The sequence below is a fragment of the Urocitellus parryii genome, chromosome 11, assembly GCF_045843805.1.
Source record: "Urocitellus parryii isolate mUroPar1 chromosome 11, mUroPar1.hap1, whole genome shotgun sequence".
Taxonomy (NCBI): Eukaryota; Metazoa; Chordata; class Mammalia; order Rodentia; family Sciuridae; genus Urocitellus; species Urocitellus parryii.
In genome coordinates this window covers 14,361,193-14,502,068 of record NC_135541.1, presented here as the reverse complement: position 1 = coordinate 14,502,068, position 140,876 = coordinate 14,361,193, and the positions used below count along the sequence as shown (strand labels likewise).

The following is a 140,876-nucleotide window of genomic DNA, read 5'->3' as shown; positions in this document are numbered from 1 at the left end:
TTCTATATTTTATATAAGATAAAATATTTTATCTTCTATAGCTTATCTTCCCACCACTTGGGGTAAAAATAGTCTTATTTCCCTTCTCCAAACTGTTGTTAAAACTTCAGCACTTTACCAAAACTGGCATGTGTGTGCGCGCACACACACACACACACACAATGGAAACCCCCTTACATCATCTCCAGAATCCATTTCTTTGGGGTTTTGCTTTCCTCTTGGTTGTTGCCTCCGGGGGATTCCCTTTGCTTTCAAAAGGAAGTGTTCAGATGAGGGTTTTCTGCCGGTCGCCTTCCCCTGGTCCTGGCTGGCTGTCCATTTGAATGGACAAAGGGCAACCTATACAGCCACAGTGGAAGCTGATTTTTCGACAGGGGTTGCATCCGCTCAGGTCCAAGTTGGACTGGAGTCTGTCGGATGATTGCACTGACTGAAAAGTTCTCTCTTTCCCTTGTCCTGCAGCGGAGCCCTCTGGACCAGCCCGTGGACGCGGAAGGGCCCCCACCCATGGAGTTCTGCCTGGAGCCGGAGGCAGTCAATGGCTCAAAGAATGACTTGAATTTCAACCCCATGAAGGAGTACATGGTCCTCAGCCGTCCTCAGCAGGTGGCGATTGCCGTGCTGTGCACCCTGCTGAGCCTGCTGAGTGCCCTGGAGAACCTGACGGTGCTTTATCTGATTCTGTCCTCCCGCCGACTCCGCAGGAAGCCCTCATACCTGTTCATTGGCAGCTTGGCTGTAGCTGACTTCCTGGCCAGTGTGATCTTCGCCTGCAACTTTATCAATTTCCACGTCTTCCACAGCGTGGATTCCAAGGCCGTCTTCCTGCTGAAGATCGGCAGTGTGACCCTGACCTTCACCGCCTCAGTGGGCAGCCTGCTGCTGACCGCCATTGACCGCTACCTCTGTCTGCGCTACCCACCTGCATACAAAACTCTACTCACCCATGGGAGGGCCCTGGCAACCCTGGGCATCATGTGGGTCTTGTCAGCTTTGGTCTCCTACCTGCCTCTCATGGGGTGGACCTGCTGTCCCAGTCCCTGCTCTCAGCTTATCCCCTTGGTCCCCGACAACTATATCCTGGGCTGGCTCCTGGTGGTTGCCATTCTCTTCTCCGGCATTATCTACATCTACGGGCACGTCCTCTGGAAGGCCTATCAGCATGCAGTCAACTTGGCCGAGCACCAGGACAGACAGCTGCCAGGGATGATCCGCATGAGGCTGGATGTGAGGTTGGCCAAGACCCTGGGGCTGCTGCTGGCTGTGTTGGTCATATGCTGGTTCCCGGTACTGGCCCTCCTAGCCCACAGCCTGGTGGCCCCGCTGAGTGACCAGGTCAAGAAGGTCTTTGCCTTCTGCTCCTTGCTGTGCCTCGTCAACTCCATGGTCGACCCTGTCATCTACGCCCTGCGGAGTCGGGAGATCCGCTCTTCGGCCCACCATAGCCTGGCCCGCTGGAAGGGCTACCTGAGAGGCCATGGTCCTGAAGCAAAGGAAGAAGCCCCCAAGTCCTCCGTCACAGAGACAGAGGCTGACGTGAAAATCACCTAGGGACCCCAGGTCAGAGGTCCATTCTGCTCAGATTGCTGAGGAGGCCTCTTCCCATTTTTAACTCAAGTCAGAAATCATTTTGTTCCCTGGATGAATGAGCGCAGTCCTGGCCCTCTGGACCTTTGCAAACCAGCCTCAGGACTTGGAACTGACCCCTTTGTGCTGGGGAGTGCTGGGACTGGTTCCTGGAGGGTGGCCTGGCCGTGTCCACCTGCACAAGTCTGGGGCTTTGTGAAGAGTGACAAAGGCATCAAAGGCACAGGGCCCAGGACAGGCTCACTTCACGTCGGGTCAGGAAAACCTTCCCAACCAGTGGCTTAGTGCCTGCATCCCCCCAGGGACCACAGAAGGAGGGAGCATCTGGCTCAGCTGGCTCAGAGGGAATTCGAGCAGGACCGTGTGTCCCGGGACCTTGGCTATCAGATGGGATGGCCAGCCAGGGCTCGTGTCTGACTGGTCATCGGGGCCTCCTTTGTTCTGGAAGCATGAAAGCCCCTCCATCAGGTCACCCTTTCCCACTGAGGCCCAAGAAGTTGTGAGTTGATGAGGATCAAGGGAGTTGACCCACTTCTTGCAGAGACAAATGACAAGACTTCAGTTCAGGGCATCCTGTTAGGGTAAAGGCCCTCCTGAGGCCCTGACATCCTGGCTCATGCCATGATTACCCCCAGATCCCTGGGAGGAGATGGGCGGTACTGGAGACACAGATACTTCCAAAAGTCATACTGAGCCACGACATCCACTTGGTGGTGCTATGAGGAGCAAGCAGTGTTCCAGGATAACCCAGCTGCAGGGAAAAGGAAGCTATTCACAGGTTCTCTAAGTCCCAGAGTGTTCTCAGTCCCCACTCAATGCAGCCCCTTTGCCTGCACCAGACACCTAGAATGCCCAGCAAGTGGGAGGGGCAAGGCTGACTTTCCAGTCTATGAACCGCAGCAAGAACTGATCCAGGCTTAGGAGGGTCTGCAGGGACCATACTTTACGTGTCTGTGAGGCTGGGTTCCCAGCAGACAGGCGTCAGACAGGAGGCAAGAGGAATTGTTGGCGGCATGAAGGATGCAAAGGAATTCAGGCGCAGTCATTTGGGACCACAGATGCAATAAAAGAAAATATATTGACTAACCGTGTTTCCATTTAATTATCCAAGACAACATGTTCCCCGTCCACTCTCTGTCCCATCCATCTTGTGAACAAGTGCTGGGCTCCGTGCTTGGGAGAGGAAATCCAGCCACGAGACTCCACCCCAAGTCTCATGGGGCTTGTGTTCCATGTCTGCATAAGAAGAAAGTCAGCAAAAAAAAAAAAAAAAAAAAAAAAAAAACCGACAGGAGATACAATAAAGGAAATCAGCAAGGGACAGGGGTTGATGAAGGCGACTTCAAAGTAGGCTAGACCTACTGTGTGTACAGGCCATGACTATGTCCCAGGCCCTGGGGTAAGTGCTTTGAGATGCCTGGGTTCATTTAGTCTGCATAATAATCTGACAAACAGGGCCTAGTGGCCTCCAAAAGGCAGTCACTTGTCTGAGGTCACACTGCTAACAAATGTAATTGTCCCTTGGTGTCCAAGGGGGAAATTGATTCCAGGGCCTCCTCCCCTCCCTGCAGATGCCAATGTCCTTGGATGCCCAAAGCCCTTATATAAGAGGGGTATTTGCACATAACCTGCGTGCATTCTCCCACATACTTGGTGTGTGTGTGTGGGGGGGGTATTGGGGATGGCTCAGCTTTACCACTGAGCCACATCCTCAGCCCTTTTTATCTTTTTTTTTTTTTTTTTTTTGAGACAGGGTCTCACTAAATCAGTGAGGTTCTTGCTTAATTGCTGAGGCTGGCCTACAACTTGCACTCCTCCTGTCTCAGCCTCCCACATCACTGGGATTACAACAAGCATGTGCTACCACATCCGGCCAGATAAAATTAAAAAAAAAAAAAACTTTTTTATTTTTTAATCTGTGGTTTGTTGGATTCACACACGCGGAACCAGTGGTTAAGGACAGCTGATTTCCCAGAGCTGGGGTTTCCAGTCTGGTTCTGTTTACTCCAAAGCCTGCCTCCTTAAACATGACCTTCTCAGCTTAGTTCAGTCCGATTTGTCTTGACTACTGATCATTAGGCACGATGGTAGTTTTCTTTAACACCAGACCATTGCGACCCTAACTCAGCATTGTTTCTTAACATGTTTCATTCTGTACACCTGTATTAATTTCCTATAACAAATGTCCATGAACTGGGTGACTTTTAAAAAACAGAAATTTATCTCCTCCCAATTCTGGAGGTCACAAGTCCAAAATCAGTAGGGCCATGATTCCTCCAGAATTGCAAGGGGAGGATTTTTCCTAGCCTCTTCTAACTTCCTATGGCTCCTAGTGTCTTTAAATTGTGGCCATCTCTGTCTCTTGTCTTCATATGATCTTTAAAAAAAATTTTTTTTAGTTGTTGATAGACCTTTATTTTATTTGTTTATATGCAGTGCTGAGAATCGAACTCAGTGCCTCACACATACCAGGCAAGTGCGCTACTGCTGAGCCTCAGCCCCAGCCCCATTTGTATGGCCTTTTTATCCCTTGTCTCTTGGTGTCTAATCTAGCATGATAAGGTCACATTCACAGGCTCCATGTAGATGTGAAGTTTTGGGGAACACTATAAAATGTTCAACTCAGTACAACCACCAGGGACAAAGTCCACCCCTCTGGGCTGTGTTAATGACAATCACTAGCTTGTCTTCTCTGGAGCTGAGCTCTGTGCTGGCCTCTGTGTCCCCAGTGCTCAGGGAGAAGAGTCAGAGAGTCTTAAGGGACCTGGTCAACATCTGTAGAACTGAATTGTCTCTGAAAAGCTCCAACATGCATTCTGGAAAACCAAAATTTTATTTTCACTCACGTTATGGCAAAGAAATGCCATGATTGTGTTTTTTCTGGTGCCAAAGACGGAGCCCATGGCCTTGTACATGCTAGACAAGTGCACTACCACTGAGCTGCATCCCCTGCAAATGACACAAAAATTTTAAGTGATTTCTTATGTTCACTATTGTGGCATGTCTCTCTTTTTCATTGGTGGCTTTCCCCCCTTATTTAGCAAAGAAAATGACCAAGTACGTGACAGAAAGTGGCACTCAGTAATTTTTTTTTTTTTGAGAGAGAGAATTTTAATATTTATTTTTTAGTTTTCGGTGGACATGACATCTTTGTTTGTATATGATGCTGAGGATCGAACCCGGGCCACACGCATGCCATGTGAGCACACTATCGCTTGAGCCACATCCCCAGCCCAGCACTCAGTAAATTTTTATTGAATGAATACAACTAGATTTTAGGAGTCATTCAATCAAGCGCACTTCCACACCATTTTCTTCTTTCCTTTTACCAAGTAGAGAAGCAGAGGTCGTGGGGGGAGAGAGACAGGAAAGAGGACCCTGGATATCCCTGAGAGTTGTCCTCTGTGCTTAGAGGAAGAAACAGAACCAGACAAGGGGACAAGTCTTGCCCAAGGAGACCAGCACAGTGCCCTGTGCAAGAACCCCAGGTTTTTGGTCATGCCCTTCTGCCTGCTCCCCCACAATGCCTCTCACCTGTCTCGGGTTGGCATTTTGGTTATGTGGGTAAGGACAAATGAAGGTCACAGAATTCCATTATTTCTCCCCCAAGGCAAGTTCTGTATGTTAAAGGCCACAGGAAGGTGGGGGCTGTGGCTCAAGTGGTAGAGTGCTCGCCTGGCATGCGTGCGGCCCGGGTCCGATTCTCAGTGCTGCATAAAAATAAAATAAAGATATTGTGTCCACCTAAAACTAAAAAATAAATATTAAAAAACAAAAGGCCACAGGATGCTCTCATCACTCGATGTATGGGGGTGTTGTGTTTTTTTTAAGGTAATCGTGCTTACTCTTGTGACACAGTTTCAACATAACCTTGCAGAGGAAGAACACAAAAAATAAAGAAAATACTACAGCCATTGGATTTCTGTTTTGCTCCCCAAATAAGGAAGTGCTTGGTTCTGTCAACACTGGCTCTGGCCCCTCCTCCGCAGGGGGACAGAGGCACAGATTCTGCTTCTGAGAAGATCTGCATCCTGGTCCCACTCTTTTTTTTTTTTTAATTTATTTTTTTTTTTTAAAGAGAGAGAGAGAGAGAATTGTTAATATTTATTTTTTAGTTCTCGGCGGACACAACATCTTTGTTGGTATGTGGTGCTGAGGATCGAACCCGGGCCGCACGCATGCCAGGCGAGCGCGCTACCGCTTGAGCCACATCCCCAGCCCCTGGTCCCACTCTTGATCCCAATGAGCTGCCTGATCTTCTCCTCTCTGGGCCTCTGTTTCCCCCTCTGTAAAATGGGAAGAGTGTGGAAGGGATGATGGCGGGGATCTATAAAGTCCCTTAAGGCCAGCTCCGGCTTGCTGCTGTTCTCCTGCTGATCATGATGGGGGACTGACTGATGTTGTGGTGGGCATATGAGGTTAAAGGAATAAATCTATGAAATGGGCCCACTTCCCTGAGCCCACATGCTTTCTTTTCTAAAAAGCAATTTACCTACAGCCCCGCCTGGCTTCAGTTCACAGGAAACGTGGCAGTCCTCAGCAGATACTTGTTTCTTCTTAAAATGTGATTGTTTTATATTTTTAGTTGTAAAGGGACACAATACCTTCAGTTTTGTATTTATTTTTATGTGGTGCTGAGGATCAAACTCAGTTCCTCATATGTGTGAGGCAAGCTCTCTACCACTGAGCCCTAACCTCAGTCCCAGTAAACAATCTCTTATCTGCAGGAGAAATTCAGGTCTGAAATGAGAAGAATATGAGTTACCCTGCGGAAGGCTGAGGGCAGGTTTATGACTCTTACACAGACCAGATCCCAGAACTCAAGAAGAAAAGGATAATCCCTCCAAACCATAAAATCTGTAAGAACACATTCCAGTTAGAACCAGTCGGCATGGACCCAAGTGACCTAGAATTGTTACATGGTGGGGAACTTGAAAGTCTGATGTCATCCTGCTGATAGCCAAAAGTCAAAGGGTGGATCTCAGTGCAACTCTCTAGAAACTTCCCTGGGGCCCCAATAAAACTGGATGGCAGGAGGGGCATGCCATTCCTCTCCTCTCCGCAGGACCCACTCTCTACCTTGAGAGTGTCCCCTTTCCCACTGTCTTATCTCTTCTAATAGAATCATGGGGTTACTATGAGCAACTTGTCTGAGATCTTTCTGGCCTATTTTATACAAGAATTGGGGTTCAAAGGAGGGCCTCTCTGCTGCCCCAGTTTCATGCAAGGCCCCAGCCCTATAACAATATGGGGACTGATTTGCCACATGGGACCAGGGACTTCTGACTTCCACGTGGGATCGTGTGACTTCTGACTGGCCTACTTCCCACCTGACTGAGCATGTGTAACGTGTGCCAACAGTAGAGGACCTAGGTGATCTCCCGGCCAGGCAAGGTTCATACACAGCCTCCCAGGGTCACTGTCTTGGCTCTCACTTTTCTGAACCTGGTTTTCTTCAGTGTAACTGATGGCAACCTGAACATGGGTCATGTTTGGTTTTGCTTTTGCAGTGCTGAGGGTGGAACCTAGGCTAGACAAGAACTCTACCACTGAGCTACACCCCAGCCGCGTTTTCATAGTTAAATGTTGAACTCTTTGAAATGCCTCAGAATTCCCAAAGCAAGCTAATTCAACAGCAAAATGATCACACCTGCTCCTTCTCCCTCAGTGCCCACTCTTCTCCCTCCTCACCCCCTGATGAAGGTGTAGCAAGCAAGCTATGGCATACATAGACCAAACACATCTGTGTCTTTCCACAGTGTCAGAATTGTGGCAGTTTACTGAAAACCTGCAGGTCACCTGGTAGTCATAACCCAGACAAACACAAGTTCTTCTATTCCAGCCTTAATTTCTAGTATCTATAACACTCAAGTCACACATCACTGTATGTGTGTGTGTTTACAGAAAGGCTAAGAAAGGGTTAAAGCAACCACAGCAGTTCAGGAAGCTGGAGAGCAGACACAAAAGCAAACTGTCACTGTGTGTTGTCAGAGAAGATTATGAATCGGCAGAAGAACTCTTTCAGGGCACAGGGCTGTCAAAGCACAGGAACTTATTCTAGTCTAGGCAAAGATCCAGAGGGAAGGCAGTTTCAGAGTGTCATCTTGGAGTGTCAGTTTGAGGCAGTGCCTGGTCATCCCAGGGAGAAGAAACCCCATTCTGCTAAAGCCCAAAGACAGAGATTTGAATTTTTATCGCTGTGGCGATTTTCCTGGGCAAAGCTCTTGAGGAGTGACCACGTGACAGGGTCAGGGTGCTCTCTGTCCAGTCTCCTGGTACTCCTCCTTTTGTGGACCTTGAGCGAGGTCATTGTTGCATTCAGTGGTCTGTGTTTTCCAATTCGAGTTTGATATGCCCATGCATCCTTGTGCTTCTGATTAATTCACTGAGTCCACAGGTGGTCATTTTCTTTAGCACACTGATTTACCAGCTGGCGCTCTTGGGTTGTGCTGGGATGACGGTGGTTGTTTACTTGTACAAACAAGGTGTAGAGTCATTCCACCTCAGCACTTAGGAGTAGTTGATGGCAAACTACTGCTCTACAAAATGGGGTAACTCAGGTTTAGGCATAGCCTGAAAACTGTGGAGTAACTCTGGACAGGGCAGAGTCTGCTCTCCGCATAATGCTTCTTTCTATCATCCCTCTACTTCGTTTTTTCTGCCAGGGCTGTTTCAACACCCCTCCAATCTGGTATGTTCTCAAGGCTTCTCTTTGAAATACAGCTCAAAAGCCCCCTATGGCTCCCATTTGCCCACTAAATAAAACTCAAGATCTGACTCCCCTACCCGTGCCAGATTACCGCAGCAAAGTGAATTACTCCCACTTTTCCCCTAAGCTTTCCCAAACTCCGTGATTTAACCTCGCAGTGAAACCCCTGGGGGGAAAGCTGTCATTCTTATATCAGCGGAGCGAGCTCAACACCTACCTGCTTGCGTCTTTCACCCTTTGACCGCCAGAGGGCGCTCGAGGAACGGGCGATCCGTGGAGGAAGCGGCTCAACAGCCCGTCTGGGTCGACCCGCCCCTTTTCCTTTCCGAGCCAATCGTTAGTCAGAGGGGTGGGGCCGCTCGTCAGCTTCTGCGCGTTAAGGGGGGACGGTAAGGGTGCACCAGCAGCGATGCCGGAGGTGGCGGAGAAGTGGCGGTTCCGTGTCGCCGCACTGCTGCTGCTGCCGCTGCTACTGCTCGAAGTGGCCAAGTCGTCGCGCTGGGGTAGTGAGCGTCGCTACACCCCCGACTGGCAGAGCCTGGACTCCCGGCCGCTGCCGGTCTGGTTCGATGAGGCCAAGTTCGGGGTGTTTGTGCACTGGGGCGTGTACTCGGTGCCGGCCTGGGGCAGCGAGTGGTTCTGGTGGCACTGGCAGGGTGAGGGACTGCCCCAGTACCGGCGCTTCATGAACGAGAACTACCCGCCCGGCTTCAGCTACCCCGAGTTCGGACCGCAGTTCACAGCGCGCTTCTTCCAACCGGAAAAGTGGGCCGACCTCTTTATGGCCTCGGGGGCCAAGTGAGTGCGGGGCTGACCCGGGCAGCAGGAGGTGGCGGGTCGGGCCGCCTGCCCAGGGCCCGCCTGACCTCAAGGTACCTCCAGATCTTGTGTTTTGGATGCAGAATTGAACGTGGCACACCTGATCCTAAGGAGAAGGTGCTTCTGGTTGAGGATTTAAAAATAAAAGATTTCAGGCCGGATGGTCTGGAAAGCTCTCGGTATCTACACCTGTATTATCCAAAGGGGGGTCGGTACCTAACGCCCCTGCCCCTTCCAGATCCGTAAGACAACTGGGATTCTAAATCAGTGGTCTGGATCAGGTCCTAGTTCCATTGTGAACTTCAGCCTCCCTGCAGCCTCCTTGGATGGTGACAGAAGGAAACTGCACGGGTTGGTGTAATGTTTCTAAGGTGGAAAGAGGGAAGGGAGTCTGCTGTATTTGGGATGCTGCATGGATTCTCCCTCTTCAGCTCTTCTCAGTACCTTGCTCATAGAAAATGCTCCAGTATGGTCTGACTTGTCTTGAAAACCTGTTGGAGCTTGCGGTGGGCTGGTTCAGAGAACTGGAAGTTTGGAGAGCCCCTCTGTGGGAAAGGGGTGGAGGATCCATTTCTTTGTTGAAGGCAGGGCCATCCTGAAGAAGTAAGCCTTGAGGGCCCCTGAGTGGACCCGGGCTAAGTCGGGAAGTGGCTTCCCTACCTTCTGGAAATAGTTTCTGCTTTTGACTGCCGAGAGAGGGAAGTGGGTTGAATAGAGTAAGGCCAAAGCTGTGAGGTTCCCCTGTCCTGGCTTAGACCAATCTCCCCTCCTGAGTCATCTGCCATGCTTCAGTTTCTCTTTTGGTTTTCTTATACTAAAAGGAAATTACAATTGGCATTTAATGTTTCCAATTAAAGGTATGGGAATAAAAGGTTTGAATAAGCAGAGCCAGTGTAATCTGTCTTCTGGCAGTGCTAGATACCCATAATTTACAACAACAACAATAAAATTAACATCTGGAGACAGCCTCTTTCCAAACCCCTTAGGATAAGGTGAGTAGCTCAGAGACAGAGGAAGGGAACTAATGTCCTAGACTGAAAACCTTAGGACTACAGGGTAAACACTTTTTCCACTGCATCAGGGGTCTGCAAACTGGCCAGACGGAATGGTCCTTTGCCTATTTTTTTTTTTTAAGATAGAGAGGAGAGAGAGAGAGAGAGAGAGAGAGAGAGAGAGAGAATATTTTTAATATTTATTTTTTAGTTTTCGGCAGACACAACATCTTTGTTGGTATGTGGTGCTGAGGATCGAACCTGGGCCGCACGCATGCCAGGCGAGCGCGCTACCACTTGAGCCACATCCCCAGCCCCTTTGCCTATTTTTTGTTAAGGCCGAGAAAGTGAGAATGGTTTTCACATTTGCAAAGGACTGTAATAGAAGAAGAGAAGAATGCGTACAGAGGAATGTGGCTCATGAGCCTAAAACACTATCTGGCCTACAAAGTCCAGGAGTTCCAGTGATGCATCGTGTGATAGCATTATCTATTTTTCTGCCATAAAAGTAAATGCAATACTGAGTCACTTGGTTGTTTCCATACGTGCCCCTTTTCCCTGGCCCTTTGGGTCTTTGTTACCTCTATACATAAGAAGTTCTATAGGCTTGCTAAAACATACAGCTTACATTTCTCCCATCTGCCATTGCCAATAGAGACCCTTCTCCTTTAGGGCAAAGGGTTAAATAAAGCTAATTGTTCATACCCAGAAGGGTTGAAGAATCTGAGAGCTGAGGTATACTTTTTTTTTTTTTTCTTACTTCTCTCCTCCCTCTGGGCCTCCTCCTTGGCTGGAGACAAAGACTCTGATTTGTCAGCTGTGCTTCAGTCCTGGAATAATACCCAAGGGTGTTGTGACTGTAGCAGCATCCAGGTATCACTAGTTTAGTCACCCATCCCAGTACGATTCCTGTGGTCAAGTTCTCCTGACCAGTTTAAAAGCCACAGGCAGGCTGGGCAAGTTCATGCTTGAGACCTGTTGACCAATTCCTTTGCTCATTTGGTTTTGACATTCACAGGTATGTGGTCTTCACAACAAAACATCACGAAGGCTTCACAAACTGGCCAAGTCCTGTGTCTTGGAATTGGAACTCTAAGGACGTGGGGCCCCATCGTGATTTGGTTGGTGAGTTGGGAGCAGCTGTCCGGAGTAGGTGTGTGTCTATGGACAGCTACCCTGTTCATCTCTTTTCTTTCAGAGTTCTGTACCTAATATGCTCATGTGTATTCTAAGTTTGCACTTAACAAGGAGACTGAAGAGCTTCTAGCCTTTGAATTGCCAGTGTTTAAGTCTTAACGGTTTTCACATGGCCACAGTGACACCTTTGGAGAAGTTCATGGAGGCTTCTGGTTAGGTGAAGCACACCCAGCGTAGACTACGGTGCTCTATCTGCATCCTGCAGAGGATCCCTCCTGGGAAGCCTTCCAGTGCAGGGCATTTACCAATGCCTGGTGGAGACCAGGGACTGGGCCTCTCATCTCTGTGTCCTCCTTAGCCATCAGCATAGAGCTTTACACAGGAAGGGTTTGGATGATGGTAGGCCAAGTTGGGTACCGAGGTTAGCTAAAGCAGCAAACGTAATGATAGGAAGGACACATAGTTGATTCTAATTAATTTCCCTAATATTTGTCACTTAATAAGAAGTGGCTTCCCAAGATCAAAGAGATAGGGAGTGGCAGAGGTGGAATTTATTTTCTTGTTCTTGGGTGCTGGAGGTTGAACCCAGGGCCTCCTGTATGCTAAGCACGCAGTCTATCACTGAGCTACACCCCCAGCCCCGGAGTGGGGATTGGAACCCAGATATTTGCACTTTGTATCCTACAGTCCTGTACAGAGGAAAGGTGGTTTTGTGCTGGGCTCAGCCTCAGCTGTGCTATGATTTGGCAATGTGGTGTCCTGTTTGAGGGGTAGGTTGGCTATTGTGTATGAAGCATAGTGTGATTTGAATACACTTAAGCCTGTTCATTTATGCCCTGTAAGACAATCTCAAGGTACAGTTTTTGAGAGTTGAGCTGGACACCACAGGCTTGCAAAGCCTAAAACATTACTTAGACTTTAAGAGCAAGTTTGCCGATTCCTGACAACTACTCATATTCAGTTCCTGATGCTATGCTTTTTATCCTGATGTCAGTGTTGATTAGACCTTAAATATTGATTTGATATGAACTTTGGAGACCAGGATTTTTATCTTCTGTGTGCCATTTGGTCCCAAGTCACATGATGATATGCCTAACTTCAGTTCTTACCTGTGCATTACAGTCTTAACCTTTCTTCTCACTTGCAGCATGATGTTTTTGTAACACTACTTTTTTTTTTTTTTTTGTACTGGGGATTAAACCCAGGGCACTGAGCCACACTCCAGTCTTTTTATTTTTTGAGACAAGCTTTTGCTATACTTAGGGTCTTAGGCTAAGACCTTAGGTCTATACTTAGGCTAAGTTGCTGAGGCTGGCTTTGAACTTGGAATCCTCCTGCCTCAACCTCCCAAGTTCCTCGCACCATGATGGACCCATTCTTTTTTTTTTTTTTAATTGACCCATAATGTGCATCTTTATGGGTTTCAGTGTGATAATTTGATGCATGTGTACAGTGTGTCATGATCACATCAGGGTAACTAGCATCCCCATCTCCTTAAATGTCTACCATTTCTTTGTGTTGGGAGCGTCACACTCCTCTCTTCTAGTTCTTTATAAAATATGTAATAAACTGTTGTGAACCACAGGCATCTTCTGTGCTGGGGAACACCAGAACTTCCTCCTCTTTATTAGCTAGATGTTGTACCTGTTACCCAGCCCCTCTTTTTCTCCCATCCCCATCCTTCCTAGCTTAGTACCCTCTCTTTCCTCTCTGCTATGAAACTCACCATTCATAAACCAAAACAAGCTTCATTCAGTGTGGGGTGAAGCTCAGTAGTAGAGCACTTGCCTAGCCTGTGTGAGGCTCTGGGTTCCATCCCTAGCACTGACCAAAAAATATATATATATATAAACAGAGATATGAAAAATTGGGCTCTATATGCGTAATATGAATTGTAATGCATTCTGCTGTCATATATGACAAATTAGAAAAAAAATTAAAAATATTTCTTATATATGGAAACAGATTATTCTAACCATATTTTATTTTGGGTATGTTAAGAACTATTAGTAAATCGTAGATAAATAGAATAATAAACCTACATTCATACATTTCAACTACGTAGAAAATGTTACAAATGATTATTTCAGAGTGATAGTATTTGGGGAATTTTATTCTATATACTTTTCACTATTTTCCAATTTCTCTACAATATAGATATTTATGATTAATGATGAAAACTTTTTTTTTTAAATTGAACCCTGGGGTACTTAACCACTGAGCCACATCCCCAGCTCTCTCTCTTTTTTTTTTAATTTTTGAGATAGGGTCTTGCTAAGTTTCTTAGGGCCTTGCTAAGTTGCTGAGGCTGACTTTGAACTTGCAATCCTGCCTCAGTCTCCTGAGCTTCTGGGATTACAGGTATGTGCCAGTGCACCTGGCTTGAAAACATTTTTTTTTTTTAAAGGAATATATGTTACTGAAATAATTGTCATAAAAATAGTTTAAATGACTTGATTGGGTGTGTGTGGTGCTGGGGATTGAACCCAGGACATTGAACTTTCTAAGTAAGTGCTTTACCACTGAGCTACATCCCCAGCCTCAAGTGACATTTTGGTGTTAAGGTATCTATGTGTAAAAGTGGTTATGTTTATTATCAAAACAGTACATGGGGCTGGGGTTGTGGCTCAGTGGTAGAATGCTTGCTTAGCACATGTGAGGCACTGGGTTCAATCTTCAGCACCACATAAAAATAAATAGGTAAAATAAAGGTATTGTGTCCAACTACAATATCTGCAACAACAACAAAAGAAATTAAAAAAAAAAAAGTACATGAGCTCCTGGGTTTGGTCCTTAGCATCCCCAAATGCACACTTGCACGTGCACACACACACACACACACACACACACACACACACACCAATATTTTTGCTTAAGTAGATGAGGAGAAATAATTTAAGGGCTGGGGATGTAGCTCAGTGCTAGAACACTTACCTACCCTGTATGAGGCCCTGGGTTTGATCTCAGCCCTACAAAAAAGAAAGAGTGGGAGGGAAAGGGAAGAGAGAATTGAAGTAAATGGGTTTGGGTCTCTTTCTTGCATGCCCTTAAGAGTGGATTTCGCTGGGGCTGGGGCTGGGGCTGGGGCTGGGGCTCAATGGTGGAGCGCTTGCCTAACATGTGTGAGGCACTGGGTTTGGTTCTCAGCACCACATATAAATAAATAAAGGTCCATTGACAACTAAAAAAATGTAAAGACAAATTATTTGTCCTTTGCTTAATGACGGTTTCCATCTGCCTTTCTGTTTAAGGAACCTGCGCTACGGCCTCTACCACTCACTCTTAGAGTGGTTCCATCCACTCTACCAACTGGATAAGAAAAATGGCTTCAAAACTCAGAATTTTGTCAATGTAAAAACATCTCCAGAGCTGTACCACCTTGTTAACAGGTATGTTAACATACAGAAACAGAAATGTTTTCAGCCTTGTGACTTTATCAATGAAATCAGAGCTCCTGTAGGAGGCTGTTAGAGGAGAAGGGACCAGGCCCAGTGGCCTCTCAGAGGGCTGAGGCAGGAGGATCACAAGTTCGAGGTGAGCCTCAGTAACTTAGTGAGACCCTGCTTCTCAGGGCTGAGGATGTCGCTTAGTTTTAGAGCCCTCCCAGGTTCAGTCCCCAGTACTGCAAACATTTTTTAGAAAGGAGGAGTGAGGGCAAGTATGAAAAAAATCTAGAAAATTTCAAACAGTAAAAGTGGTGGCTGTGGTTGTATTATTAGGGCAAAATACACTTTTCTTCCTACTTTTTGAAACTTCTGTAATGTGATTATATTGTCTTTATAAATTGAAACAATCTCCCAAAATCCAGAGTGGGAGTAAGTCAGGACTTCTCTTTCCTCCTTGCTTTCCATTTTCATTACATTAAGGACCTTGGAGAGGGGGTGAGTGGTCTAACAAATTGGGTATTATTGTCACTTAGAAGCCTTCAACAGATCACCCTGCTGGGTCTCAGATTCTCAGTAAGGTAGTGATAATAATTCCTTCTATGTAGGACTTAAGAATAATACATAGAATACATCCGTCACTGTGCCTGGGACTGAGTAAAGGTTACTGAGATCATCATTCTTTGTGCTGGGTGTAGTGGCACATACCTGTAATCCAGCGATTTGGGAAGTGTAGACAAGAGGATCATAAGTTCAAGACCAGTTTCAGCAACTTAGCAAAGTCCTGTCTCATAAATAAAATAAGTAAAAAGGGGCTGGGAGTATAACTCCATGGTTAAGCACCCCTGAGTTCAATCCCCAGTACCCAAAAAAGAAAAAAAGAAGAGAAAAAGGGCTGGGGGTTTAGCTCAGTGGTGGAGTGTTCTTGGTTTCAATCCCTAGTGCCACAAATACAAAAAAAATTAAAAGTTGGGGCTATAACTCCGTGTCGAGTTCTTGCCTAGTTTGTGCAAGGCCTTGGCTTCAGTCTGCAGAACTGCAAATGAGAAAGAGAGAGAGAGGGGGAGAGAGAGGCCCCTTCCACTTCAGAATTTGCCACTAGTCTTCACCGTGCTTATCCCCAGTCGCCCTTATTGTACCTGGGGCCATACCAGATGGTAGACCCTTGAACTTGAGGGGCAGCCCACTCTGTCGGAACTCTATTTCAGGACCATGACAATAACAACATGTCTTGGGTCTGATGCTACCCTGAGAACGTCTCTAAGGAAACAGTATCATTGTAGAGGCCTAGAGAGGGCCTGTCCAGAGACAGATCTGGACATTATTAATCTTGTATGGCCTTGAATAAACTATGCAATTTTTCTAGAACTCAGATTTTTTATCTGTGAAATGGAGTTAATACACCACAGAGTCATGAGAACTAATAGAATTAGTGAGTATAAGCTGCCTAGTACAATTTTTTTTTTTTTTTTTGTACTGGGGATCGAACCCAGGGACACTATCATTGAGCTACATCCTTAGCCCTTTGTATTTTTTACTTTAAGACAGGGTCTCACTAAGGTGCTGAGGTTGGCGTCAAATTTTCAGTCCTCCTACCTCAGCCTCCAGAGTCGCTGGAATTACAGGTGTGCACCACCACACCCTTCTCTCAATACATCTTTTTTGGGGGTGGTTCCGGGAATTGGACTCAGGGGCACTCAACCACTGAGCCACATCCCCAGCCCTGCTTTGTATTTTATTCAGAGATAGGATCTCACTGAGTTTCTTAGTGCCTCGCTGTTGCTGAGGCTGGCTTTGAACCATGATCCTCTTGTCTCAGCCTCCTGAGTACTGCTGGGACTACAAGTGTGTGCCACCGTGCCTGGCTTCTCAATACATGTACCACTCTTTTTTCTTTTTGGTACCGAGGATTGAACTCAGGGGCACTCAACCACTCAGCCACATCTCTGGACATTTTTGTATTTTATTTAAACTCTTTTTTTTTTTTTAAGAGAGAGAGAGAGAGAATTTTAATATTTATTTTTTAGTTATCGGCAGACACAACATCTTTGTATGTGGTGCTGAGGATCGAACCTGGGCCGCACACATGCCAGGCGAGCGCACTACCGCTTGAGCCACATCCCCAGCCCTTTTGTATTTTATTTAGAGACTGGGTCTTGCTGAATTGCTCAGGGCCTAGCTAAGTTGCTGAGGCTGGCTTTGAACTCACAATCCTCCTGCCTCAGCCTCCCAAAAGGCTGGGATTACAGGTGTGTGCCACTGCACCCAGCTGGAGCACCATTGTTAATTTGTTTTAGTTGCTGGAAGGAAACCAGATGGCATATTGCAACTCCTTTTTCTAGAAAAAGTTTGGGAGGAGACATACCAGAGAGCTCTTTGTTTTAATCAGTGGTTATGATGACAAACTGATGTGTGGTCACTGTCTCTTTAGTTTTCTACATCATCCGCACAGCAGCACTTATATGGTACTTTCAGACTTTTAAAATATTTGTAACAAAGATCAGTCCACAAGATGGATGCACTCAGACAGTAACCTCTTCTTGATCACATGTCTTCCAGCTACAAGCCTGACATCATCTGGTCAGATGGGGAGTGGGAGTCTCCTGATACTTACTGGAACGCCACCGGTTTTCTTTCTTGGCTCTACAATGATAGCCCCATCAAGGTAGGTGATTGCAGGACTTATTTATCTGTTAGGATAAAAGAAAACACTAACAGGAGCACTAACAGGAACAGCAGCAGCAACGGCGAAGAGCTATACTGGCAGGGCTGGGCGCCTTACAGCTGTGAAACCTTCCTCCTTTACCCTCAAGTCCTGGAGAACAAGCCGCCCTCTTCTCCTTGCATTCTTGATTTTAATAATGTAGGTTTAAGTGGCATTTAATTCAGGTAGAATGGAAATAACATATAGAGTTCTCAGGCCACTTACAGAGAAAAATGAACTTATCAAACAAATATTATAAATGAGAACAGCCCAAAATTAATATGTAACAAAAATTAAGCGATGAGAATAAAATGTGCATGTCTGTGGTCCCACCCACCCTACATCAGTTATGTAGTTTAATTCTCTAGGGGCAAGGTCCTTTCCCTCGTATTCAAACTTTGGTGGGTATACTGCCTACCCTGACTCGCTCCCCACAATCAACACTATTAGCCAGTGCATGATGGCTGCTCATTTATGGTTTATATTGTGGTGCTTTTACAAAGCAGCAGAAATCTCAATATTGATCATAGAAAATTCAATATTTCATATTCTAGATTCGTTGTAGATTTTTTTTTTAAAGAAAGAGTGAGAGAGAGGGAGAGAGTGGGAGAGAGAGAGAGAATTTTTTAATATTTATTTTTTAGTTTTTGGCGGACACAACATCTTTGTTTGTATGTGGTGCTGAGGATCGAACCCGGGCCGCACGCGTGCCAGGCGAGCGAGCTACCGCTTGAGCCACATCCCCAGCCCCTGTAGATTTTTTTTTTTAAAATTTGAAATCTGAAACCAGTTTAAGTGTTGGGAATGTGACTAAGTGGTAAAGAGCTAGCCTAGCATGTTTGAGGCCCTGAGTTCAATTCCCAGCAACCACTGCAAAAACAAAAACAAAAAACCAGCTTGGGGGCTTGGTTGTAGCTCAGTTGTAGCTGTAGTGAGTGCTTAGAATACACCAAGCCCTGGATTCAATTCCCAGCACCAAAAAATAAAAATAAAAGTTGAGTTAAAATTCGTTAGTAGATTCATAAGCCTCTAAGGATCTTGTTGGGTAGCTATTACTAAACTTAGAATATGGGCACAAAGAAAAAGAAGAAAGAGACCCTGTGTGGTGAACAGAGAGATTACAAATGGTTTCCAGGGAGAATGTAGGGATTCCTAGGTGTGCAGTTTAACCCTAGGTAATTAACATAATTAACTGATATAATGTCATAATTGTCTACATACCTGTCTCCTGTAAGTCTCTGCTTAATCTTTAAGGGCAACAACTGTATTTTAGTCACCTTAGATACCCCAGGACCTGCCACAGTTTGAGCCTTATACTAGTTGCTGAGTAAATAGTTAATGAGTGGATGGCTGCTGAGCCAAGAATGGAGATGGTTTAAACCTCAGGTTTCTTTTCTTTTTTTTCCTTTTTTTTTTATTTTTCCTTCCAGGGTCCTGGGGATGGAACCCAGGGGCACTCTACCATTAAGCTATATCCCCAGCCCTTTTTATTTTTATTTTCTTTTTAAGTTGCCCAGGCTGGCCTTGAACTTGGGACCCTCCTGCCTCAGCCTCCCAAGTAGCTGGGATTATAGGTGTGTACTACCATGCCCAGCCAACACCCCATTTTTCTCTGAAGTGGATTTTACATACACATTCAAGGTGTATACCCAAGAAGCCAGGTCATTTGCTATGTGGGGTTACTGTCAAGTTTCTGCAGTTCAGGAGCACAACAAAAAGAAAAAAGATTAAGCAAAGATGCAGGATTAGAAAAGGGAAGAAATATCAACTCAGGGCTGTTTAAAAAAAACCACTGAGCCAGGCACAGTGGCACACGCCTATAATCCCAGCAGCTCAGGAGGACTGAAAGTTTGAGGCCTGCCTCAGCAATTTAGCAAAGCCCTAAGCAATTTAGCAGGATCCTGTCTCAAAATTAAAAAAAAAAAAAACTTAAAAGAAGGGCTGGGGACATGGCTCAGTGGTTAAACACCCCTGAGTTTAATTCCTAATACAAAAAAAAAAAAAGCATATCAAGACTCTGGGGTGCAGCTCAGTGGTAGAGCACTTGCCTGACATGTACAAGGTCCTGGGTTTGATCCCCAGCAGTGCTGGGAGAAACAACAACACAGTCAGGGAGACAGTCTTTTGGGCTGTCATAGCAACTCCGTAGCAAACAGAACGTTTGGCGTGGACGTGTCTCTACCTATTTATACACCAGCTTTGCAGATATATGGGACTGTAGATGGCTCCCTACTTCCTCAAGGATTGATTAGGAGCCAGCTTTATGGCACATGGTATGTGGAGCCCTGGAGTTTCAGAATTGACGGTTTCTGCTCTCAAGGAACTGCAGTCTGAAGAGAGTGAGAGGATGCATTGTAGGGTGATCAGTAAGACAATAGAGGTGTGTCCTAAGTCCCCACAATCCGCCAGAAGCGTGGGGTACCCAGTTAGACTGTGAGCATGAAGAAGTTCAAGGCTGTGTCTGTCCTTGAAGGACCGAGTATACAGACGGGTGCAGACCCTCTCAGGCTGAGAGGGAGGTAAAGGAGGCAGGAATGGGGGCTTCCTGAGCAGCCATTCTGTGCCAGGGCCATGATGCCATCATTTTTATGCTTTTGAAAGTCCCCAGGAGGTAGGTAATTTTCCTTTGGTTGGTTTGTAGTTAGTTGAGTTTTGTTTTTTGTTCGTTCATTTGTTTTTACAGATAACTAGACTTACAAGGTAAAATCACCTGCCTGAGTTCCTCTGACTCACAGGTGGGACCCTCAGAGCCCCTGGTGAACCCACCCTTTGAGTTTTTGGTTTTGTTGTTGTTGGTTTTTTTCCTTGACCCTTTCAATTCTGATGATGTCCAGATATTAATAATTGAGCATAGGACCTTGAATCAAATTAGCTACAAATAACAAATGTTTTCTTTTGCTTTGGTCCTCAACTGGCTTCATAGGAAGAATGTCCATAGTAATGTGAATGGCCTTAAATCGGGCAAGAAAGTAGAATTTTGTTTTTATTGAATGTCCTTCTGCCAATTAAGAGCTGATAGTGTTATTAAAATACACTGCTATATATTAAACGTCACAGTAAGATAGTCTGTGTAGTGATTTCTCTTAATCAGCTAAATCTTAAAAGAAGAAAATGATTATTTGCTGGCTCTAGGGTTGTGAAATAGTAGGTGGCCTGAGCTGGACTCAGATGCCTAATTCCTTGTCCCAGCTTTAGAAATTGCCCAGGGACAAGACCCCAGATGAGTCTTTCCTCTACATTCTTCCTCTTGTAGAAGTGGCTGGTCCTCAAAGCAGCCTCTCCTGGCTCTGCTGTCTATCATCTGTCTCTGGACAGGGTCGCATCCTCAGCCTCCGGTGACATTTGGGGCTGACTGTTCCTTTGTTTGGGGGCTATCCTGTGCCTACAGGGTGTGTCACAGCATCCTAGGCCTCTGCCCACCAGAAGGCAGCAGCACCACCCCAGGTGGGACAACCAAGAATGTCTCTGATGACCTTTCCCAGATGCCCCGCCAGGACAGATCTGTCCGTATTTGAGACCCTCTGCTTTAGGTTCACTGTGCCTACTTCCAAGTAGACTCTTATCCTATCAAACTGCGTCTTGCGGAGGAACCAGGTGGTGTTACTCCAATGACCCAGCCCTTCCTCCTTCAGGCTAAGGTGGTGGTAAATGACCGATGGGGTAGGAACACGTCCTGTCACCACGGAGGGTTCTACAACTGTCAAGATAAATTCCGGCCACAGAGCTTGCTGGACCACAAATGGGAGATGTGCACCAGCATCGACAAGAACTCCTGGGGCTATCGTCGGGACATGATCATGGCGGATATCTTGAGTGAATCTGAAATCATTTGGGTAAGCGCCCTCCAAGTTATTTCTTAACTATTTTCCTCAAGTGGGATGGAAGCATCTGGATAGAAGGGCAGGTTGATAGAACCCTCTAGAGCTACCGAACCCAGGAACAGAGACCTGTCCTAAGGAAATAATTGCAAATACCGAAGAAAGTTTTACATATAGAAATGTGCTCCCAGGATTATTTTTAATTAGTCATATGGGTGGTTTCAATTTCTTGCAGCCATAAAGAGATAATTAAGTAAATTTGAGAATTTTTTAAACCAGTAAAATGTTGAACATAATAGCGGCTATTGCTCAGTTACTGAGTGAAAAAATATCATGTATTGTAGCTGTACAGAAGGAACCACATGGGAGCTGGGTGCAGTGGCTCATGCCTGTAATCCCAGATACTCAGGAGGCTGAGGCAGGAGGTTTGCAAGTTTAAGGCCAATGTGGGCAACTTAATGAGACCCTGTCTCAAAATTAAAAGAGAGTAGAGTGCCCTTGGACTCAATCCCCAGTACCACAATCAATCAACCAATCAATAAAAATAGATGAAGTCAGGTGTGGTGATGCACACCTATAATCCCAGCAACTTGGGGGCTGAGACAGGGGGATTGCAAGTTTAAGGCCAGCCTCAGCAATCTAGCAAGACCCTATCTCAAAAAGTGCTAGTGGGGGCTAGGGCTGTAGCTCAGTGGCAGAGCGCTTGCCTCGCACCTGTGAGGCACTGGGTTCCATCCTCAGCACCACATAAAAATAAACAAATAAAATGAAGGCATGCTGACCATCTACAACTATGAAATGAAAAAAATTTTTTAAATGTGCTAGGGATGTGACTCAGTGGTTAAGAAACTTTAGGTTCAATTCCCAGTACCAAAAAATAGAAAAGTCTAAAAATAAAGATAAGATTAACTGCACAGGAAAAAGACTGAAAGGAGATAGCCTAGGTAAGTGGTGTGGAGTCTTTGGAGGGCTGTAATGGATTCTCCTTTTTTTTGGTATTAGGGATTGAACTCAGGGTCACTTAACCACTGAGCCACATTCCCAGCCCTATTTTGTCTTTTATTTAGAGACAGTATCCCACTGAGTTGCTTAATGCCTTGCTATTGCTGAGGCTGGCTTTGAATTCTTACCTCAGCCTCCTGAGCCACAGGGATGACAGGTGTGCGCTACCACGCCTGGCTGGATTCTCCTTTTTAAAATATTGTGTATCCAACCCAAGTCTTTCTGTAACCTTGAAGGGCACTTGCTTGAGGTCAGAGTGAATACACACACAGGCCCCAGTGCATGAGCCTCGCAGACTACCTCTCTTTACAGCAGTCCTCCCAAAGGGGCACCCTGTGGCCCGCATGGTGAACGTCCTGAAGTCCCTTGCATCTCTCTTAGCCCAGTGTCCACAGTAGCCATTCAGAATCTCTCCTGTCTGACCCCTGTATTCCCTGTCAGTCTGTCTGTCTTTCCACACTCCTGTGGATCCGGCCACTGCAGAGTGCTCTCCTCTCCTGCCCCACTCTCTCCTTGTGCTACTAGACCCAACCCTTCCCGCTGTGCCCGGCACCATGAGAAGCGCAGTCTCACGGGAAGAGCCTGTGACCTCGCCCTTGAATTCAGTTAACATGTTCTCCATGTTATAGCAGGATCTTTGTTTTCTCATGTGAGCCCGTCCTGCTTCTATAACAACAAAAATATGAATGGTTTTTAAATGTTCAGGGATATTTGCAAGGCAGGAAGGAGGTGCCCTCACGTCTTCTTCTCTGGCTCGGTGTGTATTCTAAGCATTAAGCCAGGGTTTCATATGTCCTTCTTTAGGAACTGGTTCAGACTGTGAGTTTGGGAGGCAACTATCTTCTCAACATCGCACCAACCAAAGATGGATTGATCGACCCCATCTTCCAAGAAAGGCTCCTTTCTGTTGGCAGGTGGATGAATGTCAACGGGGAGGCCATCTATTCCTCCAAACCTTGGCGGGTGCAATTCGAAAAGAACGCCTCTGTGTGGTAAGTCTCATCTTGTGATTTGCACAGGAACAGGCTATGGCCCAGTCCACGGTGACCTGCCAGGCTAGAAGTGGTCTTGAGGAAACCAGCGGCTACTGAGCCATACACTCTGTGACCCAGTTGGGTTATGTCTTAGTACCCCAGGATGGCGGGCTGGGGAGGCAGGTGGGGTCTGGCAGACAGGAAGGAGCCACAGTGTATTGGTCAGTTTGGTTGTGATTCTCGCCCTGTGTGTTAGTTAGCTTTTTGTTGCTGTGACCAGAATACCTGACAGTAACAACTTAGAGAAGGAAAAGTGTAGTTTGGCTCATGGTTTCAGAGTTTCAGTCCAGACCCCAAAGACGTGCCCCCAGGGACCTGTAGTTACCACCAGTAGTCCATCGAGTTACTAATCCAGCAAATGGAGCACTCCACTGATTGGGTCGCAGCTCTCATAATCTAATCATTCCACCGCTAAACATTCTTGCATTAACACAGGTTTTGGGGGACATCACGTGTCTATATCAGAAGACCCTGCCTTCTAAAATCGAACTAGTTGATGCTCATAGAACACCTACATGCACAGGGCTCCATTCTAAATTGTTTCCATGCATACTTGGACTTCAGAGGCTAGTGATTTGATATTAGCCTTGGTGTTTTCAACTGCAAAAGGGAGTGATGATACTTACCTTTGTAGAGTTGTTTGAAGACTAGCTGGGTGTAAAGGTGCACACCTGTAATCCCAGAGATTCAGAGGCTGAGGCAGTAGGATTGCAAGTTCGAGGCCAGCCTCAGCAACTTAACAAGGCCCTCAGCAACTTAGTGAGACCCTGTCTCAAAGGAAAAAATAAAAAGGGCTGGGAATGTGATTCAGTGGTAAAGCACCCCTGGATTCAATCCCTAGTACCAAAAAAAAAAAATTATTTTTAAGACTAAATGAGCTGGGCTGGGGATGTGGCTCAAGCGGTAGCACGCTCGCCTGGCATGCGTGCGGCCCGGGTTCGATCCTCAGCACCACATACCAACAAAGATGTTGTGTCCGCCGAGAACTAAAAATAAATAAATAAATATTAAAAATTCTCTCTCTCTCTCTCCTCTCACTCTCTCTTTAAAAAAAAAAAAAAAAAAAAAGACTAAATGAGCTAATATGTATAAAGCACCCAGCAAACTGTAAGTGTTCAAAAAAACATAACCTCTGATGCGTACCAAAGAGCCAAAGAGCTTGGGTCTTCAGGTCAGGGGAAACACACTATTCCTTCTGTTTGGTTGAGTTTTTCTATTTAGTGATTTTCACCCTCTTCCCTAAACATAATGAAATCTCAGGACAACAAACTCATCTTCATTGCAAACCTTGCCCTTGCTCTATTCCCTATTTTCTCATGAATTTGGAGTTGAAAAAAAAAGATTTGAAAATAAATGGCTTCAATGTAAAACCACTAGTGTAAGAGATCAATAAAAATAAAACTCAGGGGCTGGGGTTGTGGCTTAGTGGTAGAGCGCTCGCCTAGCATGCATGAGGCATTGGGTTAGATCCTCAGCACCACATAAAAAATAAAGATATTGTGTCCACTTAAAACTAATATACACACACACACACACACACACACACACACACACTCACACACACAATCTAGTAGAGGGGGGAAAGATATCAAAAGAGTTTTATAGACTGCTGCCTTCCTGCAGCCCTTAATTTGTTTTGCATTATTGGTGCTTCTTAGAAGAAGTGAGAGTCAAGGTCTTGGATCTGGTAAGCAGTTGAAAGCAAAATTCATAAGATTATCCAGGTGATAAATAGGTATCTTTGACAATGATCTCTCTTTTCTTCCCAGGTATACCTCACAAGAATTAGCTGTTTATGCCATTTTTTTACGTTGGCCAGAAAATGGAATCTTAAACATCGTATCCCCTGTAACTACACCAAATACAAAAGTAAGAGCCCACTCAGTCCTTTCTAAGATGCACCTTTTTCTAAAGGAACCGGCAGGCCTTTTCTCCACCTCCTGTATTCTCCAGGTTCCTCCCGTATCCATGCCCGTCAGAGGTCTTCCCTGCCCCGAGCCAGCATGGCACTGCCGGCCACACTCAGGCCACAGTCTGTGCGGGCAAGGGCATCACTGGGTTTCCCATTCCCTTTTGCTTCCTGCAGATATCAATGCTCGGAATCCAGGGGGATCTGAAATGGGTCGAACGCCAGGACGAAGGTCTCCTCATCTCTCTGCCCCTGTTGCTGCCCTCTGCTCTCCCAATGGGGTCTGCTTGGACTATAAAGCTGATAGGAGTGGAATGACCGTAGGAGTTCAAGAGGCCGGGGACTCTGCCTGCTGTGTGCTGCTTTGATTTTTTTTAATAGTACCATCATTATAATAAAGTAATTTCTTCCCTATCCAGAGATGGCTTTTCCAGAATGTTCTAATCCAGGAAACTGATCACATTACACTGGTGATTAATGGATCAGAGATCCATTGCTAACATTTCGCTCTCTGGTCAGCAAAAGAAGGGACTGGACAGTTAAACCGAGATCACCCATTCCTATATTTGGGGATTATCTACAATGGAAATTTCCTTCCATTCTTGGTTTAACCTTCCACTTACTCAGAATTTTACATAGAGAATAAGCTAAGCCATTTGCTGCCTGTGGGAGAAGGCGGGCAGGGTTTGGCAAGCTCAACCACCTGGTCTTTAGCCAGCATCAGGTGTCAACCAAACTGTTTCCCAAAAGGACAGGAGAGCCTGGAGGGGAAGGAAAGACTTGCCAGGCTGCTGGTGGTCGACTCTCCAGACATTTCTGAGCAAACCAAGGGCTCTGAAGTCCAGTATGCTTACAGTGGTACCATTAAGAGAAAGAATGTGATTCTGCCCTGCTTTTTAAAATATGATCAAATAAATTTATAAGTCAAATCATTTTTACCAAAAACCATGTTGTAGCTTTCTTTCCCTTGTTTCAATTTGGAGTGCTGATAGCTTTATGAACAGTTTCTGGTTGGTTGGTTGATTTTAAAGAAAGAAAAACTTGTCAGGCCTCCTAAATGCAGAAGAAAGAATGCAACCCTGTGGTTTTGCATCCTGCTGCTAGCTTTTGGTATCTTTCTTCTGAGTGATTACCAGTTCAGCTTCTTGCATTACTATTTATCTAGTCAATCTTTCTATTTTTTGGTACCAGGGATTGAACCCAGGGGCAGTTATCCACTGAACCACATCCCCAGCTCTCCCCACCCACCCTTTTTTGAGACAGTCTTACTAAGTAGCTTAGGGCCTCCCTAAGTTGCTGAGGCTGGCTTTGAACTTGCAATCCTCCTGCCTCAGCCTCCTGAGCCACTGGAATAACAGGCAGGCACCACTGCACCCAGTTTCTATTTCTTTTTTATTTAAGATATCTTTAGAAATCTTTACCCAACAGTTAAAGAATATTTTTCTCAAAATAAAGATCCATAGACAACTAAGAAAATATTTTAAAAATTTATTTTTAAATTAAAAGAATCTAAAATACCAAAAAAGTAGTATCAAATGACCCACATAGTGGTTTTACAACTGTCATTGTTCATGCTTATGGGACAATAATAACTTGGGGAAGAAATCTTCCTAAGGAAAATGTTTCATTTTCTTTTGATGGTTAACGTCGAAAACAAGTCTGAAACATAACGAGCAGTGTAGTATCAGCACAAAGAAATGAGGAAGAACACACCAAAGAAGGCAGAAGTATCTCTAACAGGAGACTCAAAAGGAAGGGGTGAAAGAAAACTCCTCATAAAAAAGACACCAGAGCCAGGAGGTTTCACAGGTCAGCCCCAGGAACCTGCAACAAAGTTGGAAGTTGTACAGCTTTTCAGACTGTAGGAAAAGGAAACTCTCATGAATACAATCATTTTGATGCCACAATTAAGATACTGAGAGTAAGATAAAAGAATAGCCCTCTCCATACATGAACAATAATGCAAAAAGTTCTAGGTAAAATATTGATTGGCAAACTGAATCCAGGAAATATTCATGAGAACCGAACTCAGGGCTGGGAATGTAGCTCCGTCCTCCAGCGCATGCCTGGCCAGCAGAAGCCAGGTTTGACCCCAGCACCACACACACACACACAAATCACATCACAATTGGCTACTTCAGGAATTCAAGGTTACCTTCACATTTTGTGAATTTTGATAATATTCAAAATATTTGCGATTTTATAAAAAGATGACATAGCAAGTCTTTCTAAAAGATATTTAGAAGCAAGTCTTTGCAATCGGGAATATGGTGGGGTGTCCCCTATCACTGTATTCCATATCTGGGGGGAGGTCCTAATAGATGCAGTAACACAAGTAAAAGAAAAAGGGGCATAAGGAGCAGCAAGGATGAAACCAAGTTGTCATTGTTCTCGGATGATGTTAACCACACAGAAAACGAGTCGTTGAATCAATAAAAATCAATTGCACTTCTTCAATCCAGGAATTAGGAAACCGGAGTGGGGGTAGGGGATCCCATGTACCATAACAAAAGACTTCAAGACTCTGAAACAAAATTAGCAAGAGACTTCCAACCGTGGCACTCCAATGGCCTCCAGTTTCCAACAGCCCTCTCCCAAGGGAGTAGGTGCAGATGGGTGGGAGACGCGCGGGCCCAGAGCTCGGGCTCAGGGCTCGGCCCGGGGCTTGGGCTCAGGCTCGGGCTCTGCGCAGGGACTGCCCAGAACGTCTCGCTCAACCTTGTTGAGTGACTCCACAAACGAAGTAACTCTTCGCGGCGCCAGCTGTGTCCCCAGCTCCCGCATTTTCCAGCAGGTACCAAATGTCTGGAGCGCTTGGGGGGCGCGAGTCCAGCATGGTTCCCGCAGGACCGTAGCTCTGACTCTTGGAAGATTCCATCGCAAAGCCGGCCCCTGCTCAGCAAGACCTCAGTGTTGCATCGTGTCTTAAGTAAATCCTCGCCACCCGGTGTTACTCCAGGGTGCTTGCTATGAACACGGATGGCTTTTCAGTTCCTTTAAAAAATGATTCCCAAGGATGTAGATGGGTACATTTGTGCTGTTGGGTATTGCTTGAGAAAGGCTGCTATAAAAACAAACCTAACTCCTTTCAAAATCGAGTCCCCAACTGTGCTCCCCAAGACCAGATTGCGTCTCCAATCTAGAGTAAATCCGTGATTTTGGATCCCGATTCCAGATTCCAGAATGGTTAAGTGGGAGACAAGTGTGGTCCAACTCCTCACAGAATCGCGATGTGATTCTTCCTCTCAGTCTCCCTGATCAAGGAGAATAGTCTGTGGAGGGTGACAGGCCTGGATGGTTTGCTGTGAAGACTTCCACAATAGAAGTCCAAGGGGTGTACCCTCCTCCAGCATTCCATACTGTACAGATGTCTCTAGCAAATCTGCATCTCCTAAATCCCTGTGGGAGGGTCTTTCTCAGTGGCAACAGTCAACTGAATGCCTTACAAGATTTGCCATCAACAGGAAAGTCTGAGGTCATTAGTACTGAAATTACCAGAAAAGGTCAGCACCGTTTATAATGAAGAGCTAAATTTGGAAACCCTTACATAACAGGCCCATGGTGTGTCTCAATTCCTCACCTGGGGACCTTGGGAGGCCACTTACTCCCATTTGTCATGAGATCCTGCCTAGTATTGATGAGCTATCAATGTGACCCCATGAGTCTATTAATGGGCTGGAAATGTTGCAGGTGTGGCTCCCAAGAATAGATAGCCCTGCCCTTGTGGCTGCCTGGAGACTGTCCAGCCCAGGACCCTGTACTGGTGGAGACCCTGTACTGGTGGAGCCAACCTCAAGCAACCAGAAAGACTGGGCCATGGAGGCCCAGGGGACTCTCTGATGGGTTATTTTGAGACTTTTCCTCCTTTATTTAAGCATGTTTCTTACCATTCTTTAAAAACAATTTTTTGAGACGTAACTAACACTGAGATAAACACTGAAATAAACATTGTCCCATTTAAAAATGTACAATTCAGTGGTCTTTAATATATTCACAGATTAGACTTCTAACTATCATAATAATTAGAGAACAATTTCATTCTTAAAAGAAACCCCATACCTGCTGAGAGCCATTAGCCAAGTAGGTATGACAATTTCCTTGCCAGCATACCCCATGTTGCTTTGAGGAAGGACTCGTGGAAATGGACTTGTCTTGGACATTTGCAGTGACATTGCATGTATGCTTGAGTAAGGTGACCTTGCTCAAGGACCAGGGCGGATCCGGGTTTAGGGCAGATCAGGTTTTAGGGAGTATCCCGCTCCTTGGGTTTAGGGCGGTTCCAGGTTTAAGGTGAACCCTGCTGATTAGAGCCTGGTGGAGTACGTGGATTTTGCCCAGAACGTGAATTTTTCCCCAGAACGTGTTTGTAGAGGGCCGGTGTGAATTCAGGAATAAAGAATTGCTGTTTGAATCTACAAAGCTGTGAATGGCTCGTGATCTTATGCCCAGCCAGACTGCGGCATTTGGTGGTCCGTACGCGGAACGTCTAAAGCTTGGAGGTAAGTGAAATTGCTCGTCCCTGAGGGAAGGCGAGAGAATGGGTGACCATTTCAAAAAACAATGTGTTCTTGTTTTGATTTATTTTGTTTTTATTTCAAGTTGCCTGTCCCTAGAAATTTCTCAGGCAAACTGGGAAAAATGGTTGGCTCAAGGTTTGAAGTTTGTCGGCCCTGAGGAAGAGAAAATTGATACAATGATTTTTTATTCCGTTTTTGTTTCATTCAGTTTCGGTTTTGTTTTGTGTTATCTTATTGGGTTGTGTTATCTTTATAGTAGATTAGAAATTAGTAAAAAACAAACCGAAAAGGTGTTAAGTAAATTGTTAGAGGTTCAGACCATGGAGAAAGACATTTTAGATCAAGCAAAAGAGAAGGTCTCTTGAGCTAGTCAGACAGAGGAAGAAAATTTAAAGGAAAAGGGGTTATTAGGAAAAAGGCCACAACAGGAGGCTGTTACTAACTCCGTTTTATCACCAGAGGGCATAATTCAACCAACAGCTCCACCGATGGAGACCCTGTAGTTGATAAATGGGATCCTGCGACAGGACCTCAAAGATTAGCATGCCCTGTACTTGAACAGGTAGGAGGGCAGCGAATTCACCGTGCTTTAGATTTTAAAACAGTGAAGCAGTTAAAGGAGGCTGTAACAACCTATGGTCCCCAAGCTCCCTTCACGGTAAGCATGGTCGAGTCCATTACTAACTTGGACATGACGCCAGCAGATTGGGCTAGCATGTGTAAATCTGTGCTAAATGGAGGACAATATTTGTTATGGAAGGTTGCCAATGAGGAATTTTGCACGGAGACAGCTAGGCGAAATGCAGCAGCCGGTTACCCTCAAAGAAATCTAGATATGTTGTTAGGAAAAGGACCTTATGAGGGTCAACGGCAACAAATTAAATATGATCCTGCTATATATGCACAAATTGCTGCAGACACAGTTAGGGCATGGAAGACTTTACAAGGACATGGAGATTTACAAGGTCAGCTATCTAAGGTAATACAGAGAGCTAATGAACCTTACGCTGACTTTGTAGATAGGCTTATTCAAACAGCTGCCAGAATTTTTGGGGATACAGAATAAGCAATGCCATTAATAAAACAACTGGCTTATGACCAAGCAAATCGTTGCTGCAGAGAGGTTATTAGACCATGGAGACATGAAGATTTAAACACATATATTAAATTATGTAGAGATATTAATGAACAAGGGCAAGTCTTGGCAGCTGCAGTACAACAGGCTTTAGATGCCAGGCCAAAAACATGCTATAATTGTGAATAAACAGGACATTTTAAAAGGAGTTGCCCCATAGGAGGAGGGTTTAACAAAACTAGATATCAAAGGAATAGAATACTAGGTATTTGCCCACGATGCTGTAGAGAGAGACATTGGGCTAATGAATGCTGTTCTCAAACCACCATAGAGGGTACTCCCTTATCAAAAAACGGACAAGGACCAGGTATTTACCCACGATATCATGGAGAAAGGCATCAGGCTCCATTGCCAAAAAACGGACTGGGGGGCCCAATGCTCCGGGGCCCACAACCACGAATATACGGGGCAGTGGAGGAACCCAGCAACACCATCAGGGTAGTGCCCAGGACACATTGTCCATTAAATCCCTCATCAGACAAACCCGAGGGAGCGCAGGGTTGGACATCTGCGCCTCTGCCAGAGCAGTACTAACTCCAGAGATGGGAGTTCAAATCATTCCCACAGGAGTAAAAGGACCTCTTCCCCAAGGAACAGTAGGCTTATTATTGGGACGTAGTTCATCTACATTAAAAGGACTTATGTTAAGTCCTGGGGTAATTGATCCCGATTATGTAGGTGAAATAAAAATTATAGCTAGTTCTCCAAGAGGTATATCAGTAATTTTACCTGGAGATAGAATAGCACAGTTGTTAATAATACCCAGCCTACATAATAAATTCTCTAGTCGTAGTGTAGAAAGAGGTTCCAGGGGATTAGGCTCCACAGGTGTAGATTGGGCTATGCTGTCTTTAAATTTAGATTCTCGCCCAATGCTAAAACTAAATATTCAAGGACATGAGTTTAATGGGCTACTGGACACAGGTGCTGACCTTAGCATCATATCTCGTCAAGAATGGCCAAAACATTGGCCATTACAACAAGCCACTCAAACGCTTCAAGGCCTAGGAGTGGCGACTAATCCCCATAGAAGTGCAATGGTCTTAGATTGGAAGGATCCTGAAGGATGTGAAGGAACTATACAGTCATATGTATTGGATCATCTTCCTATAAATTTATGGGGACGAGATGTCCTAGATCAACTAGGTTTGACATTAACAAATAACATCAATCCCAATGCGCCCACTACTAGGGCTAGACAAGGTTTTAGGAAAGAAGAAAGATTAGGAGAATAAGAACAAGGTATAGCAGCACCAATTCAAATAGATCAAGGAACAGACAAACATGGGTTGGATTTTCAGAAAGGGCCACTGAGACAATCAAAATTACTTGGAAATCAGAAAGACCAGTGTGGGTTCCTCAGTGGCCCCTGACTAGAAAAGATACAAGCAGCCCATGATCTGGTCAAACAACAATTAGCGGAAGGACATATACAACCTTCCATATCTCCCCATAATACTCCCATTTTTGTCATCAAAAAGAAATCTGGTAAATGGAGATTACTGCAAGATTTAAGAGCCATTAATAATGAGATGGTTATTATGGGACCTGCTCAATCAGGGATTCCTCAATTGTCTGCTTTGCCAAAATCCTGGCATGTTTTAGCTATAGATATTAACAATTGTTTTTTTTGATTCCAATTCATCCCAAGGATAGTCCATGTTTTGCATTTACTATCCCTGCACTAAATCATGAAGGTCCTGATCAGAGATATGAATGGAAAGTACTCCCTCAAGGGATGGCTATCAGTCCAACTATGTGTCAAATCTATGTTAACAAAGCAATCCAGCCACTTAGAAATAAAAATCCTGAACTACAAATATTTCACTATATGGATGATGTATTATTAGCACATAAAGATAAAAACACATTGCTGGAATGTTATGCCACACTTACAAACTTATTAAAAAATTATAATCTAGAGATAGGAATAGATAAAGTACAATTAAATTTTCCAATTAATTATTTAGGAGTTCTATTGTCCTCAACCATGGTCCATCCACCAAAAATTCAAATATGAGTAGATCAACTCAAATCACTTAATGACTTTCAAAAGTTATTGGGAGACATAAATTGGATAAGGCCTTATCTAGGCATACCAACAGGAGAGTTGGGACCTTTATTTGATATTCTAAAAGGTCCATCAGATCCAAATTCACCCCACATGTTAACTCCTAAAGCTAGAAAGGCATTAAAAATTATTGAAACATATATGGAAAATATGCATTTGGATAGAATTGATATAAGTTTGCCTTTATTATTTATTGTACTACCAACAAAAAATATTCCTACAGGAGTATTTTGGCAAGAAGGTCCATTATTGTGGATACATTTATCTTATTCTCCTAACACTATTCTTACTAGGTATCCTGAGGCTGTAGGAAAATTAATACTCAAAGGAATAAGAGCAGCAAAGGGAGTGTTTGGAATTTCTCCCAATAAAATTATTACTCCATATACTATGGATCAAATTGATGAGTTAGCTAATGAGTTAAATACTTGGGCAATAATCATGTGTAAATCTAATGTTTAATTTGATAATCATTTACCATCTAATCCTTTGTTGTCTTTATGGTCTAAGCATCCTGTAGTTTTTCCTAAAATGACAAGAAAAACACCTATCATGAATGCTCCAAATATATTCACTGATGGGTCTAATGATGGTACAGCAGCAGTAGTTACCCCTGATCAAACTTTTACATTTTTAGTACCCAAACAATCAGCTCAAAAGGTAGAGCTTAATGCAGTTTTACAAGCTTTTGTGATGTTCAAAGATTCTGTATTTAATTTATTTTCTGATAGTCAATATATAGTTAATGCTATTGTATCCCTTGAAGATGCTGGTAGGATTTCCCCTTCCTCTACTGTTTTCTCTTTGTTTTCCACTATACAAAGTCTAATCTGGGGCAGAAAAGATCCATTCTTTATAGGACATATCAGGGCACATACAGGATTGCCTGGAAGGCCTGAGGAAGTTACATTCCCAGCACTTAGCAAGTTGTGTCTTGGTCATAGCCTCCCAATCTCTTTATTTATTTTTTAAATTATTTTTGAGAGAGAGAGAGAGTTTTTTAAAATTTATTTTTCAGTTTTCGGTGGTCACAACATCTTTATTTTATTTGTATGTGGTGCTGAGGATCGAACCCAGCGCCACGCGCATGCCAGGCAAGCACATTACCGCTTGAGCCACATCCCCAGCCCCCAATCTCTTTTTTAGTAAAAATATTCTATAGTCTTTGTAGAGTTGAGAGAAGGAAGAAAAAAGAAAGAAATAGCCCTAGCAAGCAGCCAAGAAAACAAGGTCTAGAGGTGGGGATCGAGTCTGAGCTTGCCTCCCATACACCATCTTAGAAAAGTTATTTTAACATCTCTTTCTTTCTCTCTCCTCTCTCTCTCTCTTTCTCTCTCTCTCTCTCTCTCTCTCTCTCTCTCTCTCTCTCTCTACCAGGGATTGATTTCAGAGGCACTCAACCACTGAGCCACATCCCTAGCCCTTATTTTGTAACTTTATTTAGGGACAGGGTCTCACTGAGTTGCTTAGCATCTCATTTTTGCTGAATCTGGCTTTGAACTCATGATCCTCCTGCCTCAGCCTCTTGAGCCTTAGCTTCCTCGGTTCTAAAATGCAGAATAATGTGTATCTTGCAGAGTTTGTGATAAATAATACATGCGAAGCTACTAAATAATACAACTGACATAAAATGTGCTGAACATGTTGTTTTTGCTGTTATTAACATTGTTGTAAGCTTTCAATTGAGAGAGGACACAGCACAAATAAGAAAGCATCTTGCTTAAAAAGATTCCAACTGAGAGTGATGGTGAGCAGATCTTCATGCAGTGGCTCAGTAATACTCTTTCAGGAAATGCTTAGTGCCAGCCACGTGCCTGGTATCGTTCCTGAACCAGGTCCATCTTGCCCACTGCACAATATGCCAATCACTGACAGAGTTTTCCAAAAAAAAGGTTATTCAAAAAGCAGCTGAATTAGGCTGGGAATGTGGCTCAAGTGGTAGCGCGCTCGCCTGGCATGCGTGCGGCCCGGGTTCGATCCTCAGCACCACGTACAGACAAAGATGTTGTGTCTGCCAATAACTAAAAAATAAATATTAAAAAAATTCTCTCTCTCTCTCCCTCTCTCTCTCTCACTCTCTCTTAAAAAAAAAAAAAGCAACTGAATGTAGAAGAAGAGTCCCAGTTCTCAAATCCACCTCCCAAGGATAGGGTTTGGGGATGCTTATGGGATAAAGAAGCAGGGCTGTAACTAAACAAAAGCCTAAATACACCCTCTAGCTTCACTTGCTTTTAGTAGACTTAAAAATTCACTAATTTTGAAGGCCATACAGCTGAGCAATATGTTATTAGTCTCCCGCAGGCTCTGCTACAGTTGAAACTGACGTGTGGGCCATAATAATGGTTACCTAGGTTACTTTTCAGACATTTGAAGTTTTGTTTGTTTGTTTTGTGTGGTACTGGGAATGAACGAACCCAAGCCCTCAAGCATGTGAGGCAAGGGCTCTGCCGCTGAGCTACATTCCCAGCTCTTTTAATTTTTTGACTTGGAGACAAGAGTGTTGCTAAGTTGCTGAGGCTGGCTTTGAACTTGAGATCCTCCTGCCTCAGCCTCCTGAGTAACCAGAATTGCAGGTGTGCACCACTGTGGGGGTTTGAGAGTTGTTCATGCTGACAGCACTGTTCACTCAGGCCTGTGAAAGTATTTGATGGGCGACTAAAACAGGGTGAAAAGCTTCGCATCTCTGCCTTCATATTGCATCTGTCTCTTTTGCAACTTCACCTTCGGGTCAGATTTCTGCTCAGCTCTGCATGTAGATATTAGTCACAAGGGATGCTCATCCGGGTAGTACAAAGTTGATTAGCCCTAAATTTACCTAATCTCTCTCCTCCCCCTTCAAGACTAAAGGCATCAAGATATTTTCAAGATTTACAGGGGCATCAAGACCTTGTGATTATATGAGTACCAACTACAGGTTCTATACCATCCCATTTCGGACTACTGGAAAGGGGACTAGAAGTCTCCAGTTATTAGTCCTTGCCTAACCTAAGACCCCCCTGCCTGACCCTCCTGACTCTCTCCCCCTTACAAAGCGGCTGGAAACTCATGCTAAGTTAAGATGCTCTTTATTGGCAATAGCCTGCTTTCTTCTTGGTTTGCTGATTTTCTAAAGCACTTTTTTCTTTGCCCCACAACTTGTCCTCAAGTCATTGGGCCTTTTCAAGTGGCAAGTAAATGAACTTGGGTTCAGTAACAGGGTGACTTAAGGCTTGGGGAAAGACTCACCTCAGGCCCAAAGAAATGGAACAGACTAATCATGACATCAACCCTTTGAAACCATGAACCAAAATAAATCCTTCCTCTTAAAAAAGAAAGAAAAAGGGGCTGGGGATGTGGCTCAAGCGGTAGCGCGCTCGCCTGGCATGCGTGCGGCCCGGGTTCGATCCTCAGCACCACATACCAACAAAGATGTTGTGTCTGCTGAGAACTAAAAAATAAATATTAAAAATTCTCTCTCTCTCTCTCTCTCTCTGTCCCCCTCTCTCTCTCACTCTCTCTTTAAAAAAAAAAAAAAAAGAAAGAAAAAAAGACCTGGAGGAGAAAGGTCAGTGGTCTGTGTTGGGAAAAGTATCAACGGCAGCCGCACCCCAGAGAAAAACCCCAACATGGCGCCAACGACCTCCTCTTCCTACTTTCCCCTTTTTCTCACTGACTCGAAAAGTTCCCGCCCGTGTGAACTCTCCCGCCGGTGCTAATTTCAAATCTCGCTGGCGGGGAACCTTAGCCCCAATAAGAACTAATTCCTGGGCTCCGGAGCTGATATCTGGAAGAGCTTGCCAATAAATGGGTGGCCTGCCATTTATCTAAGCCCTGCCATCTCCCCCTTAGATCCATATAAGCACGCAGCCTTTTGCAATAAAATTGGAATTCTCCCGGCAAAGTGTCTTTGCGTGGAGAATTCTTTCAGTCTGTGCATGCAAAGCAAACTTCATGGCTCTGCTTGGGATGCGCCTTCAGAAAATGAGGTTGGCATGAGCTGAGGCTGGAGTTTGGGGCCTCATGACATCAAAAGTTTGACATTTGTGTAGGACCAAGTGAAGAGTCAGAGGTCTCCAAAACAGACTTCAAGTTGCTGATAAGTAACCTAGGCAACCATATCATCATGACCCACGTGTGCGAGGGTAATCTACCACAGAGCTAGTGAGAGACTAATGATATACTGCTCAGCTGTAAGACCTCCAAAATCAGTGACAATTCAAAGCTTACTGAAAACAAGTAACTGAAAGCAAGTGAAGCTAGTGTAAGGGTCCGGCGAAGCGTCGGAGGGAGAGACCACACAAGAGACTGGCTTCATTCAATTGGCAAAAGGGGATTTATTGATTCAGCATGCTGAGGTTCCAGGCTCACTCAGGAAGATAGAGCAGCCCAGAGCCCAGAGCAGTGGTCAAGCAGAGCTTAAGTACACTTTTTGGAGAGGGCGGGGCTTTGCATACATCAGAACAAATCATCATGTGGCGTGGGAAAATTGAACAACAACTCTGAGACAGGATTAGTACATTCATTGGCGGGAACAGTCTAGGCAGGGGTGATTGGTCACTCCTAAGCGGGGTACACATTTAAACTGATTGGTTTTGGGGCCTGGATGCTTAGGTGACGAGCTACTTGGAGCCCTTAGCTATTAAACAACCAGGGAATCAATGGAAATATTTACTGGACAGTTCCAGTATTGTCCTAACAGCTACAGAGATTACAGGTTCCTGGGGTAGCAGAGGAATTTTAACAATACCTGGTCTTTTACTTTTTAGCCCAAGCCTTGCAATTTAGAAACCTTACAATGCCCGGTCTTTTACACTTTAACTCAGACTTTTGCAGCTTAGAATCAGCTTAGAAATTTTACCTTTACACTAGAAGGTTTATTTAGGCTTCCCTTGGTTTTGGTACTGGGTACGCCACAGCAAACAACCAGCTAAAGTCGCTCTTCTTTCCTTTAGGGCATTCACCTAAAACTGGGTGTATAAGTTATTTACTTTGGCAGAACTTGCCAACAAGTGGTTTTAGGGAGCAAATAGAGAACGGAATGGTAGGGACTAGAAAACTGGAAATGATATGGTTTGCCTAAGTCATTTTGGGGGATCTAAGTATACTTCTTTTTGTAAATTATGGTAAAAGGTACATAACATAAAATTCACCATTTTTGTAGGGCAGAATGTAAGGTGGGGCATGTTGCATCAGAAAAGAGGAAACTTAACTTGCTGGCTGCTACCCGCTTCCCAGTCCTGGGGCCATAGGTGGCTAAGAGAGCACTTAGCAATTAGCCAGAAGGCATTGCCGTGGGTTGTGATGAAGAATCGGACCACCTCTAGGATGGGCTCAGAACCTTCTGCCCTCGGACAGCTCGCATCTCCCATTACTGCCTGTAGGATGGGTGCACACGTAAACTCTCCCCACCCTGCTGACCTTTACCCTGGTTGGCTCCTGTACATCATATTAGCTGTGTATGTTTTCTCACTAAATGAGATCCTGCTTTGACAGTTTTCTCTGGCACCTCTGATTGTCCTCCAGGGAGGGAGGGCTGGGTGTGGGCGGGCAGTCGACCTTTACCTTTCTTGGCCTGTCCTAGCCGGGGGCGTGCTCCCTCAATCTCTCCCACAGGTCAGGAGGGAAGTGGGGGACTAAAAACCCCAACACATTTTGACACTTTTGAGTGTACAGTTCAATAACATGCTGTATATTCACATTGTTGTGTAATCATCGCCACTAAACTAAAACAATCATCCCAAACTAAAACAATAAACCTGTTAAACAAAACTCCCCACTTCCCCTCCCCTAGCTCCTCCTTGCTTTCTCTGTGAATCTGACTATTCTAGGTAACTCAGTGTATTAGAGTTCTCCAGAGAAAGAGAACCAGTAGGAGATCCACCAATAGGTGGTACTGGCCACTGATTATGGAGGCCAAGAAGCCCCACAATCTTCCATCAGCAAACTGGAGAACCAAAAAAGCTGGTGGTGTGCTTCTAGTTCAAGCAGGAAGGCCCGAGAAACCCAGATCAAGCTGAGAAGGTTCTTCCTTCCTCCACTTTTCTGTTTGATATAGGTACTCAATGGGTTAGACAATACCCACTGTTATGGTTGGTGTTAGGACGGTGGCAGCGACTTAGTGGCGACTTAGTGGCAACTTAGAACAAAGCAGCCCGCACGGGAAAAGAACATCAATCAGATGCCGGCGGAAACGCCTGTCAATCAGCCAGATCTCCTGACTAACGCCTGTCAATCAACAGGACCCCCCTGGCCAATCCTGGAGTTCAGCCAACTCCCCTGACCAACTTCAAGGGGGCAAGGGACTCTAAGAACACCTTTTCCTGTCCCAAGCCCTTCCCTTCCTGCTGTAAGCCCCATGAAAACCCAGTCCGGTCGAGCTTCCACACGGTTTCTCCTCAGACCCTTCCCCTGTCCCCTCTGTGGGTCTGATCGAGTTCCGCCCAGGAGTGATATGTCAATAAAGCCTGTTCAGTGGCCCTTTTAAATCTGCCTCCTTTGGCCACTGCCTGCCCCGACTGATCTGACAGTTGGCACATGAGGTGTTCTCCAAGCTTCTATGTTAATGCAGCAATGTTCAGAGGTGAGGTGACTGGACTGTGAGAGCTGTAACCTACTCCGTCCATTTCAGTTTGAATGGACAGGGTGGTAACTGAAACCAGCCAGGTAGAGTAGGACTGCAAGAGGGGTCACTTGGGGAGTGCCCTAGGAGGGTTCATGTTCTCAGTAGCCCCTTTCCTTCCTCTCTCTGCTTCCTGGCTGCTGAATGGAACAGTTTTCCTCTGCATGCCCTTCACCATGCTGTTCAGTCTGACCTTGAGCCCAGAGCAATGGACTCAGCTGACCATAGAGTAAACCTCTGACACTGTGAGACAAAATAAACCTTTCCTCCTCTAAGCTAACACAGAAAATAGTGCCAGGAGTGGGGTCATCTTCTGACTAATCTGCCCATGTGGTCCAGAAGCCTTTGGAGCTGATGTGTGGGAAGAATTTGGGAAAGTTTTGAGATTCAGGATGGAAAAATTGTAGAATGTTGTAAACAGAGCTTAATGGGAAATTCTGGTGGGAGCTCAGAAGATCAGAATGATTATAGGAACTGCAGACTGTGCTCATGGTGTAAGGGTTCGGCAAAGCTTCGGAAAAAGAGACCACAAGAGACCAGCTTCATGCAATAAGCAGGAGGGAGTTTTATTGAACCAGCATGCTGGGGCTCTGTGCCCACTCAAGAAAGGAGAGCAGCCCAGAGCCCAGAGCAGTGGTCAAGCAGAGCTTAAGTACACTTTTTGGAGAGGGCGGGGGGCTTTGCATACATCAGAACAAATCATCATGAGGCGCGGGAAAATTGAACAACAACTCTGAAACATGATTAGTACATTCATTGGCGGGAACAGACTGGGCAGGGGTGATTGGTCACTTCTAAGCGGGGTACACATTTAAACTGATTGGTTTTAGGGCCTAAAGGACTACGTGACATACTACACAGAATCCCAGGTTATTAGACAACCAGTGGAAACAGTGGAAATATTTACTGGGCAGTTCGGGTATTGTCCTAACAGCTACAGGTTTTAGGGGTAGCAGAGGAATTTTAACAATACCTAGTCTTTCACTTTTTAACTCAGGCCCTGCAGCTTGGAAACTTTACAATGCCCGGTCTTTTATACTTTAACTCAAAGCTTTGTGGCTTAGAATCAGCTTAGAAATTTTACCCTTACAATGGGTTTTCAGAAGAAAACCTGTTTGTGAAAGGAGATCTAAGAATTTGTTTCACTGTGCTCAGTCTCCAGGCACTTAGAGGCCACTGCAGCCATGACCTCAGGGAGTTCAGCTACAGCTAGAACTGACAAAGACCTTGCCATCAACCACGTGGTGCTGGTGTTGGTAGGAATTCAGGAACATCAAGATGGTGGAGATAAGGTATAAGAGATAAGAAGCCACTGGAAGACAAACAAGGAGATGAGTCCTGTCCCTGTTTACCATGGATCTCCATTACCTTGACAACTCCTGCCACTGAGGATTTATCACCATGACAACTCCCACCACAGGTTTAAATTGTAAAATGACCAATGGGGGTAAAGTGGGCAGTATTCTAATTAGGTTTTCTAAAATAACCAATAGAGGGGAATGGATAATATTCTAACCAGGTATCATAAGGTAACCAATGGAAGCAGATGAGGTAAGGTCTTCAATCAGGTCCATAACGGGAAGAGAATGCACCACAGCTCACTATATAAGACCCTAATTTCCAGACACTGGTGCCTTGAGCATCCCTCTCTTGCTCAGCCTACTCCACTTTACCTAACAGAGTGCGACCTTCTCCTTCAGTAAAGCTGTTCTTTGACTGTTTCTTCTGTGTGTCTTGCTCAACTCTTTGTTCAGGACACGAAGGACCTGGACCTCCAACTGGACATCCCAATAGCAACACTGGCTCTGCAGGAATGCAGGATATTGGAGTTAAGGGGTCATGAAGGCTTCCATCAAGACTTCAAAGGAAGTACTGGGAAGCCAGGAAGAGCAAGGCAGGGCTGGAGTCCCTGCAGACTGTCCCTGAGAAGGTGAAGCCAGAATGAAGACCTCAGGAATGAAGAGATGCAAGTCATGTGGACTGTCAGCGAGGCCACACACCCTGCAACCATCGAGGCCAGAGGAGCAGGAATGCTTAAGCCATTTGGAGAGCCCATCCTACAGCCATATGACCTAGATACTATACAAATTCTGCAACTTGTTTGCCTGGTTTGGTTTTGGTCTATCCCTTCTTTCTATGTCCCTATTCCTCCCTTTTGAAACGGGAATATTTACTCTGTGCCATCCTATACTGGATATAGGTAACTGCTGAGAGCCATTGCCAAGTAGGAATGACGCATCAAAATTTCCTTGCCAGCGTACCCCATGTTGCTTAGAAGAAGGACTCTCCATTGTGGAAATGGGCTTGTCTTAGACTCAGGTCATTTGCAGTGACATTGCATGTATACTTGAGTAAGGTGACCTTGCTCAAGGACCAGGGTGGATCCAGGTTTAGGGCAGATCAGGTTTTAGGGAGTATCCTGTCCTTGGGTTTAGGGTGGTTCCAGGTTTAAGGTGTACCCTGCCGGGAATAGGATGTATCCTGCTGATTAGAGCCTGGTGGAGTACGTGGATTTTGCGGCAGAACGTGGATTTCCCCAGAACGTGATTGTAGAGGGCCGGTGTGAGTTCTGGAATAAAGAATTGCTGTTTGAATCTACAAAGTGGTGAGTGGCTCGTGATTTTGTGCCCAGCCAGACTTCGGCATTTGGTGGTCCATATGTGGAACGTCTGAAACTTGGAGGTAAGTGAAATTGCTCACCCCTGAAGGAGAATGAAAGAATGGGTGACCATTTCAAAAAACAATGTGTTCTTGTTGTGATTTATTTTGTTCTTATTTCAAGTTGCCTGTCCCTAGAACTTTCTCAGGCAAACTGGGGAAAATGGTTGACTCAAGGTTTGAAGTTGTTTGCCACCGAGGAAGAGAAATTGTTAGAGGAAGGAGGCACCCCAGTGAGACCAAGAACAGCTAGGACATATGTTGATACGATACAAAAATGTAGCCCATGGCTTTTTAGAGACGAGTTATTAAGTATATCAATGGGACCATCATGTGATCCTGTAGAAGGATTTTTCTTCAACAAGAAAGAGATGGCTAGTTCTGTTTACTATACTTGTCTAAGATCTTGGTTTTTACAGACATCTGATTAATTTACAAAGCTAAAGTGTTAAAATATCAACCACTAAATATAAAATCAAGTACTCTTTACTTATTGAGATCCATAAGGTAATATATTTAAACATTATGTGTGTTTTCATAAATTGGTAAATGGAAAAAAAGGTTTAATATTGCTTTGGTCTGTGTCTTTGCTGAAACAAGGTGACTAAGTGTTAAGATTCTATCAGGTGTAATTTATATACAAAGAGTATAAAAAGTTTCAGTTGGGTTTCAATTACAGTATTATAGTACCAAAAAAAAAAAAACATGAAAGTATTTCATCTTATTAAAGTGGAGTAATTTGTCTAAATTCAAAAATTTTATAAGGGTTGTTTCAGAATGTGAATTTATAAAAAGGGTTAATGGTTAAAAAAGAGATAAAAAGATTCAAGATGTGGAAATATACTTTAATATAAAAGGTTAAAGGAAAAAGAAATGTTTCTAGATGAGATAATCTCTGTGTGGTAAAGTAGAAAGTTGTAAAATGCCATTTAAAAAGATTTTGAGGAAACTAGACTTACTTTAAAAGCTTGAGAAAGGAAGAAAGAAAAAAAAAGGTATTTGTACGTGGCAGATTGAGACAAAGCTTCTTAATGGAGTAAATTTAAAAAAAAAGGCCTTTAGTTGAAGGGCAGCCATGTAAACTAACATTAAGTGATTTAAACAGAATCTAAGCCTCGTTTAAAAGAGTGAAGCTGTAGGTGATGAAAAAGTACATTTAAAAGTACAGTATAGATGATAATTAGAAGGCTTTAAAAGGTTAAATTGAAGGTGGTGGAGATACCTTCATGGCGGAAAAAAGATTGCTTTACTCGTCAAACTATTAAAATGTACTTATTAAACCAAAAAGAGGGAAATGAGATAATCTTTGTGTGGTAAAGTAAAAAGTTGTAAAATGTCTAAATAAGTTGCAAAAGGCTTTAAAAGGCTAAATTGAAGGTGGTTAAGATGCCTTCATGATGGAGAAAAAAAAAACATGAAAATGGGAAGATAATAAGATAAAAGATATTTAGATAAAGAAGATTAAAAGTTTGAAGTGAAAAACTTTAAAGACAGAAGTATAGAAAGTTAAAAAAAAGATAAAGAAGATGTAGAAAGATAGAAAAGATACAGGAAGACAAGAATTTTAAACCCACAAAATAGGAAACAAAAGAAACCTAGGAGGATTTAAAAAAAAGCAACTAAGGGTGAATGTACAAACCTTAGAAGAAAAAAACTAGAAGATAGAAACAAGATAAAAATGGTTAAAAATGTCAAATAAAGGTATTTCAGATAGAAAATGCAAAAGGCTAAGTAAGACAACTATTGGATACAGACATTCAAGATAGAAATAGGTAGAAGAGAAAAGTTTAAAGTCAAATATTGGATAAAATAGAAGAACAAGGAGATTATTAGTAATTTTTTCAAAAAGCCCATCAATTTTAATTTTTGGTGGTGCAGAAATTACAAGTCTCAGATGAGGGTGTTAAAATTTATAGACAAGAGCCAATTTAGAAAACGTTAAACTAGAAGGAAATTGGTTTTTTTTTTTTTTTTTTTTTTTAATTTTTTTTTTTTTTAATATTTACTTCTTAGTTCTCGGCAGACACAACATCTTTGTTGATATGTGGTGCTGGGGATCGAACCCGGGCCGCACGCATGCCAGGCGAGCGCGCTACCGCTGAGCCACATTCCCAGCCCCAGAAGGAAATTGGTTTAAAACCACATCAAAAAAATTAAAAGGACTAAAGTAATTCTAAAAACTAAGGCAGAATGCTTTTGAAAGACTTAAATTTAAAAAGATCTTTAAGGGGTATATATCCCCCAAAGATAAAATAACCCTTTTTACTCTAAACTTTTTAAATTTGGATTCATCAGGACTTAGTGCTGTGGAAAGGCATACATATCCAAAAAATGTACATAAGCCTGAGGTACTTTGGAAAGATATTCTAATAGGACAATGGAAATGTCCTGACCCAGTGATTGTCTGGAGTCGGGGTTCTGTTTGTATTTTTCCACAGGGAGAACAGCAGCCAATTTGGATTCCAGAGAGATTAACTAAAGCAATTTCTACAGAAAAAGAAGATGATTTGACTCAAATCCATAACAGCTGATATCCAGAGCTCCAGCTTGGCTATTCTTACATCTGCAACAAGTGATTAACCAGGGTGCTTTTTTCAATATTTATTTTATTATTGCCTTTTCCCACATCATAAAGTTCTATTTTATTTTTGAGCTCATACAAACCTAGGTTAATGTTTTTCTGATCAGTTTTTGACTGTGAACTTTTTAAACATTGCAATGGAGATTTCACCTAGGTAAAGCTACAAGGCCTTTACTATTGTATTATGTGTTGTATGTTATGTGTGCACACTTCTGTTTTGTGTTGTATGTCTGTATGTGTGTATGTCCATATTTCATATATGAGGAGCGCTCATGAAAAAATGGATCCGAATTATTATTATTATTTTTTATTCACGTGATTTAAATGGTTTAATTTAAATTAGGTAAACAGCTGTTGAGGATTGTTTTTAAAGGTGGTTAACAGATCTGTTTGTTTACTAATTTAAATTAGGTAAGAATTATTTTTAAAGGAGGTTAACAGATCTGTTTGTTTACTTTCACCTTTCCTTTTCATTATATTTAATAATCCTGTTCAGGATAATGTCTCTTTAGCATCATTGCCAGAATTCCCATCTCCATCCCAATGCCGGTGAAGACTAAGATAAAACCAAACTACAGCTTCTATGATAGCTATCACAGTAAACTGTATAAACTGATGCATCAATGAATATAACTCAACAAGTAATGCTCAATCAAGGACTCCATTTACTTTGGGAGGAAATGGACATATTGATAGACTCCTCCGCTTTGAATTGCTTGCAGAACTTGCCTGGACTATATATCACTTGTATGCATTGTGAACTATCATTTGGTGCAGTGAATTGTGGTAGTGCTGGCATATCTTTGCTGATGGTGTCACCAGTGATGCAATTTTTCCAAAGGAGCCGGCAACTGGCTTGGTGTCGTGGCATTTCTGTATCCTCCTTCCTTCTGCTAGTGATGGTCTAAAATTTGGGGGCCAACAGAGGTGAAGCAAAGAACCTCACCCCCCCACTGGCACCAAGGCTAAATTTTGGGGCCAACAGAGGTGAGGCAAGAACCTCACCCCCCCACTGGTGCATAGGCCTATCCACAAGTATGGCTGTATGCTGGACCAGTAGTCAGTGACGGGTATGATCCAATTGCAGTGGTATCAACCTAAGACAGGAGGCTGACACCTAGAGGTCAGTTTTTCCCATGACGGGTAAGAACCATATGTTGAATTGGACAACCTACCAGGCATGGTCCTTAAGCCACATTGCTTGTTGTTTAATTAATCAGAAGGGGGGAGATGCTGAGAGCCATTGCCAAGTAGGAATGACGCATCGAAATTTCCTTGCCAGCATACCCCATGTTGCTTAGAGGAAGGACTCTCCATTGTGGAAATGGGCTTGTCTTAGACTCAGGTCATTTGCAGTGACATTGCATGTATGCTTGAGTAAGGTGACCTTGCTCAAGGACCAGGGTGGATCCAGGTTTAGGGCTGATCAGGTTTTAGGGAGTATCCTGTCCTTGGGTTTAGGGTGGTTCCAGGTTTAAGGTGTACCCTGCCAGGAATAGGGCGTATCCTGCTGATTAGAGCCTGGTGGAGTACGTGGATTTTGCGGCAGAACGTGGATTTCCCCAGAACGTGATTGTAGAGGGCCGGTGTGAGTTCTGGAATAAAGAATTGCTGTTTGTATCTACAAAGTGGTGAGTGGCTCGTGATTTTGTGCCCAGTCAGACTGCGGCAGGTAATTTGATTTTGATTTTTACAGGGGCTCACAAGTTTTGCCTGGAGTCTCAGAAGAGACTTTGGACTTGAACTTTTGGGCAATGCTGAAACTGTTAAGACTATGGAACTCTTGAAGGTGAACTAAATGTATTTTACATTCTGAGATGATCGTCTGGGGGCCAGGAGCAGAAATGTTATAGTTTGTATATGAGGCATCCTCAAAAGATCCTGGGTTATTTCAGGAATATTCAGAGGTGAAGTGATTGGATTGTGACAGCTGTTACCTAATCGGTCTGTCCTAGTTTGAATGGCCTGGGTGGTAACTATAGCCAGGTAGAGCATGGTAGAGGAAGTGGTTCACTGGGGGTATGCCCTGGAAGGGTTTATGTTCCCAGAAACCCATTCCCTTCTCTTTCCTGGCTGCCATGCATGGAGCAGCACACCTCTACCATGCCCTTCTGTCACGATGGTGGGCCTCATTCTGGGCCTGAGTCCATGGACTCAACTGACCATGTACTAAACCTCGGAAACCATGAGCCAAAATAAACCTTTCCTCCTCTAAGTTGTTCTTGTCAGGTATTTTGGCCACAGAGACATAAAGCTGATTAACTCACCCACTCACATTGGGGAAAACAATCTGCTTTACTCAGTCTTCTGATTCGAATGCTAATCTCAACCGTAAATATCTCTTAGAAATAATGCTTAGCCAAATAATTGGGATCCCTGTGGCCTGGTCAAGTCATCCCCAAAGATTAACCATCACATTCATAAGAATGGAATCATGATTTCTCCTTTTGTATCTGGCAAAGCATAATTATTTTTTCAGTACTAGGGATTAAATCTAAGGCCTCGAACATGCTAAGCAAGCACTCTACCACTGAGCTAAGTCCCTAGATCTTTTAAATTTAATTTTACATACATTTAGTTGCAGATGAACACATATTATCTTTATTTATTTTTATGTGGTGCTGAGGATCAAACTCAGTGCTTCATGAATGCAAGGCAAGTACTTTACCACTGAGCTTTATAGCCCCTGCCCCTATTTTTTAATATATATATTTAAAATATTTTTAGTTGTAGATGAACTTTTATTTTTATTTATTTATTTATATGTGGGGCTGAGGATTGAACCCACTGCCTGACACATGCTAGGCACATACTCTGCCACTGAGCCACAGCGCCATAATTTTGAGACAGGGCCTTACCAAGATGCCCAGGAAGCCTCAAACTGTGATTCTCCTGCCTCAGCCTCCTGTAGCTGAGGCATGTGCCACCATACCTAGCTCTAATAGTGATCTTTGATGCACAAAAGTTTTTAGTTTTGATGAAGTCCAATTTATCTATTTTTCTCTTGTTGCCTTTGCCTCTGGTGTAAAACCCAAGAAATTACAGCCAGATCCAAAGTCAAGAACTCCTCCCCATGTTTTCTTCTAAGACTTTTGTAGTGGTATGCTCTATATTAATATCTCTGACACATTTTGAGTTAATTTTGGTATAAGGTGGCAAGTACAGGTCCAACTTCAATCTTTTGCATGTGGATGACCAATTTTTCATGCATCGATTGACAAAAAGATTGCCCTGGGCTGGGGGCATAGCTCAGTGGTAGAATGCTTGTCTACCATGCAAGGGCCCTGAGCCCAATCCCCAGCACCACAAAGAAAAGGAAAGAAAAAAGCAATTCCATATAAATTCAAAAATGGATTTTTTCTATTTCTGCCAAAAAATAATTGGGATTTTGATAAAGATAGCATTGAATCTACAGTATGTTTTGAGTAGTTGACATTTTAACAGTATCGTCTTCTAGTTCATGAACATGGGATGTCCATTCATTTATTTATATTTCTTTAATTTCTTTCAGCAGTGGTGTGTAGTTTTCAGTGTAGAAGTCTTATTTTTTTTTTTAAAGAGAGAGTGAGAGAGGAGAGAGAAAGAATTTTTAATATTTATTTTTTAGTTCTCGGCGGACACAACATCTTTGTTGGTATGTGGTGCTGAGGATCGAACCCGGGTCGCACGCATACCAGGCGAGCGCGCTACCGCTTGAGCCACATCCCCAGCCCAGTGTAGAAGTCTTAAAGTCATACTGTTTTAAACACCACACTGGTGTCTCTGGGCCCAGTTCAGTTTTCTAGCTGTGGGTTTTACAATTCTGTAAGTTGTGATCTAAGTGTGATGATGGAAGGAAATGCCCAGTGCTGCTAAATGTAGTTGTTGTCACATCTTGTTCTTTCCCTGGATGAAATCTGGGCCCCTTGAAGGCAGGAGCAGTCCTTTCTCTGACCACCTCCGCTGCCCAAAATACTAACAATGGCAGACACATCAGCACACTATTCAATATCCACCCAGTAGCCACAGTGACTATTTACATGATGCAAATTTAATTCCTTCTCCCTGCTTTAAACCTCAAAAGTGTTCTTGTTAGGATAACTGTCATTAAGGCATCCTCCAAAGACCTGAGATATGATTCCTGCCAAGCTCTCCAATCTTAGCAGAAAGACCCTTTTTTATTCCTTCTATACTCTTCAGTTATTATGACCTTCTTTTCTTTTCTTTTTTTCACTAATGGGGATTGAACCTGTTAGTTGCTGAGCAGGCTGAACAAATGTTAGCTGCAGGGTGGGTTGAACACTCCACCCTCACCCTAACCCATCTGGCTCCTTATCACTTGTTTGCCTCAAGTCTGAACACTCCACCCCACTCAAGGCTGAACACTGGACCCCAACTGTCTGGTGCAACGGAAACCCACATCTAGCCCCTGCCCCATCTACCTGAAGGCAGAAGATGACACCCTTAGCAACTACTGTATGATCCAATCACTGTGTGCCAACAAGGCAGCTTGCAGACCCAGAGACCCCATTAGATTTTGGTTATAAAAACTCCCTCCTGCTGGGACCCCCTCTCTTGCTCTCTCTCTCTTCTCTCACTTTCACTCTCTCTCCCTCTCCCTCTCACTATCTCTCTCTTTCTCTTTCTTCTCTCTTTCCTCTCTCACTCTCTCTTTCTCATTCTCTCCCACCCTCTCTCTCTTGCACTTTGCTCTCCCCACCCCCTTCCTCTCTCTTGCTTCTCTCACTTTTGCTCCCTCTCATTCTCTCCTCATCTCTCTCTCTTTTTGCTCTCCCCCCCTTTTTTCTCTTTCTTCTCTCTCTCTCTCTCTCTCTCTCTCTCTCTCTCTCTCTCCCCCTCTCTTTTCTCCTCTTTCTCCTGTCAATCAGACACTGCGGCAATAAAGATCTCTTGGTGGCTCCAAGTATCATGATTACTTTCCTTTCAAACCCAAGGACACTATCCCACTGAGTTACATCCCCAGCCCTTTTTATTTTTTATTTTTAGACAGGGTCTCACTGAATTACTGAAGCTAGTCTGAACTTGCTATCCCCCTGCTTCAGCCTCCTAAGTGGCTGGTTTTACAGGTGTGTGTCACTGCATCTGGCTTCTTTTCATCTTTCTAAAATGCAGTTTTCAGGGCTGCGGTTGTAGCCTAGTGGTAGAGCGCATGCCTCGCATGCATGAGGCACTGGGTTCGGTTCTCAGCATCACATATGAGTAACTAAAATAAAAGTCCATTGACAACTAAAAAATATTTTTAAAAAATTAAATGTAGTTTTCAAACATTTGTTCGCAGCCCATGGTAAGAAATTTATTTTACAATGAAAACTGGTGGACATATATAATAAGCTTTGCAAAGTGGTACTTAGATTTACTGTTTTTTTCAATGTACTCTGATATTTTCTATACTGTTTCTTCTCCCCCCATGCTCCACGGCCTGGAACTTACGATTTTCCTGCCTCAGCCTCCCAGATTGCTGGGTGAGTGAGTCACTGCTCCTGGCTCTGCACTATATATAAAAATTGGTATCCAGTAAATTGATATTATGACCAATTAATGGGGCACAACCCGCAGATTGAAAACATCGCTCTCAGCATTTGATTGCTTTGCCTCAGGGCCATTGCATAGGTGATTCCTTCTGTCTAGAAAGCTTTAATTGTGTCCTCTTCACCTGGATGGATCTTACTTGCAGTATCCATGGAAGGATGTTTCTCTTTTTGGAGATGACGCCTGCATTTGAGTCCTGACAACTTAATGAAGTTAACACACACAAAGAACTCGTAACAGTGAGTGGCACACAGTGACACTGCTGCTCCTTACCTTGGGAGTTAGGATTTACACAGCCACCTCTGGGATTGTCATCATCTCCCCACACCTCCCAGACTCTAACGAAGCTGGGTTAATGTCTGTGCATCTCTAGTCCCTACAGCTTCTCTAGGCCCGGCAGGAATAAAAACCCAGAGCCTGTGGGTGGAGCCATCGCGGAGTGCCGCACGTCATTCCCGAGGCTCCGCCCAAGGGGCCACGCCCACCTGGCGGCGGTCACGTGGTGCCCAGCTGGGAGGCGGAGGGGGAAACGGAGGCGCGATGGCGACGCTGAGGAAGGCGCTACCGCGGCGACTGGCGCGCTTGGCGTCCCTCCGGGCTGTAAGTGCCCCGGGCCCGGTCGGGTCGCGGTTCGGTCCCTGAGCGGCGAAGCGGACAGCCCTTCCGGCTAGGATGCGGAGGGCCGTGGAGCCTCGGACCTTGCCTGTCACCCAGATCTGCCCAGGGGTGTGGGGAAACCGAGGCCCGGAGCGGAACAGCGGCTGGCTGGGTCGTGGAGACCCGCGAGGCCGTCCTGGGCGTCCTGTGCCCGGCCCTCGGCCCTCGCCGGTGTCCCTGGCTCCTTTCTTATTTTAGTTGAGCTTCAGACCGCTCCATGTCCTCTAGTGCACAACACCCTGCCAGGTCACCTCGCCCACTCGCCTCCTTTTCCAGCTCTTGTTGCTTTAGGGACAGTTAGGGGGAACCTGGGTGGCCCAGGGCCAGCTGTGCTTCCCTTGCGTTGTACTTTGGGCCTGTTCGATCCGTGTTTTGCGCTCTCTCCCACGCTCAGTGGAGGTGCCCACGCCTCTGCCACTTGCTAGGCTGAGTGATACAGTTAATTACTCATTCCAAACTCACTTTTCTCATCTATAACACGAAAGTCATTACCTTAGGATTGTTCGGGAGATTAGAGAAAATGTAGGCAAAGCGTTGGACATTATTCTGGCACTTCCGTGGGAAGGAGTTCTATCAACTCCTTCTCCTCTCTCTTAGTTTAGAAGGAGTTCTATCAACAATGGCGGAGAGTATACTCAACAAACCACTTTTATGTCTTTAACTAGCCACCCACCTCCACCAGTTGCTCATGAGTAAAATGGAAATGCGCATTCCAACTTGGGAGGTTAAGAAAAGCAAATGAGATGGTGGGAAACAATGAGCTTTGAAGCAAAAACAAAAACCTGGTGAAATGACACGTTAATCCAATGACTAGCATGGATTTAGTATCAGATCCAGACCTAGTTCAAGTTCAAGCTCTGTCACTTTTTTTTTAATATTTATTTTTTAGTTATAGGTGTACACAATATTTTTATTTTATTTTTGTGTGGTGCTGAGGATCGAACCCAGTGCCCCATGCATGCTAGGCAAGCACTCCACCTCTGAGCCACAACCCCAGCCCCTCTGTCACTTTTTATTCCTGCAATTTTGGTAATGTTTCTGAGGCTGTTACTTCCTCACTGGAGTGAGAAAAGTGATGGTCCCAGTCTTGAGATACTACTGCCTGTAGCTTGGCCCTGGGCACTAGTGTTTTCTGTTGATATTGATGTAGATACACCATAGCTCAGGTTACTGTGGCACAGTTCATGTGGTTGGAGGGAATCGTCTCAGCAGAACTTTCTAGAAAGAAGGGACTGGATGTTTAACCAGACTATGGTAGAGGCCACTGTGGCTTCGGAGTTCAGAGCATGCGCTCTAGAACCACACTGCCAGGTTCATATACTGCTCTGTGACCAGCTAACCTTGTGACCTGGGGAAAGTTACTTAATCACTTTGGGCCTCAGATTTCTCACAGCAAAATGAAGATTAGACAGTCCTTACCTAATAAGATTGTTGACAGGGCTGGGCAGAGTGGTGAATGCTAATAATCCTAGCAGCTCAGGAGGCTGAGGCAAGAGGATCTCAAGTTCAGAGCCAGCCTCAGCAAAAGTGAGGCCCTGAGCAACTGAGTGAGACCCTGTTTCTAAATAAAATATAAAAGGGGCTGGGGATGTGGCTCAGTGGTTAAACACCCCTGGGTTCAGGCCCTGGTGCAAAAACAAAAACAAAACAAAATTCTTTTTGTACTTAATTCTAAAACAGACCAGATGTGAATTAAACAGTAAAAAATACAGATTCTCATCTCAGTATTAGTGAAGCAGGAGCCATAGTGAAATGTGACAATGTCTTCCTTTCTTTTCCCCTTTTAAACCAAGGTCAGCACCTCATCTATGGGCACTTTCCCAAAGCGGGTGAAAATTGTGGAAGTTGGTCCCCGAGATGGACTGCAAAATGAAAAGGTAAAGGTGGAAATAACCCAGAAAAGGTTTTTCAAGTGTCTGCTTTGAGTATTCCATATGGCAGGAAGGTTGGGTCACATATATTATGAACTATTCAAAAATGGAGTATTATGAAGTTGTTAATATAGGAGCATATTAAGTGACTCAAGGGTGTAAATGTGTGTGTGTGTTTTATATTTTTATGTAAGAAACAAGTTTATATATGTGTGGGAGCATTTGTCTAGAAAATATTGTATACCCGTACTGTTCCATAGAACTTTCTATGAAAATTAAAGTGTTCTAAACCTGAACATCCTAGATGTCAATGTAGTAAACACGTGACACATGTGACTCTGGACAACTAGATGTACAGGGAGAGAGGAAGAGGCGACAGGCTGAGCACTGGAGGGTGAATCCCATGCTGAGCACTGGAGGGTGAATCCCATGCCAGCCGGGAGCTGGAGAGGGGAGGGTGTGATACTTGGGGGCCCCATCCCGTAGGACCCAGAGGGTTAGTCACCTGCCCTGTTATGTTAGGGTGTGGCACCTGCTCTCAATTTGTTTATGACGGGGTCATAACCGAACACACCTTCAGTTCAGCAAAAATCTGTATGGCAGGAGGGTTCTGTTTCCTTGTGAATACTAACTCCTTTTTAGTGAGAAGCTGTCTGCACCGCAAGACACTCTGTGGAACTTGGAGACGGCCTCGTACTGCCTCTTGAGGATGCACGTGCGTCTCTGTTAGTGTTTGGAAGTGGAGATATTGAAGTGTTTGCTCGAGCAAAAGCTTCAGAGCAATGGGCATTGCTTGCTGAGGCCAGTTCCTTAGCAGCTTTGCTCACTGTCCTCTGCTGTCTCTCTCTGATCTAGAATATCGTTCCTACTCCAGTGAAAATCAAGCTGATAGACATGCTCTCGGAAGCAGGACTCCCTGTCGTAGAAGTCACCAGTTTTGTGTCTCCCAAGTGGGTTCCCCAGGTGAGCCCAGCCCTCAGGGAGAGGCTTTTCCAGACAAGAGGTGGGAGGTTTCGCGTTTGCTCTTGAAGTGAGTGGCAGGTGGAAGCATAGGTTTCTCGTCCCTGGTTTTGAGAGGTCTCAGGAGATTGCCAGCACTGTGAGGCGACAGAAGGTCAGGCCTGGAAGCCTGGGCTCAGATTCAGACTTGGCTCTGCCCTAACTGCTGGTCACCTCTCTAGGGCTTTTCCTTGTCCAGGTTAGAGATGGTCTCTCAAGTCTCTCTGACTCTTGAAAGTCTAGAACCTTCATGCCTTCCTGTGATTCCTGTGTTTGTAGAAAGGGAAGACTGGGGACTCTAGATACACAGAAACAGGCATGCAGGGGAGAAAGACCCTGTTGCAAAGTGAGTGCCGAAAGTGGCACGTGGCACTGTCACTGCGGGTTCTGTCTGTGCAAAGCTGGCAGTGTTGGCCATTGGAAGAAATGGGGATATCACACAAACCCAGGCACCTCCTGTCCTCTCAGCAGTCACATAGATCATAAAAGCATTGGGGAGACAGCTCTGCAGAAGATTGTCATTCCTGCTCCACAAGTTCTAGAAAACAGAGATTAAGTGGTAAAAGGTTCTCTCTGACCTTTGAGCTCTCTGTCTGCTTGGTGATGACTTCATGTCTTCTTTGTCCCTAGATGGCTGACCACACTGAAGTCTTGAAGGGCATTCAGAAGTTTCCTGGCATCAACTACCCAGTCCTGACCCCAAATTTGAAAGGCTTCGAGGCAGCGGTAAGAGGATAGCTAGGTTGGGGGGCTCCTGGAGTGAGATTGATGGCCTTATTCCCTGTCTTTTTTTTTTTAATATTTATTTTTTAGTTGTAGTTGGATATAATATCTTTCTTTATTTTTTATTTATTTAATTAATTTATTTTTTAAACCTTTGTTTTATTTATATGCGGTGCCGAGAACCGAACCTAGTGCCTCACACATGCCAGGCAAGCGCGCTGCCGCTGAGCCCCAGCCACAGCATTTGTTAGCATTATTTATTTATTTTTTTGTGGTTCTGAGAATCGAACCCAGGGTCTCGCACGTGCTAGGTAAACGCTCTGCTGCTGAGCCACAATCCCAGCCCCCTTACTCCCTGTCCTGACTGTTTGCCTCAGTCCCCTTTCCTGGGATGTCCACCTGGACAGCGTATCTCCAGTGGTGACAGTTACCTTCAGCCCCTGCAGCAGTCCCAGCCCTGCCACTCACCATGTTGTGACCTCAGCAAGTTGCTTAGCCTCTCTGAGCCTCACTCTGCCTGTAAACTTGGACTAATGATAGCACCTAAAGTTGTGCCGGTTTGGGGAGACAGGGTGCTCATATATTGCACAGCCAGAGCCTGACATAAGACAGGTACTTAGTCAGTGTTAGCTCTTGTTATTATCCCTTTTAGGGAAAGGTAACCAAGCTCTCCAGAGAGTTTCCACAGTAGTTGCTACATCTACCAGCATCTTGTCACTTTACACAGCAGCATCATTGGAGGTGTCCCACATTTATTTTTTTTAATATTTATTTTTTAGTTGTAGATGGACACAATACCTTTATTTTTCATGTGGTGCTGAGGAATGAACCCAGGGCCTCCCAGGTGCTAGGCAAGCGCTCTACTGCTGAGCCACAACCCCAGCCCTGAAAATCACTCTTGAAAGAAGGTTTTTTTGTCTAAATGCAGGACATTTATGTGTGAGGCATGGGGTTTGATCCTCAGCACCACATAAAAATAAATAAATATAGGTATTGTGCCCATCTACAATTAAAAAAAATTAAAAACTTTCAGGAGCTGGATGCAATTATGCATACCTGTAATTCCAGTGGCTCAGGAGGCTAAGGCAGCCTCAAACAGCATTGCAAGTTTGAGGCCAGCCTCAGCAATTTAATAAAGTCTTAAACAACTTAGTGAGACCCTAAACAACTTAGTGAAACCCTGTCTCAAAATGAAAAACAGAAAGGAGTGGGGATGTAGCTCAGTGGTAAAGCACCCCTAGGTTCAATCTGCGGTACCAAAAAAAAAAAATAGAGTGACTTTCAGGGTGGTGACGACAGCACTGGTGACTTCCTTGGGGGATGTCAAAGTTGTTTCTTGGTGTCCCCTCCCCTGCAGTGCTAGGACTGAACCCAGGGCCTTACTTGGTAGTAGGTGCTCTACCATTGAGCTATACTCCCAGCCTTTTTTAAAAAAATTATAATTTTTTTAGTTATAAATGGACACAATACCTTTATTTATTTTTATGTGGTGCCGAGGACCGAACCCAGTGCCTTACACGTGCAAGACCTGCTCTCTACCACTGAGCCACAACCCCAGCCCCCAGCCTTTTTTTTAAATTGAGTTATAGTTCACTGTCTACATTGTCTAGGACTCCTCTAAGAAACTACTAGAAAATGAGAAACTTAAAACAACAGAAATTTATTTATTCTCTCAAATTCTGGAAGCCAGAAGTCCAAAATCAAGGTGTCAGCAGGATTGGCTTCTTCTGAGGGCTCAGAGAAAACCTGTTCCAGGCTTTTCTCTTGGTCCCTGGTGGTGCCAGTGGTCCTGGGCATTGCAGGGCTTGGACATCCATCACTGCAGGGCCTGCCTCCAGCTTCACGTGGTCTTTGCTCTGCGTCGTCACACAACCATGTTCTTTTAAGTACCAGTCAGCCGGTTGCAGTGGCACAGACCTGTGACCTCAGGGACTTAGGAGACTGAGGCAGGAGGCCAGTCTCAGCAACTTAGTGAGGCCCTGCCTCAAAAATAAATAAATAAATAAAAAGGGACAAGGATATAGCATCCCTGGGTTCAGTCCCCAGTACCAAAAAAAGGAAAAAATAATATCAGTCCTATTGGATTATCGGTGCACCCAAGCTCTAGGATGCCCTCATCTAATAACATTTGCAATGACTCTGTTTCCAAACAAGATCACATTCTGAGGTACGGGGAGTTTTTGGTTTGGTTTGGTTTTTTTTTTTGAGAGAGGGTTTACTGGGGATTGAACTCAGGGGCACTCAACCACATCCCCAGCCCTATTTTGAATTTATTTAGAGACAGGGTCTCACTGAGTTGTTTAGCTCCTCATTAAGTTGCTGAGGTTGGCTTTGAACTCATGATCCTCCTTGCCTCAGTCTCCTGAGCCACTGGAATTACAGGCATGCGCCACTGTCTCCAGCCCAACATTTCTTTTTTTGTGGTGCTGGGGATCGAACCAGTGTGGCAAGCACTCTATCAGCCGAGCTATATCCCTAGCCCCCAACATATCTTTTTGAGGGGACACAATTCAACCTATAACATTCACATACCATAAAATTTACCATAAGATAAGATTTTGCCACTCTATCAGTGTTTCTTGAAAAGGAAAATGCTGAAGAAATTCACCTGGATTTTGGCAGGTAGCTGCAGGCGCCAAGGAAGTGAGCGTCTTTGGGGCCGCCTCAGAGCTCTTCACCAGGAAGAACATCAACTGCTCCATAGACGAGAGCTTCCAGCGCATGGACGTGATCTTGAAGGCAGCTCAGGCCACCAATATTCCAGTGCGGGGGTGAGTCGGGCCACATTGCTGTCTTTTCTCCCTGCCATCTGGAGTGAAGCTAGGCTCTCCTCCAGCCATTCTCCCGACCACAAGCTCCTGGGCCTGGGTCGGGGTAGCTCAAGCACCACATTGAGGCATCTTTTCCCAAGAGAATATGGTCAGAAGAATCCTGGCAAGTATTTCTCTCAAACCTAAATTTAGGTCAGTTCAGTAGATGTATGCAGCAGGCCAGGGCATTTAATGGGGTGTGCGGAGGACAGCATGGTCCTGGCTTCTCCGCCAGCTCTTTGCCCATCCCTGAAGAATCCTCAAGGCCTCTAAGTTTCCCAGGGGCACCTCTAATCGTTGGAAGCCATCCATTGCAGGTGTAATGTCTAATTGAAACTTAGCAATAGCCCAGTGGGAAACAGCCATGCCCACCTTACAGATGACAGGAACAAGGCTCAGGAAGGATGGGCAGTCTACTGTGAGGTCACACAGCAGCCCACATTGAGCCTGAAATTATCAATCCAGCAACCGTTTATTATACCTCTTAATATGTAGAACACTTTGCTGCATTATAAAGGTCTCAAAGGCATCTCGGCCCCAACAGGGAGAGTGGGAATAGAAAATGTCAACACTCACTGTGCACCATTCAGAGGTACACATCTGATCACATGGCTTCTGATGAAAAACTTTCCATGCCAGTTGCCAGAGGTGCACAGCTGTAATCCTAGCAACTCAGGGGGCTGAGGCAGGAGGATCACAAGTTCAAAGCCAGCCTTAGCAATTTAGCAAAGCCCTAAGCAACTTTGTGAGACCCTATCTCAAAAAAAAAAAAAAAAAAAAGCTGGGGTGGGGGGAAATGATGGGGATGTGGTTAGTCACCCCTGGGTTCAATCCCTGGTACCTGAATTAATAAATAAATAATACTTTGAGTGACTGGTTGAGTTCAGACTTTTTTTTTTTTTTCCCAGTGCTAGGCAAGTGTTCTACCACTGAACTACATCCCAGTCCTTTTTAACTTATTTGAGACATGGTCTTGCCAAATTGCCCAGGCTGGCCTTGAACTTGCTATCCTCCTGCCTCAGCCAACCCCCAACCCCAGTAGCTGGGATATCAGGCATGGGCCTTTGCGCCTGACTGAGTTCAGACTTCAGTGTGGTTTAAGGACCCGCCTGGTTCGGCCCTGCCACTCTGCAGCCTTATTGTTCACCGCTTCTTTCTGGCCCTAGTCTTCTGTGCACCATCTCCATTCCACCTGGGACTTCTTCCCATCTGCCACTGTCCACTCTCTCGCCTCTGGGCCTTTGCATAGACTCAGAACACTCTTTCCCCTACTTTTCGGGGCCTGACTCCTATTCCAGTCATCTGTGGATGCCAGGTTCTCTGAGAAGCTTTTCCTGACCCTCACTGGGAATCAGTGGCCATCCTCCAGGTCCCACAGTACCCTGGATGTCCTGCAACCTAGCGTTAAACTGCTTATGAATCCTGTGCTGCCCTGTCCCATGGAGTGTGCTCTCTGCTAGGGCAAGCCACGTCTCCCTCAGTCCCTGCCCTGCCCTGCCCTGCCCTCACAGCACAGGCCTGGCACAAGATGGCACTCAGTAACCGACAGGTGGATGGATGGCAAGGACGCAGGGCCTCAGTCACATTGCCTGATTCCCTGGCCTGTGCTCTTCTTAGTGGCTCTTTTAACATTTCCTTGCTCAGCAGTATTTGGAGAAGAAGTGGGAGAATTAAAATGGAAAAGTGAAAGATCTTGGAGCCTGAAATTATCAATCCAGCAACCGTTCATTATACCTCCTAATATGAAGAACACTTTGCTCCATTCTAAAGGTCTCAAAGGCATCTGGGCCCCAACAGGGTGGGTGGGAATAGAAAGTGTCAACACCCAAAACTGAGCTCCTCAGACGGCCTGCAGGACCCAAGACGCCCGTGCCGTCTCCGACCTCATCTCCACCGCCTGTGCCCCTGCTCTCTGCCTCTGCTGTTCTGTTTTCATCCTGCTGGCTCCTGTCTCTGGAATGTTCTTCCCCCAGACCCTCCCCTTCTCTCAGCTCCAACGTCCTAGCCTTGAGGAGGTCCTCCTGGGCCACCCTTGCCACTATTGGCCTCCTCTAGTGGCTCCTGTTGCACTTCCTGTTTCCGTCTTAGCGCGGTGCTTCATGAGGCTCTGTGCCACTTATTTGATTGTCGTTCTGTTGGCTCTCGCCGTCCTGAAACAAGCTCCAGGGGTGTGAGGACCTCGGGGGTCTCGCTCATGTGCCTGATACATGGTAGTCACCTCAGTAGAATAAATGAATGAAGGAAGGAGGCGACACACTGGAGCAGCTAATCCCTTGCCCCTGAGGCCAGCCCAGGTTGGTCTGACTCATGCCCAGCTCCTGCTCTGGCCTTTAGTTCATCCGGTCCTGGTCTCCTGAGTACTGGCCCAGCAACTTTGGCACATGGTTCTGCTTTTCCGCCCCTCCAAACACCAAGGGGCTGCTCAGTGTCCTCTGGCTCCTCCTCCTCCCCCCACTGTAGATCCTCAGCCACTTCTGCCCCTGCAGAAGCCTCTGCAAGTTCCCAGCCCTCCCACAGCGGCTCTCTACTGCCCCCTCCTGGCACTAGGCCACGCTCCTTCCCTCTGGTCTGCCTCTGGATCAGCCTTCCACCCAGGCAGGTTTTGATTATAGGCCAGGGATGAGTGACACACAGCCATCCACCTCTGCCCTGCTGGCTGAAGAGCTCAGGGGCACTGATGTCCTTCTTCCCTGTCTTCCACAGGTATGTCTCCTGTGTGCTTGGATGCCCCTATGAAGGGAAGATCCCCCCGGCTAAAGTAGCTGAGGTGTGTGTGACGGGGGGTTTTGTGAGGGTTGCCCACCTCACCTGTCCCTGAGCACATGGATGCCCCTTGCCACCCTTTGCTGCTAGGCCCCTGCCTTCATTCATTCACCCGGCTGCCACACCTACCCACTGCAGTCGCGGCCTGTCCCTGCTCCCTGGAGCCCTCTAGCGGCGCCCCTGCCCAGCCTGAAGCCTTCAGGTTCGGTCCAGTCAGTGGACAGGTGATTGTTGAGGTGACAGCTTGGGGGAGCTTGGGGGGGTGGCTCACAGGAGTCCCTAGTTTCCTTGTAGTAGGGGAGAGGCCACACCCTGACGTCCTCTGAATAGTAACCAAGAGGAGGACTGGGGTGGGAATGGAATTTGAGCAGCCCAAGAGCTTATGTCATTTCAGCCACAAAATTCCTCTGCAGGTTTGTTATTTTTCCATTTTTCAGTTGAGGGAACAGACTAAAGGACTTGCCACCCAGGTGGTGAAATCAGGTCTCAGACATTTTGTCTTCCTACAAGCCCCTTGTTCTTGTCCCATACCACGTGACATCCAGATAGGAGGAGGTAACAGTGGCCGCTTCTCATTGACAGTGGCCTCCGGGGCCCCTGCTTTAGCCTCCCCCTGCCTCTGGCCTTCACTGTAGCCCCACAGAGAGCCACCACCTACGAAGCTGAGAAGAGTCAAGCCCTGGCCAGGGCACACAACTAGTGAGCAGGGAATGAGGAGTTCATCAGGCATCATGTGACTCCAGAGGCCTGCTGCACCCCGGCCCTCCAGCCACAGCTCCTGCCTCCCTGTGTGCACCAGGTGCAGGGAGAGGGGGAGGGTGTCTTTACCTAGCAATCACTGGTGAGCATCACCTGTCTCTTGCCCCACCACACCCTTCCTCACCCTGTCCTCAAGAGAGGCAGGTGCCATCCAGCTTTGCAGCCTCTTTAGGGGTTCGCATATGGGCTTCGCAAAAGTTAAATAGTTGTGTATTTCCTGGAAGGTCTATAACTAGTGTCTCAGACCCAGGTTCCCACAGATCTTACTACCGAGGATAAAACTACACAAATCGGTTTTCCTGAGTCCAGCATCTAGGTCTGACATGGTGAGAAGAACTCAAGTGGGAGGAAATCGCAGGGGGGGAGGCGCTGCTCCTAGAGCCTCAGCTCTGGAGCCTCAGCCTCCTGGTCAGCAGCCCACGGCTCGCCATGCCCACTGAAAGTTGTCAGGAGCTTAGGACCCAGTAGGAAATTAGTGCCTGGCCATGGAGGTGACCTGTCTGCACAAAGGATCCCTATTCCCAAGCCCTGGGCCCCCTGGCTGGTGGGACTTGGGGTCCTCCATATGCCTGCTTGCTTCCCCAGGTTGCCAAGAAGTTGTACTCAATGGGCTGCTATGAGATCTCCCTGGGGGACACAATCGGCGTGGGCACCCCAGGGATCATGAAAGACATGCTGTCTGCCGTCATGCACGAGGTACCTGTGGCTGCCCTGGCTGTCCACTGCCATGACACCTATGGCCAGGCCCTGGCCAACACCTTGATGGCCCTGCAGGTAATCAAAGACAGGTACCCATTCTCCCAGAGGGCATGGGAAGGACTGTTTGGTTTCATTTATTCTTTTAGCAAACAACCACTGAGGCCAGAGTGCCAGGTCCAGTGCTGGCAGTGGTGGGCAAAGACAGTGCCCCTGCCCTGAAAGTGCCCACATGTGCGTATTGAGGAGACAGTCGAGGGAGTTACGACACAACCCTGCTGCATTATGACAGAGGCCAGGAAGGGAGCGCAGGGTGCGGAAGCCAAGAGGGCCCCTGGCCCAGCTGAGGAAGTCGGATTTGGCGAGGCCTGAGAAGGCTCGAAGGACATGAGGAATTAAGCAATTTAATAAAGGGAAGAGGAACAGCCACCAGGGAGAGCTGCCCTGAAAGACTAAAGTAGGGTTCAGGAGGACTCGCGTGTCCTGGCCCTGTGGCAGCCCGTGGTATTGAGCTGGGGGAGCAGCCAAAGGGACAGGCAGAGGCTTTTCAGAGGAGTGGGGAGTTCCCCAGAAGTTGTACTGGCCTCGGGCTTAGCTTTCCTTGAAGATTGCTTTTGGTGGGCTGCTGGGCAGGACCCTCTGCAGGTCGCCCCTAGAAGGAACAGTCTCGTGTCTGACACCGGCTGCCTCGCAGTGGCCCTGGTCTGCCTGCGTGGTTGGGCTGGAGAAGCTGGTCCCCAACCCTCACCTTTCTGGCTCTCCTGTTACCTCCTGGAGCTTCATGTCTCCAAGCCAGATGATTCTCTTACTTTCTGGGCCTGTTTCCCCAGAATCCTGGTTGTCAAGGTTGAGGCTTTGGCTCTGGGGTCCCCTCCAGTTCCCAGCTTGGTGGGACCTCCTGTCTTGGGCCCTTGGGCTCTTCTGAAGCCCGTGAGTGGCCTGGCCGGGCAGGTGAGGAAGAATGGCTTCTTCTCAACATCCTGCCAGGCCAGGAAAAGGGACTTCTGTACCAGTGTGGAAGGTCTGTGGCAAAACGTCATCCTGACCATGCTCAGGATACTCCTGCTTTTCTGGCCTCCTGTTTCTTGGTATCCGATGTCCTCAGAGTCACCTTTTGCAGATTTCTCTGGGCAATCAGCTGAGCATGATGACCTATGGTAACCTCCTCCACCTTCCTCCATCCACTACTTCAGTGTTCGTGCCTTCTGCGCTCCGGGCACTCTGTGAAGCGCTGACTGGACAATAGGAATGGACTCCCGGTTTCTGCCTTCTCAGAGCTCCTGTCCTAGGGGGAAGGAGGTGAAAGGTTAGACAGGCAAACAGACAGTACAGCTTCCTCAGCTACTAACACTAAATATGATGTGAGGCCAGACCCTCTTCTCAGCATTGAGGATTCAACTGTGAATGAGACAGATAATAAGTAGACGAATAAATATATATGGTCAGCCAGGTGTCCATAAATGCCATGGAGAAGAATACAGCAGGTCAAGGGAGCACCAGGTGTTTACAGAGAGGCCTCCTTCCCCAGGGCGGCATTGAGGGAGATCTGAGGGGCGTCAGGGAGTGAGCCTAGCCATATAAATACCGGTGTTGAGGTGGTCCCAGTTCAGGAACATAGGTTAAAGACACGGGGGGGGGGGGGGAGGTACACTTTCTATCCAGGAACATGGAGGCATAGGGGAGCAGTGTGACAGTGGGGAGAGGGGAGAGGAAGCCAGGTGAGGGCCCTTTCTGACTGACCTGAGAAGCTAAGGAGTGCGAGGGACGTGAACTGACTGTACAGAGGGTGGTAGAAGCAGGAGATGCCAGTTGGGAGCCTGCAGTCAGGGAGGTGGAAACTTCTGGCAGCAAACCTGGAAGGAGCAGGTGGTGGCAGTGGTGAGGCCTCCCCAGGCTCCAGTGGAGAGGCCATGCTGGGCAAGCCTCAGGTCTGGGTGTAGACAGTTGGAGACTTCAGCAGAGAGGCGAAGCTCTCTGAGGGCCACGCAGTGAGGGCTCCATCCTTTAGAGGCCAGAGATGAGGAAGAGCCAGCAAAAACAGGACTAAGCCCTCGGGAGAGGCCAGAGGTGCTGGAGGAAACCAGGGGCTGAGACTTGACCTGTGACTTTAGCTACATGAAGGACTCCAGTGACCAGAGACCTTCACTGGACCTGTTTCCACGGAAGAGCTGGAGGCAAGGACGGCAATACCCATTTCAGAGGGGAATGGCCGGAGACAATAAGCAGGGACAGCTCTTTTGAGGCACTTTGCTTCTTTGCTTCTTTTTTTAGTCGTCAGTGGATCTTCACTTATTTATATGCATGCTGAGGATGAACCCTCTTCCTTACTCCTAAGCAACCCTGTACCACGACCCCAGCTTGAGGCACTTTGCTTTGAAGGGAACAAAAGAAATAGGTTGGGTTGGGAGGAGGTCTGCAGAGAGAGGGGCAGGTTGCAGAACCCGAGGGAAGGGCTACTTGGGCCGGCTTGGGCTGGCTGGAGTGGGCCTCTGGAGGTGGAGGGATGGGCTTGGTCTGGAGCTCAGGGTCTCTTCTGATGGCAGGTTTCCCAAGTGACTAGGAAGCGGCTGAGAGTGAGGTGGGGGAGGTGGGGGAGGTGTGAGAAGGGAGAAGAAAAGGAGCAGAGGGGGAAGCAGCTGACCTGGGGCACTGGGGCAGGTGTGGTTGAAGCAATTGGTAAACAACCAGGGTCTGAAATCTCCACAGCGGGAAGGGGAGGTGGGGAGGGCCTCTCTGAGGAGGTGGCTCTTAGGCTGGGACCTACAGGCTAAGAAGGATGAGGTGAAAGGGAGGAGAAAGTCTCCTGGAGAGGAAAGTCAGGGAAGACAGACTCACATTGTCCCAGGAACTGAATGAAGCCTTTCAGTGGGATTGTCACTAACACAATCAGACGCCAAAGGAAAGAATGACAGAATTTCAGGCAACAAGCACTGAGAGGCTTGCCAGGGCAGCGAGGTGGGCTCTGGTGCCCAGAGGCGGTCATGTTTCCCCATCCTTGTTTCCAGATGGGTGTGAGTGTCGTGGACTCTTCCGTGGCAGGACTTGGAGGCTGTCCCTATGCACAGGGGGCATCAGGGAACTTGGCCACTGAGGACCTGGTCTACATGCTAACTGGCTTGGGCATTCACACGGTAAGCCTCCCTGCCCCCTAGTGGCAGCCTCTCTGAACTGACCCGGCACTGCCTGAACCCCAGGACAGGAGCCAGTGGGGGTTGTGGGGTTAAGAAGGCAAAGGGGCCAGGGATTAGGGGTACCTTTGTTCTGTTTCTGAGGTAGCAGAGTGTGGTGAGGCCACCAGCAGGGCCACAAGAAGGCTAGGGGCTCAGAATGTCCTCCACTGTTCCGTTCTGAGTCCCTAAGGAACAGGGAGAGAGCCCTGAAGGGGTGAGGATCCTGGCCTGAACAGAGTCAGCTCTGTTTAGTTCTCTGTAAAAGGAGGGCAGTAGAATAAGCCCCCAGGGCTCTGCCAAGGCTGTAAGGGCCCTTGGTGTTGGTCTGGGTGCCATATAACCTCCGCTTTGAAATCTGATGAATTTTAAAAACCAGCCCTGCCCCTCACAGGCTGATGTAATTCTTTCATCTCTCTAAATCTGAGAAATGGGCTGTTGTGAGGATTAAGAAAATGTGTGGAGCGCCCACACCTGTAATCCAGTAGCTGGAGAGGCTGAGGCAGGAGGATTGCAAATCAAAGCCAGCCTCCTGAACGTATTGAGATGCTGAGCAACTTAGCAAGACCCTGTCTCTAAATAAAATATAAAAAGGGCTGGGGATGTGGCTCAGTGGTTAAGCACCACTAGGTTTAATCCCCAGTACCAGAAAAAAAGAAAATGTTCATCTGGGAGTGCAGCCTGCTTAGCCTGTGTGAGGCCTGCGTTCCCCCCCACCCCCCAGCACTGGTGTGTGTGGGGGGAACCAAGTAGAATGCTGAGCATGAGCTGAGCTCACGGTACACATCAGCAAATGAGAGCAACTGTGGGCCAGGTGTCATGGCACACACCTGTGTTCCAGCCACTCTAGGACTGAAGCAGGATTTCAAGTTAAAAAGAAAAAAAAAGAGTCCTGTCGGCTGGCATTCGTTCCTGCCCCTCCGCCTCACAGCCCCTCCGTACTTCAATACACTAGGCAGGCCCTGGGCCAGGCCCTGGAGATGGAGACAGCAAAGCTGATGAGGTCCCTCTCCTGATGGTGGCACCACAAGCCATTGTGAGGGACAGTCCCAGGGATGACCCCAGATGGCAGCCCACATCAGGAAGGAGCCTGTTTGCCGTCACCTCTCCCTTGCAGCATCACAGTCTCTAGTCTGCTGTTCCCCTGGGTCCTGAGGGCCTTGACTTACTGTATCCTCTGATTTGTTTCTCAAGGGTGTGAACCTTCAGAAGCTCCTGGAAGCTGGAGACTTTATCTGTCAAGTCCTGAACAGAAAAACCAGTTCCAAAGTGGCACAGGCTAGCTGTAAACTCTAAGCCCCTGGGCCTCACCCGGGAACTGTATGGGAGTAGGAGCAGGCATGGATGATTCCTGAGCGGGGAAATGAACAAGAGAATGAAATTAAAGGAGCAGGGCTTCCCAGCCAGCTCTGCACGTAGGTCCCTGGCAGAAGGGAAGTGAGGGCCAGGGGACTTGCTTGGCCTCAGCCCTCCCTGCCAGACCTAAGTAGGAGTGAGTGGCCTTGGGAATGAACGGCTCCCTTCACTGTGGACCCAGTGGCCCAGGAGTCAAGTGCCTGAGGTCACTTGGGAATCTATTTGGGATGATCCGTAAGTCTCATTCTGGGTGCAGTTGGTCTCATTCTGGGTGCAGTTGCCAGCTGTCTAACCACATGCTCCATCCAGCCTGGCCTCCAGGCCACTGCTTTCTGCCTTCTTAAAGCAAGGGGTGGGGAGTTTTCTCAAGGCTGGCAGAGGACTTTTGCAGAGAAATGAGGGCCGAGCTTCTGTGGTGGCCATCTGCTGAGTCCATCACCCCTGGAAAATCTCCACTCTGAATGTGATTTTTTGAAAAGAGGTTATGTAATTAAAGGCTTAATTTTCCAATATTCGTTTGTGCTGCTCTGTGTGTTTATGAGTGGAGGAATTCATCTCTTCCCAACGCTGCACTCTGCAGGGGGCGGGATGAAACTTTAAACTTGTTTATTATCTCAGGATTCCCTTCATTACCCCACCTGAGCCCCCTGTGGCCTGAAAAACGGACTTCGGGCACATTTCCTGGCACCGCAGGGGCTGTTTTCTGAGGGTGTGTGTTTGTGCCCCGGGCTGCTGGGCGAGCTCCCCTGAGGGCAGGAGGCCACTGGGGCCTGGCCAGGCTCTCAGGCCGGAGGCAGTCTGGGAGCACTGAGCTCAGGCTCTGCGGGCAGGCCCAGGGACTTCGTGGGGTGGGGACAGCTGTCCTCGTTCTGTCACGTCATATATATATAATTGTTTTAATCGCCAGTGGACCAGGGTCCTACACGGAGCCCCGCCCGCCCCGTCTCCGCACCCCTTCCCGAGTCTGGCCTTTGGTTTTAAACTCTAGCAACCTCGCTAAGCCCCACCCGGGGGCGGGCAGCCGCCGGGCCGTGGGGCGCCGAAACTCCGTGGGGCGGCAGCTTTGGGCTCCTCCCGCTCCGGGGTTGGTTTCCAAATCCCAACCGGACGTCCCGGAACCACAGCCGGGGCGGCGCCGCGGTCCCCGAGTCGGGCGTTTCATGCAAGACCTGAGGGGACCTGGGAGGGTGGGAACCCCGCTCAGGGCGCTGCTGCCAGGGCGCCGGGCGGCCGCGGGTCGCACGCCCTCGCCGGGTCACGGCGTGGTGCCGCCCACTTCCGCCCTCCCTCGAAAAGCTCCGAGCAGTCGCTCAAAGTTTCACAGGCCTTTTGTCCTCCCGGAGTCTCCGTAGTGCCCGTAACCCAAGTGACACGTTTCCTTGGGGGCGTGGACAGGGCGGGGTCCGGGTGGGCTGACAGCTCTTAAAGGGACCGCCGCGCGGGGCGCGGGAGGTGGCGCCGCTGGAGCCAGCGCGGGGCGCGGGAGCCCCTGCAGGTTTGCGGGGCGGCATTAAAGGGCCGGGCGGTCTCAGGAGGGCCGGGTGGTCGGCAGGGAGCAGGGGAGTTCCATGGTGGCTTGATCCGCGTTCCGGGAAGACTCTCCTCCGGGCGGGCGGGCCCGCCCCTTCTGCTCGCGTTTCCCGCGGCGGTGGCCGGGCGACTCGGGTTCATTCATTCCCGACCCGGACTCCTAACTGGGCCCCTTCTGAGCCACGGCCCAAAAGTTTAGCCCGAGACTCCGCTGCCCTTGGACGCTCACAGCCCAGCGCCTCCTCCCCTCCATTATACAGACTGGGAAAACTGAGGAAGCGACAGCTGACCAAGGTCATCCCGCAGGACGGGGGCGAGACCGGCCTCAGGCAGCCTTCCTGCCCCCCAGGGCCTCTGCGTGACCACTTTCGGGGGCCCCGCATTGGGAGTGCGGCTCGTCGCCGGGGCAGAGTCCAGAGGGGAAATGGGCGGGCTGCTGGGGAGAAGGGCCGGGCTGCGAGCCTGGAGATGCGAATTCCAGCCCGGGTGTCACTAGGCTGAGACCGTAGGCTCGGTACTCCCCCTCTCTCACTAGTAGGTTTCTCTGTAAAGTGCCAGTCATAACACCTGCCTCGGCAGGATGCGGGGAGAATTCAGGAAAATAACGCAGAAGTGCCTGGTACCGAGCCTGGCACGCAACGGGCGCTGTCAAGTGGGTGGGAGCTCGATGAGCCCAGAGGGGTTCCAGGCAGCCTGGAGGAAGGCGGCAGCGGGCCAGGTCGCGGGAATGAAAGGCCTTAGTGTCTGGGGCTTTCTCCGGCCCCTCCCCCTCCGCCTGCAGTTTGTTCAGGGCGGGGATGCACACCTGGCAGTGGGGACTGGGCCAAGTCCACGTCTACACTGGCCCACCCAGGACTGCCTAAAGTTGGGCGGGATCTGCAGCTCAAGCCTGGAGTGACTGGGCTGACCCTGGCAGGGCTGAGGCTGAGCCAGCCTGGCTCTACCCTGGGGTGAGGCTGGGTGGGGTGGAGCCCACTCCAGGACTGAAGGTGCTGCCGCCCAAACTGGGCTTAGTCTTCCTGGTAAAGGATCCCACCTTTAAGGTCATCTGATATATTTCCTGTTTCCTCCCAGCTGATCCTTGAGGAAAGGATAGGGAAGGGGCTGCTTAGAGCAGGAGGTATTAGTTACAAAGGAGTCAGTTGACACTTAGCTGTGGCAGAGGCACAGGAGGCCTGAGTCTGAATGGACAGAACACCTACCTGCCTGGGATCCTGGATTCCAGTCCTGCTGCCATATTCTCTTCTGCTCAGGACTGTCCTGTCCTCAGACATTGAAGAGGAAAGTGTGGACCCTCAGAGTTATGGATCAATTGGAACTAGAAAATATGGTAGCCTTGGATCTGTCTCCCTCCTCCTGTACCATGTGGCATGCCTTTAAAGTCACCTCATTGGACCCTCCCTACCCCATGCTGTTTGTACAACTATTAACTCTGTCCTCTAGAGATGAAAACTGCCACCAAGAGGGGTAGGTGATCTTAAAAGCCCAAGGTCAGGAAAGTGAGAGTACCCAGATTTGAACCAGAGTTGACTCCAAAGCTATCCTGTAACTAGGACACAGGGCTGCCTCTCCCTAAGGTTAGCCAGAGGCCAGTTCCTGTTGAAGAGGCAGGGGCTGAGCAAGCAGCTTCAGCCAGCCACCTGAGACTTTGTGTCCTGGGCCAGGTGCAATGGCAGAGAAGGTGCTGGTAACTGGCGGTGCAGGCTACATCGGCAGCCACACGGTGCTGGAGCTGCTGGAGGCGGGCTACTCCCCTGTGGTCATCGACAACTTTCATAATGCCATCCGTGGTGAGCATGGGCAGTGGGGCCGAGGTTTCTGGAGGGATGGAGAAGGGAAATCCTGGGTTCCAGAACCGCATCTCCTGATCTTGATGGCTTCCATGTGCCCCACCAGGAGGGGGCTCCATGCCCGAAAGCCTACGACGGGTTCAGGAGTTGACAGGCCACCCTGTGGAGTTTGAGGAGATGGACATCTTGGACCAGGCAGCCCTGCAGTGCCTCTTCAAAAAGGTGGGTGCAGGTGGGCAGGGGGCAGGAGCACTGCCAAAGGCTTGGCCTACAAAGCCACCTCTGACCCTGGCTCTGCCCCTGCAGCACAGCTTTAAGGCTGTCATCCACTTTGCGGGGCTCAAGGCTGTGGGCGAGTCAGTGCAGAAGCCTCTGGATTATTACAGAGTTAACTTGACAGGGACCATCCAGCTTCTGGAGGTAAGGGGTCTAGGGGAGGGACAGAGACCCCAAGAGAGCCCAGAGCCAGGCTGAAGTCTGGCTAGAAGTGCCAGCCCCTGTGGGTAAGGGCCTGTGTGGGAATCAGACAGGCTCAATCTGTGTCATCTTGAACTTGTCTTTTTTCCTCCCATCCTCTGCTCTCCATGCCTTCCCCCTCTGGAAATGAGAGTGCCCATAAGTGCAGCCCTGCCCTTCCAATGTCACAGAAAGAGGGGCCTAATATGGGAGGCACAGGCCACTGACACCTCCCTCCATGGCCAGATCATGAGGGCCCATGGGGTGAAGAACCTGGTGTTCAGCAGCTCAGCCACTGTGTACGGGAACCCCCAGTACCTGCCTCTGGATGAGGCCCACCCCACGGGGGGCTGTACCAACCCCTACGGCAAGTCCAAGTTCTTCATCGAGGAGATGATCCGGGACCTGTGCCGGGCAGACAAGGTGAGGGCCCCTTGCCCCAGCCCCAGCTCTGCTCATCGACTGACTTCTCCCTTGAGCCTGAGGATGGGGACCCGAGATCGCCCCATCCTGAGGAGAAGCTGAGGCTCAGAAACAGCAGTGACTTGCACTGTCCATTTCTAGGGACCACAGAGGACAGCCATAGGTGTAAGGTGGAGGGCTCTGGACTCAGCTGGGACGTGCTGCTGTGTCCCTGTCCCCATCACCTGACTTGTGTCCCGCAGGCCTGGAATGCAGTGCTGCTACGATACTTCAATCCCACTGGTGCCCATGCCTCTGGCTGCATTGGCGAGGACCCCCAGGGCATTCCCAACAACCTCATGCCTTATGTCTCCCAGGTAAGGGTAGGGAGTAGGGACAGGAGTGGCCTAGGGGTACCACAGCTGGTGCCAGGCTGGAAAGAGCTGACCTAACCTCTGACCCTAGGTGGCAATCGGGCGACGGGAGGCCCTGAATGTCTTTGGCAATGACTATGACACAGAGGATGGCACAGGTGAGCCTAGGACCAGGTGGACTCAGGAGTAGGAGCCCCTAAGGAGATCCAAGTGGGACGAACTCCCCTCAACCGCCTCCTCCTCTGCAGGCGTCCGGGATTACATCCACGTGGTGGATCTGGCCAAAGGCCACATTGCTGCCCTGAAGAAGCTGAAGGAGCAGTGTGGCTGCCGGGTAGGGAGGAGAAGCCAGGGAGGGACGGCCAGGGAACCCTGGGTAAATGGGCCCCAGAGGGGTAGAGAGTCCAGCCACTTCCACAAACCCTGTTCTCCTGGCAGATCTACAACCTGGGCACAGGCACTGGCTACTCAGTGCTGCAGATGGTCCAAGCCATGGAGAAGGCCTCAGGGAAGAAGGTGGGTGCCACTCTACCCTGCCCCATCAGCCACAGAAGGCCCGGCCCTTCCCACTCGCCTGCCCAGCGCACACGCCCGTCTCAGCCTGCCTCACACCCGGCGCTATCTATAAGTGGCCCTGACCAACAGTGCGTGGGCAAGGCCCAGGGTCAGCACAGCTAAGCCTGCCTCCTCTCTTGCAGATCCCGTACAAGGTGGTGGCACGGCGGGAAGGCGATGTGGCTGCCTGTTATGCCAACCCCAGCTTGGCCCATGAGGAGCTGGGCTGGACAGCGGCCCTGGGGCTGGACAGGATGTGTGAGTGCTGGCCTGACCCAGAAGAAAAGGGGGCTACAAGGAGTGAACCAGGTCTGGGCTCCCATCCTGGACCGCCTTCAGCGCAAGTTCTGATCATCACCTTGTCTGTCCCAGGTGAAGATCTGTGGCGCTGGCAGAAGCAAAATCCTTCAGGCTTTGGTGCACAGGCCTGACGACCCTCCCCTACCATGGACCAGAGAAGGAAAAGAGACACAACTGCCTGCTCTACGGCCTCTGGCAGGACCCCAGCACCCCAGACCTCTGGGGCCAAGCCAAGGCTGCCCCTACCTCAAACCCAGGCTGGGCCCACTCAGCCCACCAGGCAGGAGGCCAAGAGCTCCACTGACCAGGAGCTGGGGTCTCTACTGCTGATCTCCTGCAGGGGTCAGGAACTCATCAGGACCACCACCAGTCGGTGAGGAGGCAGGGCTCGGGACCACACCCTCCCAGGCACTGACTTCTACAGCTATGAGGGAGCTTTCCAAAGTATTTAAAATAAAAATGTTTTCTTACACTGGAGCAGCATCTTGCAGATGGTCACTGCACCCCCTGCATGGAATCAGCCAGGACCGAGAGTTGAGGAAGCAATTTCTTTAATTTTATTGGAATCCAGGGCACAACAAGAAAAACACCCAAAACCACATGGAGACAGAAGACGAGACACGACTCCTCCCCCACCACCTCCCTGGCCCTAGAGTGGGGACGCAGTGAGGGTGAGACAGCCAGGGGAGACCTTGAGCCTCAGTCCAACCCTGCAGGCTCCAGGCCTGCAAGGGAGGAGGGTAATGGGGAGGCAGGGCCCAGCCCCCAAGTGGGGGGATGGCTGTGGGAAGGCTCCCAACTCCTCACCGACACCCCTGCCCAGGGGCAGGCAGCCACAGCAGCAAGGGGCCCGGGCCACGGACACATTCATGATTGAGAAGCAGCTGCAGTGAGGCAGGAGACACGGGATTATCCGGGCAACCGTTGGGCTGGGGCCTGCAAGGGCCCCATGGGCCAAACCCTGAGGTCGCAGGAGGGGGCCCAAAGCGGGGCTAGTGAGTGAGGTCCTGAGTGAGTGGGTCAGCAGCTGGGCCCCTTTATCCCGCTGCCTACTTCCCCTCCAATACTGCCGCCGGGGGGCCGCCTTCAGGGAAGTGGGGTAAGGAAGCAGCCCACCTGCTGCAGACAGCCAAGAGGCCAAGGCCAGGCCAGGCCTTAGAGGACAGGGCAGGAGGGAAGGAACGGGCTCAACCGGCTCAGATCCAAGATGGTGCCGCACTTGCTTGCTGGGTCCCCTGTTAGCTGGGGGCCAGCAACTCTGATTAGACCGGAGGCAGCAACTTCTCGAGAAATTCCTTCACAGCCGCCATCTCCTGGGGGTGAGCAGAAATTGAGGCTCCCGCTGGAGGGAGGAGGGAGAGAAGTGGGAGTGGGAAGCCCCCCACTGACCTGAGGACAGGAACTGTGCATGACCCCTGGGTATGTCTTGAACTGGACCCTGGCAGGTGTGACAACTGACCGGAGCTTCTCAGCCGTCAGGGCCCCAAACCGTACAGGCACCATGGGGTCTAGCTCCCCATGGCACTGGAGGATGGCCAGGTCCTTGGCACTGCCGTTGGCTGCCTGTGGGCCAGAGAGGACTCAGGGCAAAACCAGAGTGCAGCCCAATGCCCAAGCCTCAAGGACACCCAAAGGCAGGAGAGGGTCTGTGGGAACCCTCACCTGGGGGAAGTTCCGGTGCAAAGGCAGCCAGCAGCTCAATGCCACAATGCCAGCCAGAGGGTGGGGGCAGGTGAGGGCCGTGTAGAGGGACAAGGCCCCGCCCTGGAGGGAGGAGAGAATGACAGGTCATGAAGGCACAGCTCACCCACCCAGCCCTCCCCGTCTCTCCCCACTCACCTGTGAAAAACCCCCCAGAACGATTCGATTGGCAGGGATCCCATTCTTCATCTCGTGCTCAATCAAGGCCTTGACTGGGGGGAGGGGCATGATTGGATGGGGGAAGTTGCTGGGAGGACCCCAAGGGAACCAGGCAGGTACTGTCCAGCACTTTCTTGGGACGGGGAAGGGTGCTGAGAAGGGGCCGGGGCCTTACTGTTCTCTGCAGCCTTCTTGATGCCAGCCTCGTCCTCTGGAGCATCTGGACTCAGCCCCATCAGGTCAAACCTAGGGGAGCAGAGGAGTGGCAGCTGGGCTGGCCAGCCCCCACAGCTCCCTGGGTTTCTGTCCTCCCAGCCCCACACTCACCAGGAGGGCATCACCATCTTCATGTTGAGTGTCACAGGGATCCTAGGCCTGGGAGGGAGATCCAAAAGGGCCTGTCATGCTCAGGGGGGTAAGGAAGCTACAGCAGAGGGCCCAGGAGGGGACAGAGCAGCCCTTAGGGGCCCCTCCCAGCAAGCAGGGCCTGTGTTTAAGATGTTGCCAGGCAACCTGCCACGTGGGGCTGGAGGCTGTGGTTGGGGCATCAGCAGTAACGATGGAGAAGCACAGCCCAGCGCTTGGTGTAAACGGGGCTCCAGCTCAGTGGGTGAGTACTTGGGGAAGGGGCATGGGAGGCCCTGGTCCTAGGAGGTCTAGGAGCCCCTAGGGCTGGGGGCTGGTGCTAGATCCATTCCAGAGGGGTCCATAAGAGCTCAGGCTAATAAGGCACTTCTGCAGGCTCTGAGCCCTAGCCCCAGGACACAGCTGACAGCTGCAAACAGGCCTGGGACCACAGGGTCATGCCCACCCTGAATGATCCCCCTACAGTCTCTCCCTTGCTGGGGTGACACTCACGCATGGGGACAGATGTATTTGACGTGAGGGAGCCGGATGGTGGAGAGGGCGTCAGCCCAGCTGTGCCTGTAGGAGGGAAGGAAGGGAGAAGAGGCTCTGATGCAGGGAGGGAGGCAGGGAGGGAGGCCCTCCAGCCTGCTTGTCCGCCCTGCCCCCCTCCGCAAGGAAGGCCCCCTCCCCAGCTCACTCACCCTGTGTCTCCAAGTCCATGTAAAAAAATAACCTAGAAAAGTCAGAGATGGGGCCATGAGGAAGTTCCCCCTCCAGATCCTCCAATATGGGCCACCCCTCCCACAGGCGAGGACCTGGGGGAAACAGGTGGCAGCCAACAGGCTATTAACCCTGAGCTTCCTGGGCTTCGGCCTACTCCCTTCCCAGCACTGCCACCTCCGTGTTTCCCACACCGGCTCCAGCCAGTTTCCCCAGCTGTCCCCAAGGAGTCTGGCAAATGAGAGCAGGGCAGCAGGGGGTGTGTGTGGGGTGCTGCCAAAGGTGAAAGGGTCCCCTTACCGCAGCCGTTTCCCGCTCAGCTCCAGACACAGTGGCAGCGTCGGTGAGCAGGGGTACAGACATGGTGTTACCACACATACACTGCAGGGCTCCCTGCAGGCTGGGCCTGAACAATGAGGGGCTGCAGTCAAGAACGAGGCTGGGCAGGGGGCAGCCTTCTGGCTCAAGGGGTGCCACCCATGCCACAGCCCCCAGGTTCTGTCCTGGACACAGAGAAAAAGCACGCAGAAGTCCCCGGGCAGGAGGGTAGAAGTTTGCCTCCATTCCAGGGCTGAAAAGCGAGGCAGCCACTGCAGTGGCCCAGAACTCTGTCCCTGGTTCTGACCCAACTTCAGAGCCTGAGCTTGCTGGAGATGAGCAGGGGCAGGGCTTAGGGGCTGGAGGGTGGGAAGGGAATGAAAGGAGGCAGGGCAACCCCTGTTGACCACCCCCAAGCTCCTCAGTGCTGTGTCCTCTCTTGCCTTCAGTCATCAATTCTCTAGAGTCCCTGGGTCACCTCCTCCCCAACCCCACCCATACTGGGAAGTGAAGGGGAGAAAAATGCCAGAGAAATATGCTTCCAGACCCTGCTCTCCTCTCATCTTCTCCTTCCTCCCTCCCAGCCCCCCATCCAGCCTTCACAGCAGTTCTGGCTCAACCATTCCCAGAGCCCCTTGGAGCTGCCCATGTCCTCTGAATGCATAAGGACTCCCAAGTGCCACCCACCCACAACTGGTACTCCACACACCCCTGAGTAGGGCTACCTGCTGCTGCTGCCGCCGCCACTGACTCCAAATGGGGCCCCAGCTGAACAGGTTCTGGGACTCCCAAACACACAAAAGAATGTCAGGCTGGCTGGCCCCTCCCCGCCCTTAGCATCCTCCAAACTCCGGAAGCTTCCGCTACCTACCTCCAAGTTCCTCCCTTTTACAGGGCGTCCAGTACTCCCAGCTGGCTCCCACCCTCCAGCTCTGACCCCAGGCTGCCCCTCCCTACAGCAGGAAGCTCACAGAGGATCTTGCACCTCTGATCCTAGGGTCCCTCTTCCCACCCAGGAATGCTGGGCTTCCCTGTCTTCTTCGCTCTGGGGACTCCCCCCTCCAACACTGGCTCCCCCTCTCCGAAGGAGTGTCTTCCCCCCAGACCTGGGGTCTTCCTCCAACCCCAGTAAGACCCGGGGTCTCCCACTACCCACAATGGGAACTTCTCTTCTGACAAGGGTCACCGCCTCCCCAGTGACGTTTTCTACCTGGACCCAGGACTCTCATCTGCCCACAAAGGGGCTTTCTATCTTTGACCCTGGGGAAGCTCCTGCCCCACAACGGGATCCCCCACTTCCGACCGCGAAGTCCTCTCTGCGCACCCGGCAGCCTCTCGCCCGGCCGCGCTGCACTCCCTAAGTGCCCAGGACTGGACAGCGCCTCGCGCCTCGCCCCCCCGCCATCGCTCGGGCCGCGCCGCCTCCCTGCGCCCCGCCCGCGGCCGCCCCCGGCGCTCCCTGCGCCCCGCGCCCCGGCCCGGCACCTCTCTCCCGGGGCGTGCGAGACCGCTCGGGCGATTCTCCCCTTTCTCCGGCACAGACTCTCTTCCCCCTCGGCCGCCCCCGCCGGAACTTCCGTTCGGGTCCCGGGAACCCAGCCATCGCGCTGCCGGAAGTGGCCTGGCCGGCGGTACGGAACCCGGAAGCGGGCCGGCTCCCCGCACGGGGCTGCCATGTTTCCCCGCGACCTCCCGCCCCCGACCCCACCTCCCCGCGCGAGCCTCCCGCAGGACGTCGTCGCGCGCAGCGAGGCGCGCACTTGGCCAGCGAGAAGCCGGCCCATCTCCGCCCGCACGCTGCGTTACGCCCTGGGGACCCGGGCCGCTTGGGGCTGGCTTAGGTAGGTCTGTGTGTGTCACGGAGCACAGCGTGGGGAGGTGCACGTCCAGTGAAAGGGCATCAGTGGATACATCGGCATGGCCATCGCCTCGCACAGCCGCGTCTCGCCACTGCGGCCAGAGCAGCGTTCATCTGCTCAGTTAGGACGACTCCTGACCGCGCTGCGCCCAGCTGCAGCCCTCGTGGTCCTCCGTCCGTCCTCACCAACTGCTCCAGGCTCTCTGACCCAAAAAGACCCGAGATCACCTAGTCCTCCAGTCTTACCTTAAAGAAAAGGTGTGGGGAAAGAAACAGGCTGCTCTAAGCCTGCCTTTCTTGACCTGCTTCCTGAGCCATAAAATGGTGTTAATAACCACCCTGCCTACCTCATAGTTTTAATGTTAGGCTCCCATGAGGTCGTGTATAGATGCTTTATACACTGTAAAGTCCCAGTATGAGCCTTTAATTACTCTAAAAGGTACCCTGGGAAAATATGCAGGCCAAATCAGGATAGCTGGAAAGGCATCAAGCAGTGTTATCTTAGAACTGTCCTTGACCAGCAGTGCCATGCGGGGTGCACAAAATGTCACCATCCAATGAGTCAGGAACAAAAGGGCTTCATTTGGTCACCAGTGAGTCGCCTTTACACTAGTAAAGTGGAAATAGAGCTCAGGGGAGAAAAAGCCTGACAGGCAAGCTGAATGGAAGGACCATGCCCCCAAAAGCACATGTGGGGATCTGCAAGTTGAGTTACACTTGTCCCTCAGCAGCTGAGGACTCATCCTCCCAGCTTAACCTACACTAGGTTTTTTTTTTTTTTTTTTAATTCTTTGAACTGAAACAAAACAGTACAAGCTGGAAGCTCAACAAAGCACCTTTCTCCAAGCCAAGAGGCAGTTTGGTTTTGAGGACTCAACAGGTCATGGAGTTGGTACCTAGAATACAAACATTCTGGGGAGAAAAACTGGAGAAAAAAAAAAAACAATGTAAATCAAAGATCCAGAACTGGATGTCACAAGAGAACACAAAAATGAAAGAAAGTATGGCTTCCACCACAACAAAATCCCTTCTGGGTCTGCTGATGAAGAATGAAATTCTTCCTGCACCTCCAATCACCCAACATCATGGCATTTTCAGCAAATTCTTCAGAGTGAAGTTTAAATTCAGAAGCCCAGCCCCAGGGGCTACGGGTCATTTGTGCTTTAGTTAGTAGAAATAATGAACGGCTGGTGTGCTCTGAGATTTCTAACTTTTTATTTCTCCTTAGTCCAAATTGAAACATAGGGGCTGGAGTTGTGGCTCAGTGGCAGAGTGCTTGTGTGAGGCACTGGGTTCGATCCTCAGCATCACATACAAATAAATAAAAAATAAAGGTACATCAAAACTAAAAAATACTTAAAAAAAAAAAAAAAACAGCCCTTCTTTTAATCCGTAAGATGATTCAACCAAAACAAAGAGGTTGTGGCTGACAAGTGGGTAGGACCCTTAATGCGTCAAGAACTGCACTTGCATTCTAGTTGATTTCATGCTGCATTTCAGAATCTCCAGGCTGTACAAGATTGGGGTGGCAGACTTCAGAGGAAAAGCTGAAGAAAGTAGCTAGATCCTCCTGAAAACAGCACAGGCCAATGCCTCCTCTCAAGAGGATCAGATTCAACACTAATTCCCCTTATCAACTGCTCCTGCTTTCTGCAAAGGAGAGAACTTGACAACCTCAAATCTCCTTTTCAAATACTTAAGTTCTCTTCAAGTTCTAGACTGATTTTCAGATATTAATATAAGTCCAAAGTCTGGCCCACCTTTAGACAGAATGCAGTGCTCATTTCCTTTCCTTACCCTTACTTCCTTGATGTGTTCTAGGATCTGTGCTCCTTTTCCCCCTCCCTCCCTTGTTTTTGTAAATATCATTCCATAGGTTATTTCCCTTCATGAGAAATGGAATATCGGTCTTTAACCCTACCTTCCTCTTTACAAAGGTGGGTATTGGATACAGAATTAAGCTTGACTTTTCCAGGAGAAACCGATCTAGTCTTAATTGTGGACACTATGATCTACCTAGATCAAAACAACAAAAATTTCAAAGTTCAGTACAGTTTCCAGTAAAATAAAAATGTCATCAGTACTACCTAAAATTCAAAAGAAAATACAAACGTTATGTCTGGCAAGGATTTATTAGGAAGCTTATTAGTCACAGTGAATAAAAGCCATGAACAGAAGAACTCAAGAGCTTATCTCCAAATTCTGGCATTGGGCTTACAACACAAGTTAGAAGCTAATAAAACATTAAGAAGATTCCAAAGGGAATTTTAACTAAGTCTCAATCTTACCCCAACCAGGTTACCCACAAACACAAATGATTCCCATGCTCTCCCCAGACTGCTTAGCTAGGCAGTGGGAAAGATCTCCCCCCCCAAGCTATCACACATCATCAGGAGACTCCTGCCTTTCAAGCTATAACCACGGGACACTGTGCGTGACAGACAACTCCAAGCTAGGCAACTTGACAAGAATGCTGAATAACAACAGGGAGAAGGAACAAGCAGGGACAAGTATTTCTAGTTGGAGACCCTCCTGATAGCTCACACAAACAAAATCCTGATGCTTCAGGTTTCCTGCAGCTCAGGAAGAGTTTCCATTTAAAAAAGAAAAAGAAAAAAATCACATAAAAATCCTGCCACAAAGCAACAAGACACTTGGGATCCCATGGCCACATCAACGGAAAAAGCAAGCATTATCCATGACAGCCAGATGCCACACAACCTAAGACCCAATTTCTGCAGTGCCCTAGAGAACCACGATTGTCCCTCAGCACCCACACAACCCTCACAGTGGTGTGGTATCGTCCATAGGCTGGATTTCTGCAGCGAGCCCCAAAGAGAAAACTCAGCAGAGGCTGTGGCAACCAACTCTCACTGGAGCCTCATCTCTGTCCTTCCCAACAGGTGGTACGTCTTCACTGACTGCACATCTGTGGGAGCCTGGGCCAGCCCTTAGGAAATGAAGTGTGTCTGTGGGGTAACCTGATGGACCCGGTGGTCTGCCGGGTTGGCTGATGCTTCATAATTGCAGATGGTCACTTCATGTCGGCGAAGCTGCAAGAAAATGGAGATGCTGGGTAGGTGGGCCATTAAGAAACTGTGGCTCCCCAGAACACACAGTGGAGTAGTCTATAGTCAGTCTCCTTTCTAGCAGATGTCTCAAAGCTCCTCTCTTCTATTTTTTTTATCTTGAGAAATTTGCAAAGCTCATTATTAAGGATTCACTTGCAACTGAGATCCATTCTCCACACTGTAATGAGGGCACTATGAGAATAGGAGCTTGTTTATCTTATCATCTTATCCCTGGTGTTTAGAACAAGAAGGATTATCAAGAATGCTTTTTGTTTTTGTTTGGTGCAGGAAGGGCCTTGAACATGCTAAGCATGTGCTCAAACACCAGCTATACTTCCAGCGCCCTGCTGAAATTGCCAAAGGAAAAAATTTGAAAGTGAAAAACTGTGAATTAACATAAATTTCAATTTTAAAAATTCCTATAGTCTGTCAAATGGGAACATGTTATAATGAAGAAACCAAGAAAATTTGTTTCATTTGCTCTTTCCCTTCCCTTAAAAGCCCCCACTCTGATGGTGTGCTGATATGTTTTTATCAACCCCCTCTTACCTCAGTCCATTCTCCTCTCAGGCCAATATAAAAGACCTTTGTAGTATCTGCTCCAAAATTTTTTGAAATATGAATCGAGAGATGATAGACATTTGAAAAACGGGAAATTCTAGAGGATGAAAGAAGAAAGAAGAGAAGACACAGGTTACTGTCCAATAAGCACCTCACAACCAAGGCCCAACAGTTCAGCTCCAACATATGGTAAAACCCAGGCAAATGTAAGGGATCAATCTTGGGTTCTTCCTTTTCATTTTTCTCCTTTGGACAAGCAATTCATTCAGTGAATATTTCCTGAGCCATCTGCCATATCCTGTCCAAGGCAGCAGAGACACAAAGATGAATAAACACTGCTCCTCCCCTCACGGGGAAAAGGAATGAGAAATGCTGTGTAACTGGGCAGGGGTTCTGAAGCATGCTTAATCTAAGCCATAGGAGAAAGAAAACTAAGTGAGCCTGCTATAGGCCCACTATGCAAAGAGGAATTCCAAAAAACATTTCCTAAGACTATCCTGGGAGCTCATGCAGATCTGCCAATTGCTTACAAGTTAACAAGTCTGTGGCCTACACTGATTTTCTGCCCAAAACTGACCAAGCCAAGGATCGAGATGCCTCCTCCACTTTTTAAACTCATCTCTGATGCTAAGAGGGCAGGAGAGTGGCCAAAAATAAATGGTAAGCTCTGTAAGCACTGCTGCATATGAGGATATGCTCACTACAACAAGAGGTGCTACTGTTCCTCAGCAGGAGTGGAAAGCAGGTCCCATGCTTACTTTGTAGCATATTCTAATTCTCCTGTAAGATCCCGGTTCAGACTAAAGGTCTGATCTGGCTCCCTTTCTGTATCATCAAACGACATCTGTGGAATGTTCTTGTACCTGAGAAAGGAAAGGGGGGGAAAAATCAAGAAATGTGCACTATCAGTTTTCAGGGTTTTTTTTTTAAGACTTCCTATTGACTGCTCAACTGACTTTACTTCAATTCCATCTAAAGGAGATAAAAATTTGCAGTCAAATTTTGGAAATGGCATTTTACTGACATTTAGACATAAATATCCTTAAACCAACAAGAAACAGTAGTGTACACCAATAGTCCCAGCTATTCAGGAGGCTGAGGCAGGAGGATTCATGTGAGCCCAGGGATTCAGGGACAGCCTAGGCAAGATATTAAGATACCTGTCTCCTTAAAGAAAGACAGAGAAAGAGGAAGAAAAAAGAGCTGAGAACTGCAACATGATCCAGTAGCATCTTTGAGTGGGTTAAGATCACATGAGAAGCAATACACAAAGAGGAGGCTCAAACTAGGTCACGTGCAGCAAATGCATGGAGAAAATAAGCCACTCAGCACATTCATACCAAGCTGAGGATGTGAAATAAAACAGCCTACTCATGGGAAAAAAGACACACTTTGGCAGAAGCATATTAAACAGTTAAGAGATAAGATCAGGTAACCCAACATTCAAGCATTTTTTGTTTCCAAAAATTACCCCATACACTCAATCATCTTACAGTTCTTAAAATAATACAATTTAGGGATTTCCGATTCCAAAGAGCACAAAAGCCTGAAAACTTGCAAAAGGCTTTGGCAAGTCAAGGTATCACTGCAATTTAAGAAAATATTTTTCAAAGAAAAATCTAAGTAATAGCAGTTTCTACAAATTCTGCAGGACTAAGCCACATAGACCCAACAACACGAAGGTGTTTTTATTAACATATCTACAAAGGAAAGGCCCAGACTTCAGCAGCAGCAAAATGCATATAATTTAAAAAAGCAAATGTTTGCTTCAAAGTGTTTCTAAGAATGATGCACAGCAGAATGATAATAATGAACATTTATTTATGAGCAGTACTATGAGAGCTAGTGCAGCTCTGCAGTTAAAAGCAGTGTCTCAGGCTGGGGGTGTAGCTCAGAAGCAGAGTGCTTGCCTAGCATGCCAGAGGCCCTGGTTCAATCTTCAGCACTGGAAGGAAAAAAAAATAGTGTCTTAACCTATAGGAATGCAGAAAATATTTGTGATCAATTCATTAGTTATCATAAGGGATTAATGGCAAGAATACATATGGAACAACCCAACAGCAAAAACAAATAATTCAATTAAAAAAAGGGCAAATGAGGGCTGGGGATGTGGCTCAAGCGGTAGCGCGCTCGCCTGGCATGCGTGCGGCCCGGGTTCGATCCTCAGCACCACATACCAACAAAGATGTTGTGTCCGCCAAGAACTAAAAAATAAATATTAAAAAATTCTCTCTCTCTCTCTCTCTCCTCTCTCACTCTCTCTTTAAAAAAAAAAAAAAAAAAAAAAAACAGGCAAATGAACTTGTAGTACACGCCTAAAATCTTAGCTACTTGAGAGGCTGAGGCAGAAGAATCAAAACCGAGGCCAGCCTGAGCAACTTAGTGAGACACTATTTGAAAATAAAAAATAAAAAGGGCTTGAGATATAGCTCAGTGGTAGCAACCTCAGGTTCAATCCCCAGTACTGGGAAAAAAAGGGGGCAGGCAAAAGAACTGAATAGAGTTTCTCAAAAGAAGTTAAAGGGCCAACAAATATATGAAAAAATGCTCAAAAGTACTACCTATCAGGCAAATAGAAATCAAAACCACAACGAAGGGCTGGGGATGTGGCTCAAGTGGTAGCGTGCTTGTCTAGCATGCATGAGGCACTAGGTTTGATTCTCAGCACCACATAAAAATAAAATAAAGATATTTTGTCCACCTAAAAAACTAAAAAAAAAAAATAATAATAAGTATTAAAAAAAAAAACCACAACAAGATATCAACTCACTTCCATTAGGATGGCTACTATCAAAAATCCAGAAAATAAATGCTGGTAAGGATGCACAGAGAAAGGAGCTCTTCCACATGTTGGTGTGACGGAAAACAGTATGAACAACCCTATAGACAGAGAACTACTATATGATCCAGCAATTCCATTATGGGGCATATAACAAAAGGAAAGGAATCAGTACGTTAAAGAGACATCCATACTTCTATGTTCACTGCAGCGCTGTTCACAGTAGTCAAGATAAGGCATAAATCTAGGTATCCATCAGCAGGTGAATGGATGAAGAAAATGTGATACATACACACACACACACACACGTATGTATATGTGTATATATATAGATACATATACATACACTATGAACATTAAGTGAATTATAGCAAAGATAGACAAATATTGCATGTTCTCACTTAAGATGTGTAAGCTAAAAAGTTGATTTCATGGAAGTAGGTAGAATGGTTAGAGATCGGGAAGAGTGAGGGAAGAGGGAATGAAGATAGGATGGGTAATCAGTATAGGGATACATTGGATAGGAGGAATACCACTAATGTTCTTTTTTTTTGGTACTAGGAGTGCTTCTATCACTGAGCCACATCCCCAGTCCTTTCTATTTTTTATTTTGAGACAGGGTCTCACTAAGTTGCTGAGGGACTTGTTAAGTTGCTCAGGCTGGCCTCAAACTTGCAATCCTTCTGCCTCAGGCTCCTAAATCAATAAGATTACAGGTGTGCATCACTGCCCAGATTCTAATGTTCTTAATAGCACATTAGGATAACTATAGTTGATGACAATTAGTTGTATATTTCAAACTAGCTAGCAGAGAATATTTAAGGTTGGGGGGATGGGAAGGGTAAGGCTGCTTGGGATTGAACCTAAGGCTTCATGCAGGCCAGGCAAGTGCTCTACTACTGAGCTACATCTGCAGCCCTAGTGATAATTTTGAATGTTTCCAACACAAAGAAATGGCAAATGTTTAAGGTGATGGTTATATCAATCATCCTGAACATTTGTGTGTATGAAATATACTGTACTCCATAAAAATATGCACAATTATTTTGTATCAATTAAAATAATAATAAAGATTAAAAAGAGATAAATAGCAGTATCTCTGGAGCTACACTTCTAGGTCTAAAGCTGACTGTCACTTACCAGCTGTGTAATTTTGGACAAGTGATTTAACCTCTCTGTGTCTCAGTTTCCTCATCTGTAAAATTGGGATAGTGACAATACATAGTCTAAACAGTTGATATGAAGATTAAATTGGATCAATTCTAAGAGTTGTATATATTAAAACTTACAATTTTATGAAAAACTACATACACAAAAGCAGACAGAAAATAATGAACTCCATACCTTACTACTGAGTTTAATTAACAAATTTATGCTGATTTTGCCTATCACCCCTATTTTGTTTTTGTTTCATATTTCAGTGCAATCCCAGATATACCATTTCACCCATAAATACTTTAGTATTTCTGAATAAGACTTTAAAAAAATTTTTTAGCTGTAGATGGACACAATACCTTTATTTTATTAATTTATTTTTATGTGGTGCTGAGGATTGAACCCAGTGCCTCACACATGCCAGACGAGTGAGCTACCACTGAGCTACAACCCCAGCCCTGAAAAAGATTTCTTAAAAAAAAAAAAAAGATGCTAGAGCTTGGTGGCAGAGAGTTTGCCTAGCATGTGTGAGGCACTGGGTTTGATCCTTGGCACTGCATTAAAAATTAAACAAAATAAAGGCATTCTGTCCATCTTCAACTACAAAATTTAAAAAAGATATTCTTTTACAGTAATTAGCAATATTAATAATTAGCCAAGCTAACAACAATTCTTTCTTCTCTTTCTTTTGTGGTACTCAGGTCAAACCTGGGACCTTGGGTATGCTTGGCAAGCACTTTACTACTGAACTATATACCCTCTGCAAGAGTAATTCTTTAATATCATCTAACATCTATACTTGGTATTCACATACTTCTGATTTAAGATTCCCAATTTAGCTGGGCACAGTGGCAAACCCCTATAATTCCAGCAACTCAGGAAGCTGAGGCAGGAGGATCTCAACTTTGAGGCCAGCCTCAGCAACTTAGCAAGACCCCATCTCAAAACTTGAAAAAAAAAAAAAAAAAAGAACTAGGGATGTAACTTGGTGGAAAAGCCCCCCTGGGTTCAATTCCTGGTAGCCCCAAAAATTCTTTTTTTTTTTTTTAAAGAGAGAGAGAGCCCAAAATTCTTAATTTAACTTTTTAGATGTGTCAATGATATGTCATTGTTGACCAGGAATCATTGTTTCTTTTTATAAACTCTACCTAAAATAATAGTGTGTTTACAATGACATCTTAGATTCAGAGAAATGTTATATATGTAGTGTGTTAGAACTATTAAGTATTTGTACCTGCTCACCCAAAAACTGGGCCTGTACTATGTTTCAGACCTATTCTAAGTTCTTTACATATTGGATCTCCACAACCTCTTGAGGTTACACTCTTATTCTTCCTATTTTACCTGAGAAAATAGGCATGAAGTTATGTAATGTCCTAGTCATGCAGCAGCTAGCCAGTATGCAGCCAGAATTTGAACCCAATTTACCTCACAGCAACAGGGATATCCTGAAGTTAGCCCATCTTCCTAGTAACTGAGTCTCCAAAAGCATCAGTCCAAACAAACAATTTTCTTAAAATGACTGCATGTATAAATCTGCTTTTAAATTTGTTTTATAATATTCAAAAATGGTATCAAGTTATCAAATCTCTCTAAAGTCCATTTAAACTGGATCAATTTTTCAGATTAAAAAAAATTTTTTTCCTCTTTTTCTTACAGTGCTGAAGATCAAACTTGGGGCCTCAGGCACACTAGGCACACACTCTATCATTGGGCACCATCCCTATCTGGATGAAAAAAAAAAAAAGATTTTTTTGCGGGGGAGGTGGTGGTATTGAACTCAGCAGCACTCTACCACTGAGCTACATTCTTCCCAGCCCTTTTTATTTTTTATTTTGAGTCAAGACCTCACTAAGTTACTTAGAGCCTCACTAAGTTGCTGAGGCTGCTCTCAAACTTGCAATACTCCTGCCTCAGCCTCCTGAGCTGCTGGAATTACAGGCATGCACCATCACAATCCAGCTGGATGTTTTTTTTTTTTTTTTTAATGTAAAATTATTCTGTTATTTGTTTCTCAGAACTCTGAAAAAATTTTTTCCTCTTTTAGACTACACTTGAATAAAGTAAGTTGTTTAAAAGGGAGTACTAACTCTGGTGGCAACAGATGTAGTGTCATAAAAGATACACAGAACTTAGCACACAAACTCAGACAAAGCAATCTCATGTCAACATAACATCTGCAAAGATGACGACTGAGTGAAATACCAAGGAACATTTTGAAGCTCATCCCAAGAGTGGAATCCATAAAGATCGTTTGAGATCTGCAGCTGGGTTTTTAAGAAAACTGCAAAGTCATCAACAGTTGGCATTTATAGAATGCTCTCTGAATGAATGATGCCACAGTAAGCACTTTGAAAACGAGACAAGCTGTTGGCCCTGAAGATGCTTAATCTAAACAAGTCACTGGGCTGGGGATGTAGCTCAATGGTAGAGTGCTTGCTAGCATGTGTGAGGCCTTGGGTTCAAAATAAAGAAATAAAAAATAAAGAGATAAGTGTATTCCCACATAAATAACAAGATCAAAATATTTTAAAAGGGAGAATATCAAATCTAATAAAGAAAAATTATATTACTATGGAATAAAGTGTTACTAAAGAAAGAAATAGAACTAAAAGGTTCTTGAGGGCCTAAGCCCTGTCCACTTACAGTCTCATCTCAGAGGGGTGTGAGTCATCATCCTCTCCCATTATAATGATGCCTTTGAGCTTGACATTGCCCGTAAATCTGCCAGAATGCAAAAGAGAAGGTTGTCAACCTGGGATTGTATCCCTACTTAGCTGTGTGACCCCTAGTCAAGACCCTTCCCCTTTCTGACCTTCAATGTACTCATCTGTCAGACTTGTACTTGATCATTTCTAAGATCATGTCTACCTCTGGCATTCTGCAATTCTAAGAAATTTACATCTACTTTTCAGTTATTGCTCAACAAATATATCTGCTTCCAGTCTGCATCAAAAGAGTTATGATGCTCTCCTCCTCAAACCCACCAAAGTATTATCCCATTTCTACACAGATGTGTGCTCTTGACCCAGGCAATGAATGAATCCATCTGAGAAGACAATTGTGTACAGCCTATTTAGCCTGAGGCAGACACCAAGGAGATACTTACGGAATATTAAACAGAAGCTCTTCATCTGCATCACTTTCAACAAACTGGAGGGAATGGGGAGGAGGGAGGAGAAAGCAACAAATATTTGCTGAGAGCCTATGTCTTCAGGCATCTCCCACCCTGTTCTGCAAACTGGGGTGCAATGCAGTCAACCTTCTTCAGTTTTCCAGTACTTATTAATTTGAAACTAATATTTCTATCCACAGAGTTCTGATGAGGACCATCCAATTAGAGGTTTCCTAACCCGAAATCTCCTGAATTACAAATTGAGAGATCAGTGCTCATGTGCATTTTTCTGAAGAGGGTCCATAACTTTCAACCGGCTTATCTCTCAAGGGGGCCTGCGCTCTAGATCGGTAACACCCATGGTCTCCCTTGCCCGTCCTCACCAGGTGACACGATCACGCAGCCACTGGGACCAATGGTCAAACCGAAGGGAAAACGCCCTCACGGCCATCCTCCTCCTTAACCCAGGCAGCCTTGGAACACAGCGTTACGCTGTGTAGAGCCAAAGCGCCCGCTTCCACTCTCCGGGACTCAGTTTCCCTATCTGCAAAGAGGGGAAGACGGCCCTGCTCGCTTCCCAAAAGGCAAGCGCGAGGCCGGCAGCGGAAAGCGCCTGGCGACCTGGCTGTAGTTATTTTTAGCATCAAGAGTGAGGCTGACAGAGCAGCCCGGTGTCCGAAGGCCCCGTGGATCCCGCCCCGCCCGCCCCGGCGCGGGCAGCCCACCTTGGAGCGGTCTGTCCGCTCCTCCCACGGCTTGAAGACGCCGCGGCCGCTGCCCTCGCGGCTCTCGTTGAGGCACTGCAGCCGCTCCAGGTCGATGCGCAGGTACAGGCCGTAGGCCAGGCCGCGCTGCTCCGGCGGCTCCTCCCGTTCCGCGGCGCAGCGACAGCCGCCCCCGCCGTGGCTGTGGCCGTGCGACATGGCGACGCCGCCACCTGCGCGTCCCCTCAGCCCCGTGCCGCTCGCGCAGCTCTCCCTCGGCTGCCCTGCGGCCGCCAAGCGCAGTGTCTGACGCGTCGTAAAAGGCGCCCCTGAGCGGCGCATGCGCCCGCGGGGGAGGGGGCGTGATCGTGGGCGTGGCTGCGATGGGCGTGGTTCTGATGGGAGTGGCTCGGGGGGACTTTGACAGGCGTCTTCCTATCAACACCGGCTTCAGAGCCGTGGAAACGCAAGGGTAGAGATGCTGCTGGTGTTAGCAGACTGTGGTGCGGGATTCGAATCCCTCTCCCCGAGATTGAAGTCTGCGCTTTCTTCTTCAGCTGCCACGTTTCACTGGAGCTGGTGGAGGAAGGCGCCCGGAGTGCTAAGGCCCTGCACTCTTACCACGGCGTTATCAGTGCCTCACACGTGCGCTCGGGCGTGGAGAGCTCACACACCCGATTTCCCGACCACGTTCTTGATAGCGGGCTTTGTGGACCTCCTGACCCGGAGACAAGTGCTAGGATGGTATGACGCTCTGAAGAAGTCATTTGCCCAATTCTGAGACTGTTTCCTTGTCTGTGAAGTGGGAATAATGTTAAATGAAATAATGCGATTCAAGATCCCAGAGTGATGACTGACACAAGGTAGGTTTTCAATGACTGGTGGTTATTACCATCAAATCTAAGCACTGGGCAAGTGACTAAACCTCTCTGAGTCTTGGTTCAAGTAAAGGGCTTCAACCAGATGGTTTATTTTCATTTTATTTATTTTAGTACTGGCGATTGAACCCGGTGCGCTTTGCCACTGAGTTACCTTCCCAGCCCTTTTTATTTTTAGGATCTCGCTAAGTTGTTTGGGGCCTTGCTAAATTGCCGAGGCTGGTCTTGAACGTTCGATCTTCCTGTCTGGGCCTCCTAAGTTGCTGGAATTAGAGGCGTGTGCCACCATGCCCCGTGCTAGATGATCTTAAAATTGCCTCCCCTATGTGATATTTCAGAACAGCTCTTTTAAATGGCTGATTTAAAAGATTGTGATATACTTTTTTAAATGATTATTATTGTTGTTGTTGTACTGGGGATTGAACCCAAGGGCTCTTTACCATTGAGCTAAATCCCTAGCTCTTTTTATTTTTATATAGAGTCTTACTAAATTCCTTAGGTCCTCACTGAGTTGCCGAGGCTGGCTTCTAACTTGCCTTCCTCCTGCCTAAGCCTCCAGAGTCCAGAGTCACTAGGATTACATGTGTGCGCCACATGTTGGGTGTAACCAACATATTGAAAGAATAAAATAGAGAGGCTGGGGTTGTGGCTCAGCGGTAGAATGCTTGCCTAGCACGTGTGAGGCTCTGGGTTTAATCCTCAGCACCACATAAAAGTAAATTAATAAAAAATGGGTATTGTGTCCAACTACAACAAAAAAATATATAAAAAAGAATAAAATAGAATACAAAAACTCAGTATGTATCTTAAATTTAGTCTCAATTGATGAAACTTTTTTTATATTGGAGTTTGTGTACCCAAGTGCAATGGAAAGTGTTTTTCATAGTGTCATAAAGAATTGAAAAGGGCTGGGTCTGTGGCTCAGTAGTAGAGCCCTTGCCTAGCATGTATGGAGGCACTGTGTTAGATTTTCAGCACCACATATAGATAAATAAAATAAAGGTCCATTGACAAGTAAAAAATATTTTTAAAAAAGAATTGAAATGAACAGTGTGCCACTACATATTCAGGAGGCTGAGGCAAGAGGATCAGAGGTAGGAGAATGAAAAGTTGGAGGCCACCCCAGGCACTGTGGCACATGCCTGTAATCTCAGCCACTCAGGAGGCCAAAGCAGGAGGATGGCAAGTTCTAAATCAGCCTCAGAAACTTAGTGAGGCTTTAAGCAACTTAGAGAGACCCTGTCTCAAAATTTAAAATAATAATAAATAAAAGGGCTGGGGGTGGAACTCAGTGGTAAAATAACCCTAGGCCTAGGTTTAATCCCCAGTACAAAAAAAAAAAAAAAAAAAACAGAAGAATAAAGAAAATTCAAGGCCATCTTGGATATCTTAGCAAGACCCTATCTCAAAAATTTTTTTAAAAATTTACAGGGCTGGGATGTAGCTCAGTAGTAAAGCCACCTGGGTTTAATCCTCACTACTGTGAATATATGAATAAATATTTATTTATTCTTTAAAAAGAATCAAAATGATTTTGTTTTCAGAATAGAATGCTCTGTGATGGAAAGAAGAAAACCCCCAGGATCCCAGGAAGTTCTGAGATACTCTGAACTTCACAGCAGGCTCAGGAGTGCCCCGGTAAGACTGCTAAACTCAAACAAAAATATTGATCTGTTCAAGTTTTCCTACTTCAGTCATTTGTGAAGTAGACAAGATTGGTTCTGCTTCAAAGTAGCTCTAGGTCATAAATTATGCTTATTTTCACATCACAATCTCAGGCAAGGGCCCAGCGTGTGGTAAGCACTTAATAAGTGTTGATTTAATTGAATGATATACTCAGTAGCTTTTCTTTGGAAAAACTGAGTCTCACTTAAGGACCCGTTAGCTAATTCTGCGTGAATTCATCCTAAATTCATTTTAAAACTTCAACATTTATTAACAACTTAAAAACAAATATTTATTATTTCTCAAAGTTTTGTGAATAGTTCTTTGCTGTGCCAGTTTGGAATGGCCTCACATGCCTCATTGATATTGGCTGTTATATGAGATGATAGGGTCTATGTCTCCAACAAACTGTCTGAGCTCAATTACAAGGTGACAGTCACCGAGTTCCCAGGAGCAAGAGAAAGCAAGACCCAATTGCACAAGCACATTTTAACCTGCTGTAATTTTTCTGTAATGTCCTATGTGGCTAGCTTTGAATTTGCAATCCTCCTGCCTCAGCCTCCCGAGCTGCTGGAATTGCAGGCATGAACCATTGCGCCCAGCTAACCTTCACCTACTGATTAGAGAAACTACAAAATACTGGGGCTCCTTCCACCTTACCTCTTATATACCTGTGTTAGTTTCTTTTGTTGTGTAACAAATTACTCCCAAACTTAATGGCTTTAAACCACAATTAACATTTGTAATCTCACAGTTTCTGGGAGTCAGGTCTTTGGGAGTAACTTTGCTGGGTGGTTCTGGCTTGGGGTCTCCCATGGAGAGAAGGCTTAAGGATCTTCTTCTGGAAGGCTTGACTGGGGCTTAAGGATCCACTTCCAAGATAGCCAACTCGGGCTGGAGATGTGGCTCAGCGGTAGCGCGCTCGCCTGGCATGCGTGCGGCCCGGGTTCGATCCCCAGCACCACATACCAACAAAGATGTTGTGTCCGCCTAGAACCAAGATAGCCAACTCACATGGCAGCAAACTGTGCAGGCTGTTGGAAGGAGGTCTCAGTTCCTTGCTTCATGGACCTCACCACAGAACTGTTTGAATCTTTTTTGTTGCTGTTGCGGGGGTTACCGGGGATTGAACCTAATCAGGGGGACTCAACCATGAGCCACATCCCCAGCACTCTTTTGTATTTTATTTAGAGACAGGTTCTCATCGAGTTGCTAAGCGCCTCACGGTTGCTAAGGCTGGCTTTGAACTTGCCACTCCCCACCTCAGCCTCCTGAGCCACTGGGATTACAGTGTGCTCACCGCAACTGGCCCTGTTTGAATATCTTATGATCTGATCACAGCTGGCTTTCACCAGAGCAAGTGATCCAGAATAGAGCAAGGTAGAAACCATAACGTTGCCTACGAGCTAGCTTTGGAAGACACATACTGGCAGTTCTGCGCTCTCCCTTGGCTCCATAGGTCAGCCATGTTCACGGACATGTGAAAGAATGGTACAAGAATGCAAATACCAGGATCTGGAACTCATTAGAGGCCACCTTAGAGGCTGGCTGCCATACAACCATACCTGTTAAGTGGAAATAAAAATATTTTCAGGGCTGGGGTTGTGGCTCAGTGGTGGAGCACTTGCCTAGCATGCATAGGGTTCAATTCTCAGCACCGCATATAAATAAATAAAATAAAGGTCTATTGACAACTAAAACATATTTAATTAAAAAAAAGAAAATATCTTCAGTCTATTCATGTTTAATTGGTAATTTGACTGTGGATGAATTCTTTCATAATGTTGAAGCAATTGCTCTGTTTTCTTCTAACTTTGAGAAAGCATCTTTGAGGGCCAGGGTCGTGGCTCAAGGGTTGAACTCTTGCCTAGCATGTGTGAAGCCCTGGGTTCAATTCTCAGCATTGCATATAAATAAATAAATAAATAAAAATAAATAAATAAAAGTTTCGTTGACAACTAAAAAAAAATTTATATATATATAGATAAAAGAAAGCATCTTTGAATGTGCCCCCTCCTTTTCTGAGTTTTGAAGACCTTCTCTGTGCTCCCTGGTATTCTGAAGGATGATGATGTGTGCCTCATTGTGTAGACCAGAGTGTGAGTGTGCAGGTTAGGACATCTGCATGTGTGTGCACTTGGTTCCTTGCCAGGCAACAGACTTAGGTATATAAAGAGAAAGGAGCCTTCCACCTCCTTATAGTGCTCAGATCTGAGAGGTCCAGAATTCCTATTTATTTATTTATTTGACTGGGGATTGAACCCAAGGGCATTCTACCACTGAGCTGCATCCCTAGTCCATTTTTTTTTAAATATATTTTTTTTTATGGAGCCCAGACCAGAACCCACCATGTGCAGCCTCAGCTGGAGCCAAGAACCATGTGCCTGCATGGAGAGGAACACCACACTGTGGTTCCCTATCCACCAAAGTGTGACTGCACCCACCACCTACATCTTGGGACACTACAGCCACAGCCATAGCCCTTCCCACATGGTAATCTCCACTGTGGGACAATGGACAGGGTTAGGAAGCAGCTGTCTGCTGCAGCACTGCGTGCCACACTGTGCCATCACCGAACAGGCTTCCCAATGCTATCACACAGCCCATCCTCCCAGCCCCATCTGTGAAAGTGGATGCCTCCATCTTGGGACACCTCAACTGCTATATTGGGTTACCTCCACTGCCACCTCCGCCATATTTAGTTGGGGAAGATTCCATCTTGGGACACCAACTGAGGCCTGGAAGCCCAATACCAAGGTACCTACAGGCTTGATGCTACTGCTGCCACCCACTAGGAATGTGGCCACTTCTATCTAAGGACAATAACCAGGAACTGGAAGACCATCACCAAGGTCTCTGGGGGCCCAGTGGCACCAGAAGTATCCCTGCTAGGTGTGCTAACAGTCACCATCCTGTTGCAGAGGCAACAGGGAGACTTGCATAGGGTCGCCCTTCTCTCCTTTTTTTTCCCTCCTGCTAACAGCCAACTTCTGTTGATTCCCCTTTCACTCATCCTATAATCTAATACCTTTATATTCTCACATCCTACATCATAAACATCACATCCTACTCCCTTCCCTCTCTCTCTGATCACCACTACAAACTCTAAACCCTATTCAAACCTACTGGCTATATGGTAGAAGATAACCAAACTCATCATTTCTGTTTATAGTGGCAAAACTGTGTCTAAAAAGAAGCTAATTGATTTATAGCTGCATAGTTGCATTGGGTGCTGTAAATGTTGATCTTTACCTTAAAGGTGAGGTATCCCGTAACCTGCAGGGACATTACAAGATTATAGAGTAGAAACTTCAATACCTTAGATCCACAATGCAAGAGAGGAAGAGACATAGACAACATGAAAAAACAAGGGAGGAAAATGCCCCAAACAAACCAAGATGGTATAACACTAGAATCCAATGACAGTGCTATAGATTAAATGACAGAAAAGGAGTTCAGAATGTACATAATTCGGGGCTGGGGTTGTGGTTCAGTGATAGAGCGCTTGCCTAGCATGTGTGAGACACTGGGACACTCAGAGCCACATAAAAATAATAATATAAAAGTATTATGTCCATCTACAACTAAAAAAACATATTTTTAAAAAAGAATGTAGGGGCTGGGGATGTGGCTGAGGTGGTAGCGCGCTCGCCTGGCATGCGTGCGACCCGGGTTCGATCCTCAGCACCACATACAAACAAATGTTGTGTCCGCCGAAAACTAAAAAATAAATATTAAAATTCTCTCTCTCTCTCTCTCTCTCTCTCTCTCTCTCTCTCTCTCTCTTAACAAAAAAAAAAAAAAGAATGTGCATGATTAAAATGATCTGTGAATCAAAGAATGACCTAAATGAGTACATACAGGCAAAAATTGATCACTCTAACAAAGAGATAAGAGAGCAAATATAGGTAGCAAAAGATTACTTTAAGAGAGAGATTTTGAAAAAAAAAACAGAAATCTTTGAAATGAAGGATTTCATAAATAATCCAAATAAAAACTCAATAGAAAGTGTCACCAACAGATTAGATCACTTGAAAGACAGAACCTCTGGGCTGAGGTGGTGGCTCTGTGGCAAAGCGCTTGCCTAGCATATGTGAGGCACTGGGTTCGATTCTCAGCTCCACATATAAATGAATAAAATAAAAGTCCATTGAGAACTAAAAAATAAAAAAGAAAGACAGAACCTCAGATAATGAAAAAAAATATATACAATCTGGAAAATAAAGTTGACCACACAGTGAAGATGGAAAGAAATCATAAATAGAACATCCAAGAATTATAGGATAACATAAAAAGACCAAATCTAAGGTTTATCAGGATAGAAGAAAGCACAATCTCTTCAATGAAATAATATCAGAAAATTTCCCAAACATGAAGAATGAATTGAAAAATCAAATACAAGAGGCTTACAGGAAACCAAATGTACAAAATTACAACATATCTACACCAAACCACATTATAATGAAAATGACTATCATACAGAATAATAGAATCAAGGCCATAAGAGAGAAGAATCAGATTACATATAGGGGGACACCAATTTGGATCTCAGCCGATTTTTCAGTCCAGACCCTCAAGGCCAGGAGATCCTGTAACAACATATACCAAGCGCTGAAAGAAAATGGATGCCAACCAAGAATCTTATATCCAGCGAAATTATGCTTCATATTAAATAAAAACCTTCCATGGTAAACAAAAATTAAAAGAATTTACAGCAAGAAAGCCTACACTACAGAATATTCTTTTCAAAATATTCCATGAGAAGGAAATGGAAAACAACAATGACTATCTGCAAAGTGAGGAACTACACTAAAGGAAAGGCCAAATGAAAGAGAAGCTAAGTCAAATTAAAAACCAAAAATAGGGGCTGAGGGTGTGGCTCAGTGGTAGAGTGCTCACCTACCATGGGCAAGGCCCTGGGGTTGATCCTCAGCACCACATAAAAATAAGTAAATAAAATAAAGGTATCATGTCCAACTATACCTTAAAAATATTTATTTTTTAAAAAACCCCAAATAAACCAAGATCACTGGGAATATAAAACATATTTTAATAATAACCCTGAATGTGAATGGCCTAAACTCAACAATTAAAAGATATAGACTGGCAGATTGGATTTTAAAAAAAGACCCAACAGTTTGCTGCCTTCAAGAGACTCATTTCACAGGAAAAGACATCCACAGACTGAAGGTGAAAGGTTGGGAAAAAACATATCACTTACATGGATTGAGGAAATAAGCAGGGGTTCCATCCTTATATCAGATAAAGTGGATTTCAAACCAAAGTTAGCAAAAAGGGATAAAGGAGCACATTTCATACTACTCAAGGGAATCATACATCAACAAGACACAACAGTCGGGTGCTATGGTGCACACCTGTAATCCCAGCAGCTCGGGAGGCTATGACAAGAGGATCACAAGTTCAAAACCAGCCGCAGCAAAAAGTGAGGCTCTAAGCAACTCAGCGAGACCCTGTCTCTAAATGAAATACAAAATAGGGCTGGGATATGGCTCAGTGGTCAAGTATCCCTGAGTTCAATATCCCTGGTAACAAAAAACAAACAACAACAATAACAACAACAAAAACAAGACATAACAATTGTAAATATCTATGCCCCAAACATAGGAGCATTTATGTATATCAAACAAACATTTCTCAACTTTAAGAATTAAATAGACCACAACACAATAATATTAGGTGACTTTAACACACCTCTCTCACCACTGGATAGTTCTTCCAAACAAAAACTAAACAAAGAAACTATCAAACTCAATAAAACAAATAACAATTTAGACTTAACACACATATATAGAATAGTCCTTCATTGAACAAATGAATATACTTTTTTCTCAGCAGCACATGGATCCTTCTCCAAAATAGACCATATGTTATGCCACAAAGCAAGTCTCGGCAAATACAAAAATAGAGATACGATCCTGTGTTCTATCTAACCGTAACAGAATGAAATTAGATATCAATGATAAAATAAAAAATAAAAGCTACTCCAGCATCTGAAGACTAAATAATATGCCACTGAATGGCACCTGGGTAACAGATGACATCAGGGAGAAAATAAAAAAAAATTCCTAGAGGTAAATGAGAACTCTGATACAACATCAAAATCTCTGGGATACTATGGAAGCAGTGCTAAGAGGAAAGTTCACTGCATTAAGCTTACTCATTAACAGAAGAAAAAGTCAATAAAAACAAATTGACATTACATTTCAAAGCCCTAGAAAAAGAACAAATCAACACCAAAAGTAGAAGAAGACAGAGAATAATTAATTAAAATCAGGCTGAAATCAATGAAATTGAAACAAAGTAATTCAAAAACTTAACAAAACAAAAGCTGGTTCTTTGAAAAAATAAAACTAGCAAACCCTTAGCCACCCTAATGAAAAGGAGAGAGAAAACTCAAATTACTAAAATTTGTGATGAAAAAGGAAATATCATGACAGACACTATTGAAATACAGAAGACAATTAGAAACTATTTTGAAAATTTATACTCCAGTAAAATAGAAAACCTTGAAGAGACAGACAAATTTCTAGAGGCATATGATCTACCCAAATTGAACAAGGAAGACATACATAATTTAAACAGATCAATTTCAAGCAAGGAAGTAGAAGATGCCATCAAAAGCCTACCAACAAATACAAGCCGGGGACCAGATGAATTCTCAGTCAAGTTCTACAAGACCTACAAAGAATTAATACCAATACTCAAATTATTCCATGAAATAGAAAAGGAGGGAATTCGGGGCTGGGGATGTGGCTTAAGCGGTAGCGTGCTCGCCTGTCATGCGTGTGGCCTGGGTTCGATCCTCAGCACCACATACAAACGAAGATATTGTGTCTGCCGAGAACTAAAAAATAAATATTAAAAATTCTCTCTCTCTCTCAAAAAAAAAAAAAAAGAATGTGTATTTAAAAAAAAAAAAGAAAAGGGCTGGGGATGTGGCTCAAGCGGTAGCGCGCTGGCCTGGCATGCGTGCGGCCCGGGTTCGATCCTCAGCACCACATACCAACAAAGATGTTGTGTCCACCGAGAACTAGAAAATAAATATTAAAAATTCTCTCTCTCTCTCTCTCTCTCTCTCTTAAAAAAAAAAGTACAGCACCCTTTCATGTTCAAAACACTAGAAAACTAGAAATAGTAGGAATATACCTCAACATTGTAAAAGCTATCTATGATAAACCCAAGGTTAACATCACTCTAAATGGCGAAAATCCCCAGCCCCTATTTTTTATTTTATTTAGAGACAGTCTCACTGAGTTGCTGAGGCTAGCTTTGAACTCATAGTCTTCCTGCCTCAGCCTCCTGAAATGCTGAGATTATGACATGTGCTGTTGCACCTGGCTGCCCCCAGTTACTTTTTTAATTTTGATTTTTTTGAGTCAGGGACTAATTTGCCCAGGCTGGCCTTGAACTTGCGATTTTCCTAACTTAACCTCCCAAGTCCCTGGGATCACACTACTATGCCTGGTTTAGGCCCAGCATCTTAAATGTAGCTTTCCAGGTCATTGTGAAGGTTTATCAATCAAAGAGGCAGAACAGACAGTTTTATTTATTTAAGAGCTCATTTGCTTCCCTTGTAACTCGCTCAGTCAGCCTCCTTCTGTCCTCTCACCCCAGTGCCACAATGTTAGGTCTGGCCTTCTGAGTGGGTTGAGTGACTTCTCTATATCTCAGATTTGTCTCCTATAAAATGGGGTTAATAAGAGTAACTACCTGGTAGCATTATTTGTGACAGTGACATACACATGGAAAAATGTCTGATCCCTAGGAAAAGACTAGCATTCTCCCAGTGGCTGTCACCGTTGCCAAGAGCAAGACTCTCAGCTCAGCTCTCCTGTCTGGTTGAGGGCCGGCCAGGCTTAGCTGAGATTGAGAGTCATGCCTTGTGCCTCTGAGCTGTCCCCTGTCTTACACCCTATCTTGTAGGAATTTGCGGAGACAAGTGGGAATTCTCACTCATTTCAGGTCTCGGCTGCAGCATGTAGGAGCACCTTCCGAGTGTCTTCTTTCTCCCATTCCAGGCCATCAGTAAACATTTTCATAGCTCAAGGACTGCTGCATCGGCCTTCGTCTCCTCTCTTTTTATCTGTTATGCTGTGAGAAAGGGACCGTTAACCGTGTTGCCTTTGAAAGTTTCTTTATGGCAATCTGAAGGTGTAGTAGCAGTGACAGCCAGCACAATATGGCACTGGCGATGTTGTTAAGGGCTTGACTTTATTAGCTTTTAATCTTCATAACTGCAAATGTCCTATTTTCCTCATTTTATAGAAGAGAAAATTAGGGCAGAGAGGCTAAGTAACTTGTGCAGGGCCACACAGGTGGTTAGTAGTGGAACTAAGATTTGCACCCAGGCCTTCATCCTCCAGGGACTATGTTCTTTGACTTTTTTTGTGTGTGTGTGTGGTGCTGGGGACTGAACCCAGGGCCTCACATACGCTAGGCAAGCACTCTACCACTGAGCCACATCCCCCGCCCAGGGACCATGTTCTTGTCTACTCTGGACCTTTTTCAAATATTAGTACCATGTGAGAACTTAGACATGCCAGGCTGAGACCACAGAGATCAGGCTCCTGGCCACCATACAGCACTTACCAGCTGTGTGACCTGGAGCACGTCATTTTCCTCAGGACTTCAGTGGTAACAACATCTTGTACCAAATGCCCCTTCCACACACACAGAGCTGCTACTGCTGCTGCTGCTCTTCCTCCTCCTCCTCCTCCTCCAGGGCAGCAGGTCTGAAGCTCTCCCTATGTGCCAGGCACTGCTCAAAGCACTTTACACATCTTGATCCTTCACATGATATAAGATGGCTCCATGAGGTTGATTCCTCATTTTTGTAGAAAGAAACAGAGAGGTTGATGGGTCTGGGGTATGGCTCAGCATTGAGCACTTGCCTAGCTGCAAGGCCCTGGGTTCCAGCCACAGTACAACCAAAAAAAAAAAAAAAAAGGCAGTGAGGTGTAGGGTGGCAGGGAAAGAGGAGATTAAGTAGCTTGTTTGAGGGCACTCAGCCGGGAAGCATGGGGACTTGAAGCAGAGTCTGCCTTGACAGTCTGCCCTGGCCCTGGCCTTGTGAATCACCTAGACCTGGCTTCTATGAGTGCCTTTAGAATCTGTGGTACAATTAGCAAATATTTCCAGTTCTTTCTTTGTGTCCAGGCACATGGAGTGTTGTATTAGATTTCCTTGCCCCCTTGAATCTAGGTATGGCCAACAAAACATGATGGATGTCCCTTCTGGACATAGCCGAGAGCAGGGGCAATATTCTCCACTGGCCTGGAAAGTCTTAAAAGCTTGGGGATGATGCCTCCCTTCACCTGAGCCCCACTGAGGATGGCATAAAGAAGATGCCCACCAGACCCACATGCAGGTGGAGGGAGACCTTCCCGATTTTGAGCCACTGGGGCTTGGAGGCTGTTATTGCAATGGAACCGAGCCTTCTTTGTTGCAAGGGGGCTGTCCTGTGCATTGTAGAATGTTATGCTGTGAGAAAGGGACCGTTAACCGTGTTGCCTTTGAAAGTTTCTTTATGGCAATCTGAAGGTGTAGTAGCAGTGACAGCCAGCCATCTCCAGATCTTGCTACATGTCTTACTGGGGGCAAAATCATATCTAGTTGAGAACTACTGTCCTGACATGTTCTGATAGAGTCCCAATGTCCTGCGAGTGCTCAGTGAACCCTATTTGGCTGTGATTTGATCCTAAAGCCACATCAGGCAGGTGATGCGATATGCCTCCGTCATGGGGCTGGAAAGAGGCAAACTTCACACTGAGAACGACCAAGATCCCAGCATGTTTTTTTTGGTTTGTTTTAATGTGCTGTTAGGTTCTGCTAATATTTAGAATAGTCTCATCGATATTCATAAATAAGATTGGTCTGTGCCAAAAGCCAAGTGCCAATGTCTCGGCTTGGCACAAAATCAGGAGCCACCACACAGCTTTGTAGATTCAAACAGCAATTCTTTATTCCCGATCTCACACCAGCCTCCACACACGTTCAGGGGCAATCTCAATATGTCCGATCCCAAATCCTACTCCACGAGGCTTTTTCCAAATCCCATTTTAATCTCGCGAGAACTCAATGGGAACAAGCAGCAGGAACACCCTAATCCCAGCATCAATAATCTTCAACCTCAACTTCCCTAAAACTCCTATTGTCACGCCCTAAACCCAAGGACGGAGATACTTCCTGCAGGAATACACCCTAATCCTGGATCCACCCTGGTGATTGAGCAGGGTCACCTTTCTCAAACACACAAGCAAGGTCGCAGCAAATTTCCAAGGCAAGTCCATTTAACATGGGGTACACTGGCAAGGATCACGATACGTCATACCTACTTGGTAATGGCCCTTAGCAGGTCTGTAATTTTATTTTTTGGTGTAACCTTTATCTAGTTTCAATATCATGTTTTACTGGCTTCCACAGCACTTTCTCTTTTTCCTTTGCTTTGGAATAGCAGGTGGCACTGGGACCACTTGATCCTGGAAGGTTGAAAGAATTCCTCTTTGAAGAATAAAATAAACATGGGCTGGGGTTTGGCTCCAGTGGTAGAGTGCTTTCCTAGCACCTGTGAGGCACTGGGTTCGATCCTCACCACCACATAAAAACCAAATAAAGATATTGTATCCACCTAAAACTAAAAAAGTAAATATTAAAATAAATAAATAAACAGAAAATTAAAATGGTGTATGCCTGTAATCCCAGTGGCTTGGAAGGCTGAGGCAGGAGGATCGCAAGTTCAAAGCCAGCCTCAGCAACTTAATGAGGTCCTAAAGCAACTCAGTGAGACCCTGTCTCTAAAATATGAAAAAGAGCTGGGGATGTGGCTTAGTGGTTAAGCACCCCTGGGTTCAATCCCTGGTACCAATAAATAAATAAAATATTTAAAAGAAACAATAAAACAAAAAAATTCCCCTTGGAGACCATCTTGGGCTAGCGCTTGCTTTCTCCCCCTCCTCCTTTTTTTTTTTTGCAGTACTGGGGATTGAACCCAGGGGTGCTCTGCCACTGACCTACATCCCTATCCCTTTTTATTTTTTGGGACAGGGTCTTGCTAAGTTGCCCAGGCTGACCTCCAACTTATGATCCTCCTGCCTAGGCCTCCCTGGTATGTGGGATCACAGCATGCACCACTGTACCCAGCAGGCCTGGAGCTTTCTAATGGGGAAGGATCAAATCAGTCTGTTTAATTTGCCAGTTCTATTGGGGCCAGCGTATCTCCCCTACACACACACACACAAAGTTGCTTAGGGCCTCACTATTTTGCTAAGACTGGCTTTGAACTTGTGATTCTCCTGCCTCAAACTCCTGAGTTGCTGGGGTTACAGGCATGTGTCACCATGCCCAGCTAATTTTTGGTTAAGTTGTATTTTTTTTAAAAAATCGTCTATTTCATACAGATTTTTTTGATATATTTGTATTCTGATATAAAACCCTCTACCAGTAGAAAATAACTCTTTCCCTTCATTCTCCATTTTAAATTCATTCAGCTCCTCTTCTCTCAGGGAGCTCTAATAAGAATTCCTTTGGTGTCATTGTTATGTTATAGATGAGGAAACTGAGGTCAGTGGGTGGTAGAGTCAGGATTTGAGCCTGGGTCTGACTCATTTCCCAGGTTTACATGGGTTTTCCCACCATGCTTTAGTCCCAACCACACAGCTTATCAGGCTCACTTGAGGAAGACTACAAAACAAAATGTATTTCCAGATCCTACCTCTGACCAAGTCAACTAAATTTCTTCAGTGGTGCCCAGAAAATTCTATTTTAACCAATTATTTGTGCAACTATTTGATAACTATCTCCACTATTAGATGAAAGCTTCATGAGGGCAAGGGCTAGGTCTTACCCAGCAACAGAGAGAGGCCACCCAAGTGTGCGACTACATGTGCCAATTTCCTGTCACTGACCCAAGTAGCAAGAGCTATTTGTGGAATTCTCTGGAGCAGATCTCAAATTTCTAAGAACAAAAGAAGCGAAAAGAAAAAAATACATTAATCTTCCAAGAACAATACTTTTGTTTCAAGAGTCTTGCTATGTTGCCCAGGGGGCCTTGAATTCCTAGGCTCAAGGGATCCTCCTGCTGGGCCTCCTGAATGCTGGGACTGCAGGTGTGCTCCCGCAGTTCTCAAACTTGTTTCTATCTTAAGAACTGCCCAGTGTCTTAGTTTGGGCTGCTGTACCAAATTACCATGAGCTAGGTGGCTTAACATTCACTCTCTCAGTTCCAGAGGCTCAAGTCCAAGATCAAGGCACTGCAGATCCTGCCCCTGATGGCTCTCTTCTTGTGCCTTCACATGGGAGAGAGCAGAGTGACCCAAAGCTCCCACTTCTTCTCTCATAGGCAGGAGAATCCGGTTCATTAAGCCTCTGCCTGCTGCAGTCTGGCTGGGCACAAATCACAAGCCACTGATGCAGGAACAAACTTTATTTCTGAACTCCACCAGCACACTCCACACACGCTCCCCGGGAACTATCCCGAACCCCACGCGGCTTGTCCAGGAACCAGCAGCTGGAAATATCCTCTGGAAATCCCTCCTCCTGCACTTCCCCAACCAATGGGAACTCTCCGGGAATCCCCACGAGAACTCCAAAGTAGGGCTGAGGCCTCCCCTGTCAACCAATACTATTGGCAAAATGCCAGGGGCCATTCCGACTCTCAGCACTGCCCAATGACCTAATTACCTCCAAAGGCCCCACCTTCTCATTGTCCACTAGGGCTTAGGATTTCAAAGTAGGAACTGAGGCTGTCTGGATACAAGACTGGATGGGGTCTGGCACCTGGTAGGAGCATAATCAGTAAGGTCAAGCCTCCCAAGTAACTGGGATCACAGGCAGGTGGCTTAGAGTAACATTCTTTAAGACATCAATGGAGGACCGAGAAGACCTACCTGAGCCCCACACCCTCCAGGGAGAGACAGGAAGCCAGAGCGCACAAGCCTTGCAAGTCAAGAGAATCTGGGTTCCCAATCCTTCATTTAGCCACCAGGAGCTCAGCATTTGGCTGTGTTCTCTCACCTCAAGTCACGGGTCGGGTGGATCGACTGCACAGCTGCAGGCTTCTAAGCACAACAAGGGTTGGTGCCTGTCCCCGGGAGGGTTCTTCACTCCTGAAACTCCCTCCCTGGTCCTGCGGCACTACCAACAGCAACCCCTGCCCCCACGAAGGCCTCCGCCTCAGCTCAGTAGGCAGACATCTTGACTTCATTCCATGACACAAGAGCAAAAACGCAGGAGGCAGAATTTTTTTGTTTTTTATTTAGACGTGGGATTTTCCTTTTTGTATAACTTATCTAATTAAAATATTCATCTTGGTAGTTACCACAAAAAAGTAACATAGAAAATTGTATTTACATTTTGGGACCAAAATACAAATGAAGAGCAGGATTACACCTTGCTCCTTCCCCTCCCACTTCCAAGAAAGAAAAAGCCTCAGAGACCCTGCTCATCACACCAGGGATCACAAAGGACTAATCTGTTATCTGGTGATTCATGTGTAGTGTAGAACAGAAAAAAAATTGCACAAGTTTTCACAAATGAGACCAAAGGTTCAACGTCATTTTGCGTCTGCTCTGCAGCCATTTTGGTAAGCTGGGTGAGGGGGTCATCTAGAAGTTCAGTGTGTCCTCTTCTCACCAAGTCACATCCCTGATGCAGACACTCAGAGGGGGACGGAGGAAGACCTGGCTCTACACAAACAAGAAATCTTATGTGCCAGAAGCGGATACTGACATTGGAATGAACAAATTTATGTCCTTTCCTGCCTACAGACTCCTAATGAGAGGAATTCATACTCAATTGAAATATGCAAAACTGGTTCAATGACAAAGACTTGGAGACACCAAAAAAAGAGGTGCACACTTACAGGAAGCTAGCTAGGTAGCAGGTGCCTGGCACCTGATCCAAGTGTTCACTTGGTTTCAGGTAAAAGACTTTCTAATATTAGATTTGGGAATCAGGCTAGAAAATAGGGGTGTACTGGTAAAAATAAGCAATCAAGGGAAAGAAATTTACCCAATTCAGAAATACAGCAAATTAAGACACAGCAATGCACACTGGAGGACGCAGAACTTCTGCTGAGCAGGTTTCCCGCACAGCCCTGGAATCTCCAAGGTAGCCCGATGGGGGTGTCCAGGGGGGTTAAAACAGTGGCCTCTGTATTCTGGGCTTTCAGAGAGCTTGTGGGAGGGACTGATGGCCACGCTCAGCAGGCTGTCACACTAACGACCTACCCGCTCAGTTTGCTTTGCAGGCTTCTTGAATGTGCGCATCTTAAAATTCACATCTATATCCACCTGGGTCAAAACAAGCAATTCCTACTACCCGTAACCTTCAACAGCCAGGAAAGAGCTGACACTGCCCTCCTGGCCCTGATTTTGCTCCTAAGTCAAAAGGTCAGCAAAAGCCTCCCTTCCTGAACATGATGGATGCCCTGAGGCTCCCCACTCCCCAGGCGGTCCCGCCCTCCTGATGTGGAGAACACAACCCAAGAGGTAGAGGGCTGCAGTTCTCTACCAGACGAGCAAATTGTTGTGCTCTTGCAGTTACATGATCTTACTTTCAAAGAAAAAGGAAAAACAAAAGCAACTTTCAACAGAGCATTACAACTTTAAAAACCATTTGCTTCTAGTAGCAATTCACAGGGAACAGGAGATTAAAGTGCTGGCTTACTCCAAAGTTGTATTCTGGCTATAAAGAGCCCTGCCACATCTGTGTTTTATCCCCATGCTGATGGGGAGAAGGCAGAGGAGGAAGAAACCACCTAAAATGGGAATCAAAAAGTGGAATATTAAATTGCCGAGAGTCTGTGCAAATTCCTCTCAAGGTTCCGGTCCTCTAGTGAGCCTAACAGGCAAAACCAACAAAAAGAACTTGCGAAGAGACAGGCGAGGACTGTAGACTTCACAGACAGCCTCCCTTAATAAACACTACCGAGCAGGTGAGAGGATGCGCCTGCACAGGGCTCTGGGCAACGCTGAGGAGGGTCTCGGTGTGAGGAGCCCCCAAACACTGCCATCCCCACAAGGAGGCTCCCCAGGTGATGGTCTGGTCCTGGCTCTCAGTTGCAGTGAGCATCACACATGCTCTGGGGACACCCAGGTCCCTCTGGACCAGAGAGCACTCAGGAGCACTGCCCTGGGACAGGGAATGGCTTCATCTAACTTTAATAAAGGACCTGGAAAATGAAAAGCTAAGTGTGGTAGAGGACAAAACCAAAACCAAAAAACTCTGGGGGGTAATATAAATACAATCTGGGGGCAATATTTATTAATTAAAACTATGTCTTATAGTTTACAAAGATGCTAATTAACAACAAAAGTATAATTGACCTTAAAATCCTCAGTGAGACTGAGGCTTCACATCGTCTTCAGAATTCTGAAGTGTGCTCCAGGCAGGGCACAGGTAGGTGTGCAGGGCAGCACCTGCGACCATGCAGGATTCCAAGGCCAAGAGGCTCCACAAAGTAAGCTTCTGGGCTCCTCTGGAAGTCCCACTCTCCAGCCCCCATTGTCCCTGTATTCTTGCCCCCCAAATTCCATCTCCAAAGTAAGTGCTTGGTTTATCGTCGAGAGAATCTGTTCTTGAAAGCTTTAATTGTCTTGGCCATCATTGGTGCGATTTCTGTTAAGAGAAGTAAGGCAGCAGTTTTAGATGGACAGCAGCTTAGACCATAGCATAGAGTCAAAGCCAAGCCTTACACTACTGGCTGAGCACCAGCAGACAGTGGACAGCAGCAGGAGCTACTTGCTAACAATGCAGTGAAAGCCACAGAACACAGCACACACCTGCTGAGGCCCTCGCAGGAGCATAACATCGCTGTTCCCAGTTCTAACTGCAGTGGCCATGGGTATGTGGTAAGTGGCATAGCTGGAACTCAACCCTTGTCAACTATAAAGGCTGTGCCATAATTCAATTCTGCCTCACAAACATCCAAACAGGAAATGGCACCCCCACCCTCCACTTTGTCCAATACAGCAACAAGTCTAAGGTGAGCTGTGCAAGCATAGCCTCAAGAGGGCCAACCTACCTCTCCACCGTTAAGCTAAGTGTGGCAGACACTTGAGCTAGGACTCCCACCCTCCCATAGGTCCTGTAAGGACTACACAATAGTACCTTTCTCAAGGTAGACACCCCTGAGGATACTGAGGGTAGTCTATGGTAATAGAGAATACACAAAATAGACCCAAACAGATATTAAAAATAATTTGAAAGCTATGATTATAACCTCAGTAAGATTACAGGACTCTACCTGCAATTCCATCAACTTAAAAGGCTGAGGCAGGAGGACTGCAAGTTCAAGACCAACCTCAGCAACTTAGGGAGGTCCTAAGGACTTAGCAAGACCCTATCTCAAAAGAGCTGGGCCAGGCGCAGTGGTGCATGCCTGTAATCCCAGTGACTTGGGAGGCAGAGGCAGGAGGATTGCAAGTTCAAAGCCAGCTTCAGTAATTTAGGAAGGTCCTGAGCAACTTAGGAAGAACTTGTCTCAGAATAAAAAATTTAAAAAGGGCTGGGGATGTGGTTCAGTGGTTGAGTGCTCCTGGATTCAATCTCTGGTACCAAAAAAAGGGCGGGGGGGGGGGCACGCTGGGAATGTGACTGAGTAGTTAAGCAACCCTCGAGTTCAACCCCCAGTACAAAAATATTTTTTAAAATAGAACATAAGTGTTCAAATGAATGTTTAAAATGAGCATTCTTTTTTTTTTTTTTTTTTTTTGGTACCAAGGATTGAATTCAGAGGCACTTAACTGCTGAGGTACATCCCCAGCCCTATTTTGTATTTTATTTAGAGACAGGGTCTCACTGAGTTGCTTAGGGCCTCGCTAAGTTGCTAAGTCTGGCTTTGAATTTGTGATCCTCCTGCCTCAGCCTCCCAAGCTGCTGGGATTACAAGCATGAGCCACCATGCCTGATACTATGATCATTCTCATGGACACAGCAAGTGAAAGGAGGAGGCTGACCGTTATTCTAGCATCTGCAATGCTACATCCAGTACATAAATTCAATACCATGGCAATGAAATTCAAGGAACTTCCCAAACTAGTTTTAGGTATCTGAGCAGGGGCCCAGGTTACTTACTCTTCACAGCCGGTTTCCTAGGATCATAGGAGATGGTACTACTGACCACTGGCACCAAGTGGGCACTGCTGGTGCTGGGGCCGTCATAGGCCGGCTCCTCAGAGATGGGGTTAAAGCTGTTGCTGCTGGCAGGAATGTGGCTGCTTCCTGTGGTATACGGGGCTGGCTTAATCCTGCATCACAGAAGAGAGCTGGTCAGCCACAAGCAGGGAAAATCTGCCCTGCACATGCAGCCTGAAGCTGGCCTGCCACAGGATGACTCGTGTTGTGACTGTGAGCAGGGATGCAGCCTCCTGGGATCTGGTGGTGGATCAGAGACACTGTAGCAGCTACAGAGCAAGTCAACATCTCAGTTTGCCTTCTCTGTTCAGGTGCCAGTTTATGCTCAGATGCTCACGTGGTCTAGAGGAAAGAGTCTAGTCACCCCAGAAATGTATGTTTTTGTTTAAATGGGAAAAAGAGAAAAGTGTAAGGTAGTGTTTGCCACAAGCCAAGCCCCTGGGTGGCAGGAATCACCATGCAGGGCATGCTGCAGTCCAGCACACTGAGGCTCAGGAGAGGTCTGTGCTCAACGGAGGCCTGCCTCAGAACTCACACTACAAAGTGAGTCACTTCCTGCCCTGCAGCTAGCTCCCTCTGAGGGTGGATGACAAGCTTTTGGGGCTCTCTTCCCTGAGCAGGTAAAGAGCAAGCACACGCAGAGATCTTACTTGACTTTCTCAGGGACAGCTGCTCCTCCTGTTCCAAATTTCTCTTGCCTCCGGCGGACATCTCGAGGTGGCTTGGCCACAGAGTTGACAAAGGCCATCTTTGCTCGCCGGCCTATGCAAAAATTTAGAGATTAATATCTGTCTTCCTGAGCAGTGACACTGCTGTTATTTCTGCCCACCTACAAACACAAGAGACGTTTATGGAATGGCCCCACACCAGCCTGGCCCACCAAGACTTCGCTGCTGACCAGAGCCACCCACCTGCCAGCTCCTGCCTCCTCTGCCTTCCCTTACCTTTGGGCTTATTGGCATGTGCAAATTGGATGTTCTTTGTTAGCACTCGTAGCCGCTGCTCTCGGGCATCCTGAAGCCGCAGGTACATCTCCCGCCAGGACTCATACTCTTCTGGTCTTTCTTCTTTAAAGTCTCGGTGACAATGAACTTTCCATAATTGATCTGTGTCTTCAATTAATACCTGCATTCAGGCGAGGATATCGCTTATATAAAAACATTCTTACGTATCTCTTTTACACTTAGGAGTGACCCGTTTCCTAGCAATTTTTTTTTTTTTTGGTTTGCATAGAAGTTTCATATTAAAATACCAAAACTCTAGGGGAAAAAACAAATCACTGAATTAAAAAATAAAAAAAGTTCAGTGTGAGCACTAAGTAGCTCCTGGGTGGTTGTAAGAGACGATAAGACAAAAATTAAGATCATTCTTTTCCTTTAGGAATCAGTAAAGGGTAGAGCTGGGTGAATTAAAATCAGCTACTTCCCTAGCACTACACTGAACTATCATGGCAAGGGGGGTCACCAAAGAGGGATGTCATATTACGAGCTCTCAGAACTAGAGAGAGAGAGAGACTCTGCCATCAGATGAGTGTGTCTGCATTACAGGAGAATTCTGGAAGGTCTGGATACTCAGCCAATTTGTACTTTTTTTTATGTTGATATCACACCTGAGCATCCCTGGGTCCTAGGTGCTCTGCTGCCAGATCCCTCCCTTGCGGACTAGGCAAGCACAAAGGAGGCACCAGAAGTTTTTTCTTGCTCCTTTGAATCCCACCCTGATTCTAGCCCAAAAGGCTACTTAAGAGCAGGTGATAGGAAAATGCTTGTTTAAAGGCCCAGAGGCAAACCAAACATGCCCAGAACAGGGATCGACCACTGGTCTGCCTTCAGCCACGGCAGATCCAGAGACAAAGCTATATCTGGAGACACAAGTCAGAAAGCTGCTCTCTTCACAAGGAGGATACTCACGTGATTGTATTCCTCTATGCGATATAGCTGATCAGGTGTACACCTCTCCAAAACAGGTTCAAGAATAGAAAACGGGACTCTTCCCACTTCAAAGATGGCTGCAAAGAAATCAAAGGTAAGAGTGTTGAATAGCGGCCAAGCTACCCAGTGACAAGGTCCCACTGTAACAATGTGCTCAAGGGAAGCATGTGACTTACAATCGATGTTGTTTTTAAGTACACGGATGCACTGCTGGTACAAGGTCATCATTTTGGGGAGATAGGCACACTTGGAACCGGAATACACCTGCATCTTGGAATTCATTCTGCGTCCAGTGAATCCAGCTTCTTCTTCTTCCTGGGGTGAAGAGAATGCTACAGGGCAAGAAAACCAGAATGGAAATCACAAAGCCACATTGGTCCTTGGCCTCCCCCTTCCCTTTCTCAAGGACAATCAATGACAATTCTTCTGGATTCTGCCAGAGACTGCATTACCATTAAGTCACATCACCAGCCCTTTTTATTTTGAGACAATCTTGCTAAATTGCTAAGGCTGGCCTCAAACTTCTGATCTTCCTGCCTCAGCCTCCCAAGTCACTGGGACTGCAGGTGTGCACCACTGAGCCTGGGTCCATCGCTTGTTTCATTTAGCACATTTGAGGAAATCATTCCATGATGATACATAAAAACTTTGTACATTTTTTACAGTGGTCTAAGAGGACACTTTGTGGACAGGCCATGATATATCTGTTTCTGTTAAGTCTTCTGCTGACAGACACAATGTGGCTTCTTATTCTTTTGCTACCAAAACTCTACAATTTTTTTCTTTAAGCTAAAAATCAGACATACAATATATAGAATGAAAGGCTGCTAACAATAACAGGAGCAAAGATTTCCTGAAGACTTTGTATTGTATGTGAAAAACCTACAGCTAAAGCTTTATTGGCATTACCACTTTTGGGGTAGGGAGGTACTGGGGACTAGACCCAGGGATGCTGTACCACTAACTACATCTCTAGACCCTTTTTATTTTTTATTTTGGGACAGGGTCTCACCAAGTTCCTGAAGCTAGCCTTGAACTTGTGATCCTCCTGAGTCGCTGAGATTACAAGTGTGTGCCACTACATCTAGTGGCATGGCATTACTACTTTTGTTTCCATTTAACAATCCTACCATTATTACTTCTATTTACAGAATGTGAAAATGAGTTCCAAAGAAATTAAGATATTACCCAAGATTATACTACTTGCAAAAAACAGTGTTGAGATTCAACCTAAGCCATCAAACTCCAGAGTACACTCCTAGGAAATGTACTCAAAATCTGATATGATGATAACTGTTACGATGACAGATCATGAATGAATTTGTACATCTTTATCCCAATTAAAAAAAAAAATTCAGGGCTGGGGTTGTGGCTCAGTTGTAGAGCACTTGCCTAGCACATGTGAGACACTGGGTTCGATCCTCAGCACCACATTAATAAAATAAAGTTATAAAAAAAAAAAAAAGAGGGTGGGCTGGGGCTATAGCTCAGTAGCAGAGCACTTGCCTAGCATGAATGAGGCACTGGGTTCGAACCCCAGTACCACATAAAAATAAACAAAGGCAGTCTGTCCATCTACAACTACAAAAAAAAATTAAAAATAAGAGGGGTTGGGATTGTGGCTCAGCGGTAGAGCGCTCGCTTAGCACGTGAGGCCCTGGATTTAATCCTCAGCACCACATATAAATAAATAAAATAAAGGCATTATGTCCAACTACAACTGAAAAAGAAATTTTTTAAGTATCTCACTTATTTGAAAAAAAAAAAAAAGACATAGAAAATTACCTTTTCTCTTTGGCTGGAAAGAGGGCATCAATTCAAGGGAAGGAAGTGGACGGTAATTGCCCTGGATGGTGGGTAAGGGGAGGTCTGGCAATACTGGCAGTGCATCAGTAGGGACCTGCAGAGGAGAAACAGTGAATGGAGAGCCCCTTTCTATGAGCACACCTTTCATACCCACAGTAAATTCCTAGCAGGTCCAGGCCGAAGGGAGGCTTATAGTCATGAACACCACCATCTAAGCCAGGAAATGAATACAGAAGGGTCCATCACGTAGGGACGCCTCCAAAAAGTCTTCTTGGGAATCATCTATCCTTGGGCAAATGAGGCCCAGAGGAAATTAGTGCAAACTGAAATACAACAGGCCAACTGCAAATAAGCCAAGGAGAACAGTAGCAGGTGGGCACCCAGAACCCGCAGGCACTGCAGCCTTGAGGCTTACCTTTCTCAGCCTGGTTGAGTCGGCTCCAGCCAGCTGCAGCTTCTCTGACCTGCTCTCATTCACCTTGGGTAATTTCTGAACTGAGTTTAAGTTTTTACTAGTGCTTTTGGAATCACTTTTTTTAAGTCCTTTGTCTCCAAGTGCCGTGGCTGGAGTTTTCACAATCTTCTTCTTTTTCTTCCGGGGCTGGTCATAGCTGAGGTATGATTCAAATGACATGGTGGGCTGCTCGAATTCATCCTCCACGTCTGCCTCCTCTACCTTAGGGAGTGAGCCCAGTGACTTTCTATCCAAATTAGAAGTCTTTACTTTCCCTTCTTGAGCCTTTATATTGTTAGAAACCTTCTCTTTTGTTCTGGGCAACAGGTCTCCAGCCCCTTTTCCAATGTCTGCACTGTCCACGCGTTGCTTGCTTTTGTCTGATTTGGTTTTTGCAGAGTCCTTGTGCTTTGGCTTTTTAAGGTGGTTGTCTGAAGCAACCTCTGAGGGTGAAAACTTCCTTTTGAGGCTGCTGCCTTCTCTTTCTTTCTCTTTCTTGGCAGCACTAGAAGGTGGTCTCTCCTTGGCACTATCCCCTTGGAGTGGCCTTCGGGTCTCCTCTTTTGAGAGGGATTTGTGTGGCTTCTCTCTGCCCAAAGCAGAGGCCTTGTCATCACCCTTGGCATCTATAGGGCGTTTTTCCTTGTGGCAAGATCTGTGTTCCTTGTTTTGGTTCAAGATCCCCTTTCCCTGGGGTTCTCCCAGGTGACGTTCTTGACTAACTCCCAGTCTGTCCTGAAAGGCATTACTGTGGCCTTTTCCAGGTTTCTGGTGTGAAACAATGGACTCATGGTCCTCCTCTGGTGACCTGTAATGGTCTGTGTACATCTGATGAGGACTCGCACAGGATGGAGGGGACTGGACATGGCCATAGTCAGAAGATTCGGGGTCTGATGAGTATGAAGGTGACACCCTGTGACACCTCTTCCTCTCATCTCTCCTCTCATGACTGTGAGACACTTTGTGAGATTGTTCACATTCTGAGAGTTTTCTGTGTTTCTTCTGTCTGTGCTCGGGACTATAGGATCGGCTGCCCGAGGCCTTGCAGTTTTCTTGGTAATACCCTTCCATCTCCTCCTCCCCCCGCTGAACCGCATCCCGAGGGCGCTTTCGGGAATTGCTTTTCTCAAAGTCCTGTTCATCAGCCTCATTGTTTCTAAAATAAAAGAAAAAGCAGAGATAACTCTCAGTGTAATCCTTGTTCAGGCAATAAGTCACAGGCCCTGAACTCACAAAAGATCAAGGAGATGCACAGTGAGAACACAGTCACAGGAAGAAGGCATGGGGGGTACACGTGAAGATCCTCAACCAAGTTCAAACACTGGGGAAACCCCAAAACATTCAATAAATGGGAATGACAAGGATACAGGGAAGATCAAATGTCTTGTAGACATGAAAATGCTTAAAGTTTTTTTTTTTTTTTTTTTTAACACAGGGACAATTTTAAACTTGTTATGTAAAAAGGAAGCTAAAAAAGCTAAAAATGCCTTTTAAGAAGAGGTTAGCCAGGAATGGTGTTGCACACCTGTAATCCCAATGACTGTTGAGGCAGAAAGAGCATGTTCAAAGCCAGCCTCAGCAACTTAGTGAGGCCCTGTTTCAAAAAATAAAAAGGACTGGGGATGTAGCTCAGCAGAACATATGCTTAGCATGCACAATCCCCTGGGTTCAATATCCAGAATGACAACAACGTTTAGAAAGAAACATACTAAAATGTTATTGTTTACCTTTAAGAAATTTCAATTCTTATCTCTATTTATTTATTTAGGTACTGGGGATTGAACTCAGGGGCACTTAACCACTGAGCAACATCTCCAGCCCTATTTTGTATTTTATTTAGTGTCTCACTGAGTTGCTTAGTGCCTTGCTATTGCTGAGGCTGTCTTTGAACTTGCAATCCTCCGGCCTCAGGCTCCCGAGTCACTGGGGTCACCGGTGTGCACCACCTCGCCTAGCCTTATCTCTATTTTCTAAGAGTCTATAACAATCATGCATTACTTTTATAATTGAGGCAAAAATAGATATTTATTTATTTACTTATGGTACTGGGGATTGAACCCAGGGGTGTTTTAACTGAGCTACATCCCACGCCCTTTTTATTTTTGAAACAGAGTCTCACCAAGTTGCTGATGGTGGCCTAAAAACTTGTGATCTTCCTGCCTCAGTCTCCTGAGTAGCTGGGACCACAGGCACACACCACCATGTCTGGCCAAAATATGCATTTTAAATAAGAAGATGGAAAAGGAATAAAAATAAATACCACAGTGCTGAATAAATGTTCTCACCGTTCTACAGGAACCAGCTTCTTCCACTGGGCCACTAGGTCCCTGGCAAAGCTTCCGACTTGCTCATGTTTTCGAAAGCTATTTACTGTTTTCCCGACCCCAGTCTCCTACAAATTTAACAAAATAATTGACAGAGAGTTAGGGAACCCAGCTCACATTTTTCCTAAAGAAACAGGGCCTCTTGCTTTGAGAAAGTCAACAACTAATACTTCCATCCTAAAACATACTTTGCAAGTCTGAATAACAAATTACTTGGTTGCCTATGTTCAAATTTCTTAAATGACACAAGGTAACAAAGCTTACAAATTCAGAAAAACACTTCCTCAAAATATTTCTGTAACTTTAACAAGAATGATTATAGTAGGTGTTAGACCCTGAGCTCAGGGTTTTGCAAACAGTATTTAAACCAGTCTTCTCTGTAACTTTTTTCCCTCTAATACTGGGGATTAAATCCAGGGAGCTTTACCACTAAGCTACATCCTCAGCCCTTTTTTATTTTTGAGATAGGGCCTTGCCAAGTTGTCAAGTTGGGATCCTCCTGACTCAGCCTCCTGGGTATCTGGGATTGTAGCCATGTATCATTATGCTCAGCTACGATAACTTTTTTTTTTTTTTTGGTACTGGAGTTTAACCCAGAGGCGCTTAACCCCCGAGCCACATCCTGGCCACCTCCCCTTTTTTATATTTCAAAATAGGGTCTCACTAAGTTGCTGAGATCACGGGCATGTGCCACCACACCTGGCCCAGCTATGATAGCTCTTAAGGCAGGAATCAGCCTTATTTTACAGAGACACAGCATAGAGTCACAGAACTTGGATTTGAATCCAGAACCAGTAGATGCCAAAGCCAATGTTCTTTTCATTCATTTTAATTTTGAAATACAAGTCACATAACAGGGCTAGGAGTGTAGCTCAATGGTAGAGTGCTCATCCAGCATGAGGAACACCCTGGATTCATTCCTCAGCACTGGGGGGGGCGGGGCGGGGGGAATCATATAGATTTCACCATTTTAAAGTATATAATTCAGTGATTTCCAGAACACCTCTAATATTATGTAACCTTGAGTACTATCTAATTCCAGAACATTTCCATTACCCTGAAAAGAAGCCTGGTTCCTCCCAATTCCCTCAGCCACTGGCAACACTCATCTACTTTCTGTAGATTTGCCTGTTTTGACATTTCCTATGAACAGAATCATACAATATATAGCCTTTTGTGTCTGGTTTCTTTCACTTTCAAAGCCCATCCTCTAAATCTTCCTCTACACTCTCTTCAGTGGAAAGGGGATGGGGATATAGTTATATAACAAAGTTGGGACTAATGAAGTAGCTCAGTGGTAGAGTGGCTGCCAAGCACATGAGAGGCCCTTAGCTTAATCCCAGCCCCCACCCCCCACACACACAAAAGGGAAAGGAATAAAGAAAGAAATATAGAAAGAAATACAGACAATTCTTACCGCAAGGATATCTACTGTAATAGGCAAGGTGGAGAGTTTCTTCAAATATTTCAAAAGCTGCAGAATGAATGAATAAAGCAAACGTTAATTTCTATAGTCATAAACACTGGAACAGATAGAAATACCTGATGGTTAAATGCTTAGTCAGTACTATGTATTTTATAGTAAAATAAGTATGATTATTATCTGTGTTATGAGAAGAGGCTCAGAAAAATTATGATATGAGCTGGGGGTGTCGCTCAGTGGTACAGCACTTGCCTAACAGGTAAAAGGCCCTGGGTTCATCCCCAACACCACAAAAAAATCAGTGAATAAAAAGAAAAAAATAACACCATCTTATTTATTATTAAATAAATAAAAATAAAACCCTTACCCCAGGATATAAGTGGGGCAGGAATCAGTCTAATCTGTGGCTCTAGATTCTGTGCTTTCAACTTCTATTCTATACCAAAAGGAAGTAAAACATAAAAGATAAAGTAAGACACAGAAGATAATTAAAACCTACTGACTGATAAGTCACCAACAGCTAATTCTGCCTCAATTCTGACAGAGAAAGTGCCAACATTAGGGAAATCACCCATGGATCTGGCACATAGAAAAGTAAGAAGAGGCCTCTATGAGAAAAGAGAACTGTCTCCAGAAGGGCTACTGTGCTGACCAGAAATGGGCAGAAGCCAAGAGCAATTCTGAGCTACAAGAATCAGAGCAATACTGTCAATGATGAACACAAAATGTCAGGGTAAATTAGCAAAGATCTGGGTTTGGCCACATTTCCTTTCTAGAGTCCCTAAAACTAGGCCAAAATCGGTAGGCAGAACTATTAAGACAAAGTTCTGGAGTCAGAGACAAAATTCAGTTTGACTGCCGCCTTCTTGCCAGGTAATCTTGTGCAGGTCAGTAACCTTTCTGAACCTTGCTGCATTCGCAGAACAAGAACTGGATCCCGTCTCTACTTCACAGGCTGTGAGGATTCAAGTGATACAAACCATACAACCATTTAGTCACAGTGTCTTCAACACTACAGAAGTTTAAAACATGCTGACAGCTGACAGTTCTTTAAATGTTCTACCCTTGATCCTCAACCAGATATTGCTCAGCCAATTCCTACTTGCTCTATTTCTATCAAAAGCCATGACTGGCTAAGCCTTTTTCTAGGAAACATTTGTGTGTCCATAAACACACTGACTATACAAGGAGTGCTGCAAGTACAAGCAGTTCAAAAGAGATAACTGTGGTCACCTTTATACTTAAATATTATTAGATAACAATATCTGTTCTTTCTTCACATATAGCCTATTAGCCATGTGGCATACCTGGTATGCCACATGGCTAATAGGCAGAGTAACAGGTGTGTTTTTCTGGTCATTCTCCTTCCACAATTACTTAACATGGTCACTAGGCAGAGCAATTGGATCACAGGTGATAATCATGTTTGACTGGGAACAAGTAGGAGCCAAGTAGTGTATCTAGGGAGCATGAAACACAGTTGAGTAAAAACTATCCTCTACTTCAAATTCCACTTGCACTACCATCCAACTCAGAAAAAGTTCTATTGTGTATTTCTTGACACCCAAGCTATGGGTACAAAGATCAATGCCAATTCCTTTTTTTTATTTAGTTTTGTGGTGGTGGTTCTAGAGTTTTAACACTGGGACACTCCACCACTAAGCGATATCCCCCAGCCTTTTCTAATTTTATTCTGAGACAGGGTCTCCCCAGGTTCCTGAGGCTGGTTTCAAACTTTCAGTTCTCCTGTCTCAATCTCCTGAGTCACTGGTATTAAAGAAGTGCAGATGTATAGTCACAAGTATTACAGATATATCTACTGCAAATTCATTTTCTTTTCTTTTTTCGGCGGGAAGGTACTGGGGATTGAACCCAGATGCTCCTAAACACTGAGCCACAAACCCAGCTCTTTTTAATATTTTATTTAGAGACAGGTCTCACCAAGTTGCTTAGGGCCTTACTAAGTTGCTGAGTTGCTGAACTCATGATCCTCCTGCCACAGCCTCCCTAGCCGCCAGAGCCCTTTTTATTGAGACAGGGTGTCAATAAGTTGCTTAGGGCCTTGTTAAGTTGCTGAGGCTGGTCTCAAACTTGTGACCCTCCTGCGACAGCCTCCCAAATTGCTAGGATTACAAACTTGCACTTGGCCTAATTCCTTTTCTTAAAGGCATATTTAGAATCATGGAAAAGGTTTTAAACAGGCAGTTCTCCCTGTTTTAAATTGTCCAGAAGGGGTAGGTGGGAAACACTTATATATCATCCACTGTCTTGTCAGTGACTATGCTAAGCTCTTCCATGCATTCCCTCCTTTTATTTTCACTATAAAGTGGATATTATTCTCCTTGTTTTACAGATTTTGAAACTGAGGCCAGTGAGATTCAGTAACTTGCCTAACAAGGTGAGAAGCATCCAACATAATTAATGCTGTTCTTAGGAAAAGAAAATAGACTAGTAATTCCTATGCCCCCTCTTAGCATACTTGGAACAATGCAAAGCAGCTTTGTTCTTTGTCAGTACTATGCTGCATGGCAGTTTAGAGTTCACTTGGTAAAGGAGGTCACCAAGGTGGCAAAGAGTCCGAGGACCTCTACAAAGCCAACATAGAAAGACCAGGCAGGAAGTCACTGAGGGTGTGTTATCTCAAAGCCTAGCAATAACTGGAAAAGCAAATGCTGCCTTTCTGCTTAAGTGACTTAAGCTCACAATACTAAAACTCTCAAGATTTAAAAACTGATCTAGCCCATCATAAAAGAAAAAACTTCATAACCTATTTTGAGTAAATTCCAAGAAAGAATAAAGCAATAACAAGACAAGAATATTCTGTGTATCCTCAGAGAGATGGAAACTTGCTGTTATCAAACTAAGGTATGGTCTGTAGAGCTTGTAAGACCTGATAACAATTAAAAATTATCAAACATTTGCACAGTGCATGCTTAGTAATCTCAGCAGTCCCCTGCACACTGCTTCAATCCCAAAGCAAAAAAGTGTCCTTAAAGCTGACCCCCTAGTTTTCCACCTGCCATCAATCTGCATTCCTGATAGTTTTCACATATGTAACACAGGACAAGTAACTTTATCACTCATGGAAATCAATTCCAAATTAATAGTAGGAACAGAATCCAGGTGTATCTGGTCTGCCTGATACTTTCTCTCCCAAAAAGCCTAGATCATAGATGAAATTAAAATGAAAACAGTTACACTTAAACACCAATGTTTAACACCAGAAGATCCATGAGCACAGGTGTAAAATCCACCCTTTGACTAATAATGGCTTGAAAGCAAGATTTGATTACATGTCCAATATTGCTCTATAATCATCCTGCAATTTCAAGAACAACCTGTGGGAGCTTGTTGGGTTAACAGAGGGTTGAGAGGAAGAAGGCCAGTGTGCCAGCTTGCACTTTTCCCTCTGCAGTTAGCTCATTTCTGAATGCCAACTATTATGCCCTTTGCAAAAATGATATTCCAACATTTTCTTATCTTCATAAAGCTCACTTCCCAGAATAAAGCCAAAAATTCAGGGTGGCTTTTTTGTTTGTTTTTTCCTCGGTTGGAGCATGGAACCAAGGCCCTCATGCATGGTGGGTAAGTGCTCTACTACTGAGTTCACCCCTCGACCTAGGGGTTGATTTTTCTATCTGGGAAAGGAAAGCCTAAGTGCTTAAAAACATACAAACAAGCAAAAACCACTAATAGTTCAAGTAAACTTACCTGATATTAGAAAAGCTTATTCCAAATAGAGCATTGTTTTAACCTGATAGAAATAAAGACCAGCCAGGCATGGTGGTACATGCCTGTTATCCCAGTGGCTCAGAAGGATGAGGCAGGAGGATCACCAATTCAAAGCCAGCCTCAGCAACTTAGTGAGGTCCTAAGCAATTAATGAGGCCCTGTCTCAAAATAAAAAGGGCTGGGGCTGTAGCTCCATGGTAAAGTGCTTACCTGGCATGTATGAGGTGCTGGGTTCGATTCTTAGCACTACATATAAATAAATAAAGGCACATTGGCAATTTAAAAAATATTTAAAAAGAGAAAAGAAAAAAGGCTGGAGATGTGGCTCAGTGATTAAACACTCATGGGTTCAAGCCCTGGCACAATACATACATACAGACCAAATACATACATACCAAATGGGGGGAGGTTACGTAATAGTGCCTTAAAATCAGTCACAAATCTTACAGTATTCAGGAAAATGAACTAGTACTCAGAAATAATGACCATTTATTAGATGTCCACAAAGGGATATTGTAAAAAGAAACTTACAAATATGCCTGGCCACTAGGTAATAAAGCATTGATAAAAAATACAACACAACACAATTGAAAGCATTTAAGTTTTCACAGCTTTGTAACTAGCTGGAAAAGTGGTTCTTCAGCTGGGTATGAATGAAGCGAGTTCAAGAGTGGCCTGATAGGGAGAGGCTGTGTGCAGATGGAAACCCTCATGTGGCAGGCTAGGTAACAACAAGAGAAATTGCAAGGGGGGGGGGGGGTCCTGGGAGAAAAATTCTGAAAAACAGTGATTAACATCTACTGAGCACTTTCTTCCAGCTGAGTCTTTTAGTTAGGCAAAGGGCTGGGGATATAGCTCAGTAGGTAGAGTGCTTGCCTTGCATGCACAAGGCCCTGGGTTCATTCCCCAGTACCACAAAAACAAAAAATAAATTAAACCCTAGGCAAAAGTGGGAGAAGACAGGCTCAGCAAAGAATTCCCCCACTGTTCATGGTTGGCAAATGGATCAGAATCCAAATTTCAGCAGCATTTTATCTTCACTACATCTCTCCTTTAATTCCTCTTCTATCAGGACCGGGTCTCATTTCTTAGGAACCACTCACCCGGTCTAGAATGCTGGCAGAGAACATCACACCCTTAAGTGATTTGTTTTATTTTATTTTTGGAACTGGGGATTGAACTACATCCCCAATCAGTCTTTATTTGTTAATTAATTAATTTAGAGACAGAGTCTTGCTAAGTTAGTGAGGGCCTCTGTAAGTTGCGGAGACTGACCTCGAACTTGCGATCCTTCCGCCTCAACCTCCCCAGTCAATGGAATTACAGACGTGCGCCACCGCGCCTGGCTCAACTCTGTATTTCAATGAAAACAATTCTAACACCCACCAGACACTCCTAGAGACATCCGAGACGCCGAGTAACAAAGTCAAGAAGGGAGAAGGGCGTATTTAACTTAACAGTTTCTAAAAGAGGCAACAAAACTAGTTAAGTACAATTAAAAATGGTTGCCCATCGTTTGAAAGCAGTGAGAAACGGTAGGTCTCGCCTTTCTATAAGGCCAGAGGGTAGCTAACCACAACTTCTAGCCGCACCCCCTTCAATTACAACCTAAGTTTCTGGAGTACAGCTAGGTGACAGGAGGCTTATTTTGTTGCTCTGAACGGGATTTACTGAGAAAGCCAAGGGTCCACGCTCTAAGACCAAGCCGAGAAGCGATAAAAACGTCCCGCAGAGGCGCACGACCACACCGAGCCTCGACTCCACGGCGCACCGCCGGCACCTCCTCCGGCTCCCAACCAACACCCAGGACACGCGGAAAGCAGCGCGGACTCGCGGGTGCGGGCACTCGACTCCGCGCCAGCTCCCCCGACAGGAAACAGCTGGCCCGGGACGCCGGGGAGCGGCTCGGAGTCCGCGGGCACACCGCGCCAGCCCCGGATCCCGCCTGCCGCCGGAGCCCGCGGCGCCCGGCCCGACCCAGGACAGGGGAGGCGGGCCGCCGAGGCCCGACCTGCGGGGCCACCGCGTGCCAGGCGCTGCAGCCCGCGGGCCTGGCTCGGGGTCCGAGTCCCGCGGCGCCGGCCGGTGGGGAATCGGCCGCGTCCGGCCCGCGACCGTTAGGGGCCCGCGCCGCGCCCAACGCCCGCCCGCTCCGCGCAGCCCGCCGCTGACCTTCTTGGGGTCCGGGTTCGCAACCAGGCGCGCCTGCAGCTTCTCCACAACTTGGAGCGCCGACTCCGCCGCCATCGCTGTCACTGGCGCGGCCTCCTCGCCGGAACTGGGTTCGCGTTGCGTCCTCGGGCCGCAGCTCCGCCCTCCGTGCAGCCCCGGCGGAGACGGAAGCGCGACTGGCCCCTTCCGGGCCTCGGCGAGGGAGGGGCGGGGGGCGCGGGGCTGGCCGGCTGCAGGCCCCGCCCCCAGGCCCGCCCCGGGCCCCCCGCTCGCCCCGCGGCCGCTCCAGGGAGCGCGCTGCCAGCCGCCGACCTCTGCGCGTCAGGTCCTCCGGGAGCCGAGCCCAAGTCTCGAAGACCTCTCCAGTATATAGTCCAAAAAGGAATGGGCCACAAAGCAAGACCCTGGATTTATAAGTCCTAACCTCCACCCTTCCCCGCCGGGGGCTGCGAGCCACACCCTAATTAACGCCTTGACGGCGGGCCCAGGTCATTGCCTGGCTCTGGGAATCGGGGGTAATAAAAGGAGCGACACGTAGGTTATGCACACTGTGCCAGCAGTTGGACTATCTTAATTTCAGCCTCTCTGCAACTCATTGAAACGAGTTATCCCCGTTTTACACATGAGGAAATGGAGGCCCAGGGAGATGAAAATAACTTGCAAAATGTTCACATAATAGTTAATGAAGACAGAATTTGATTTTAAATAGTCTAGGTCCATCGTGAATCCACACCTATGAATAGGTCAAGGATATGAGGGCCAGAGGGATATGTCAAAACAACTTAGCTCCTTCAGACAATAGTGGTCTGTCCCCCTTCCCTCAACAGTGTCTGGCACAAAGGCAGCAAATAAATACTTAAAAAAAAAATTTAGTTGTAGGTGGACACAATACCTTTATTTTTTATTTATTCATATGTGGTGCTGAGGATGAACCCAGCACCTCACACGCACTAGGCGTGTGCTCTACCGCTGAGCCACAACCCCAGTCCCGAAATAAATACTTCTTGAATGAATGAATGGCTGTTTCCTCTGATGACCTTACTCATCAGCAGTAGATCCTGAATCATTACAACCCAAGACACCTCCCTCCCTGCCACCAACCTTCATCCAAGAAGCACTAAAATCTATTACTTGGTAAAAGTAATTTTATTATAACTATTAAAAAGAAAAACTAAACAGTTGAAACTAACAAAACATCAGCATCAATTAAATCTTACTGGATTAGGTCAGATTACATTAGATTCTAATCAGATCCCCAGGAGCAAATTGACAATGCATATGGGCTGACCTTTCCCCCAAAGCAGAAAAGCCCAAGCATTCTTCCACATTCCAGTTCTGGAAGAAAACAAAAACAATATAAATTGTTTCTTCAAATGAACATTCACTCACTCTCTAGCTAGAAAGCCCTCCCTGCCATGTCCTACACCTCTATCTGGTGTCCCCCACAAGCTCCCTCAATAATTAACCCCTTTCAGAGAAACTCAAAAATTTTCTGTCTTGTCAAATACAAAAACAACCTGGAATGTCTGCTGCCTACAATAATACAACCACATAATCAGCCTTGGATGAAAAGCCCATACAAAAGGGCTGGTGCTGCAGCACTTGCTTGTAGAGTGCTTGCTGGCCTAGCCTGTATGAGTCCTGGGTTCCATCCCCAGCACAATAAGGAGGAGGGGTGGGGGATGGGCTAGGGAGGCCCACATAAGATTAATGACCATTCACTTTGTGCCCTAAACTCTATCTAGGGGTATAAAGGAAAAGGCATTGAACCAAGTGTGAGACCTGGAGTCTCTTCTGCACAGCAAATGCTTTTACACTTTAAATTCCTTCCATTTTGAAAATGCAGCACTGGTGTAATGGAATACAGGCTGGTTCTTAAAGCAGAATTGCTGACTAACTGACCTGGTGCATACTTGGGATGCATGGAACATTTTGCAAATGTTACCCAGGGAGATCTCAACAACCAAAATGAAAAGAAACCCCACTTGCTGCTGATGGCTTCTGGAGAGGGTGCAACACCCTTTGCCCCCCTGTAGTCAGTCTATAAAGTACTCTGACATTTGGATATTGTGACTTCTCTGATGAGCAGTTAATTACATATGTTATTATACATGTTATTGTCTGACTTAATAAAAAAAAAGTTTTCAGCTGGACATGGTGATACATACCTATAGTCCAGCAACTCACAAGGCTGAGGCAGGAGGATCACACAAGTCTGAGGCCAGCCTGGGTAACTCAGTGAAATCCTGTCTCACAGTAAAAAAATAATTAAAAAAAAAAAAAGGTTGGGAATGTAGCTCAGTGGTAGAGTGCCCTTGGGAGGGAGCAGGGGTACCAGCCAAAAGTTTATGTTCACTGGAGGTTACCACTGTAATTCTTGATTTACACAGGCATGTTCAACACAGGAACAAATTGCCTAAGGTCAGGGTAGTTTTGTCCATCTCAAATCAGCAACACTTAGCACACAGATGACATTCAATGAAAGTTTGTTGAAAACTGAACTAATCATTAAACTTAAGGCAAGATCAGATTTTCATCTGAAAACCTGAGAGGGGTTCTCTAGCCACATACCAACACTATTAGAGCTTCTTCATGAGAATAATTAACAGGTAATTAATAATTAACTTTCTGATTATGCCCTGAAGATGTGTTTAAGGCTATAGTTGGGGAGAAAAATGGACAGGGGGGCTCTCATCTTCTGCTTTGTACATTTTTTGAGTTTTTTTTTCATAATCAAAGTAACTTAAAGATATTTTAATTTTATTTTATTTATTTTATTTTTTTAAAGAGAAAGTGACAGAGATACAGAATTTTTTAATATTTATTTTTTAGTTTTCGGCAGACACAACATCTTTGTTGGTATGTGGTGTTGAGGATCGAACCCGGGTATCACGCATGCCAGGCGGGCACACTACCGCTTGAGCCACATCCCCAGCCCAGATATTTTCATTTCAGAGAAAAGCAATCCCAGGCTGGCTCATATTAGGAAATTTGAAACACTGGAAGATAATAAATAATGATGAATCATCCATCTTGTCCTCAACAGCAGAAAAAAGACCCTCTCCTAGAGTTTCAAGTGACATTCTTCGGGCTGGACAGACCCTGTACTAAGTAAAGGTTACTGGCTTGAGCTCCACCCCCACCCCACTGCCCTGGGCTCTGCCATTCATCTTATCAAGTGGGTAGCATCTGAGGTTCTCAGATGGTGGGTACAGGGAACACAGGCTGGGGCTCAGTGCCGACCTGAGTTCCAATCTCCCTCTACCATGCAACTGTGTAGCTCACAATTAAGTTGAACTCACTGAAACTGTTTCCTCCTCCTTTCTAGACTTCTTGTGAGACCTGTCATCATGTTAAGTGAGTGAAGTTGAGTAGTATTTTTGAAAAAGCAGCAATTGTTAGGAAAATGCATTGCCTCAGTCAAGAGCATACTGGGATCTTCTGTAAAACAGAGTGAAAACTCCTCTTCTGGGCAATTTTGTTCTTCACAGCTGTGGCTACGGTTCTTCCAAAGGGCTCAGGTTTCTGAATTTACTATGTCCATCTTTGTTTCACATCCTTCAAACACATTCAGCTGGTTATTTATTCAGGGATGGCACCTTCCTAAAGGATGTGTTTCACACTGGCCGGATTCACTCTCAAATACAGTAATGGAAATGGAGATGGCCTGCTCCAGGGAGTGGTGCCTAAGATTCAAAATCCACACCTTTCACAGAATGCCTGAAAGTTGGATTAAACTTTCCACTAGCAACTTAAGGATATCAAACCTGGATAGCCTCTGAGGTTCTTTGTGTGAAGAGAATATATTTCAGCAATCTCTCACACCCTTGGAGAGCAGTCTGCAGAGAATCTGTGTTTTCCAGAAAAACAGCTACCATGAAAGTAAAAAAGTTGGGGCGGAGCTCTGTGGCAGAGCACATGTTTAGTAGGCAGGAGGCCCTAGGTTCAATCCCCAGGATAAAAACAAATTTTAAAAAATCAAAAAGTAATGGTGTATATTTTGATACTTTTAAACTTTACCAATGCATACAAATTGTATTCAGGTAATAACCTACATGTCTTCCCTTAGCTCTTCATCTTGTTTTATTTTTGTTATAACACTTAACATAATTCGAAATTACCTTAATTAGTGGTTCCTGTTTTTATAGTCTCTTCACATTATGTGAGCTCCAGGAGCATCACTGTGCCCGGACCTAGAAGGTACTCAATAAATTGAGTTGAATGAAAATTACCCCCCAGTACTGTACAGATTAAATGAAACTGGAAACGTGCTAGCAACCAATGATGTTATCTTCATCAATCTTCATTGTTTTCTAGATGAGGGATTGATACTTAAGAAATTTTAATGAGAGCATGCCCTCAGCCCCAGAAATAAAATGTGTGGTCTTTGCTGGGAATCTTTACTGGAATAAAGGTGTCAGAGTTTGAGCTGAACGCAGATAGCCTCCCACTGGTGGAAATGGAAAGGAAAACAGAGGAGGGGTACAAAGAGGAGAGGAAGGAGTGGCTGACTGACTTGCTGGACTAAGTTTTTATACTCTATGTTGGCAGGGCTATGGACTTTCTGTGTTTCGTGTTGTAAGATTACAAATTCTCAAAGTGATCTATGTCTCCCATCTATCTTTAAGAAAACAAATCAAAAAGATTAAAAAGGGAAGTTAAGTAGGAAGAATAAAAACTCGGCATCACAGACTGGGGTGAGAACAGCTGCCACCTGCTGAGTGTCTTCTTGGTGGCTCAGCTCTGTGCTGCCTTTATATACTTCATCTCCCAACATTCCAGTGATCTCCTGAGCAATTTTAAAGATAGAGAATCCAAGGCTTCAACAGGGTAAGAACAGTAGAGTAGCAGAAAGAGAAGAGGGGGAGGAAGGAGGGAAAGGAAGGAAAGGGAAGGAAAGAGGGGGGGAATGAGGATTGAAATGGAGTAAATCAAAACCCATGCCTAGATGATTTTATCAAAATGAATCCTCCGGGGCTGGGGATGTGGCTCAAGAGGTAGTGTGCTCGCATGGCATGCATACGGCCCGGGTTCAATCCTCAGCACCACATACAAACAAAGATGTTGTGTCCGCTGAAAATTAAGAAATAAATATTTAAAAAGTTCTCTCTCGGGGGATAGTAGAGGATAGGAAAGGTAGCAGAATACAACAGTTACTAATATGGCATTATGTAAAAATGTGGATGTGTAACCGATGTGATTCTGCAATCTGTATTTGGGGTAAAAATGGGAATTCATAACCCACTTGAATCTAATGTATGAAATATGATATGTCAAGAGCTTTGTAATGTTTTGAACAACCAATAAAAAAAAAGTAAAAAAAAAAGTTTCTCTCTCTCTCTCTCTCTTAAAAAAAAAAAGGGTTGTACAATAAGTACACATCTTTATAAAAAAAAATGAATCCAACTACTATGTATAACTATGCTGCTTTAATAAAAAAAATTGCTCCCTCACAATAAAATAAAATTTTTAAAAAGGCTAAGGAACGAGCTCCAATTTGGTAATGGATGGATCCAAACCGTGAACAAGTCTGCTCAGCTCCAGCTTAGTGCACGGGCCTACACTCCAGGCCTGAAGCCTGGGCGCCGATCACCCCTCCTCTACCCCCTCCATGAACGACTCTACCAGGCCTGCTTCCTTGTCTGTTAACAAGGAGGGCTAGTCAAGCTATGACAACAGTACCAATGAAGATGGTAATGCCACTGATGCCTGTTTAAAATGTGCCAGGCACTGTGCTAAGCAATCTGCATTAATTCTCAACTTTACCTTAAGAAACATTTTGTAATATAGATTCATCATCTCCACTTCAGAGATGAGAAAAGTTTCACTGAGGATTTGTTACCTCCCCAAGGTCTCAGAGCTTATAAGCAGCACTGCTGGGGGCTGAAGAGTCAGGTTTGTATGACACCCGAACTCAAGCTCTTTGCCCCTGAGCTACTCTGTTTCCTGTTGCCTGAGAAGCCACCTGGAATACCATCCAACACTTCATGCATTCATCCAGCTTTGGTGTGGGTAGACTGGTGTGCAATGAGAAAAGTGAAGGCAGTATAAGATGAATTTGGCTAGGAGTAGGAGCAGATTATATAGGGTATTAGAGACTATGGTAAAGAATTTGCATTTTATTCTGACTTAATGAATTCTAGATAGGTAAGTGACAAAACCTACAATACCTTGATAAATATCCACATATGCTCACAGAGCACATGAAAGGTTTGACTGTCCCCTTATTCCTCTGTCATCTTTATGTCTTTTTCACCATTTCTCTCCCTTAAGCTCTATATTCCTCAGGGATGGGTCCAGAATCTTTGCTTTTGTAATTACACACTCTCTTTGGGTACTCCCATCTGATCTCATGGTTTCTATCAAAGGGCTGGTGCTTCCCATATCTATAGGGCTAGTCCCATCTTTTAGATTTCCTGGAAGGAGTTCAAAATATGTCTGGACAGACATTTCCTCTGGTTCCCCAGTGTCTGTGACTCAGCAAGGGATGGAATTTGTTATCTTCTCCATAAACTTGTTGTCCTCTGGGGATCTAGGGGCTGTTGAGGGTATGAGGGTGCAGTTCAGTAACAGAGCTCTTGCTTAACATGAGGCCTGGGTTAAATCACTAGCATGGCCCACACACACAAAAAGTAGCTGAGGGAGTGAATGATACCTACAGAGAGGCCTGACTGCCTGGAGGGCAGGTGGTGCTTTCAGAGAGAGACCATGTGACTGAGATCTTGCAGGAAGGAATTTGCCAGGTGAGAAGTGAATGGAAGAGGACTCCAGGTGAGGCAACAGCAGGTCTAATGGGATTACAGGTCTGCTGGAGTTTGGGTGCTCAAGGACATGGACAGACACACTGCTGGAGGTGGGGCCTGGAGGGAATATGATGGAAAGCACCACGGAAAAAAAGCACCATTCATGGTGTGCCCCAATCTTTGTTAAATACCCCACCTGATAAATATCCACACGTGCTCACAGAGGACACTGATTAAAGGGGTTGTGGGACTAGAATATTCTACCTTGAAGACAAAAAACAGACTATCTGAACACAGATGCCAAACCAGCCATACGGAACAACCACATTCAAACCAGCACGACTTCCTACAGCCCTCAAGGAACTTACTCTCTAGAGAAGTCCCTGTGACCACAAAGCAGAGACTTTCACCCCAAAGATAGGCCTATGCCGGGTGCAGAGTGCAGGACGCCTGTAATCCCAGGGGCTTGGGAGACTGAGGCAGGAGGATTGTGAGTTCAAAGCCAGCCTAAGCAGCTGAAGCCCTAAGCAACTCAGTTGAGACCCTGTCGCTAAATATTTCAAAAAGGGCCAGATGTGGTTCAGTGGTTAAGTGTCCCTGGTACCAAAAAACAAACAAACAAACAACAACAAAAAAAAAAACAGACCAGCCTGAAAGGCAGAGAGCCAAGGAAGTCCATTCCAGGGAGCAGAGCTGCCTGAAACAGACTGACTCAGGGACAAATGCAGTTTAGATCCATCCCCAGATAAAACCCCTCTGACTTAGGGTGACAGAGGCCAGCTATGCTAACAACACAAAATCAAAGGGCAGCTTAGCACTGTTTGCAAAGGTGGGGCCTTCAATATTTACTCACTTAAAGGGCAGCTTCATGAGGTACCCAGGGGTATTATTGCCCCTAAATAGAAGAAGAAACAGACTTGGTCAGGGTATGGGAACTGGAGCCCAGCCTTCTGGACTATGAAAACAGTGTTGGCCACTTCACCACAAAAGGGCATCACAAGGCGATTGACACATGAAGAAGGGAGGCCCTCTGTGTCTTGGGGGCCCTCCAGCTCAGCCTCCTGTTGGACCACTTCTATGCAGCTGGTTATCAGAGATTCAAAGTAGCCCTCTCTTAAGTTCTAGTGTCCCTTTTAGTAGATATTTCCCCATCCCCTAAAAGAATCATTGTTCCCTTAAGGCCACTAGTTCCCCTTTCTACTTCCTGGTTTTAATGGGGCAGAATATAGAAAACCTCTCACAGTTTGTTTTTTCATCAAAGTGGGGAGCCTGACTATGGAATAAGGTGATAGCTAAATCAATAATACTTATGCCAAGAACTGCAGAATAAAGAAGAAATCTCATGCTCTTGAAACAGGACTTGATTTGTTCAAACTATTTTTTTCCTGGTGCTGAAGATTCAACACAAGGCCTCACTCATGCTAGGCAGGTGCTATACCACTGAGCTATATACCAGTCCTATTCAAACATTTACTGAGACTCTACTTGGTGGCAATACTGAGTTTGACACTGGGCCTTCTGATATGTACACAGCCCCAAATTAAACACGGGGTCCAATCTAGTGGGTGTGATGTTATTCAAAAGAAAAATTCTGGCCCAGTGCAGTGGCACCCACCTATAAAACAGTAAGTCAGGGGACTGAGGCAGGAGGATTATAAGTTTGAAGCCAGCCTCAGCAATTTTTTTTGTGGGGGGCGGATAATTGCAAATTTAACACAAGGGAGCTTTACCACTGAGATACAGCCCCAGCCCTTTTTATTTTTTATTTTGAGATAGGGTCTCTAAGTTGCTTAGGGCCTCACTAAATTGCTGAGACTGGCCTCAAACTTGGCAATCCTCCTGCTTAAGCCTCCCAAAACACTGGGATTACAAGTGTTCACACCAGCATGCCCAGTAGCCTCAGCAACTTAATGTAGCCCTAAGCAACTTACTGAAACTCTGTCGCAAAAACAAAACAAAGAAAACAACAGAGCTGGGGAAGTAGCTCAGTGGTAAAGCACACCTGGATCCAATGCCCAGTACTTAAAAAAAAAAATTATATATATCAGGGAAACCCTTAAATTTATTGATATTCAGAGGATGATCTAAACCAGAAAGAGAGCTGGGGGTGTGGCTCAGTGGTAGAGCAGTTGTCTAGCATGCATGAGGCTCTAGGTTCCATCCCCAGCACCCCAAAATTGACTTGAAACAAAAAATATTATTGATGAAGAAAAGTTTATATAGACACATAAAAAGATATTCAATCTCAGCAGCAGTCAAGGAAAGGCACATTAAAACCACAGTGAGGGGCTAGGGCTGGCTCAATGGTAGAACCCTCACCTGGCACGTGTGAGGCACTGGGTTCGATCCTCAGCACCACATAAAAACAAAATAAAGGTATGATGTCCACCTACAACTAAAACAAAACAAAACAAAACAAACCACCACAATGAAACACTGTTTTACTCACCAGATTGATTGACCGACTGACAGGAGCACTATGCCAGCAGACCTGAGGTTGCAGAACAACAAGCATGGTCAGGTGCTGGAGGAGTGACAGGTACAGTAGGATCGTGGTAAATATTTTGCTAAATCAAGTGCAGAAAGGGTGTAGAACAGGGAGCAATCCCACAGCCTGGGCTGAATATGGTCTGCTTGCATATTTTATTTGCTTTCACAGCGGTTCACCAAATGAACTGATTGCTAAGAGTGTTAAATCAGGAGATTGATTTCACAACTTCTCTTGAAAAATAGTCATTTCTGGCAGCTCTTGGCCCAGTCTACAATGGCCAACCCTTGGCTGGAGCTGGGCAGCAACTGTGGCCACACCCCCATGGCTCCCCTGCCTCCCACACTGGGGCTGGCTCAACTATCGGCGCAAAGCGTGTACCTCCAGGACTGGGGATTTAATGGGATCTACATTCCTGGGAATAAAATCCAGAGACTGGAATGACCAGCTTTGCTTTAGGACCTGGGACAATTTCTTCAGGGAGATACTGACATCCTATAATCCCATGTCCTTAAAACCCTATAGGGCTTGGGCTGAGGATATGGTTTGGTTGGTAGAGTGTTTGCCTTTCATGCACAAGGCCCTGAGTTCAATCCCCAGCATCATGGGCTGGGGGTGTGGCTCAAGCGGTAGCATGCTCGCCTGGCATGTGTGCTGCCGCGGTTCGATCCTCAGCACCACCTACAAACAAAGATGTTGTGTCCGCCGAAAACTAAAAAAATAAATATTAAAAAATTCTCTCTCTCTCTCTTAAAAAAAAAAATCCCCAGCATCACAAAAAACAAACAAAAAACCCCCCTATAGGGTTGATGCTATAATTGACCTCCCCCTGCCCTGCCCCAGTACTGGGGATGGAATCCAAGGGCACTCTACCACTGAGCTACATGCCAACCCCTTTCTTCTTTGAGTCAGGGTCTCGCTGAGTTGCTGAGGTTGCCCTCAAACTTTCAATCCTCCTACCTCAGGCTCAGTAGCTAAGATCATAGCCCTGTGCCCCTGTGTCTTTCTATAAATCAACATTTTTCACACAAAAACTGAGGCTCAAAGAAGTTAAGAAATTTGCCCAATTGGTGGCTCAGCTGAAATGTGAGCTCAGGAATCTCTGGGTTAGCTAATATTGATTAACTACATTCATATGCTAAGCACTTATTGAGTGAGATACTTGGCTCCCATTGCAGGCCGCGGGCCCTGGGAGACAGAAGCAACTGCCATTCATTCCCATCTTCCTTGTGAGAAAGCTGGGGTTCAGAAGCTGCTGAGTGTAAAGGTCAGTGGTAGTTCTGGGTTTGGAACCCAGTGATCTCACTGCACTGGCTGAATCTCAGACACTGTCCCATCTGCCCCTGGTGCTTCTGCAGTGTCCCCACCTAACCAACTCACCAGTTCCCTCTTCATGCTCACCACTGCTAACACTTCAGTGCCTTTCTTTCAAGGCTGAAACATTTTCTGTGTTTGCTTTTAATACCCAAATGGGATTCCACGTGCTCCGCAATGTGCTGTGCCCTCTCTTAACAATGTGCTGTGGTGCATTTCCCATATCATCTAGGGACAGACTGGAATTTATTTCACTTATATCAATAAGTATGTGGGGTTTCCCCAAGTTTTCCTTATTTAAAGAGAACTAATGCATTGCCAAGGACATTGACATTGTAATCCCAGAAACTCAACTCAGGAGGCTGAGGTAGGGGGACTGCAAGTTCAAGGCCTACCTCTGTAACTTAGTGAGACTGTCTCAAAATTTAAAATAATAATAATAATAATGTAAAGGACTAGGGATATAACTCAGTGGTAGTGTCCCTGGGTTCAATTCCTAGTACTGGGGAAAAATGCATCAAACATCCTCATCCACCTAAATTTGTGCACGTGAACATTTATTTCTGCAGGACAATTCCAAGGAGAATCCTGGGGTCAAGGTCATGCATATTTATGACTCTGATACTGTCAAACTGCCTCCAGAAAGACTCTACCAACGCATAGTTCCACCAACACTGTGTGAAAGTGTTTTCCACACACTTGCCTGCACTGGGTATATTTTCCCTTTGCTTTCTCAAGCTGCTTTGTTATTGTTATAATAGTTCAGTGTCACCAGTTGATTACAACTATAAAAGGAACAAAACAAAATAATCTATATCTAGGAAACACACCAAGATGATTGATGGCAATGATTCAATTTATGTGGGCATGATACAATTGGTTAAAATTTTTTTTCAATTTTTCCCATTTTTTTTCCCCTAGTGCTGAGAATTGAACCCAGGGGCTCAACTCTTGCTAGGCAAGTGCTCTACCATTAACCTATACCCCCAGCCCTCCTCATGTTCTTAAATGCTTGTTGCTTTCATAACAGTTGGGAAAATAACCTCCCTGCTGCTCCATATCCCCGCCTCCTTCCCTATTTTTTTTTTTAAGAGAGAGAAAGAATTTTTTTAATATTTATTTTTTAGTTATCGGCAGACACAACATCTTTGTTTGTATGTGGTGCTGAGGATCGAACCCGGGCCCCACGCATGCCAGGCGAGCGCACTACTGCTTGAGCCACATCCCCAGCCCTCCCTATTTATTTTAAAAACAGGTCTAGGGGTCTGGGAATATAGCTTAGTTGGTAGAGTGCTTGCTTTGGATGCACAAGGCCCTGGGTTCGATCCCCACCACCAAAAAATAAAAGTAAAAAAACAGGTCTAGAGTGTCAGTCTTTGGGGCAGCATGGAGGAGGGGGCTAAGGAGACTGTTCCCTTGGCCACAGGCCCCGCACACAGTGGTAAAGAAATGAAAGTAACTGGGATTACTAAGGGCCTGAGGCAAGGAGGGGACTGGGGGAACCCTGGGCCGGAACAGTCAGCAGCCAACAAAGATCAGACATTTTGAGAACCAGCAGAGGAACCCTCCCTAAAGCACTCTCCCTGTTCCAGGGGAGGGCACCCACATGGTTAGTCAGGGGGCCAGACCTGAATTGCCACCTCCGGTCTCAAGATCCCATTGACTGTACCTTTCTAAACTCCCTCGGAGTCCTTTTGACTCTCCCTTAGTTGGGACTCACTCTGTCATCAGCTGCCACCTCAGCCCCTGCCATACTTATCTCCCACAGAGCTGTCAATTCAGAATGATTCTAACATGCAAATCTGAATAAACCCCTTTAATGGTCCCCAGGGACCTTTAGCCCTGGCTCTCAGCCTAGGCTGGGAATCACCTGGAGAGCTTTTAACCCTCTCTGAACACCAGGTCCCACACTCTGAGATTCAGACTAAAGATGTTTTTAGTTTTTAAAGCTCCCCAGATGATTCTAATGTGCAGCCAAGGCTGGAAACTGCTGGCCTCTCAGAGTGCAGTTTCTCCAGCAGGGTGTCCAGAGACCCTATGTCATTCTTTCAGCAAATTATGACTAAGCCCCTGCTCCATGCTGGACTTCTCCCAGGCGCTGAAGTTACAATGAATCCTATTTAGGCTCCTTATGAAGTTGTGGTCCATCAGGATCAATGGAGCCCTTCGTGTTTTAAGTCTACTTCTGCCTCCTTCCACCTCCTCCTCTGTTCTAGTTACCATGACAGATTTGGGATTCCCCAAACTTGCCTTGCTCTGATATCTCTTCACCCAAAATTCCAGCCTTCAGCTTCCTGGCCTAGCTAAGACAACTTGAGAACCACTTCCTCTGAAAAGCCCCCACCTAAACTCACCACCATCCATCTGCCCATGTGACCTCTGCAGCCATCCCTGATACCTAGTCCCTACTGCCCCTGTCATGGCACCTTTCGTTTTTTTGGTGCGCTCACCAGCTCACAGGCAGACTATGACTAAGCCATCTCTGAAGCTCCAGTGGAGGTGCTGAACAACTCTTGGGTGAATCCATAATGAACAAATCTAAACAGCCCTGAGGAGGGTGTGGATGTCAGGCAACTGCACAGGGCAGATGTGGAATGAGAGGAGACTCGGTTTCAGAAGGTGGAGGTGGCCAACTTCTCAGGAGGTTCAGAAGAGGTAGTCCTGTAACACCCATCAAAGCTGTGTGAGTGGTGGCAGCCTACTGCCTAGTTCCCCTGGGGTGAAAATAACGGGATCTTGAACACTCACTTGCATACGGCTTTGCAGGGTGGATGTCAAGAGTGTAGATGGAGGCCTACATACTATGTATCTGAAAACTTCAGAGTTACAAAATAAGCCAACAACTGTTGAATATGGTTTGTTTTCTATTCTATCCTATCCTCTTCTTTACCTTGATAAACCTACCTTCCTAATGGCCTGGAAGCTAATTGGAATTCTCAGAGTTCTTGGGAATGTGGTGGCACAAGAACTAGACCCTGGCCCTTAGTCTTCTCTATACTGACAGTAAGCAGAACAAGGCCCTTCCAGTGTCCATACCCTAATCCTGACAACCTATGAATATATTTGTTGAGAGCCACAGCCAAGTGGGATTGGCCCCTGGCATTTTGCCAGAAGGAATGGTTGAGAGGTGACCCCAGCGAGCCATTAAGATGATAATTAAGTTAAGCTGTGTATAATTGCTGTGACTGGATGATGCTGGATTGAAACAGGCTGTGTATTAAGTTGTAGATAGACCCCTGCTGTCCGGCAATAGGGCAGCTCCTGCTGCCTCAGGCGCCCACTACTTTTGAGTTCTCGAGGAGTTCCCCTTGAGTTCCGGTTGAGCTCTCTCGGGATTCCTGGAGAGTTCACGTTGGTTGGTGAAGTTCCGGTGGAGGGAGTTCTGATTGGTGTGTGGTGTTCCTGGGAGGGCCGCGTGGGTGGCAGGCGTTCGCGGGAGTTCGGGCAATAAAGGAGTTCCTGTTTGAACCTACAAGTGCCTCATGGCGGCTCTGTTATTTTGTGCCCAGCCAGACTGCGGCATATATTATCTTAATATGACAAGGGAGATTAAAATTCCTAGTCATCTAACCCACAAAACAGGGAGATTATCCTGGATTATCAGATGGGTTCAATGTAATCACAAAGATCTAAAAGTGAAAAGAGGGAACAGGGGTCAGCCAGGAGAATGCCAATACTTTTGATTATAGCCCACTGAGACCCATTTTTTTTTTTTTTTTTGGTACCAGGGATTCAACTCAGGGGTACTCAACCACTGAGCCACACCCCCAGCCCTATTCTGTATTTTTTACTGAGTTGCTTAGCACCTCACAGTTGCTGAGGTTGGCTTTGAACTCACAGTTCTCCTGTCTCAGTCTCCCAAGCTGCTGGGATTACAGGCGTTTGCCACCACACTGAGCCACTGAGATCTATTTGGATTTTTTCTTTAATTAGGTATTAAATCCAGGGATGCTTTACCGCTGAGCTAATTCCCACACCTTTTTAATTTTTATTTTGAGATAAGGTCTCACTAAAAGTTACCTAAACCAGCCTCAAACTTTCAATCCTCCTGCCTCAGGCTCCTAAATCCCTGGAATTACAGATGTGTGCCACCACACCCAGCTCTATTTTAGACTTCTGATCTCCAAAAATGAGATAATAACTTTGTGGTAACTCTTACACAGCAGCAATAGGAAACTAGTACACTACCCCCCCTAGTCCCCTGCAGCCTGTAAGTGCAAAGTCACACTCTCATTAAAGTCTGCCCCTTGGCCACTTCTTGGACCTAGGGGCACACACAACAGTGTTCTTGAGAGAAGGGACCTGGGAAGCAGCTCTGGAAATGAGCAGGGAATTCTGGGATTTTGGCATTTGCAGCCTGGTCTACCAGAGGTGTGGGCTTGGGGCTAGCCCCATTCCTGGACCACATAGCTCCTTACCTGCTCACTTGGGTCAAATGGCTTCATCTCCCTGAGCCTCAGCTGTAAAATCAACCATTGGGTTATTTTTGAGCACCTTGCTTGTGCCAAATGTTATGCTTAGAGATAGAGATTTGAAAATGCTAGTCCTTGTCCTCAAGGGATTCAGCTCCTTATGATTCTGACCTCACAGGGCTTCTACCCAAGAAGAGAATGGCAGGAAAAGCAGCTAGCACACGGTATGCCCACAATAAATTTTAAATTCTTTCCATTTCTACTTAATTTCAAGTAGGTAAATGGACTGTCAAGTTACAAAAATCCCAGGGCAGGGTGTGAATCTATAATGCTTACCTATCACATACAAGGCCCTGAAATAAAAGAAATAAAAATCCCTTGCTCAAACTCTTTAGTGGATTCCATTTGCTCCTGGGAGGACACTATGGCCCTTTGGCAAGACTTTGCCTTGCTGTGTTCCTCCAGTCTGCAATGTTCTGTCCTTCACCCATACCCACCCCTTTCACTAAGCTTTCCCTTTCAGGGCTTGGTTGAAATGACATTCTCTGAAAGAGGAACTCCTTCTCAGTTTCAGAACCTCAGTAACCAGAACTGGTTTACCTGTTATCCTCTCTCCCAACACTAGGTAGGGTTCTCTGTAGCACTTACCACAAAGGTTATTATATGGCTATTTGCATTACCTATTTTTGGTAAAACATAAAATAAATTTATTTTAATAATTTAAATTTTTCATATTGTTTAAAAGACAGACTCCCAGCTAGATGTGGTGGTGTAAGCCTGTAATCCCAGCAGCTCAGGAAGCTTAGGTAGGAGGACTGGGTGTTCAAAGCCAGCCTCAGCAACTCAGCAAGAACCTAAGCAATTCAGCAAGATCTTGTCTTTAAATAAAATGCAAAAAAAGTCTAGGGATGTGGCTCAGCGGTTAAGCACCCCTGTGTTCAATTCATGGTACCAAAAAAAGAAAAAAAAAAGAAAAAGCTCCAAATATATTACATTTTTATATTGTGGCAAAATGTACATAAAATTTACCATTTTCATCATTTGCAGGTGTGCAGTTCCATGGCATGGAGCACACTCACACTGCTGTGCCTCTGATCACCCTTTCTCCAGAACTGTACCATCCCAGGATCCAACTCTGCACCGCTCCACAGAAACTCCCTAACTGCTTCCTCACAGGATGCCTGGCAACAGGGGTTCTACTTCCTGTCTCTGTGACTTACTGTAGGTACTTCATACAACTGGAACCATCTAGCATTTGGCCTGCTGTGACTGGCTTATTTCACTTAGTTTAATGTCTTCAAGGTTCATCCATGAGGTAGCACATACCAGGGTTTCATTCCTTTTAAAAACTGAGTAATATTTCACTGTATGTATATAGCAAATTTTGTTTATCTATTCATCTTTCAACGAACATCTGAGTTTTTCCTACATTTGGCTATTATGAATAATGCTTCTATGAACATTGGGGTACAAGTGCCTGTTCTTAAATACCTTGGTGTATACACCCAGCAGTAGAAGCAATTGTGGGCAAATGATAATGCTGTTATGCTTACTATGGATTACTTTACATCCACTCTTCAGTGTTATGTTGACATGCTTCCTCCTGTAGCACCCAGAGGTAGGAACTTACTTCTGGGCCCAGCACAGGCCTGGTGCTTTGATTAACGTTTGGGAAGGGATGGATGAATGGTAAATTTAGCTGAAGCAGATATAAAGAGAAGACAAGTGACAGGGTTCCTGATGGAAATTTTCACTCCCAGAGGTCCCAAATAGACTGCCCACAGAGTTGTCTGGTTTTCCCCAGTTTTCATTTTTGTTTGTTGTTGTTTTGTAGTACTGGGGATTGAACCCAGGGGTGCTCTGCCAGTGAGCTACATTGCAGCCCTTTTGGGAACAGGGTCTCATTAAACTACAGAAGCTAGCCTCGATCTTGAGATTCTCCAGCATCAGCCTCCCAAGTAGCTGGGAGTACAGGTGGTGTTGTTTTTTAAATTTTCTAACTTTCTTGCCTGGGGCTCACCCTTCCTACAGCTTCACACCAGAAGCCATTAGGTTAGAGCCCAAGTATCTATGCTTCAAGGTTCCTCTTCAGGCGACAGAAAACTTTTAGTCAGAAGGAACAGTGTTAGAATTCAAGCTCCATCACTTCTTGGTGATGACCCTAAGTCTCTTTCCTCATCTGTAAAATGAGAATATTGTATAATGCATACGGCAACTATAAAGATTAACCCAAATATATGAAGGGTCCAGAACAAAGGAGATCTGTCAATAAATGTTAGTTCTTTCTTATCTCCTCCTCTGAGCTTTCTCTGTGGCCCCCAAGTCCCTGTGAGCTCAGCTGGTAGGCATGACAATCTGACCACCATGAGAGCAATTTCTAAAACAGACCAGGAGTGGGAGGTAGTTCAGTGGTAGATCACTTGCCTAGCACCAGTCAGACCGTGGGTTTGATCCCTAGCACAAAAATGAATAAAACAAAGATTAAAGGAACATGTTCTAGAGCTCAGGAATTCACCACACATAATTCTCTCCACAGATACTTAGTTCACAATTAGGGCTGTGAGACTTTTTACTATATCCCAGATCAACATTACCACATTGACAATCTCTGACCACATCTACAAGGACAACAGGAACAGCTCACAAGCACAGTGTTATGGTACGCACAGCAGTTTCATGCACAGTAGCCCCCCCTTGTCTGTGGAGTGTATGTTCTAAGACTTCTTGCCTAAAACTGAGGTGAGTACTGAACCCTATCATTTACACATACATATCTATGATAAAGTTTAATTAATAGATTAGGCATAGTAAGAGATTAACAATAATAAAATAGAATAAATAATGCACTGTAATAAAAGTTTTGTCAATGTGGTCTTGATCTCAAAATATCTCATTATACTGTACTTACCCTTCTTCCTATAATGATGTGAAATGATACAAAGCCTACATGTTCAGATGAAATGAGGTGAATAATACAGGCATTGTGACTTAGCATTAGATTACTAAATTAACACAAACACTGCAATAGATCTGACAATTCAGATAGCTACTGGGTGACTAACAGGAGGGCAGCATATACAGTGTGGATAAGCAGGATAAGGATTATTCATGTCCTAGGTAGGATGTAACAGTGTGTGTGTGTGTGGGGGGGGATGTCGGGATAGAATTCAGGGCATACTAGGCTACCACTCTACCACTGAGCTAAATCTCCAGTCTTAAAATTTGTGAATTGTTTATTTCTGAACTTTTCTACTTAATATTTTCAGTTTGAACCAGGTGCAGTGGCCAGTGGCTAGTTAAGCTGAGGCAGGAGAATTGAGAGTTCAAAGCCAGCCTCAGCAAGGGTGAAGCGCTAAGCAACTCAGTGAGACCCTGTCTATAAATAAAATACAAAAGGGCTGGGGAGTGGCTGTGGCTGTGACTCAGTGGTAGTGCACTTGCTGGCATGTGTGAGGCAATCGAACTGGGTTTGATTCTCAGCACTGAATACAAATAAATAAAATAAAGCTCTATCAACAACAAAAAAATCTTAAAAAAAAAAAAAAAAAAGGGACTGGGGATGTGGCTCAGTGGTTGAGTGCACCTGAGTTCAATCCCTGGTACTTCCTTTCCCCTGCCAAAAAATTTTTTCAGACTGAAATTGATTAAGAGTAACTGAAAGCAACAAAAGTAAAACTAGATAAGAAGGGACCACTATATGTTGACTCTTCAGCACCTAGTAGGCCAGAATGTTTAAAGATTTGGCTTAGGCTTGGTGACTTGCATATGGGAGTAGGGTATAATATGTGCACTATGGAGACTTGGGTTCAAATTTCAACTGTCATTCATATGTGCTGATTTAAGGTAAGATGAAGTGAGACTCAGGTTATCTGTTTTAAAAAGAGTTATTTAAAGCATGTGATTTTTAGACATTGTCCTTTAGAGTATGATATTTTATCTTCTTTGAGAGAAAGGAAAAACTGAATGAAGAGGCTAAAAGGTCAGCATTAGATTCTAGTCAAAGTAAGCTGGGATGACCAGCGGCATCAGCATCTGGGAACTTGTTTGAAATGCAAATTCTCCTGCAACTTTAGATCCACTGAATTAGAAGTGCTGGGAGGCCCAAGAATCTGTTTTAATAAGCTCTCTAGGAGATAAACCTGCTAAAGTTTGAAAAGCACTTTGCTACTGACAATGTACAAACTGATTCATTCTGTACCCTAGTAACTGCCAATGTTTTTTTTAATCTTTATTTTGTTTATTAATTTTTATGTGGTGCTGAGGATTAAACCCAGTGGCTCACATGTGCGAGGCAAGCGCTATACCGCTGAGCCACAGCCAAGTTTTTATCTATTTTCCCCAGTTACTCAATTGCTTATGTGACACCTCCATTTAGATGACTAACAGGTAGCTTGGGATATAGCTCAGTGATAGAACATTGCCTAGCATGCATGAAACCAAGGGTTTGATTCCTAGTACTACAAATAAAGTAAAAGTTAAAGATGATTAAAAGGCATCTCA

At 45.8% G+C, this 140,876-nt stretch overlaps 7 protein-coding genes across 8 annotated transcripts; 4 read left to right on the top strand and 3 right to left on the bottom strand.

The window, feature by feature from the left end:
• Positions 1-507: 507 nt before the first annotated feature.
• Cnr2 (cannabinoid receptor 2) lies at positions 508-1,551 on the top strand. The gene has a single exon (XM_026403634.2). It carries the CDS (start codon positions 508-510, stop codon positions 1,549-1,551), a length of 1,044 nt encoding a protein of 347 aa, XP_026259419.2.
• A 7,134-nt stretch (positions 1,552-8,685) lies between these two features.
• On the top strand, positions 8,686-25,512 carry Fuca1 (alpha-L-fucosidase 1). The gene is made up of 8 exons (XM_026403596.1): positions 8,686-9,094; positions 11,126-11,260; positions 14,496-14,633; positions 17,187-17,292; positions 20,964-21,164; positions 22,956-23,143; positions 24,955-25,054; positions 25,272-25,512. Exons 1-8 carry the CDS (start codon positions 8,706-8,708, stop codon positions 25,410-25,412), a joined length of 1,398 nt encoding a protein of 465 aa, XP_026259381.1. The 5' UTR covers positions 8,686-8,705; the 3' UTR covers positions 25,413-25,512.
• Positions 25,513-50,685: 25,173 nt separating this feature from the next.
• Hmgcl (3-hydroxy-3-methylglutaryl-CoA lyase) lies at positions 50,686-66,496 on the top strand. The gene is made up of 9 exons (XM_026403623.2): positions 50,686-50,783; positions 52,634-52,717; positions 53,567-53,674; positions 54,341-54,436; positions 57,056-57,204; positions 59,947-60,010; positions 61,351-61,539; positions 64,467-64,592; positions 65,823-66,496. The coding sequence occupies exons 1-9, from the start codon at positions 50,724-50,726 to the stop codon at positions 65,922-65,924; spliced, it is 978 nt and encodes a 325-aa protein (XP_026259408.1). The 5' UTR covers positions 50,686-50,723; the 3' UTR covers positions 65,925-66,496.
• Positions 66,497-67,427: 931 nt separating this feature from the next.
• Positions 67,428-71,820, top strand: Gale (UDP-galactose-4-epimerase). Of its 2 annotated transcripts, none has more exons than XM_026403599.2 (11): positions 67,428-67,479; positions 69,179-69,304; positions 69,411-69,526; positions 69,611-69,724; positions 70,007-70,183; positions 70,426-70,539; positions 70,628-70,694; positions 70,785-70,870; positions 70,975-71,052; positions 71,235-71,349; positions 71,464-71,820. In XM_026403599.2, the coding sequence occupies exons 2-11, from the start codon at positions 69,184-69,186 to the stop codon at positions 71,520-71,522; spliced, it is 1,047 nt and encodes a 348-aa protein (XP_026259384.1). In that variant the 5' UTR covers positions 67,428-67,479; positions 69,179-69,183; the 3' UTR covers positions 71,523-71,820. The 2 variants fall into 2 exon arrangements, with proteins under 2 accessions (XP_026259384.1, XP_026259385.1); XM_026403600.2 differs by lacking the exon at positions 67,428-67,479 and adding an exon at positions 67,746-67,808.
• A 118-nt stretch (positions 71,821-71,938) lies between these two features.
• Positions 71,939-76,214, bottom strand: Lypla2 (lysophospholipase 2). The gene is made up of 10 exons (XM_026403589.2): positions 76,123-76,214; positions 74,620-74,725; positions 74,301-74,332; positions 74,110-74,175; positions 73,579-73,626; positions 73,427-73,497; positions 73,231-73,304; positions 73,054-73,155; positions 72,781-72,954; positions 71,939-72,704 (listed from the first exon to the last, which is right to left on the bottom strand). Exons 2-10 carry the CDS (start codon positions 74,695-74,697, stop codon positions 72,654-72,656), a joined length of 696 nt encoding a protein of 231 aa, XP_026259374.1. The 5' UTR covers positions 74,698-74,725; positions 76,123-76,214; the 3' UTR covers positions 71,939-72,653.
• A 1,542-nt stretch (positions 76,215-77,756) lies between these two features.
• Pithd1 (PITH domain containing 1) lies at positions 77,757-88,222 on the bottom strand. The gene is made up of 6 exons (XM_026403579.2): positions 87,902-88,222; positions 87,171-87,214; positions 86,708-86,785; positions 80,886-80,990; positions 80,116-80,224; positions 77,757-79,548 (listed from the first exon to the last, which is right to left on the bottom strand). Exons 1-6 carry the CDS (start codon positions 88,220-88,222, stop codon positions 79,447-79,449), a joined length of 759 nt encoding a protein of 252 aa, XP_026259364.1. The 3' UTR covers positions 77,757-79,446.
• Positions 88,223-103,675: 15,453 nt separating this feature from the next.
• On the bottom strand, positions 103,676-121,567 carry Eloa (elongin A). Its single transcript, XM_026403576.2, has 11 exons — positions 121,420-121,567; positions 115,510-115,566; positions 114,054-114,160; positions 111,730-112,924; positions 111,294-111,408; positions 109,685-109,840; positions 109,488-109,585; positions 108,522-108,702; positions 108,228-108,339; positions 107,518-107,690; positions 103,676-106,059 (listed from the first exon to the last, which is right to left on the bottom strand). The coding sequence occupies exons 1-11, from the start codon at positions 121,492-121,494 to the stop codon at positions 105,998-106,000; spliced, it is 2,331 nt and encodes a 776-aa protein (XP_026259361.2). The 5' UTR covers positions 121,495-121,567; the 3' UTR covers positions 103,676-105,997.
• Positions 121,568-140,876: the final 19,309 nt, after the last annotated feature.

Excerpts from the sequence above, each read along its gene's own strand:
- Gale (XM_026403599.2), top strand. The coding sequence starts at position 69,184 with ATGGCAGAGAAGGTGCTGGTAACTGGCGGTGCAGGCTACATCGGCAGC. Across the intron at positions 69,527-69,610 it reads TGCAGTGCCTCTTCAAAAAG|CACAGCTTTAAGGCTGTCAT; the intron begins GTGGGTGCAGGT and ends CTGCCCCTGCAG. Across the intron at positions 69,725-70,006 it reads GGACCATCCAGCTTCTGGAG|ATCATGAGGGCCCATGGGGT; the intron begins GTAAGGGGTCTA and ends CTCCATGGCCAG.
- Lypla2 (XM_026403589.2), bottom strand. The coding sequence starts at position 74,697 with ATGTGTGGTAACACCATGTCTGTACCCCTGCTCACCGACGCTGCCACT. Across the intron at positions 73,305-73,426 it reads CAAGAAGGCTGCAGAGAACA|TCAAGGCCTTGATTGAGCAC; the intron begins GTAAGGCCCCGG and ends CCCTCCCCCCAG. Across the intron at positions 73,156-73,230 it reads TTCTGGGGGGTTTTTCACAG|GGCGGGGCCTTGTCCCTCTA; the intron begins GTGAGTGGGGAG and ends TCCTCCCTCCAG.
- Eloa (XM_026403576.2), bottom strand. The coding sequence starts at position 121,494 with ATGGCGGCGGAGTCGGCGCTCCAAGTTGTGGAGAAGCTGCAGGCGCGC. Across the intron at positions 111,409-111,729 it reads ACTCAACCAGGCTGAGAAAG|GTCCCTACTGATGCACTGCC; the intron begins GTAAGCCTCAAG and ends TCTCCTCTGCAG. Across the intron at positions 108,703-109,487 it reads GCATAGAGGAATACAATCAC|GTATTAATTGAAGACACAGA; the intron begins GTGAGTATCCTC and ends GCCTGAATGCAG.
- Cnr2 (XM_026403634.2), top strand. The coding sequence starts at position 508 with ATGGAGTTCTGCCTGGAGCCGGAGGCAGTCAATGGCTCAAAGAATGAC.
- Fuca1 (XM_026403596.1), top strand. The coding sequence starts at position 8,706 with ATGCCGGAGGTGGCGGAGAAGTGGCGGTTCCGTGTCGCCGCACTGCTG. Across the intron at positions 9,095-11,125 it reads TTTATGGCCTCGGGGGCCAA|GTATGTGGTCTTCACAACAA; the intron begins GTGAGTGCGGGG and ends TGACATTCACAG. Across the intron at positions 14,634-17,186 it reads CTGTACCACCTTGTTAACAG|CTACAAGCCTGACATCATCT; the intron begins GTATGTTAACAT and ends CATGTCTTCCAG.
- Hmgcl (XM_026403623.2), top strand. The coding sequence starts at position 50,724 with ATGGCGACGCTGAGGAAGGCGCTACCGCGGCGACTGGCGCGCTTGGCG. Across the intron at positions 50,784-52,633 it reads GCTTGGCGTCCCTCCGGGCT|GTCAGCACCTCATCTATGGG; the intron begins GTAAGTGCCCCG and ends TTTTAAACCAAG. Across the intron at positions 54,437-57,055 it reads TGAAAGGCTTCGAGGCAGCG|GTAGCTGCAGGCGCCAAGGA; the intron begins GTAAGAGGATAG and ends GGATTTTGGCAG.
- Pithd1 (XM_026403579.2), bottom strand. The coding sequence starts at position 88,222 with ATGCGCCGCTCAGGGGCGCCTTTTACGACGCGTCAGACACTGCGCTTG. Across the intron at positions 80,225-80,885 it reads GAATTAGAATATGCTACAAA|AATTTCCCGTTTTTCAAATG; the intron begins GTAAGCATGGGA and ends TTCATCCTCTAG. Across the intron at positions 79,549-80,115 it reads TGAGAGGAGAATGGACTGAG|CTTCGCCGACATGAAGTGAC; the intron begins GTAAGAGGGGGT and ends ATTTTCTTGCAG.